Below are 144179 nucleotides of genomic sequence, written 5' to 3' on the forward strand. Positions count from 1 at the left end.
AGTATCAGAAAATATTAATCTTACCATGAATATTAACTGTGATGTACTGCACAGATACTGTATGTATATCCCATTGCATGATTTGGCCATATATAAAATAGAAATAATAATGCAGGGACTAATATTAGTGATGCTTCTGATCGACATCTGTTAACTAATAAACATTCATTGATTGACACTAAGAAAGCAAAAAAATAATAATAAAGCTGACCATACAGCCACTGTCTCTCTCTCCTGGTCACCCCTTATACATGCAAGTCCAGCTCACCCACTACTAGATACCACGTTCATATTTATTTATAGGTGTCTAGGCATGAGCTCATAGCCCAATAAGACTTTAAAGGGGTTATCCTCGTAAATAATTGGTCAGTAAAGTCTAAAAGTAATTTTTATTAATACATTTAAAACCTACAAAAACTGAATCCTTTCTCTGGCCCTAGTAAACCTTACCCAAATAATTGTCCCTACCTAATCAGTGAATCTGCACCTAAATGAGTGACCCCAATCTCCGCCCTTAACCTGTAGAGGACCTTATGTTGCCCTAGGTACTGAGGAGCTCCAATAACAGAGCCTAGAACTCAATTCAGACTAAAACAGTTAAAGATACTGTCTTCCCAAAGTAGGCTCCAACGCATTTCCACCAAGGTATAAGGTTCATTAGGGAGATAATAAATGAAAATCACATTCAAATATTTTGGAGACATGATATAATATAAAAGGGGTTATCTCAAGAATAAAAATTACCTCCTGTCCACTGGATAGGGAATAACTAGCTGGTCAGTGGGGGTCCAGCTGCTAGGAATGGAAGCCCCTTGTTGTTCTTCTGAATTAAGCCAAGTTCAGTAGTTGGAAATATTAAATGAGTGCTGCTCTTCCACTTACATGGGGGGACTGTTCTTGTGATCAGAGGTTGTCCCAGCAGGTGAACCCCCACTGATCAGCTAGGTTTCCCCAATCCTGTAGATAAGGGAAATGCAGGATAACCTCTTTATTGTTATGAGAAAAAATTTTAGTCAATTTTTTTGACTGATAAACAAAGACTAAGGACTTACTTTAATAATAAGGAAGGGTTAAGAGCTGAATTGCATTTTCTACCAGGAATTCAGGCAAAAGTCTTGATCTTTGGAAAAAAATGTTAAAAGTAAAGATATTAATGCTAAACCACGATATGTAATCAGCGACAAGAAAGTCATAATGTGTAGATCAGGACGATAGCAGATAGGAATTCAAATTTTAGGTGGCGGCTTTCATGAGAGCATCTGAAATATTAAACAAAAACGGAACCCCTAGCTGCATAAATCCCATACATCTGCATGGATATAAGCATTACCTTCTACTCCACAGGGAATGAATACTCAAGAATCCTTAGTGGCAAAATTGCTGCACTTAACCGCTGCTGCCTACACTGATTTCCCACAAACCCAGCATAGACACCTGAAGGAAACCACAATTAGGGGATAGGCTTTCTCTGTTTATCATTGCACACAGAGGACATTGATCAATTGTACATGCACAGGGGACAGATTATATTTCACAATCTACTTTTGTGAAAAACTTACTGTTTAGAAATGGGCATATAATATGTAGAACTAAGGAATTGGCTTCCTTAATTTGCAATATCATATGGAAAGCTATTGTAGCTTTTACCCTCTCTGAGAAAAATAAAATGTTTGACTTAATGGATAAAACTAAACCAACTAAGTAAATATTATTCTCAATTGGCAAAACTATGTAAACTGCTATGTAATCTGTGTGCGCTATACAAATAAAAATGAAATCCTTATTATCTTATGCAGAAGGCATTAAAATACAGTGTTGGTCTTGGGCAATGAGGCTTTACTATGGGGGTTCTTGATTACATACGAGTGGCTATAGATACTGGATATGTCTATAGTCATCTATGGACAAATTCCCTATTGTTGTAGCATTTGTTATAATATCAGATAACAGGTTTTGGAAACCCCCATGGTCTTATGTAGCCCATACTTTGAGGATTTACAGAATCTATACCATGTTAAAGTTTTTTCTGAGCTGGTTTGATTCGAGTTGCTGAAGTTACTTATCCCAAAGAGAACTCAGGGAACAATCTAAAGAGTTAACTGGACCCACCACTTACAGCCTGCAATCTAAGGAGCATGAGTGTCTCCCGAATGACCACTGACAGATGATGTCAGCGGTGATAGGGGTTGAGCAAAATGAGAAATCACCCCCTGACCCCTTTAATTAAGAATAGACCCCATAGGGAATACAGGAACACTCGACTGTGCTGAATGTTCTTGTATATGGGGAGGAATAACTGATGTTCGACCATCAGTTATTGAAGGTGTATGGGGACCTTAAGTGAACACTTTTTTGTCATTGTGGTGTCCTATTTGACAAGGAGGTGGGGCCTATAATAAAGTGCTTGTGGCTTTACTGTGCCAAAAATCACTTTTTTATTTACACTTTGGCATAAAACATAAAGCAAAGAGATAACACAAACTTATGATGAGCCAGATTGAGACTGGGCCACTTTGCATCAGAACAAGAATCAGACAGTTTTTTTTTAATCTCTTCCATTTTTTTCTTTAGGTTTTGTCTGTACACCATATGAATTCACATGGTATAACTGACAAATTACTTTTATTCTCCAATGAATCCAATACCAAATTTACATACTGTTTTATTTTTGCTAATTAAAAAAAAAATATTTGACCATAATCTGAGACTTATAACCTTTTGTGGGATAAGTAGAAGAGTTCCTGAAGAGGAGACCTCTTCTACTTATGCAGACTTCCCTAGTAGGCATATGGAAAAGGACAAACTCTTACAATACTAGATCGTCCAACATTTCATAGAATTTACTTACTTTATAATAGGATTACTAACAACAACTAGCAATTTTGAAGTGAAATCTTTCTAGTATGGTGTTTTTTTTTATTTAACATTTAAAATAAAGCTATGTATTATATATATCACAGAAAAAACACCCAAGTGTTTTTTGTAAATTGGTTTAGCAACTTCTAAAAGAAAAGAGTATGCCACCTCTTTCTTATGGGTAATCAGTGACTTGAAAGGGTGTAAGGTTGCACACAAGAGGTTTAATGACATCAACATAATGTGTGTTTCCACCTCATTTCTCTTGTGGTAATGCTGCGAAAACATGCCAAACTCAATTGCCAGCTAGAGTTGTCGACTTTTTCCCCCCTTCTTTTGCCTTCATGTTGACCTGAAAGCTTTATGTAATAAAAAAAATACAATAAACAGATGACACAAAGCAAAATGTAGTTCTTTTAGTGTAAAGACCTACAACATGGACTTAAATCCTCTATGTAAGGCACACGCTTATGAATGAGGAACACTGAGTAGTGAAAAGATTTAGAAACCCTGGTCTCAGCATTAGATTTTTGCGTTGACTTTTTGCAAAGACTAGAATTACTTTTTTTTAATCTCAATATTTTCTAAAAGTGCGCTGTATGACACCGGCCGTTCTGTGACCTGGCTGTGTCACAGAACGGCTGGTGTCAGTGAAGATTATCCGGCCGGTACTGCGGTACCAGCCGGATGAACTTCATTAAAGTTGAATTGGGATGCGGGCGCATCAGTGTGCGCTCACATCCCAATTCACCATAGCACTTCAATGAATGAATGAATAGCAGCTGCACAAAACTGACACGTAAATTTCAACAATGGCCATGATTTATAAAAAAAATACATTTTGTGAATGTAGCCTTAAAGTTAATTTACCACTACACTTGCTGTAATTTTTTTTTTATTCTACCTGGTCAGTGCAGGTGCATAGATCCTGGTGGCATGGTCCATTTTTAAAACCGCCACCCAGTTCGGGCTATCTGCGCTGGTTTCTTGTTGTGCAATTTGGCCAGCTGTTTCCCCCCAATTAACAATGTTTCCTCCCCTCAGTGACGCTGCCAGACTTGATTCTGAAGAGGTGCATCACCGAAAGAAGAGGGTGGCCCCCAGTGCACCAAGCGGGCCGAATTGCACAATGAGAAAATGGCGCAGATGGTGGGAACCCGGCAGTGGGTTTGCAAACTAGGCTGCACTGCAAGTATCTATGATCTTACCAGGTAGTATAAAAGAATTTACAGCAAGTGAAGTGGTACATTCGTTTAAATGCATTTTACCTTGAAAAGGATACAATAAAAGATTTGAAAAAACATTCTAACAATTTCTCTGACTGTAAAAGTGACAAATTTAAGGCAGGTATAGTCTTTGCCATTAAGATATTTTGTAAAAAAAATATGAAAAAACAAAGTTCTTAATTTGAATATGTCAAAAGATTTAAGAAGCCATTCTCTGGCAACAGATTGATTGGTCCAATTTTGTGAATTGTTTCTTGAAGCAAATTGCGTTAGCTGTAGGAGATTCACTCAGCTGTACAGACTAATTTGAGAAAATGGTACTACTCTAAAACATTGCTTTTCAAACATATTAATACAATTTATTGCCCATATTGTAATTTAGTGTTTGTAAAATCTACAACGGTAAAACAAATTTAGGGGTGGAATTCTGCCTTTGAACAACAATTTACAATTTGGCGTGGATAAAATCTACAAAAAAGTTGAAATGCTTTGCTTTACTTTGTACTTTTAATCTGCTTGTTTCCTGTTAGCAGACAGCAGTGCATTGTGGGATTCAGATGACATTCAAGCTAGCCATATACATAATTAGGCTAGCAATACACACTAAATCAGCTATATGGAAAATAATATCAGGGCTGACAGATTACAACAGTCAATCAATATGGCTGATCCAAATGTGAATGTTTAAGGTAGAGGGATATAGTGCCAAGCCAGATAAGTGTATGGCCAACGGCTATCTTGTATATCTGGCTTGATTTACAGAGTGAGAGGAAATCTCCTAGGAAACATGTCTGACAACAAAGTATAGATAATCCATAGTCTGTTTCCTAGGGCAACCAGTGGATTTTTTTTAAAGCACAGCATATTGAATACAACTATTTTGTGTTATCATGAACATAGGGTGTAGAGTGGAACTACCAATGTATAAAGTATATATGTTTTGCCCCATACACTGTAGAAACACCTCTTATACCAATTAACAGTAGGCTGGCGTACAGAGATGCCACGCAAAAGGAATTGTGTTTTTCCTAGCTGCCAGGTTGCTGGAGGTGGTGCCTATGTCCGTGTGTCGGGGTAGTTCAGGAAAAAAGTCGGTAGGAGGGGATCTTGTCCATTAAGGATGGTCAGTAGATTGGATGACAAAGGCTATGGTGTCCTGTGTATAGTGGCCTAAATGTGTCACAGTCTTAGATGCAAGTGGAGTAGACATGTATAGTGGGACTAGATGGGGATCCCTGGTAGGAATGTAGAGTTAGAGAAGAAACCCTTCTCCTGTGTGTAGTGATGTGTAAAACCATGCTCACACTCAATGTCCCATAGATGCCTAAAGTCGCCACCACAATGGTACCTGCGGGAAGCTATTGATCATTGCCGGCAACATGCCCCTGCCCCCCTCTCATCTGTGGAAGTTATGAGCAGAGATTATCAGAGGGAGAAAGTAGAGCACCAGAGAGCAGCAGAGGTAAGACATTTTCTGCTTCCTAGAAAACCCCTCCAGGCTATGTTCACACGAACGCGGGCGGTGTCAGAAAAGATCATCCCAAAAGATCTTTACTGCTGCTGTATTCGGATGCGGACACATCTATGCGGAGCCGCACACTCCATTGCCTGTACTGACATTTCAGTTTCTTGCGGCGCCGCTAGGAATCCCGTCCGTCCGGGATTCCCTTAGCAGCAGCACTACATAAGTACCGTAGTAATCACGGCCATAATCAACAACGGCCGTGATCACTACGGTACTTACGTAGTGTGAACATAGCCTTAAGTTGTATTTGGTACCGTTAAAGTTTCTGTGCCACCTTGTGTCTGCAACTGCCATGTACTGTATATTGTTCACTTAAGTTTGCCCCGTTACCATCAATTTATGGTGCCACTCTGTGCCTGCAACCATTAAGAATCTAAATTGCTGTTGAAGGGGTTATCCAGGCTACAAAAACATGGCCACTTTTGCCCCACTCTTGTGTCCACCTCAGATGTGGTTTGCAATTACCGTATTTTTTGCTTTATAAGACGTGCTTTTTTTCCTCCCAAGGTGGGAGGAAAAACTAAGTGCGTCTTATAAAGCGAAGACGGCTCCAAGCAGTGCCGAGCATTGCCGCGTCCCGCCCACTATGCTGTGCAGGGAAGCTGTCCCGCCCGCCCAGCCCGCCCCCTCTATTGCCACTCACTATGCTTATGCATAGTGGGCAGCCCTGAGCGACCCCCTTCGCCTGCCCCCTCCACTGCCGCTCACTCCCGGAATCCGACGCTCTGAATCAGACGACACCCGACTCCAGCGTCACCGGCCCACCGGCTTCCCACTGCGGCAATGGCGTCCTCCTCCGAGTCCTCCTCGCGATTCCCGGATATCTCTCCGGGTTGCTCGAGTCTCCAGCCCACGGAATCCCACAGCAGTATTGTGGTAAGCGGCTAGCCTCCGTCCCGGCTTCTACCATGCCATCACCCGGCATTCACGAACATGTGGTGGTGGTGGGGAGAGGCTATGAGCGCTCACACCTCACACATCCGCTCCCATGGCTCCCTGCAAATCACCCCCCGCTCACTATGCTTATGCATAGTGGGCGGCCCTGAGTGATCCCCACAGCCCGCCCCCTCCATCACCGCTTTGCTGACAGCCGATCAGGAGCACAGGAAAGTGCTGCTCACTGTCACAGTTTGGACATAGCAGCAGTGTGATCGGTGCTTTACCATCCACCTCAGCCCAGGCTCACACTGCTGCTATCTCCAAACTGTGATAATGAGCAGCACTTTCCTGGGCTCCTGATCGTCTGTCAGCTGAGTGGCGATGGAGGGGGTGGTCTGGGAGGGCGGAGGGGGTCGCTCAGGGCTACCTACTATGCATAAGCATAAACATAAACATTTTTTAATTCAAAATATTTTTTTTTCTATTTTTCTCCTCTAAAATTAGAGGTGCGTCTTATCAAAAGGTGCGTCTTATAAAGCGAAAAATACGGTAAGCTCCATTTACTTCAATGGAACTGAGTTTCAAACCCCACCTAATCTGGAGACAAGAGTGGGGCAAACGTGGCCTTGTTTATGTAACATCTTTAAAATAAAATCATCTATTCATTTATAGGATGTGCGATCCATTAATCAAAGGTGATATCAATAATCACCTTTAACAATCACGTAAGGCTGTTTTCACATAACTTTTGATCGTGGCTGCCATTTATTTGTTTATTTATTTTTTACTATTCTGTTTGCACAGTTTTAATATGTTACAACCTTCCTACAGACCCTATGGGGTGGGGATTATTATTGCTGCGGTGCAGATTTGCCCCTTCGTCCTGACCCTGCTCACTCCATTCACTGAATGGGAAGGGTCAACTGGGGGCGAGGCCTAATTTAAGACGACCAGTTTACTAGTACGCCAGTGTTGATAATTCCCCCCTATGTTTTTTGATGCTTGGACACTTCTGAGTACAACCCGAAATGTCTATAGAAATATATGAGAATTATAGTGTCAGCTCTTTCTATACGCTGCATTTCTTTAGGTTTGATGTCAGTTTATTTAACACAAGTTAAGAGTTAAAATTACACAATATAAGGCGAGAGTAGCCCATCTATTGTTCTTTTTCAGGGACATAACAATCCTCCATATATGTTTTAATCTTCATATATTTTCCTAGGCATATAATCCAATAAAGCAAAATATATTCACCAAATGCTCGGCTCAGGAGAAAAGATCTTTGGGACCCTTGGGAGAATCCATGTTGTGTTGCTGAAATGTTTTTTATGCATTTCTTTGTGGGGAATAAACATAATTTTTCATTAAGCCGCTGGCTCCATATGCCACTGAAACCCTAGCAGTCTCCTCCAATATGTTTCCCCTTTGAATATAATTCCAAAGCATGTCAAGCAGACAGTCAACAGATACCTTCACAGATTCATTAAAGCAAGCACATTGCATGCTCAATTGACAGTAAAGTGAATGCAGGTTTCCTTGTGCATTTTTGTGATTTTGGTTGACAGCTTATAGACCTCAATTTACAAGAATATCCCCGTCTTCTATGTCACAGTTTTTCGCAATCTGAAACTTGCTTAAGAATCTGTCTAAAAATTCAAGGTTTGTTGTTGAAAATGGACTTAGGTGTTTCATTTATATAGAATTATTTGGTAATTTACAAGGATAGAATCCAAGTAGACCATGCATCTGATTTTTTTTTTTTTTTTTTGCATAAATTAGTCCATTGAGTAGACAAGAATTTATAGTTATTGCTATTTTTTTTTTATTTGGAAGATTTCTTAAAATTGTTTATATCTAGAATTTTACTCTTTGTTATTTAGTCGTGTGCGATAGCAAAAAAACAGTCCAGCTCCAACCTTATGAGGTGTCGATCAGTTCATAGATATGCCGGGCAGCACAATGAAATCCATGAACCAAGAGAATGTCCAGCACTGGGGTAAAATGGACTATTGTTTTAAAGGGAATCTATCAGCTGTTATTCTTGTTCTAAACTACTAACACTATTAGATAGCTGTAAGGACATGGAGACACGTGGTACCTTATATATATTTGTTTGTGCTTCTAAAAAGCAGAAAACTGCTTTTATTCTCTAGTACAAGGTATCAAAGAGGCTTCGCCAAGCTCTTGAATAGCTGTAAGCTGGATGCCTCCTCTCTCCCCCTCCCAGAGGAGCAAAGAGGTGTTACCGTTCAGGAGCACCGGAAAGCCTCTTTTACTCTTCTTAGTAAAAGCGTTTTTCTTCATCCTAGAATTACAAACAGATGTATAAAAGGTACCATGTGTCTCCTTGGCATAACAGATATCTAGCACTGTCAGCAGTTTGAAACGTGACTTGCAGCTAACAGATTCCCTAGGACACCACAGCTAAAACACACACAAAATCCCAACATGTTTTGAATGCTCTTTGGCCTGAGTTGTATGGGAGGTTACACATTTCTATGTGATTCTAATGAAAACAGAAAACAAGGGTGACCTATAGTGAGAACCCGAGTTTAGCAGCTGTGCAGATCTCTTTAGAGGTAAGTGTGTGTGTGTGTGTGTGTGTGTGTGTGTGGGGGGGGGGAGTGTTTTCTAACACTGGATAACTTCTTAAATGGAACCAATCAGCCTGATATGGTTCCCTTGAGCATTGTATAAAGCACCTGGAGCGGCCCTGGCACGTACCATCCGCGGCCACAGCAGGGGCTTTATAACGGAGAAAATGACTTTTATTCCCCGGCTCGTGACTAGATACGAGCGGGGAAGTAGTCATGGTGGGCGGCTCCCCACTCGTATCTAGTCACTGCGCTCTGCCTGTCAGCGTGCTCAGAGGGGATGATTGACAGGCAGAGAGGTCAGTTACTGGCCGCTCTGCCTGTCAATCATCCCGCCAAGCGCGCTGACAGGCAGAGCGCAGTGACTAGATACGAGCGCAGAGCCGCCCACCATGACTTCTTCCCCGCTGGTATCTAGTCACGAGCTGGGGAATAAAAGTCATTTTCTCCGTTATAAAGCCCCTGCTGTGGCCGCGGATGGTACATGCCGGGGCTGCTCCAGGTGCTTTATACAATGCTCAAGGGAACCATATCAGCTCAAATGGGCTGATTGGTTCCCTTTAAATAGCTCAGTTCCTTAGAGTATACCGGTATTGCTCCCTGAGCAGAGTATATCATATTGTTCAATGAGGTACTCAACCTGTTGAAGAATGTGGTGCGGGTCAGAATTCATTGAAATATTGATAAATCAGTCAAACGGAGCTTCTCTAAAGTCCAAGCCTTATTCCCGACTCACCTGTATTAACCTGGTCTTAACCTCGTATAATAACCTCTTTTATTGTAGTGTGAGTAGATAACTCATTACACAAATCTGTCTATCATGTTAAGGATGGAAAATAATCATCATATCTGCATCTGTATTTTCACAGGATTTGTAAATATTTCTTTTTTACATTTCTCTTATTTCTCTATATTTATAGGTTTTAGCTGTTTTTTGATTACCAGAATAGTGTAGCCTGCCACATTATTCTTTCCATTGTGAAAACATATTCACCAACTGGGCTTACCTAAGGAAGAGAAGGCCCTAGGATACAACATAGGTAGCACTATGATTTCCTGGGCGATGTTATGCTGGGAGACCTTGGGTTCTGGCATTCATGTGGATGCTACTTTGACTCATACTACCAAACTACTGGACTTAAAGGGGTTACCTGAGGACATTGTTTTTACATGTCTGAACACACATTAACCCTTAGAAGACCAGGCCAATTTTCATTTTTGTGCTTTCGTTTTCTCCTCCTCGCGTATATAAGGCCACAGCATGTGCATTTTGTCACCTAGAGACCCAGATGAGCCCTTATTTTTTGGGCCACTAATTGTACTTTGCAATGACATGCTTAATTTTTGCATACAATATGCTGTGGAACCAGAAAAAAAAAATTATATGTTTGGTGAAATTAAAAAAAATATATAGTTTTTATTGGGGGTGGGGGTGAGTGGGTGGATTTATTTTTACGTCATTCGCCCTAGGGTAAAACTGAAATGTTATACATGTTTCTTAAATCAATACGATTACAACGATATGTAACTTATATAACTTTTATTTTATTTGATGGCTTTTAAAAAAAATTAAAACCTTTTAAAAAAATAAATGTTCCCTAAAATTGCTCTATTCCCATGCTTATAACGCTTTAATTTTTTAGTCTATGGGGCTGTGTGAGGTGTCATTTTTGTGCTATGATCTGTACTTTCTATTGGTACCTTGACTGTGTATATGCGACTTTTTGATCACTTTTTATCACACTGTTTCTGGATTTAATGCGACCAAAAATGTGCAAAATGTAATATTTTAATAGTTCAGGCGATTACGCACGTGGCGATACCAAACATGTTTATTTATTTTTATTTATAAAATGGGAAAAGGGGGGGATTCAGATTTTTATTACGGGAGGGGATTTTTTTTTATTAATAAAAAAACAAAAATGTTTATTGTACCTGGGGGACTTCTACTATAACTACTCAATGAGATCTTCGTTCTATTGCTATCGGCTGCTGCAGCTGAGAGCAAAAGATTAACTAGGGAACAGGGACCCCTCCTCCGCGATTGCATCGCGGGAAGGGGGGGGGCAGTCTGCCACTAGACCACCACGGATGGGGGAAAACAGGCATTTAAATGCAGCTTTCAACTTTGACAGCTGTATCTAAATGCCTAGATGGCTTGGTCCCTGGCTGCAGATAGCTGCCAGGATTGTAGCAGTTCAGAACGGGGGCGCTGTGTGGCCACCCTCTTAACCTCCCTAGCGGCACCATGATGTACATTTACTTCATGGGTCGTCTAGAGGTTAGAGATGAAAGGCCCATTATACTCAACTACTCTAATACTTGAACCACTACCTCTAATGCCTCATTCTGCTTTTCACTGACACTTCCCAGATGGTTCCTGTGAGGAGTTGTCTCAGCAGGAACTGACCACTCACTGACCACTGACTGCAGCAGGCCAGAGCTATCAATGAGCAGTTAACTAATAGAAAGGAACACATGATAAATGTCTCTAAACTGATGCCTGGTAGTAAAATTTTAAAGGCATGTCTTCTTCCAAGCCTGAATACCACAGAGGGTATGCTGAGCTGCAGCATGCATTCCTCCTTCTTTCTCCACCCCTGCCTGACCTTCATGAGTATTGTACAAGGCTCAGTGCTGTAAGTTAAAGACGCACTCCAGGCTTTTTTTCTCTGCCCATACCATGAACACTTACCGTTACTTGTTAAGTAATATCTATCAATGATGCAGAACAGGGAGGGGTGGAGGAGGGAGGAATCCTGAACCATCTCTATGGAATCTAAGCTTAGAACTAGATCATAATTTTATAAATTTGTTAATTGCCATCAGCCGGGGGTGGGGGTTGAGGGGGTAGGTGGTGGGGGGTAAAGGAATACCAGGCTGTTGGTCCTATAGTAAGGGCTGATTGGACTACGTAAGTGTCCTAGAGTTACTCATTCTCTTTAGCCTTAAAACAAATTGATACATCCCTTAACTACATCTAAATGTGGAGAAGCTTTAATTGAGATGAACACCAGCAATATCCAGAGTTTTCAACATATTTGAGGGAGTATAAATAAGGTGTCAGCTATGCCAAGTTTGAACATATTATTGCTGGACTTTTACATATAAATCTGAGCTAGGCTACTAAATATGAATGATGTTTCATTGCTCAATTTTCAGCTCACCTACACAAAATTTATTCCACGCAGTCTGGAATATATCAGCTCAGAGAAAACATTTTGTGTTGGGTGCATTACATGCTAATGGTGTATACTGTCATGAAGGGTCCAGCAGAAAAATAAAATCAGATTGGACAGATAGAGAAAGAGATGCAGGTACATAGGTAGGTAGGTAGAAGAATAGATAGATAGATAGATAGATAGATAGATAGATAGATAGATAATAGAGAAATAATAGGGGATATAGATTTGAGAATGATAAATAGATAGATTTGAAAACAAAACATAAAAAATACATATAGATAGATAGATAGATAGATAGATAGATAGATAGATAGATAGATAGATAGATAGATAGATACATGGACAAAGGATGAATGAATGAATGAATGAATGATAGAATGAATGGATGGATACATCGATTGGATAAATAGATAGATAGACAGGTTGAGAAGGTCCTTAGCATCAGTAAGTTCTGTGCATAAAATTCTTCTTAAAGGAGTATTTTTATCACCTAAAATTTTATTGGCTATGTTTCCCCAATGTCTTTTTATGTGTAAAATGTCAGTTGCCCAGGTTCCCAACCATCGCCTGGGCTGAGACATCACAAAGTGGTCGAGACCTCGCAGACTGTGTGTTCTTTTTTTTTTTTTTATTCTCTATGTCTCCCCGTGAGTTCACACACATCACCAGGGCTCCCTGTAGACATGTGTAATCTCAGTGGGAGACACAGCATGGCCAAGCTGATACAGCGCAGCTCTGTTGAGACCATGTTATGTCTGCTAGAGCTTCTGTTCATAACTCTGCTTGTCTTTTGGTTACCTGGTTATTGCTCTTTTTAATTATCTATCAGCTGTCACATACAGTATAAAAAGTTTCTTGAGGGTCATGAATTGTGAATATGACCATTAAAGTCTACTTATTAGGACTAGGGAACTGAACAACATGACAAGAGGTGATGCCCTGGCACTAACACTCGTCTCGCTGTCCCTGCCTAATTGCCTCAACTGCCCTAGGCGGCAGTGGACAACTGGTCAACCATCCCTAGCCTATGCAGGTTTGACACTGAACATGGACAAGACAAACAAAACACAGACATAGCAAGGTCAGGGGTCAAAGTCGACAACTTGTGGCCTGCGAGGTACAAAAAAGTGATCCAAGGGGTGGTCAAACCCAGAAAAGTCAGGGAACCAGTGAATGCAAATCAGGAACAATGCTAGGCCAAGAAACGCTAAGGATATGAGGCTCTATCACAGGAAAGGAGGGAGGGGAATGCTCAGGTTATATGTGAGGTGAAGTCTAAGCCCCAGGACTAATTGGGGCCTGGGATTCCAACCTCCTAAACATCACCAAAGCTTACTGGCAACAGCACCTACTACTCATCATCACCAGCATTACACTCAGCTGAGTGCCCAACCAGGGAGGCGCGCAGGCCCAGGCGGGGCATAGTGGCTAAGGACGACGCCGACGCTCCCCTAGAAACCAGTTATCAGGAAAACCGTTGACGCATCTGACAGGCCAACCATGCACTCCAGTGGTGACGGGGGCCGAGCGTGTGACCTGGCTCATGACACTACCACCATGTAAAGATTAAAGGGTTGTCTGAACTTAAAAATTTATTATATATGCATTGTTGTAAATGTGAGGGTGTAACTACTGAAACCCATACCAATTGATAGAATGAGATCTTAGCCCCCGCCGTACCCCGCTGTATGCCTTGAAGGAGTTTGGATGAAGCATGGTTGTGCGTGAACACTGTCCCAATGGTCTGACCTTCCCCAACATAACATTTGGTTAACTTGTACGTGATCATTTTTTTTTTTTATATATTGTAATATGCTTTAACTAAGGAATATAGAAAGACCACTTTTTTATTAGTACTTTGTGTGTTATAGACCTAGTAACTCCGTAGAGATAAAGGGAATATACTTAGCTGGCTTTACTTAACATTGAAGTTATATCTCAAAGTTTGGGACCATGTTTTATAAGCCCATAAAATCAATAAAAAATACATCACTAACTCCTACTACACTAACCACAATGATTTTACATAATGTTCACAATAAACAACTTGCCCGTGTGAAATCATAAGTTATTAAAATGGTTCATCTATCCTGCATGGGTAGATTCCATTTTTACCAGGCTCCCTTCATTCTAAACGTATCAAAGCTTTTTAATTTCCAGAGCCGGTATGTGGTACCACTGATTTAATGAAAACATGCTATGACTGTTGGATTTAGATAGTTCCAGGCTACAGGCTACACGTTGTATCTTTGAACACAGCAGACAACAAGCCGACAGACATCATAGCTGGTGGTAATAACAATAACACAACTTTTTGGAGACGTTTTAGAAGTTATAGCTCAGCTCAGAAAAATGGAGCACTGAGATTACTAAGAAAATGTACAGAGGAGAAAGAAATAAGCAGAAGCTTCTTACAAATGGAATCTTTTTTTTCTTCGTTTCCGACATAAAAAGTTAATGTTTTCAATTCCAGTAAATGTATGAATATATTTTTGTTAAAGAGATGTCAAGCAATTTCTGATCCCTTGATGCAATCCAAATTGTCACAGTTTAGCAGACACAAACTAAATAGGATCCTGTATATTGTAATTAGTTTTATATAATTATTTTCAACCAGATACAGACCCACATAGCAGTAGTCCCCCTTAGGAGACCTCTCTATTGCTGGCATGCAGAGAGTTAATCAGTCCAGTGGAACACATGCTGAAATCTAGTGTGGTGTGCTCAGCTTGATATCTGAAGTCATTTAACATCCAACATAACAAAGAAACAATTGCGGCACTCACCATATTGTAGCAAATCAGTCGTGTTCTTTATTTCATAAAATTACATTATACAGCAGGTTAGACGTCAGTGGAGTTGTGCATTGCCTGCTGTATGATGTGATTTTATGAAATAAAGAACATGACTGATTTGCTACAATGTGGTGAGTGCCGCAATTGTTTCTTTGTTATATTAGTTGTATATAATTAATTCCTTAAAGGGCATGGCTTATTTTTGCCTTTAGATCACATTCCACGAGCCATAACCTTTTTATGGTTAAATCTTTTTATTATTATCATAATAAAACCAGATGTGAAACAGTTCACCAAAGGCAGTATAATGACACATAAATTAGGCCACAGGGAGCCGAAATAACAGAGTCTAATACTAGGATGAAGAGTCCAAGAAGCATATGATGCGGTGGGGGGAAGGACCCCCAAGTCCATCCCAGGTAGACGATGAAAGTCTGGAGAATAATGGAAAGCAGTCCATGATGAAGTTTGGACCAGACAGGTAATCTCCCAGTCACCGAAATGGTGTTGCATCACAGTAATAACAGTCAGCAATTATCAATGTCATCTGGGATCAAGTGCTAATAACAATCAGTAGATAATCTGAACCAAGAACAAGAGAGGAAGAAAGAGAACAGAGAGAAGAGAAGGGGGGGGGGGGTAGGGGAGGAGCAGGAAGGGGAGGGAAGGACAAAATGACACAGGGGTTGACCACCTAGGGAATACCTCCAGGGTACCTATCCCAAGGGTGCTCAATTCCATCAACAGAGCCATGTCTGAAAGGCGTCCGTATCTCGGAACATGTCCCAGATCAACCACGTACCTTTAAATGAGTCCTGTTTATCCGTGTCGTCAGCTACCATCTCCTCCATTCTCCTGACCCTATTCAAGGCATCCACAAATTCTATTTTAGTAGGCGATCTAGATTGTTTCCAAAGACGTGGAATGACAGATCTAGCAGCCCCCAAGAAGTGCCGAAGAAGACCCTTCTTGGAGAGGTGCGAGGGGCCAGGTAGCAAGGAAAGGAGCGCTACTTCAGGGTTTGGAGGGACGGAGGAAGAGCTCACCTTATTATACAAGCGAAAGACAAATGCCCGGAAGGGAGCAATTATGGGGCAGTCCCACCAAATGTGAAGATAGGAACCAGTGGCCCTACCACACCTCCAGCAAGTGGAGGGGGCAGAGGGGAACATAGCATGTATCCTATCTGGGCACCTGTACCACCTGCTCAGGATCTTGTAATTTCTTTCTTGGATCTTGCCCGACAGTGAAGCCCTGTGGGTGAGCAGGAAGATTTTGGAGAGCTCCTCCTCCGAAAAAGTTCTATTGAGGTCTTGCTCCCAATGCGAGATGTAACTGAGCCTGGCATCCGTCTCCTCCTCATGGCCTCTAAGCAAACCGTAGATTGAGGAAACTGTATGGGAAGGGGGGAGGATTGTGTACAGAGTAGTTCAAAGGGTGAAAGGCCTCTGTGAATCTGATGTTTGGGAGAAAGTGAGTTAACAAAATGCACCAAGCGACCTCGGAGGAGCCATGCACCTGGTGGAGGCCGGGGGTCAACCTGGAGAGAACGTACTTGAGTACCTGAAAGCACCTGGTGGAGGCAAGGTTTATCATGTATTGGGAGATCTAGGAGAACATGAGTGTCTGATCCAATGGGGGGGGGGTTGTTAAAGAGGGGGGTAAGAGGACCCGGTCTAGATGAGAGGCCTGTCTTCAGGAAGAAACCATCCCAAACAGGCAAGAGTACTCTTGTTACATAGGGAATGGTTGGGGCTGGGGGACGATCTGACGGAGGAAGCCAAGGAAAGGCGGAGGGGTGAGCCCCAGATAAGGCAGATTCAAATGCCACCCACCGTTTGGTGGCCGTGTGATGACAAAGGTTCAGAACACGGGTGCAAATGGCAGCCTGGTAATATAGTTTAAGGTCTGGAAGCCCAACACCTCCGCACTCCTTAGATCTGATTAGTACTGTGTAACGTATACGTGGGCCCCCCGGGTGCCACATGAACCGTGTGATCAGGGACCTAATTTTAGCCAGGAAGGACCCCGGGACGGGGCAGGGGAGAGCTTGAATAAGATAGAGTACTTTAGGTAGGATATCCATCTTTAGGGCCGCCATCTTGCCAAACCATGACAATGTAAGGTTAGTCCACGACTGCAGGTCTCCTTCAATGGAGCGGAACAGCGCAGGGAAATTAGCCCCAAACAAGTCGTTCAGGTCGCTACTAATATTGATCCCTAGGTACCGTAGCTGGGTGGATTGGACTTTAAATGGGAATTGGTTAGCTATCCATTGGAAGTCCACTAAGGGTAATGATACGTTCAGGATCTCGGATTTGTGCGTGTTGACTTTATAATTACTTAGGGAGACGAAGGTTTCGAATTCCGCAAGTATAGCGGGAAGAGACGTTCGGGGGGAGGTAATATATAAAAGGAGATCGTCTGCATATAGGGAGAATTTGGAGGTGAAGCTACCAAAAGTAAGACCTGGGATGGAAGGGTTCTGTCTCATGGCCACCGCCAAGTGCTCCATCACTAAGACCTAAAGTAGGGGTGACAGGGGGCAGCCCTGTCTGGTCCCATTACATATTGGAAAGGGAGAAGACAGGGTCCCATTCACACGCACCTGAGCTAAAGCACCCCTATATAGGGCAAGAATATACTGGAGCATGGTAGGGCCCATACCCATCTCCTCCAATGCCAACCTCATAAAGTCCTAACCTATCCTGTCAAATGCCTTTTCGGCGTCGATAGAAAGCAGACAGGCAGGGATCTTATGTTGTCTTGCAGCAGCCATGAGAGAGAACGTCATAAGAGTGTTGTCCCTGGCCTCCCGCCCGGGCACAAAACCAACTTGGTCATAATGGACCAGGGAAGGAAGCAAGGGACCCAGTCGCATGGCGAGGATTTTGGAGTACATTTTAATATCTATATTAATTAATGATATAGGGCGATAATTAGCGCATATTTCCTTATCTTTTCCTGGTTTCGGGATAACCGAGATATGAGCGGTTAAGGCCTGGGGTGGGAAGTGGGAACCCTGTGAAATAGAATTAAAGGACTCCAAGAGAGGAGTCGAAAGGATTCCACCGAAGGTCTTATAAAACCGTGCGGTGAATCCATCAGGACCCGGACTTTTACCATTTTTTAGGCCTTTAATCACCACGCTCCTCCTGGCTCATTGGCTCCTCCATGGCCTCCCATCTCTCCTCAGGAATAGTGGGGAGTTTGTTCTTACGCAGGTATGATAGAATTTTATCCCGAAGGAGTGGTGGGGGAAGGTCAGAGAACTTTGATTTTAAATGATACAGGGATTCATAATAGGAGCGAAACTCCTCCAGAATTTGGGAAGAAATGTGTAGTTTGCCTTTAGAAGGAGAGTTCAGGGAAAGCACGTATGTGGAGGATTTCCTGGAATGCAGGAATCTTGCCAGCCAGGAACCACTCTTATCTGCATGCTCGTAATAGCCACGATGGACTTTCTCCCGCATACACAAATACCGTTTGTCTAGCATGGAGAGGATTTGTTGGCGGACAGCCGAAATGTGGGCCTGGAGCTCAACAGAAAATGTACGTTTATTTTGAGTTTCAGCAGAGGCTAGGTCTGCATACAACTTTTTCAGTTGGAGGGAGTTAGCCTTCTTAAGTCTCACCCCATGAGACATGAAAATGCCCCTTACGGTACACTTCAAGGCCTCCCACTTAAGTGGGGCCACCGTGGGATCAGAGCTATGCATTTCGAGGAATGAGGTGATAACACGGTGGACCTCCGCTTGGCATAATGTGTCCTTGAGCAGGTGGTCATTAAGCCTCCACGAAAATGGACGGCCAAGGTTGGTGCTGAACTCCAGGCTCAAATGGATCGGAGCATGGTCTGACCAGACCATTGTATCAATGGACGTCTTAGGAGCATGAGATAAGAGAGGATGGCAAATATCATGTCCAATCGGGAATAGGAAGCGTGAGAGGGGGAAAAAAAAGTGTAGTCTTTGGTGCCAGGGTGTAAAACACGCCAGGCATCAATGAGATGTCGGGAGTGAAATTCTTTCCTCAGTCTACGGAGTGCTGCAAAGGAGAGTGAGGACTTACCACTCGAAGAGTCCACCGCAGGATCCCACACCCAGTTAAAATCACCGCCCAGGATAATTTTGGAGGACCCGGCAAAATCATCCAAGCTACGAAGGAGATCCAATCCAAACGAAACCTGACCCTGGTTGGGAAAATAAACAGAGGCAATTGTGAATAACTGAGAAGCATAGGTGAATTGGAGGAAGAGATAGCGACCCAAGGGGTCCGTCTGAATCTTAGATATGTCCGGTTGAAAGTACCTATGAAAGGCAATAGAAACGCCTTTAGATTTGGCCGCGTCATTAGTGGAATGGAACCAGGTTGGGTACAGTTTGGTGGATAACCTGGGACAGGCAGAGGTTTGGAAATGCGTTTCCTGCAATAGAGCAATGGAAACCTTGCGTTTCTGGAGATAGGAGAGGATGTGGCTTCGCTTTTGAGGCACATTCAGGCCCTTAACGTTGAAGGAACAGACAGTTAAGGCATCCATAGGTGGTCAAGGAACAGGAACAAGGAAGGGGGGGGGAGGTAGGGAGGGAGGAGAAGAGGGAGGGTAGGACGGAACCGGGGAGAAGGGGAGAGAGGGGAAGGGACGACAGAGGAAGGTAATCAGAAGAGAAGAAAGAAAAGGCAGAAAAGTCTGAGATAGATAAAAACAACAGACTGGAGAAACATCACTGCACAAAGAACAGCTTGCAATGCTAAGCCAGTATGTGGCAGCAACCAGCCCGCTGGCTACAAACCCTACTGGGGGGAATGAAAGCCAACTAAAACAGGAGGACCAACACAAGTACCCAAACCCCACCCCTCCCCCCACCCCGCACCCTAAGGACACAGAGAGATAAGTATGAACAGGTACCAAAATACTCAGAAAAATAAAACATTATGTGAAACTGAACCAGGAAACTAAGTAGCAACCAATAATAAGAAAAGAGCAAAGAAGAAGAAAAAAAAAGAGAGACATTAATAGACCATATTCTCAGCTACAGTCGGGGAGTGCCCGAGGCAAAGGAGACAACGGCAAAGTCCCAGACCATCTCATGGGACCACCAGTGGAGAAAAGTCAGGGCCTCGGGCTTCTGGACGGTGTGGAGGCAGACCCAGAGGATCTATTCTTGCGAGGGACGTCTTGCCATCTTTCTCTCTGCGGAGGATCAGCAGGGTATAGCACAGGGGGCCAATCCGGGAGAGAGAGATCATCGGCAGGCCAAGGACTCCCAGGAAATTAGGCAGGTCGCCAAGATGCCGAAAGGTCACCGACTTGCCACCATGTCGGACGATCAATTGGAAGGGGAATCCCCATCTGTACGGGATCTCTCGTTCTCTCAGGGCCTCCAGGACAGGTTTGAGTGCTCTGCACAACTGCAGGGTGCGGCGGGCTAGATCAGGCAATAGGGTGAAGGATGCGCCATCTAAGTCAAGAGGGCCCTTTCCTCTGGCAGCAGACATAATTTTGTCCTTTTCTTTGTAAAAATGAACCCGACATATCACATCCCTTGGCGGGGCATTATCAGGTGGTTTAGTTCCTAGTGAGCGATGTATACGGTCCAGCTCAACTAGCCCAGTGTGATCGGGGCCTAAGAGCGTATGAAATAAACGTTGGGCTGCTTCCTCCAACTCTTGCGGCTTCACAGATTCCGGTATACCGCGCAGGCGGACATTGTTACGCCTATGTCGGTTTTCAATGTCCTCCTGCATGGTGAGAAGATCTTGTATCTTGGCCGAGTGATCTTGTAAAATGGACGTATGCGCGTCCAGCCTGTCATGTATGGCCTCCTGCTGTCTGTCCAGGTCAACCACCCGGTGGCCTAGGTGTTGTATTTCCCCCCTTATGGCGTCTACCTCCTTCTTGTAGCTCGTCTCCAACCATGTGACGCACCTCTCAAAGTCCTCCTTTGTAGGTAGAGCTTTAATGTAGGCTTTAAGATCCCACTCGTCCTCCGAATCATCGGCATCTGTGCCCCTTGAGCAGCCCGACAGTGTCGGGGAAGCAGCTCCAGAGTCCCGTGACCGCACCGACACTGAGGCGCGCGTGGCAGCGGCCATCTTGGAGCGGGGGGCCTTAGACTGGCGGCTGTCCTGACTGCCGAAAAAACGGTGGATGGAGCCCGAATCAGCCTGAGACTGTGCCGAGGAGTCTCTCTTCTTCTTTGCTCGGTTCATGGGAGAGAAAAGACCGGGTGGTTCAGTTCATATAGGGGGCGTCAGGGTGAGGGTCAGAGCGGAGCCGAGCCGAGGTGCGTCCTCACTCCTCCATCAGCAAGCCACCCCCCCCCCCCCCATAACCTTTTTATTTATCCGTCAAAGTAGTATTTGGTTGAAGAACTGTTCAATTAATGATCCTCCGATGAACAATGTTTCTTCAGGCACAGCCACAGACATTTTAGAGTGTATTAGAGATGAGCAGAGCTCAAGCATGTTTGAGTCTGATCATTTGGCATTTGAATACTGGCGGCTGAAGAAGATGGATGCAGCTCTAGATAGTCTGGGAAAACATGGATACAGCCATAGGCTGATCACAGTGGATCTTAACAGTAAGACCCACTGCAATCAATAACTTTTGACATATCTGATTACATACCAAAATGTGAAAAGTTCACCAATGAATCCATTGTGTTGTGGTGGATGCACGCAGGGGAGTCCTCAATCCCCGATGTGGGCACAGGAACATCTTGATAACTGGAAAGATCCCACAGAATCCATAGCAATGAATAAATCAATGAATGTGACACTTCCACCGACTTAGGTAGTATGCTTGATAAATAGTCCAGTTGCTGCTCCCTCGGGGCACCTTACCTAATCCTGCTCCTGCTCCGTCTTGCTCAGGCCAGCGGTCGCATCCATGATCTAACAGATTTAAAGGGCAGTACACCCTTAATTGGTTAATTGCTTAAAGCATTTCTATATAAATTCCTACCCCTGTCCTGACCCCCCTTCCTGTTGGACCCTCTGTATGTTAATCCTTAGTTTGCAGTCCAAGCTCTTCAGCCCTTGACTCATACCCTGGTTTCAGCCATGAGTCCTGCTCTGATCCTGCTGCCTACTTGTCTCTGGCTGCACCACGTCTGCCACTGCTAGCAAGCCAAGCCAAGCCAGGGGTAGCGACTTGGGGGTTATCAACCACAGCAAATCCAACCCACCTTGCGTTGGGCTTTGGTAAAGACCAGCAGACCCTTAGACTCCTCTCCCTGGTGTGGCTTACGTCATTGCTAGCCATGCTTCAGAGAATCCACAACTTCAGTCATCTCAGAAACATTGCATTTGCTCTACCAGTTGATGTAAATAAAGCTTGGATTTATTCACTACTATGGATGCTGTGGGATCATTACAGTTTTCAAGTCATGCCTAATGATATGTCAACAGTTATTTTGACGGGAACTTTTTAAAGCAGACCTGTCACATTTATACAGCAAAAAAAAAAAAAAAAGAAGAAAAAAGAAAAGTATATATATTAAATGCAGATTAATTTATTTTACCAGGGATCTCAACCCTAAACACAGAAATGGGTGAACGCCAATTCGAGGCCATGGCTTGCCAACAGGAGCTACATGCAAAATATTTATCAATTTTATTTACTAATTTAAAGGGGTTGTTGACCTTTTTTTTTCTTTTAGATCAACTGGTCCTAGCAAGTGACAGAGATTTGTCATTAACTTCTATGGAAAAAAAAATCAAGTTTCCCAGTTGTTATCAGAGATTTGTCATTAACTTCTATGAAAAAAAAAAAAAAAAAAATCAAGTTTCCCAGTTGTTATCAGCTGCTGTATGTCCTACAGGAAGTAGTGTATTATTTACATTCTGACACAGTGCTCTCTGCTGCCACCTATGTCTATGACAGGAACTGTCCATAGCAGCAGCAAATCCTCATAGAAAGTCTCTTTTGCTGTCCAGACTGGAATGAATACACCACTTCCTGCAGGGCATACAGCAGCTGATTAGTACTGGAAGAGAATAGAGGTAATTTACAATTCTCTGTCACTTTCTGTCACCAGTTGATTTAAAAGATATTTTATGAACTACCCCTTTAAGTGCTGTCTCTCTCAACACTGGTTTCCTGGGCCCAAGCCCCCAGGAACCTTGAGGCAAATACAGCCCTGATGGTCACATAGGCAAAATTACAGACAAAAAAACTTTCCAGTATTGGAAATTGCTTAAAAAAAACTCCCCATATCTCAACATATAGTAATGCCTTTATGCTTTTTATAGCAGAATATATAACAGTTTTCTATCGTCTATAGACCTGGGGTCTTAAAGATATACAGTAGCTAAGTATAAGGAGACCATGGTTAAAATACAATGTCAGAATCATAAGCCTTGTAATACATCTACCCTAATACAATAGTCAACATTTAATTGATGACCTAGTACCTAATACATTAAGGTAATGGTGTGTATGGTTCTTTAAATGCAAAATATATACAGTGTACTGTATCATGGGTAACACAAGTAACTCATTGCTTGCGAAAAACCCATATGCATGTATTCTGAATTGTCTTGATGCAGCTTACCTGATACAGATCTGCCCTTTCATAGCTGAACCTGGTACAAGTCTATCAGACGATACCATATGAAAAAACCTTTTGTGTCGAATTTGGCCTAGTGACTACAGTGCAAGCCACATCATTCATCAGCATTGCAGAATTTGTCAGATTTTCAGAATCAAGGAAAAAAAACCCTGTTGCATAGATACCTGTGGTGTCCAGTCTACTGTAGTAGAAACAAAGGGAGCTCTATGATGGATGTACTAGTCAACAATGTGAATTGCTCTCAGGTTGTGATACATCTTACAGGAATCTGTGAGTTGGAGTGAATGAGAGGCTAAAGTCTAATCCTCTCAGTCATCACAATGGGCCCGAAAGAGGATTCAATACCTGAACATTCCATAAAATCAACATTTTATATTAACTATTTTTTACCCTGGAATCTAACATTAGATAAAGGAGTTCCAATTTTATAAGGCTCTGTGTATGTAATATGAAGCATATATATTATAGAGGGCTATGTACTCATATAGTGGTACCTCGGTTTAAGAGTAACTTGGATTGGGAGCGCTTTGCAAGAAGAGCTCCCAGTTTTTTAAAATTGTAATTTGGTTTAAGAGCATTGCTTTGGTTTAAGAGCTCCCTGTACTGGGTCAGAAGGGGAGGGGAATGGTCTGCATAGCATGGTCTACAGCACTGTACTCTGACCCAGGAAGTCTCCCTCACCTTAGCAGATCCACTTCAGGCTGGGGCTTGCATCAGGAGACCGGACTGGGGAGATAATCTCTTCATAGCTGTAACCTCCCTTTCCCTGGGCAGAGAGTGCTGTATTTATGTGCTCACATTTGCCCTGCTCATTCCTTTATGCCCCCTGCAGTCTCTGTGTTTCCCATCCTCTCTATTCCTGCTATAATATGTCTGCACTCACACTCAGCTATACCCACTGCTGCTATAATGTGCCTGCACTTACACTCAGCCACTAACACTGCTGTATAGAAAAGTTTCTGCCACGGTCCTCCTGCACAGCTGTATGATTCTGACTTCCTGATTGGTCCATGCTGAACACACCCTCTTCCCCATTGTTGTCATGTGAGACCTCTGACAGCAGCCCTGCTTCTCTAATCTAGCCTGTTGTACTACGCTACTGCATTATCGGGATCTGTAGTTCCATCCTGTATCTACAAACTGCTGCTGATTTTTCAGATTTATGCCCTTACTATACATTATACTCCACACGCTGATTGCTATACCGTACAACAACTTATAATTTTACATATTCAGCTGTTTCTACCTGTTTGTTTAATTTTTTTTTAACATGTTATTCAGAATTAAAAAATCATTATTTTGGGGGCGTTAAACCAATTTTCGGCATTCCAATGATTTCTTATGGGAAAATCTGGATTACAAGCGCAGCCCCCGGATTAAAATCCAAGGCACCACTGTACAATATTTTTGGGAAGAAATGTTGCAATCGAGTGGAAAAGAGGCATTCATGACTATCCTGATAAGTATCGTTCCTGTACCTAATATTTAATGCCTTGCATTTGTTTTATACCCTTAGACTGACTTTGTTTCTGCAAAATAATTCTTATTCCGATTCTCTAAGCCTAGAAAAGCAGGAGAAAAGGACACCCAATCCTTTCATGGAGTCATCTCATAAAAACTATGTGTTAACTATGTCCCTGGGATATACCTGTTGGATTGTGGTTGGAAAAAAAGGATTTAAAATGTGTCATGAATTTTTGTGGCTTTTAGAGCCTTCGGAGGCTCTTCAATTTAATGTGAATGGTGACTCCTCATAGACGGCTTGTTTAGGAACCTGTCCTCCCTCCGCTATTTTGCTGCTTGTGACACTTACTATACAGCACAAGCAGCTACTCGTCAGCTAACGATTCAAAAAAATAACTGCAATTTTAGAGGCCGTTTTCAACATTCAAAAATTTTATTCAGTTAGATTTTTGAATGGTTAAAATGTCATCTTCCTATTTGTTTGTGAATCCCTTTACGATGATGTTATGGGCAATATTTTGAAAAACAAATATCTTGGACTTTTCTGTGATGTACGCCCCCCATAAGCCCCACTCGCCTGATAAGTGGGCAGGTGGGGTGCAGCAAGGTAGGGAAGAGGTGTGAACTCCTCTTGAGCCTCATTTATAAAGATTTATGCCAGGCAAAAATCATGGCACAAATCTACACTTGCTCCATGTGATTTTCGTGCCCACCGTACGGCAGGCACAGGTCCCAGGCAGATTTACCAAGAGGCGTGCACCTCCTTATAAATCCAGCCTGGAAGATGAGGGTGGGGCTTTAAGACCAGTTTATCAGTACACCAGTCTTAATAAATCTCCCCCTTAAAACTAATATCAGTCGAAACGGCTACTGGTAGCAGGCTTGGTTGGCTACTGGTCGCAGGTTTGGCCATCAGTATAAAGTGTATGGGAGCTTCTTGAGTTCCACTGACAGATGATGGTGACATATGAGGTGCACATTAATGAAGATACACTATAAAGCCATGTTCACACAACATATCTTTTACATAAATCACGGATGTTGTTGCAAATTGCAACAATGGCTGTGATTAGTGCAAAAGATATGTTGTATTTGAATGAATGGAGTTCACTGAATAGCGTCCGCACAAGCAAGTCAGTCCACACAAGGAGAGTGCAGCTCCGGCCGCATTCTCTATTGTTTGCTATGGTGAATTGGAATGCGGGCGCACACTGATGCGTCCGCATCCCAATTCAGCACAAATGAAGTTCATCTGGCCAGACCGCAGTACCGGCCGGGATGAACTTCACTGACACCGGCCAAGTCACAGAACAGCTGATGTTTCACGCTGTGTGAACCCGGCCTAAGTATAGAAGAGACATAGATTAAAAACTTCCTATTGTTCCTACATTTTAACGTGGGATTTAATGAATTAAGAGGCAGAAAAATCGTCATCCAATTTAATATTTATTATTTATTTATTTCACATACTCTTTTATACTTTCCTGTTGACACAATGCATTCACCACTCTTTTAAACTTAGGCCAGACCCACTTATTTAACTCATACTGCCAAACATGTTCTTTGTGCTGAGTAATTGGTCATGACATCTTTTCAATATTCTGCAATTGTAACTTGTTAATAGTCCATTATGGCGGGAATAATTGTAATCAAGTTAAATGACTTTTTCTATGTTTGTCCCTCACTCCTGTACAGCCCTGTTTGTCTGCTCCTTACCTCGCCACTGCCGCTATTTAATTATAAAGGGTTACAATCTTGACTTTCTGTAACTTTTGATACAAAACTTAATTGATAATTGAATTGTATGAGAGCGGCTTTATATAATAGATACAAGAGCCATTTGCTCTGTTTTCTGCTTGACAGATATCTTAAAATAGAGAAGAGCTGTTGTTATTAAATTCTTTATGTGGTGCTAACGTTTTCTGCAGTTGAGTACAATCATGACTCCTATGGTTCACCGTTTTCCCAGGACGGTTATTGCCACTGAAAATCATTAATTTAAATTTATTTCCTAGAATTCAGACTCATGATACTCTTGGAATTTGTAGGCTGGCAGATGAGTGCTGGGGGAACTTGTTATTTGTGCTCTTATAGTGAATCACTTCTTCTATTATGTGTCAGTAATAAATAAATTGAACAACTTGACTTGATTTTTTCCCCCTGGATTATCAGATTAGTTCACATATATTCTGCATATATCCACATCACGGGCACCCAAAAGGTTGCAAAGGTGTGACTAATGGGAATACATAATATAGTGCCTATTTTAAGCCGACGGGTCATCGGATGTCATCTGGGGATAGGTCCTCTCTACTATTAGCTGAAATAGCACAAAACACATTGTTCCCGCCTACTAATTGAAGTTATCAAAGAACACTGTGTTCCACCAATGGTCCAAATAATAGGGTTTTACCCCTATTACATTAATAGTTGATAGGCTGTCATGCCTACACCAATACATGACAGCTCATGACTCTTTGGGGACAGTAAAATAACCAATCTGGTTGTTATGACTCACAGACAATATACCCTAAACTCAGCCCCGCCCACTGTCCCTGCCTACTTGCCGCTAACTGCACTAAAGTGGCAGTGGGCAGCTGGGTGGTGGTCCCTGGCCTGGATATGTGAAACAAAAAGACAAGACAAGACGAACAAACACAATAAGAATAGTCAGCAATCCTGGCCACAACGTTCGGGCAGCAAAAGTACATAAGGATCCAATAGGCATAGTAAAAAAACAGGCAATATGGTCAGGGGCAGGTGACAAGCATGGATGGTTAGAAAATACAAAGCAGAAGGGTCAGAACAAACACAGAATAGCAGAGTAAGAAGCAGGCAGAGACAACTCAATAACCAGCAAGGAGTATACAGACTGAGACTATGTTCAAACACTGTAAGAGACCGTCAGGGTCACGGAATGGACGGTCTCTGAAAAGATCATCCCGGTGTGAACATAGTTTAAGGGTGTATATATAGGAGGCCAGGGGTCTGGTCCAGAACACATTTGGACCATCCCCTTGATCTCCAACCACAGGCACCTGACAACAGAACACATCCACTGTCATAGAAAGTACCAAAACAAGATTAACCATGACATGGCTAGAGAGAACTCAGCAGGTAAAGTCAGGTGTGTCCATGAAATCAAGTGAGCAGACAAAATAAACCATTGTTCAGACTAATGAAAAACAAAACACAGAAACAGAACAAATACAAGAAAATCAGCGCCTTCTTGGCCGCACAGTACGAGCCAAGGGACGCATCAAGCTCCACAAATATACAGTCCTGACAGGTGTCCTAAACTATGCCAGTTTTTATAGGGGTATTCCCATCTGGGTAATTTATGGCATAATCGTAGAATATGTAAAGTTGGGCCCCCAACCCCTTCCAGGGTACATGCAGCCATTATAGGTGATTGGCAAGCCAGAAAATTGCAGTTTGTGTAACTCCTATAGAGGTTAATAGGAGTTGTGTGTAAATAATGTAGTGTCACTAGCTCTACAGTGTAGCTAGTATAGGTCTACATATGATACACGCACGCACGCACACACACACACACACACACACACACACACACATTACATGTGGTGTGGCAATGCAACATTCCATTCTTTATGCTTTACAACTTAATCCTCTGTGTAGCCTTTGTCTTACAATGATAGTTACACTGTATAACCTGAAGAATTGGTTGAATGTGTTTATATGACCTCAAATAACATACGTAGTGATGAGCGAATACTGTTCGATAGAATAGATATTCGATCGAATAGTGAGATATTCGAATATTCGATATTCGTACGAATATCCCGCGCATATACGATAAACATTCAATATACGTTCAAATCCCCCAGCTTCCGGTTTTACCCTCCAAATGGTCAAATAGATGTTTTTCACTAATCGAATACTTGTTCCCATAGACTTTAATGGGATCGAAAATTCGATCGAATATTCGAATATTCGCGGGATATTCGTACGAATATCAAATATTCGAATATCTCACTATTCGCTCATCACTAAACATATTGTAAAAAAAAAATAAAATATATATATATATATATATATATATATATATATATATATATATATATATATACACACACACACACACTTTACAAGGATGTAGTCTTACCAACGTATTTTTCGCTTTATAAGACTCACTTTTTTTCCTCCCAAAGTGGGAGGAAAATCTAAGTGCGTCTTATAAAGCGAAGACGGCTCCCAAGCAGTGCAGGGCACCGCATGGAAGCCGTCCCGCCCGCCCCCTGTATTGCCGCTCACTATGCATATGCATAGTGAGCGGCTCTGAGCGATCCCCTCCGCCCGCCCAGCCTGCCCCTCCATCGCCGCTCAGCTGAGCTGATCAGAAGCCCGGGAAAGTGCAATGAGCAGCACTTTCCTGGGCTCCTGATCGGCTGTCAGCTGAGCGAGCGGGCGGAGGTGGTCCCGGAACTCACCTGTCCGGCGGCCCCAGCAGCTCCTGTCTCCCATCGGCCGTGCGCACTTCCGACATCCTCCGGGCACAGGCAGCGGGTTACAGAGACTGCCTGTGTCCTGGATGTGTTCTGCAGCCTCTATCATTCATGATAGAGGTTGCAGGACACTTTCGGCACAGGCAGCGTCTCTGTACCCCGCTGCCTGTGCCCGGAGGATGTCGGAAGTGCGCACGGCCGACGGGAGACAGGAGCTGCTGGGGCCGCCGGACAGGTGAGTTACTGGTTTGTTGTTTTAGGGGGGGGAAATGGCTGCTATGGGGGGCACAGGGTACTAAGGGGGTCACTGGCTACTATGGGGGCACTGGCTACTATGGGGGTCACTGGCTACTATGGGGGCACTGGCTACTATGGGGGGATTGGCTACTATGGGGGGATTGGCTACTATGAGGGGCACTGGCTACTATGAGGGGCACTGGCTACTATGGGGGGATTGGCTACTATGAGGGGATTGGCTACTATGAGGGGCACTGGCTACTATGAGGGGCACTGGCTACTATGAGGGGCACTGGCTACTATGGGGGGATTGGCTACTATGAGGGGATTGGCTACTATGAGGGGCACTGGCTACTATGGGGGGATTGGCTACTATGTGGGCACTATATGCTATCTCCAAACTGTGACAATGAGCAAAATATTTTTTTTTCTATTTTTCTCCCCTAAAATCAGGGGTGCGTCTTATCAAAAGGTGCGTCCTATAAAGCGAAAAATACGGTATATATATTAGTTTTCTTGGTTCAACATTAAAGATTGTAAGATTGTAACTACATGGGTTCTGGCTTTTAAGACCTTGAGACATACCAACATCCTTTTTGTAAATTTTAATAGCACAAAAATAGTGGATGCATTTGTAAGACAAAAAGAATAAAAGGAAAAAAGAAGCGGAGTACACTAAACAGCATGCATGCAGAACATAGCGTTCTCCCTGGTCATTATGTGTACAGATGACTGACCTGGGACAGAATAACATCCAGAGGCTCTTACTTCACGACAGCGAAACCATATTAAGTCCGTCATTTAAAAAAAAAATAAAGTAAAATAGATAACATTTGCACAACAATAAAATCACTGCTCACCAGTGCAGAAAGATTATTAACATATAAAAGAATAGAAGGAATGATATTAAGGAATGAACACACTAGTTAAAGGGGAGAATGGAATCTGTCTCACAAAATGCTAAATAGATCAATGCATGGTAATATTATGACCAGAGGATGAAATGGTGGAGATAAAGATGCAGAAATTTGACCAATACAAGTGTCAAGCTATCAGTTGGTATGGTCAATCTCAATCCAATACTAAAGCATCACTCCGATAGACTCATCTGTTTTTAGAGACATATGGCATGCTGGACTAATGATAATAATAATATGTGACTATGTTAATGCTCTTGTATCAAAAAATAAATTAAACATTTATAGTATATATTCATCATTAGGCTATGTTCACTGCAATGAATTGCATTGCATTTGCATTGAAATGCATTGAAAAGCGGACATTTTTGCCGCAGACGTCAAAATAATGAACATAAACATTATTTTCAAACGGTTTTTGCAAATAGCGGACGTTTTTTATTAGTTGTTCACACACAGTTCTTCTTTTGTCACCGTTCTTTCTCCGTTTTTACTAGTAAATTCAATGGATTTTTCAATTAAGCCACAACCAATGGCCAATTAGTAACCCCAAACTAAAATAATGTACCAACAGCCGTCATGGCACTAAAGGGATGCTAGGCTTCAAAAAACGTCCGTTATTTTTAGACTCAAAATAACGGACGTCATTTTAAACGGAGCTGAAAAAAACGTTGTGTGAACATAGCCTTATGCTGAACAGTCATCAAATAGAATAATGATACAAAGAAAAGCCAATAGCACGAGAGTTGTGATCAATATGCAAGATTTTAGAAGCACAGATACAGTACATAGTAAATCATATTATGTCTACAAAATAAACCTTACCCATATATTAGCCTGGACTACTCTGTGTCTAGTAGTTCTTGAAGAGAACCTGCCATCACTTTCAGCAACATCTTCCCACCCCAAAGCCTTGATTGATAGTAGTGGTAGTTTGGGTACAGCATGAGATCCTGCCCTGACAACAATACTGTTAAAATATCAGAGGCATAAATGAGGGTCCCATTGGTGGGACAAAAAAAAACCTGTTAAAATATCAGAGGAAGGTAATTAGGCATATGAGTAACTTCTTTTTACTTTTTACGCCAGGCTAACCACTTCAAAAAAGGTGTTTTTTTTTTTTTGTTTTGTTTTTTTCATTCCCCCCCCCCCCCCTTTAAATGAATTTTCTGGCATGTAAAAACTTTGTGTTGCTGCTCTTGTAGAAGCATAATGAACATCCTATTCTTACCTTTCCATGCTTCCCTGGTGTCCTACTGTGGTTCCTCCAGGTCCCCCACTGACCAATGCCGCCACTTCCGAGACAAACTCATCACAGCAGTGACAGCTCACTTAGCCAATTATTGACAGGCGGGACAACGCTGTGGCTATTAATCTGCTATGTGGGTTGTCACTACCGAGACAAGTTCGTCTTGGAAATGGGGACGGTAGCGGTCAGTGAGGGACCCGGAGATGCCATAGGAGGATATCAAGAGAGCATGGAAAGGTAAGAATTTTTATTATATTTCTATAAGGGCAGCATTATATAAAAAAAATAATTGTCATATAATCCCTTTAAGGTTTATTAAAGGTGGAGCATAACAGGTTAGCATTTTAAATATGAATGATTTTATAATATTAATCTTTATGTTTTTTTTTATATTAAATGGGTATTCTCATCTCTACATTACGTCAGCTGGAGATAATTGGGAAGCCAAAAACCTGTCTTTTTTACCTACTGTGTGCGTAAACGTATGAACTATTAAATTATCACACTTCTGATCTCGCACAGTAAACAGTGTACGTAAAAAAACGCCAAATTGCAAAATTAATGATTTTTGGTCGCAATAAATCCAGAAAAATTTTAATAAAAAGTGATCAAAAAGTCCCATATATGCAATCAAGGTACCGATAGAAAGAACACATCATGGCGAAAAAAATGACTTCTCAGACAGCCCCATAGACCAAAGGATAAAAGTGCTATAAGCCTGGGAATGGAGCGATTTAAGAAACATATATTTGTTAACAATGGTTTGATTTTTTTACAAGCCATCACATAATATAAAAGTTATACATTAGAGATGAGCGAACCGGTTCGGGTTCGAGTCGATCCGAACCCGAACGTTTGGTATTTGATTAGCTGGGGCTGCTGAACTTGGATAAAGATCTAAGGTTGTCTGGAAAACATGGATACAGCCAATGACTATATCCATGTTTTCCACATAGCCTTAGGGCTTTATCCAACTTCAGCAGCCACTGCTAATCAAATGCCAAAAGTTTGGGTTCGGATCGACTCGAGCATGCTCGAGGTTTGCTCATCTCTATTATACATGTAACTGTACATATCGTTGTAATCGGAACAATTTGAGGAACATATATAACAAGTCAGTTTTACCCCAGAGAGAACAGCGTAAAAACAAATACCCCCCAAATAAAAAAAATGTGTTTTCTTTTTCAATTTTATCACACATTTATTTTTTTTCTGCAAAGAACAATTAATGGCACAAAAAATAAGGGCCCATGTGGGTCTGTAGGTGAAAAAATGCAACTGCTATGGCCTTTTAAACACAAGGAGGAAAAATTGAAAACGCAAAAATCTAAATTGGTCCCGTCTTTAACCCCTAAACGACACAGGTCGAGGCGAGGTCCCGGGCTATGGAGCGGCTTACGAACTGAGCCCGCCCCATAGCAGGTGAGGACCAGCTGCTATCTGCAGCCAGGCCCTCACCCTCAATGGCGGGCCGCCATGATCGCGCGGCCGCCCACCATTAACCCCTTAAACGACGTGATCGCGCCGCGACCACAGCGTTTAAGTATAAGTGACCGGAGCATCTCTGGTCACTTAGCAATCAGCATTTCCTGACTGCGAGAGGTCTCTTACCTTGCTCCAGGCAGTCCTCGAATCGGTCATCTAATTCAGCCTGCCACAGGCTATGCTATGGTATAGCAGGGATCAGTGCTACTGATCCAATATATGAACGTGATAGTTCCCTAAGGGAACTATAAAAGTATAAAAAATAAATCAATAAAAGTTTTACAAAATGCCCCTCCCCCAATAAAAGGGAAATTCACCCCCCCTTCTAATTTCTTACATAAAACGCATAGAAAGTAATAAAGTTAATTAACATATTATATGCCGTAGCGTGCATAATTGTCCAATCTATTAAAATAAAACAATACTATTCCCGCACGGAGAACGGCGTGAAAAAAAAAAGCGGTAAAAAAACGCAGAGATTGCATTTTTAATGCCATTTTTTGTATTAAAAAAATAATAAAAAGCGATCAATACGTTTGATCTAGAAAATTTTTTTACTAATAAAAACTAGAAATCATGATGCAAAAAATGACACCCCATACGACCCTGTAGGTGAAAAAATAAAAGCGCTATAGGAGTCACAATAGGGCCATTTTAAATATGCCTATTTGCAAAAAAAAAAAAAATATTTTACTGCTAATAAAAATAGTAAAACGTTAGAAAACCTAGTAAACCTGCATATTGCTGTGTTCAGACCGACCTATAGAATAAAGGAAAAATGCCAGTATTACCGTAAAGTGCATTACGTAAACATGGAGCCCCCCCAAAATTTGCGAAATCACATTCTTTGACCCAAGTTCACCCCATAAATTATATTTCGGGGTTTCCTTTATTCATTTTATGGCAGACTGAAGGACGCCATTACAAAGTACACCTGCTCCTGAAAAAAACAAGCCCTCACATGGCCCTGTAGGTGGAAAAATGAAAGAGTTATGGGTCTTAGTAGGCGAGGAGGAAAAAATTTGGCCCTGTCCTTAAGGCCATTTCAGGCCCGATCCTTAAGAGGTTAAAGGGTTCATAGGAATTGCAATAAAACCATAGGACTACACTGTTAATGTTATTTCTGAGTATAGGGCTAGAGGGTCAGGGTGCCCTTCATCTCTGCATAGGTAAAAGTCCTAGAGATAGGACCTAAATCAGAAATTTATGACATAACTTGTGCATATGCCATAAATTTAAGTGGCTACTAGAGAAGAGGGGACTTACAGTAAGTTTGGGTTTGTGTTCAACTGCCGAGCGATCGGGTTCACACGAACCCAAACTTACTGTACTGTAAGTCCACTCTTCTCTAGTAGCCACTTAAATGTATGGGAAATGCCATGGTATATGTTCGCTTATCTCTAGTGGCTACGTTTTCAATAAATAAATAAAAAGTACATAAATAAATAAATAAATAAAGAAGTAAACATTTTTTTACACTATAGGGATATCCCAATAAAAAATACTTATATGCCTTTAAGGAAGAAAAAAAACTGCTTTAATTAAAGCCACAAGTGAACCTATTAAAATGATCTGTTGGTAAACAAGAACATTCGCCCTTGTGACACAGTCCATAAAGAAAGGTATCTTTGATTTATCTGCTCATCGCATTGTTGAAATATTTCTGAGATGTGGTAAACTGCAATTTAAAACCTTGTCCACCTATTCAATGTCTCGCTGCTCCCCGTGCTCTGATCTCATGTTAAAAGCCAACAGAGAGAGAAATTGCTGTAAAGATAATGACACCTTTGGAATGTTAATAACACCAAACTTTCAAAAGGTAAAATTATTTCTTAACTGAACTGGTAAAGAAGCAGATTTACGTAGTCCAGTGTTTTATTTTTTTTATATATTTTTTTTTCTTGCACCTTTGTGCTGTAGAATCACCAGGTTTAAATTACAGCAGCTTCTTCCTTTTCTTTTCAATCCCTTAATCCTTCAGGAGCAGAGGTTTCAGTTAAAGACAACTTCACACAGAACACAAGAAAAGACTCTGTGAGCCTTCCTCCAGTATGATGAATTTCTTCAGACCTAATCTTTTACCTGCTTCCTATAGTTTTAACATAAGACCTAAAGAAAAAACACCACCAATTAGTATGTATTCAATCTGACCCCACTCTACATTACTTCTTTATTGACCCTGAAAAGTGACACGTACCTGGAATGTTTTTATGAAGAATGATTATCAGGCAGCTCTGGGCTCAATCACCATTTTTTAAAGTACTTTTATTTTTTCCATTTAAAATTTGGTTCGTAAGTCTTAGGGAATCTTGGGTTTCCAGCTGTTGCAAAAGTACAACTCCCATCATACATGGACAGTCAAAGCTATAATTTTGGCTGTCCAGACATGATGAAAGTTGTAGTTCTGCAACAGCTGGAGAGCCATGGTTCCCTACCCCTGCAGATAGTAGGTGAGGTTTATATAAATGTGATATATAATTGGAGAGGGCAGTTATTAAGGGGTTTAGTATACAATAATGTACAACCAGACCAGACCCCTAAATAGACACTAGACACTCTTTTGTGTGTCTCCCCCATCCCAGACTGGTGTCACCCTGTACCCCACTGTCCCCCTCCACACTTCAGACTGGGCACCCTTCATCCCCCTCACCACTCCAGACTGGGCACCCTTCACCCTCCTCTCCAGACTGGGCACCCTTCACTCCCCCCCAGACTGGACACCCTTCACCCCCCTCCCCAGACTGGGTACCCTTCACCCCCCCTCCCCAGACTGGGTACCCTTCACCCTCCTCCCCAGACTGGGCACCCTTCACCCTCCTCCCCACAATGGGCACCCCTGATTTTCCTCCCCAGACTGGGTACCCTTCACCCCCCTCCTTAGACTGGGCACCCTTCACCAACCTTACCAGACTGGGCACCTGTATCTTCTTTCTTCCTCCTCCATAGTGCAGTGTACATACAGGACCTGCGGTGACATCATAGTCACATGCCAAGGTCCTTCAGCATATACACAGTAACTTTGCTGTACTGTCTCCTGGCTGCGGTTTAGTCCAGATTTGCGAAAAATATCGGTAAAAAGGCAGCGATTTTGCGCAAATTATAGCTAATCATCAGCCAGGAGACAGTATAGTATGGGAAATAGCTCTTTTGATCAAATAAAAATCGTCCCTTGCCTTCCAGGCTGCCTCATCCTCTGTGATCTTTCTCTCTCTGCTCCCTGTGATGACGCCCCCCCTGGTCTCTGCGCCTGGGGCAGCTGCCCCCCCCCCCCCCCCGCTACACCCCTGATCCCGGGTATACAGTCTATTTTTCAAAACTCTGCCCAGGTACCACGCTCGGCACCATTCTTTCCTTGTGCACCTTGTGCTCTATGGACAAGAGATGGGCACAGCATGGCCCTGCCTGATTGAAATGGAGGCGCGTCATTGAGGGGGGATATAATTACACGGGGGGGCACTGGGCCCACCTCCAGTGCATAGAGTGACCCGGTGTCACTGAGATCACCATGTTGGCGCTGACAGGGTAATGAAAAACAAAATTTATGCCAGAGGTGGTACAATCACTTTAATCATGTATAGTGATTGGCTGAGGCGGCTGGAGGTGGGTATGATCAGCAGGGGGCACCATAGACCCGGAGGACACCAGAGAAGCATGGACAGGTGAGCATATCCTGTTCTTTTGTTTGTTTTTATGTGTATTAAATTATGTGGTCGCCATCTTTACAAACTTGTTAGCTACAGAACCAAACGTTTTGTAAAGTTTAGAATGAATCTTGTTCCATTATATTCAGTTTGTTCTTCTCTACTGGTGATGTGTATGGTATCCAGGTTCTGTGACGTTAATGTAAAATGATTGTACAATCTAAAGGAAATAGTACAAACTTTTATCTATATAATAATGTACACAAAGATAGAATTACCTTCCTGTGTGTCCTTGTATGGTCTCACTAAAGCCTCTTCATTAATTCACTTACAATGAACTAAGCAATGAAGGAAGCCTATAGGAGCCAAGGACAGATAAGAACATGGTTTCTGGGGTCATAAACTTAAAGATTTTTTTCTAGGATTAGAAAAGCAAAGCTACTTTCTTGCACATAAAAAAAAAAAAAATTAAATAAAAAAAAACATGTCCACCATTTTTAGCTGTATTTACTTTAAAGGAATTGAGCTGCAAATACACACTTGATGCTTTAGTCAAAATGCATCAAGTGAAAAAACAGCGGAAAACAAGAGACCCACCTAATGCTTGGAGAACATCTCCAAAACAGTCAGGGGTGTTCACCAGAGGATCTCTGTATAGATCTCTGACATTGTAATAAGGCACAACCAAAGCAGGGTCCATTAGATTCAGCACAACTCTACTCGAAATTTTGGGTTATTTCATAGAAATTGCATTAAGTTTATTTAGAAGCCAAATGGAATCAGATCCCAGGTGTTGTGTATACATGCCCATTGGTCCTATGGTGCATGCTGTTAATATAAGCTGCGCTCGCATGGTAACAATGAAGAATCCAATGGGAGTATTGCGTTATGATGTTGCCAGGAGAATTCCCTGCATTGACATGTGTTTAACTACATATGTTAAACTACTTGTAAATGACTGTAATATCTCACACGCTTCCATGCTTAGGCTGAGATTTAGGCTTTATGGTGGCGGATAACAGCATTGTTTCTTTATTGGATCTCCTGAATAAATGTTTATTGAGTGGCTGCGCTAATGAAATTCACTCATTCAACTATTGAAATGAGGTGGCATTAATGAGCTATGACTGATTGTAAAACTTGTGATGAGGAAAAATTAACAAATTGCGTGTTGATTAATTGCATTGATTCATTTTGCAACATTTTTACCAGTCTGTCAATTTTCGCATTCAATATTATCTGAAAATGAACGCAGTTAAGTGAATTGTCTGGATTATGGAAGTATCATTCTTTCCATTGATTTGAGGAAATAAAAGATGCATAATAATAAACGCTGTCATAATAGATGCAATATTTTCGGCAAATAAAATATAATACTAGAGTAAAACATTCAAGCGGTATTCGGGGGAGAAATAATTGTAAAGTTATTGTTTTGTATCAAAGAAGTTTATATTTCAGGGATAATTTCATTACATGAATCTTTTCTTATTGAAAATGTATGTTATTGTATTCAATAAATAGGATTAACTGCTACATTTTTCCTTTAACAAACAATGTCTACCTTTCTAATTACCATTTCTTCTACCCTGGTTGAAAGGGGGCCATTCCCTTCTTAAAGTTCTGAAGCGCTGGACAGATATGGTAAAAAATAGGGGTCATCTAATCATAGAATTTTGACTTTAAGCTGATATTTGGACTGTGGGGGTCTGAACAACATACCCTATATGGCACAGGTGTCAAACCTGCGGCCCTCCAGGTGTTGAAAATCTACAATTTTCTTCATGCCTGGACAGCCTGCTTCTCGGCCAAAGCTATTGAGGTAATTTTGGAAATTCCATTCTTATAGGAGAGATCCAGGGCTGCCATGATTTTTTGAAAAAGCAGTGTGTGTGTGTCTGTCTGTGTCTGTGTGGGGGACATATTAATTACCACTACTCACCTGTCCCTGTGCCTGTCCAGTGCCGGATTGCAGCTGTGGGACCCCCATCAGGCTACGGGATCTTCTTCTCTGACGTCACAACCTGGCTTATTGACAGCCCGCTCAGCCAGTCAGTGACTGGGGAGGAACGCCGCTCCACTCACTGACTGACTGAGTGGGCTGTCCATCAACTAGGTCAGGCATTTTCTCTTGAATCCTGATGTCATCACAATTCTGGGGAAAATGTCTTCTGGTAGGGGTCAAGGAGCTGGTGGGATTGCAGTTCACAGTCACGGGGAGAGGTAAGTAGTGCTTGGTTATTATGCCCCCCCCCCTTGCCGGCTGACAGTGTTTTTGTTTTCTTTTTTTTTTTTTTTTTTTTAAATCCCCGGAGGGGGGTACTTGGGCAGAACATAATGAACAGCGTATTATTACTATTCTGCCCTTCCTCTGTGTCTTCCTACATCATCCTCGGCTTTCTGGCTAAGCGATCCTGCCTCCACTTCCAATACAGACTCTTGTGGCAGTGACAGCCCACACAACTAATCCCTTGTCGTGGAACTGCCCCATCTTAGTCAGTGATTGGCTAAGACGGCTTTCACTGTCAGACAAGTCTGTCCCGGAAGTGGAGGAAGGATCGTTCAGCTTGGGTCCTGAAGATAGTGCAGGAGGACACGTATAGAGCATGGAAAGGTAAGAATAGGCTGCTTGTTATGTTCTCCACAAGGGCAGGAACATATTAAAACCTTAATTTGAGCAGAATACTCCTTTAATATGGAGCTGCCCTCCCCCCTTAGAAGTTTTGTTTGTGGGAATGGATTTGATGGGATTAAGGTTAGGGTTACCATGCCTTCAGTGACCTTATTTTTGTTCACTGGTATATACAATGTTATAGTATCTTGTGAATGCATCATAGTGATGGATATGGTTTTATCAGTTCTTGTATAAACGGCAATTTTACAAATCGTTGCAAAGAAGGATGCTGTAGAGCCCTAATTCAGCCCAAAGTGATAGAAAAAAGCCCAAAAAAGCTAAAGACTGACAAGTCCATGACGCACAGTATCAGAAGTTTTGGTTAGTAAGGATTCCAATAATGACACCTCCACCGAATGAAAAAGAGAGTGGGCAGTAATGCTCAGTGCACTGCCCATTCATTTTTGCTTGGCACTGCTCAGTTCTGGTTTGAAAGCAAAGCAAATGTGAGATGTGTTGCCCGCAGAGGACAAACCCTTGGCAACCTTCTCTCACCCAGCGATATACATAACCGTACTAAACACAATAACTGGTTGCATCTCCAGGGTTTCTTTAAGTGTGTGGAGAGCAAATGCTCTGTATGCACATTTACTGAAAAACGCAGGACTTTTTTGTCAGTGTGCACAGGTACTTCGTATGTAATCAAGTCTTTTGTCAATTGCAATTCTACATACGTCGTTTATGTTGCTCATTGCAACATTTGTAATTCACAATATGTTGGTTCTACAAAGAGAAAACTAAAAATCCGTATCATAGAGCATATAGCCGATATGAAAAATACTTCAGCTCTCAATAGATGCAGATCAGGGCTGGCCAAGCATTTTAGAGATGTACATGGTGGGGATCCATCTGGTTTCTCCTTCTATGCAATAGAGAAGGTCTGTAAACCCCGTTGCGGTGGTGATTGGGTACATCACTTCAGGAAGCGCAAGGCATTTTGGATCCTACGCCTCGGCACTCGCGTTCCTGAGGGGCTGAATTACAAAAGTGATCTTTTCTATATATACTGATTTTTTTCACATAATCACATTTCTGTTTATATTGCTTACTGCTTATTCTGTTTTTCTGTTTGTACATATAGCAATTGCAATATTTTTTTTTTTTTTTTTTGCTATGCATCTAGAGCCCTGATATCAGTGTATAATATAGCATGTTATTCAGTATTGCTTGTTTTTGGTTTGCACAATACACACTATGCTTTAATTAGGTGGTTTCACAGAACACACATGGTTAACTCCACTGTGACCTGCTTCACCTGAGTTTTGCTTCATTCCCCTTCCCCCTCCCCCCCCCCCTTCTCCTATTCCAGTAATATAGAGGTGTGGAACTTGGGTTTTCAGACGCCATCACCCAAAGCATATATAAGTTTGCCTATTATGTTGTTGTACTGTCATGATTATGGGGCTTGTCCCCGAAACGTGTAGACGTGCTGTTTTTAACATGGTTGTTGTTTTTTAATATGCTTTGGAATAAAGATTTTTGGACATTTTAACTCCTTCATGTTTTTTGGAGCTGTGATTTCCTTCTACTTTTATGGACTGCATACCTGGGTGAACGAGAGGGGTTGTTGAGGGGGCAGAAGGGGGGACGCGGACTCAGTCCGTGCGATTCATTATTGCTTTCTTCTAAAGACACACAGGAAACCTACTCCAGCTCTCAGCTGACGTAGGTTTTCTGCTGTGCGCACCAGCGCGCACGGGATTTATGTAGAGGCAGTCCACCTCTACATAAATCTCTGTAGTGCCGGAGCTGCAGGGACATTTTTTAATCTGGCTTTGGGCAAGTGAGTGCTGATCTGCTTAATCAGCACTCACTTACAGAGCCAATTATATGCCTCGACTACCTGTGGCAGGGACTGCACAGGCATCATTAATGATGTCTCTGCATCTTTTTCTTTATATATAAAAAATAATAAAATCTTACCTACCTCTCCACATTCTCTAGCGACCTCCTGCCTTTTTCCTGCTGACCAGAGCCAACTCTGAAGCTTCTACGCCTACTTCTGAAGTGACAGGCCATTCAGCCAATCACTGACTGGCTGAGCGGTCTTTTACTTCCGAGACGGGTGTAGAAGCCTGAGCAGCGGGTGCTGTGCCCAATTGCTTGTGCTTATTACAACTTTTCTCCCCTCAGAGAATAAAATGATTGTATGAATTCATAAAAGCCTTTCAGACTTTGTAAATATTCATATAACACATACTCAGGGGCCGAGACCCCCACTGTTTGCTAAAACTAACAGGCTAAAGCACCCACCTGTGCACTGTTTCCATTTGTTTCTGCAGGAGAATTATGCATTATTGAGGAGAAATGAATGGCACAGCCATGAGGGTTCTTGGCACCCAAACTCCCATTAAAGGGGGAAAGGAAAGGGCAGGGGGAACAGGCAGGGGCAGGGGGAAAATAATAAAGAAAGTATACTTATCTGTCCCCTTACCCCATATTATTGCTTCCAGACCCCCATTGGCCCCTTTCATCTCTCCCTCCTGCAACATGACGACTTTGATGGTCTGATGGATTGCTCACTTAGCCAATCAGTCATTGGGGCGAAACACAGCTGCTGAGACCATCTGAGAAGGCAATTCATCATCCAGCTTGGGTGCTTTCACCCAAGTAATGACATACCAGGAAGCCAGGGGAAAATGAGTTCCAGCAGCGGGTCTGGGAGCTTTAATTAAGATGCATCTGGGGCATGGGGACGGGTAAGTATACTTTCTTTATTATGTTCCCCCCTCGCTTCCTGCACCTTTTTTTATTTTTGTCAAACTCCTTCTTTGAACAAAACTTCTCACTTACCAAAAGTTTATCGCTCTTTAACATAACAGCAGTTTAGCATACTCACTGCTGCTCTATTGTCTATTGGACTGAATTTTGCATTCAGACATTCTGCAGTATGGAGGAAGGAATATACCAGATTCCCATTCTTGTGATTGGTTGGGGCCACAGCGATGCCTCCCCCAACAATCTTTAACTTATCAGTTACACACATATATATATATATATGTGTGTGTGTGTGTGTGTGTGTGTGTGTGTCACATATGTGGGTTCTGGGGAAAACCCCCTTTAAAGATAGTCACCCTTGGTCTAACACTACAATTTATTCATATTCCATTGTTCCACAAATCCTTACATAGTAAGCTCACCCAACTGAAGGTGCAGTTTAGTAAAAACATAGCGTAATTGCTCAAATTCTGCACTTTGGCCCGCAAGGCTAATCTCTATGTATTCTGTCACACTTAGAAAACGTCTTCCTCATAAATGAACTCCAGAACGTACAATACCAGTTCACATTAACATACATTTGATCCCACCATTTACGCTATCGTTGCCTGACAGCTTTAAACCTATCTATATATTCCTTTTATTAAAAATCGCTTTTATATACTTTTACGGAAATTTACATTAAGATGTAGAAAATTGTGGGTTATTGAGCAGCAGGGAAGAAATCATGAAATGTGAGGTTAAAACATCACAGGGAGAAAGGTTTGTAAGTATTTTCCGATTGCACAGAACACAATACAGTAACACTCACTGAGGGAATACTTCCCGATGCAGAAGAAATAAATCAGCAATTTGCACAAGTCACATGAAGATTTCTGTGGGTCTTTATAATTATTTGCAGCATATAAATAAACCCTTGGATCTCCAGGAAGCAATAATGCTGTATGGAATTTAAAAGTAAAAAATCAGCAAAAATACTGATGAGAAAGATATATCTTCTTAAGCCAACACAATTTACTGTGAATAGTCAGGTAAACAGTAAATGCACATACAATAAGTAAACCATTTTGTGACTGTAAATGCATTACGTATAGTTACAGATGAATGGTTGGAATGGAAGGTAAAGTCACACAAGACGTCAATGGCACACTCTTTTTACTGTAAACCAAAAAAAAAAAAAAAAGAAAAATCCCGCAAAATCCAGATATTTGCTCACAGTCTTTATTTTGTGTTTTGTGCAGTTTAACTGTGAAGTCGTAGTTTTATTTTCTTAAAACATTGTAGTATTCCATTCTTTTTCTAGGGAGACCAACTATAATGAGTAGACCTAGTAGCACCCGGAAATAAAGCTATCAACAAGGCTATTGTTCTCTGGTATCACCTGCATTAAAGTCTGCATACAGAGTGCCAAATGAAACACCTTCACTTTCACACAGTCCTGTAATAGAGTCGTAAGCGGGGGTTGTTAGGTAGATCTGGCAAGAGCAGGTTTTGGTATACCAGCACTTGTCACAGGGCCTAAGTGGTATATGCCCTCCCTGGGTCCTAAACACACGGTTTTAGGTGTAGGCCTTGTAGTTTGAGGAAGTGCAGATGAACCACAGAGTCCAGGTTAACTTAACTACTTGAATGCTTTATTGAACAGTTCTTAAAGAGGCAGTACATAATAAATTGTAAGCACAAGTTTAAACTCAGCAGCTTGTGCTTAAATATGATTGCCACTTGGTAGATAGTTTTGGATAGGTTAGACTTAACTTGTAAGAGTCTCTTTAGTAGATTTTAAGTATAAATATTTGCAGAGTAGATAGGTGGCTACCAGGGGGACTTGTCTAGGCAGTTCACAACTCTGCTGGGGTGAGGCTTGAGCCTTGATAGAAGAACAGTCATACTCATTTGAAGAATACTACCTATTGCCAGAAGAGATCATGGAGTGCCAGATCCAGAAATACAGGTGTCGGGCTCAAACAACCAGGTAGAGCTAATACCTTGAGATTGCCCAAGGTGATTGAACAGTATAAGTGAGGTACTTCGGCTTTAAGCGCACTTAACCAAGCACTGGGGACAATTCTCCCCAGCTAAAGAACTTCCTGAGAGAATACATGTAGAATGTTCAATCACCCTAGATGTAGAAAGGCAGTAGACCCCCTTGCCCCTCTTTAGGGTTTTAGCAGGCCATAATCAGTTAAGGATACTTGAAGAATGAATAATCCTTGGCAGGAGCAGGCGCCTGGCCACAAGGACCACACTGTAAGGAGAACTCTCTCTGTTGCAGTATAATCAGGAGCACTATCAGGATAAACACTACACTACTTTCTAACAGGAACTAGATGGGGGTATTATAAGAGAGACTGGGCCTTGTCTCTCATTGGTGGGGAAACTGAGAAGCAATTCGACATCCCATTAGTGTCAAATTTCTAGAATAGGCCTCTAGTAGGCCAGGGTGGTGGGACATGGCTGGCAATCATATTTTTGTACCAATAAACAGCATAAATATACTTTATAATATTCCCCAATAGACCTTTCAATGTGCTGGTTTTACCACACAAAAATACTCTTTAGTAGTATCTTTGGTCAAAAGTGGATAGTACAGGTCTGAAATATCAGGGGATCAGGGGAGCATAGGAACATTTACCAAAAATACCTCCGTGCCAACTGGCAAAACAGTTATCTAGCAGTGGCACACCTGTTCCTGTACACTACAAAAGACTCTGTAAGTAAGCGTCATTGGCATGTCGGCGAGCTTTCTTGTTCACCTCCTCATAGCATATGTATAAATGTTGCCCTGCCTAGAAAACCCCTTTAAGTTGTGATTAAGGAATGTGATTAATTAATAGTTTGGGCGATTACGTACGCGGCAATACCAAACATGTTTGTTTATTTATTTATTTTTTTATAACCTGGGAAAAGGGGGGTGATTCAGACTTTTATTGGGGGAGGTTTTTTTTTTAATTAATAACAACACTTTTTTTTTTTTTAACTTTTACATTTATACTAGAAGCCCCCCTGGGGGACTTCTAGTATAAGTGCACTGATCACTCATTGATCCATGCTGTATATAGTTATACAGCAAAGATCGATGAGATAGGCACTCGTTTGCTTTTGGCTGCTGCAGCCGAAAACAAACGAGTGCAGAGTCGGGGACGGCGCCATCTTGGAGCGGTCCCCGGCTGGCAGCAGTAACGGAGATCACTCCTCCGGGACAATGTCCCGGAGGAGCGATCTCCGCCACTAGATACCAGGGAAGTGCTGCATCCGGTAATCTTTGACAGCTGTATCAGATTACCTTATTAGCAGGCACGGCGATCGGACCGTGCCCACTAATAGCCGCGTCCCCGGGCTACATGAGGCACCCGGGACCGCGGCGGTTCAGATCGGGGCCGCCGCGCCCCCCGCTCTGAACACCCGCACCCGCACGAGGACGTCCAGTTACGTCCTGATGTGGGAAAGGGTTAAGGATGGGTAACATGTGAGCATTTCCCAGAAAGACTAAGCTATAATAATTTCTTGCATAAGAATCTGGATGCTGGGTGACTGGGTGCTGGGAATCATAAGGATATATTCACACACAGCTAATTTGTATATACATTTCTGACACTGAAAGGCGATGCTCCCACTTCAGGAACATATTGGGGAAGGCGGCCGTCAGACAGATAGTAATAATGATCATGATTATTATTAGCAGCCGTCTATTTAACAAGACGGCCACCTTTCCCCCATATGTTCCCGAAGTGGGAACATAGCCTATAACTGACTGTGGGAAATTGAATTTGGCGGCAGTCACATAGATTTCTAAATTTCCTATTCAGAAAAATTAGACAGATGTAGAAATTTCTGTAACAAATCAATGGGTGGGAATTTAGCCTAAGTTCACAATAGTCTAATATGAAGATATTTAATGTTTATATAATGGTTGCAAGTTCTAGTCTAAGCCCATGTTCACACAATGTATATTTTTGTAAGAGTACAGCCGTTGTTGACGATTGCAACGTGATTAATACGAAAATATATGTTACTTTGCCGTCTATGGAATCCAGGCCGGAGCATATACACATAGAGGGAGATTTATCAAACATGGTGTAAAGGGAAACTGGCTCAGTTGCCCCTAGCAACCAATGAGATTTCACCTTACATTTTCCAAAGAGTCTGTGTGAAATGAAAAGTGGAATCTGATTGGTTGCTAGGGGCAACTGAGCCAGTTTTCCTTTACACCATGTTTGATAAATCTCCCATATTGTATACGATCCGGCCAGGATCTCTAGCGGCGCCGCAAAAACTGACATGTCAGTTTTCTGCGGCCGCTATTCATTGAATAGCAGCCGCAGAGAACCTGTCAGTGCACATCATGAAGCTCCATTGTGTGCAGTGGGAAGTTCTGATGCAGGCGCACAATGTTGCGCCCGCATCAGAACTCAGCGGCGCTAAAGATCATCCGGACGGTACTGCAGTACTGGCTGGGAGGATTTTATCTGACACCGGCCATTCTGTGACCTGGCCGGGTCACGGAACAGCTGGTGTCATACAATGTGTGAACATAGCCTAAATGGGGATTCAATGACGGCTATCAGTGCGGGTAAGCAAACCCATGGTTAGCCCAGGACTTGTGGCTGTAACACAGATGTAAAAATATAATCCTGCCTTATAGGTTTAAACTATACTAAAGTGTATTGGATTTCAGCTGTATATGGGGTAAATATTGGATATAAAGGCACATAAATGGTACATAACAGATAAAAACTTGTACACAATGTTAAGAGGTCTATTGGGGCCTATTGCAAGGTAGCCAATAAGAATAACAATTTTTTTGATTGTTCATATTTTAGACTTTCAGATTTTCACAACACAATTGTGTTCTGCACATTACTGGATTCACAACATGATGGTATAACATGGTATCTGATTGGGATCTGATTGGTTACTAGGGGCAACTGAGCCAGTTTAACTTTACACCATGTCTGATAAATCTCCCCTGAGTCTGAGTCTATTGGTAATAATAATAATGATTTTATTTATATAGCACTAATACTTATATAGCGATTCACTTTAGGACATCACTTATAATTAGGATAATGCAGGCAAAAGTAGGTGAACCAGTCACCAACCAATGACTGTATGCACAGGTGTAAGGGCCCTATTACATGGAGCGAATATCTATACAATTAAGGCAGATATCGCCCTGTGTAATGGTGCGTTTACACGAAACGATAATTGGCCCGATCGTACGATTAACGATGTCGGAGTAACGATTTTTTTTTCATAACGATCAGCGTTTAGATGGTACGATATATCGTACGGAAAAATTGTTTTGCGATCGTTTTGCAATCGCGTGCCCGCAGCCCGGCTGCCCGCCCGCGGCCTGGCCCCCCGCTCGCAGCCCGGCCCTCCACTCGCAGCCCGGCCCTCTGCTCGCAGCCCGGCCCCACGGTCAACCGCAGCCCCCTGCACCGCCCCGATCGCCACCGCCGCCGCCGCTCTGATCGTCACCCCCGCCGCTACCGCCGCCGCTCTGATCGCCCCCACCACGAGCATACGTTACCTGCTCCATGTAGCAGGTCTTCGGAATCCCCTGCTCCCCTCTTCAGTGCATTGCTGAAGAGGTGAGCCAGGAATTTCAAACGGCTCCTCTTCAGCTAATCAGTGCTCCTCTTCAGTGCAGCACTGATTGGCTGAAGAGGGGAGCTGGGAATTTCAAACGGCTCCCCTCTTCAACCGGGGGGGGGCGATCGGAGCGGCAGCGGGCGATCGAAGCATCGGGAGGGGCAATCGGAGCGGCGGCGGGGGTAGCGATGGGGGCAGCGGGGTAGCGATCAGAGCGGCGGCGGGGGTGGCGATCGAGCCGGCGCAGAGGGCTGCTGATGAGCGGGGGGCCGGGCTGCGAGCGGGGGGCCGGGCGGCAGGCAGGGCTGCGGGTGGCCGGACTTTCACGCGACGACTGTTTACACGGAAAGATCGGCAAATTTTTTTGGGAACGAAAAACGACTAATTTAAGAACACGTTAAAAGATCAAAATGAACAATTTCTCGCTTGTCGTTCGATCGTTTGCTGCGTTTACACGTACGATTATCGTTCGAATTCGATCGTTATCGTGCAAATTCGCACGATAATCGTTTCGTATAAGCGCAGCATAACTGAGACAGCCGTCAAAACGATCATTGGCTAAAGCATGTTTTACAGTCATCAGCCTGACAGCAGATTGGTGGTCTCACACAGTGTAGAGTCGGGCCGTGTAATATGGCCTTAAATGCTGGGATGTATAGAATGACTGCTCTAAAGATATAATAATGCTTGGTCTATAGGCGTAAAATGTAAACTTGCATTTCCAACATCACATAATGCACCAGTGGTTCTTATGAACATTTTGTACAAATGTCAAAATATTGCACTACAATCAGTAGTCACAGCAATGGCTCCCCTTCCCCCAGCAGTTCTAATATAAATTACCAGAGCTATATCAATGCTTTCAGGACTTTTGTGGCATGAACATGACTCATGGGATAATGCTTTTAAGCTGAAGGCTTTTTTTTTTTGCATGGGGCTTTACCGACCGTCCACCAACAAATGATGCTGGTCGAGATAGCGGTTATGCGTAATGGCTGCAGCTTACTCCTCCCCATAGGAGCACAGGAATGTTTGGCATTGCTAAAGAGTCCCATTTAGGGGAAGGACAGACAGGAGAGATAACTGATGATTGAACAATCGTTCTGCTGTCAGTTATTGCCTGTACAGCCATCTTAAAGCGAATGTACCACTAGGCACATACCTATGGGCTTTTTACATGAACAGACCGGCACCGGCGCGGGGATACCAGTGCCGCAGTCCTTTTTTTAAACTGCTGCTCCGTTCCCGTGCATGGCGCCGGTCTATTTCTGAGAACCTGCCCAGCCCACGTGACAATCTCCCCTCTGTGACGTGTCTCTATGGAGCTGAGTTACAGAGAGAAGGGGGGCTTGTTACACTGGAGGCCGTCGGGCCTGCCCCCAGTGGTTCAGGTCGGGCTGTTGTTCGGGAATAAACAAGCGCCGTGCGCAGGAATCGGGCTGAAATTCAAAAAAGGACCGTGGCACCAGCCTCCCCAGGCTGGCGCAGGTCTATTCATGTAAGAAAATGCAAAGCAATGTACCTAGATGTACATTTGCTTTAAGTCCTGTAGCTCTTTTTAGACTAAGACAGTGCTCGCTGCTGCCGCCTCACTCCATGTGTCTAGAACAGTAGAAAACCAAAAACAGCTCTGGACAGTTCCTCACACAGACAGAGGTGGCAGCAGGGAGCACCATGTTAAATTGGAAAGAACTACGTGACATACAGAAGCTGATACTGGAAACTTTATTTCTTTACAATTACAAAACTTTCTGGCAGAAGTTGATTTGAAAATATATTTTTTTCTCCATTGCTCAAATGCAAAACGAACAAACAAAAGACAAAAAGCAAAAAAAACAGTTGTCCTTAGATTGCTATACTCGCTTTCTTATTTCTCTTATATTACCTAGAATGAAATGCTTTAAAAAAAAAACAGGCAATTCTCCTTTAAAATTAAATGCCAAGTGCCCTGTTATGCTCTCCCATTAACCACTAAGCAGATGTAGAAGCGTTGCATAGTGTTTAGAATTTGTATTTCTGTCCTATCACAAACACGGTGTGACCTTAATTACTGCCAACCATGGAGCCTTAAGTGACATAACCCTAGAACCAGAACGCAGGGCTCGGCGGTTCAGCTCTGGAATGAAGAAGCTGTGATTATTAGTCCTCGGTGTGATCTTTGCAGATTGCACTGATGATGAGATGAAGTTTAATCTCGTTTTCTCCAGTACGGCACCACAAACCGCAGGCAGTTTAAGGCAGCTTGGAAATCTTTCACATCTGGAAAAGCAATAACTCACAGGCTTTCTACTGACAGCAATGACAGGCAGCGGGACAGCCAGGAACAACTGTCTCTTATGTTTTGCTATTTGCAAAATATCAGAAGAGGAGGAGCGGGCGAGGGACCACATCCTTCTTTAGCATATGCTAGAGGAGGAAATTCTTTTATTTTCTGCCAGCTACTTCATGAATAAGCCCTAAATATTACATAGACAGTAGCTATCGCTTCCAAGCAACATTCCTCAGTGTCTGCTTAGCTGCAAAGCATATGAAGGCCTATTGTCTGCCAAGGGGTCATGGTTCCATTTACAATAAGATTTTATTTCGAGATATTTCACATTCTGCATTATGATTTATAGGCATTTGCACACCCCGCTGTGTATAAATATGATACCATCTTCTAAGCAGGATTACTTTGTGAAATGTATATGGGCTTTAGCCATAGTAACTTTTACAGTGACCAGCAAAGAAGTAGAATTTACTGCGTTGCAGTTTGCACTGTCAGGCTCATAGCCGCTCTTTATGATTTCAGGGGAAGAGAAATAAAGCACTGCTCCTTAATGGCTCTCTTTATGTGTAGGCAGCGGTAGCTATCTGGTCTCTCAACAGTAGCCGGTGCATTGCTTTGCCTCATTTCACGTAGAAGCCGTGTCTACAAATTAGCATCTCTGCCTTCTCTCGTTGCTCCGAGAATGATGCTGGAAAAAAAAAGGGATGATTCAGCTGCTAATGTTTAGAAGGTTAGCATTCCTCTCTTCATCTTTCATCTTGGCAGATGCAGGAACAATCACCAAAAATGGTAAAACCGTTCAGGAAGGCAGAAATAATTTAATGATCTTTTTTTTTTTTTTTTTTTAAATCTTGCGAGGAGTTATGCATTATTGTCTTCCCCCCACACAATAAACTGTAGGAATGTTCTAGTCCGCTAATTCACAGCAGTATTTATCTGCAGGTATAAAGTAATATTGCTATTGTAGACTGTGATGACATCATGGGTCTGTACTTCATGATAATTCTGTGAGCAGGGTAAGATATGTCTCATAGGTTAGGTTATGCTATTTAACCATTAAAATAAAAAGCTAAAGTATGTATTATTAGAATATTAAAAGTAGTTTTACACCTGTCCACTTTCAGGCTATGTTCACACACAGTAAGAGACCGGCCATTCCGTGACGGGATCCCATTGAAAATAAGGCTACGGTATGTTCCACCCCTCAAAACTACGGCCGTAGTTCTGCGGCGATAACTACAGCCGTAGTTTTACGTAGTGTGAACATAGCCTTAGGATACCCCACTGACCAGGGACGTAACTAGAAATGGCTGGGGCCCATAGCAAAATTTTCATTGGTCCCCCCCACTTTCCTGACTGACCACTAAGCCATCAGTTGTAGTCATAACTGCATAACTGTAAGCAGTGTCAGACTGGCCCACAGGAGGATAATCTGGTGGGTCTCCAGCTTAAGAACCTGCACATACACTGACTGACATGATGTTTCTCACTGGTTCTTCATTGGTGGGCCCCCAAGAACCTTCCCTCAGGTGGGCCCCAGATACCCCAGTCCGACACTGACTGCAAGCGCTTGTCAGGAGTTCTTTTTAATTAAAAAGACATTTGCGGAACCCAGAAGGCCCGCTTGGTCTCCTCATGCTGCAAATGATTACAGCTTAGGGGGCCCAGTGTATTGCAGGATTAGGCAAAGGAGCGCACTGATGCAGCCAGTCTCATAGTAGCAGCTATGGCTGCTACAGTGGTAGTTATGCCCCCGACACTGAGAACAGGAGTCCTGAATACCACCCTTTAACCCCTTAGTGACCGCTGATACGGCTTTTTACGGCGGTCACTAAGGATCCTTATTCTGCTGCCATCAGCTTTTTACGGCGATGGCAGAGAATAAGGCTACGGGGCCGGGACGGCCCCCACCCCATCCCCCCGGCTACCGGAGGTAGCTGAGGGGTTGGGGCAGTGTGTGGGGTCCGTCCCGCCCCCCCCCCCCTTCGGTAAAGGGGATTACCGGTGCTGCCGCCGCCTTTCATCTCCCCCCGCCGTGAATCTACGGCGGGGGGAGATGAAATAAGTGTCCCCCAGACCTCAGATCAGCCCCCCCTAGTAGGGCGATCACTAACCCCCCTCCCCCGGCGGCCATAATTTCCAAGATGGCCGCCGCCATCGCTGTGAACCGACTAATGTCGGTTCACAGCGATGGAAAAGTTAAAATGAATGAAAGCCCCATGCTCTCCGCCACCGGAGGTAGCGGAGAGCATGGGGCAGTCATCGGGGACCCCCCTGTTGGGTCCCGGTACAAGCGATCAGCGGTATATACTATATACCGCTGATCGCTTGTACCATGTGCATCCAGGCACTTTTTATCCCCTGTCACCATGAATGATTGGTGACAGGGGATAAAAAGTGATGTCCCCCCACCCCCCAAGTCGCCCCCCACCCCCCCTCTCACCCCCGTCCCCCAGTCACCCCCCCTTCCCCATATACTCACCTGCTCCTGGAGCTCCTTCCTCCTCGACGTCCTGGCTGGTTATGAAGTGCGCATGCGCTTCACAACCAGCCAACTCTGAAAATTTAAAGTGACAGAGACCAATTTGGTCTCTGTCACTGAACTATGATTACTGAGATAGAAAATATCACAGTAATCATAGTAATACAGTGAAAATGAATATGTAAAGTACAAAAAGTGACAAACATACAAAAAAATAAAACACACACTTTTTATTATAGTAATAATTGCAGTTTACTCCCAAATTACCCCTAACCCCTCCCCAGATTACCCGTAACCACCGCACGTTGCCCGTAACCACCGCACGTTGCCCGTAACCACCGCACGTTAGCCGTAACCACCGCACGTTGCCCGTAATCACCGCACGTTGCCCGTAACCACCGCACGTTGCCCGTAACCACCGCACGTTGCCCTTAACCACCACAAATTGCCAGTGACCCCCTCCCGATTGCCCGTAACCACCCCAAATTACATGTACCCACCCCAGATTACCTATAAGCACTTCAGTTTATCAGTAACAATCCCAGATTGTCTGTAACCCCCCCAGGTTGCACATAACCCCCCCAGGTTCCCCGTAATCATGCCAGATTACATGTAACCCCCCCAGATTGCACGTAACCACCGCGCGTTGCCTCTGACCACGCCACGATGCCTCTGACCACGCCACGATGCCTCTGACCACCGCACGTCGCCTCTGACCACCGCACGTCACCTCTTACCACCGCACGTCGCCTCTGACCACCACACGTCGCCTCTGACCACGCCACGGCGCCTCTGACCACCCCAAATTGCCAATGACCCCCTCCAGATTGCGGTGCCCATGCCAGATTACAGGTATCCACCCCAGATTGCCTATAAGAACTTTAGTTTATCCGCAACCACCCCACGTTGCCCGTAACCACCCCAGATTGTCAGTAAGCACTGCAGGTTGCCCGTAACCACCCCACGTTGCCCGTAACCACCCCAGATTGTCTGTAAGCACTGCAGGTTGCCCGTAACCACCCCACGTTGCCCGTAACCACCCCAGGTTGTCTGTAAGCACTGCAGGTTGCCCGTAACCACCCCACGTTGCCCGTATCCACCCCAGATTGTCTGTAAGCACAGCAGATTGCCCGTAACCAGCCCACGTTGCCTGTAACCAGCCCACGTTGCCTGTAACCAGCCAACGTTGCCGTAACCACAGCAGGTTGCCCGTGACCACCACACGTTGCCTATAACCACCCCTCGTTGCCCGTAACCACCCCACGTTGCCTGTAACCACCCCAGGTTGCCGTAACCACAGCAGGTTGCCCGTGACCACCCCATGTTGTCCGTAACCACCCCAGATTACCTGTAACCACCTCAGGTTGCCCATAACCACCCCTGGTTGCCCGTAACCACCCCACATTACCTGTAATCTCATTTTTTTATTTTATTTTAGTAACTGCGCTATTCTAATAACCATTACTAGCTGCGGTTTTGCTCCTGTAAATTGGCGCTCCTTCCCTTCTGAGCCCTGCTGTGTGCCCATACAGTGGTTTATGCCCACATATGGGGTACCGTTGTACTCAGGAGAACCTGCGTTACAGATTTTGGGGTACGTTTTCTCTCCTGTTCCTCGTCAAATTGAGAAATTTAAAACTGAACCAACATATTATTGGAAAAATTCGAGTTTTTCATTTTTACTGGCCAATTTTGAATACTTTCCTCTAATACCTGTGGGGTAAAAATGGTCACCACACCCCAAGATGAATTCTTTGAAGGGTGCACTTTCCAAAATGGGGTGACTTTTGGGGGGAATCTATTCTGCTGACACTACAGGGGCTCTGCAAACGCACCTGGCGCTCAGAAACTTCTTCAGAAAAATCTGCACTGAAAATGCTAATTGGCGCTCCTTCCCTTCTGAGCCCGGCTGTGTGCCCATGCAGTGGTTTATGCCCACATATGGGGTACCGTTCTACTCAGGAGAACCTGCTTTACATATATTGGGGTGACATTTCTCTCCTGTTCCTCGAGAAATTGAGAAATTTCAAACTAAAGGAACATATTATTGGAAAAAATCGAGTTTTTCATTTTTACTGTCTACTTTTGAATACTTTCCTCAAATACCTGTGGGGTCAAAATGCTCACCACACCCCAAAATAAATTCTTTGAGGGGTGCAGTTTCTAAAATGGGGTGACTTATTGGGAGATTTTACTCTGCGGGCACTACAGGGGCTCTGCAAACGCACCTGGCGCTCGGAAACTTCTTCAGCAAAATCTGCATTGAAAAAGCTAATTGGCGCTCCTTTCCTTCTGAGCCCTCCTGTGTGCCCATGCAGTGGTTTATGCCCACATATGAGGTACCTTTTCACTTAGGAGAACCTGCGTTACAAATTTTGGGGTACTTTTTTCCTCTTGTTCCTCATAAAATTGAGAAATTTCAAACTAAAAGAACATAATATTGGAAAAATTTGAGTTTTTCATTTTTACTGTCTACTTTTGAATACTTTCCTCTAATACCTGTGGGGTCAAAATGGTCACCACACACCAAGATGAATACTTTGAGGGGTGCACTTTCCAAAATGGAGGGACTTATGGCGAGATTTTACTCCGCTGGCACTACAGGGGCACAGCAAACGCACCTGGCGCTCGGAAACTTCTGCAGCAAAATCTGCATTGAAAAAGCTAATTGGCGCTCCTTCCCTTCTGAGCCCTCCTGTGTGCCCATGCAGTGGTTTATGCCCACATATGGGGTACCATTGTACTCAGGAGAACCTGCTTTACAAATTTTGGGGTACTTTTTCCCTCTTTTTCCTCGTGAAATTGAGAAATTTCAAACTAAACGAACATATTATTGGAAGAATTCGAGTTTTTCATTTTTACTGTCTTCTTTTGAATACTTTCCTGTAATACCTGTGGGGTCAAAATGGTCACCACACACCAAGATGAATTCTTTGAGGGGTGTACTTTCCAAAATGGGGTGACTTATGGGGGTTTTTCTCTCTGCTGACACTACAGGGGCACTGCAAACGCACCTGGCGCTCAGAAACTTCTTCAGCAAAATTTGCATTGGAAAAGCTAATTGGCGCTCCCTTCCTTCTGAGCCCTGCTGTGTGCCCATACAGTGGTTTACGCCCACATATGGGGTACCGTTGTACTCAAGAGAACCTGCATTACAAATTTTGGGGTGCTTTTTGTCTCATATTCCTTTTGAAAATGAGAAACTTTAATTTAAACGTATATATTATTGGAAAATTTAAATTTTCCATTTTTTTACTGCCTAATTGTGAATACTTTCCTCCAGCCCCTGTAGGGTTAAAATGCTCATTATACCCCTAGATTAATTCTTTAAGGTGTGTAGTTTCCAAAATGGGGTCACTTATGGGGGTTTTCAGAATACCAGACTTCTAAATCCATTTAAAAAAAGAACTGGTCCCTAAAAAAATCAGTTTCACGAAAATGTGATAATTTGCTGATAAATTTCTAAGCCCCATAACACCCTAAAAAAGTAAAATATGTTTACCAAATTATGCCAGAATAAAGAAGACATATTGGTAATGTGACTTAGTAACTAATTTATGTGCTACGACTTTCTTTTTTTAGAAGCAGAGAATTTCAAAGTTCATAAAATGCAATTTTTTTAAATTTTTCATGATATTTTGATGTTTTTCACAAAAAACACACAAAGTAGTGACCAAATTTTGCCACTAACATAAAGTGCCATATGTCACGAAAAAACAATCTCAGAATCGCTAGCATACGTTAAAGCATCACTGAGCTATAAGAGCATAAAGTGAGACAGGTCAGATTTTGAAAAATTAGCCTGGTCATTAAGGCCCAAACTAGCTGCAGCACGAAGGGGTTAAGCAGAGAGGTGACTACACATTGCTTGGCAGTGTTCAGAGACCCATAGAGTAATATAAACTGGTCTTGATCCAGTCAGCTTAAGAGATTTCTGTGAGACACAGATGAGCACAGATGACAAACCAGGTAAGTATCACTTCGACAGCCAGTATCAAGCTTGAGAAAGGCCCCAGAGCAGCGGTGGCATCTTTTTCCCATAAACTTATGTGTGTGTGTGTGTGTTGACCATTCTCACTACTTTACTAATCAGGATCTGAGGATATTACACCAGATGGCACTCTCCACCCTCCTATATATGTAGCTGAAATGACTGGAGCCGTGGATCCACTGTACCACCCCTAGCAATGACGTAAGCCGCTTTAGAGAACGGAGTCTAAGGGGGTCTTCGCCAGTGTCCACTGCAAGGTGGGATGGACTTGCTGCTGCAGGCGGCCCCCAGGTTGCTACCCCTGGCTTAACTTGCTAGCTGCAGCAGGTGAGGTGCACCTGGAGACACATAAGTAGTCAAGTTGGAACACAGCAGGACTCGGAGCTTGAACTGGAATAGGAGACACAGGCAGAACCAAAGGTAGTAGGAACCAGGAACCGCAAGAGGCAGGAATCACGGGCAGGAATCATGGAGAGATAGGACCACACCAGGGCCGTATCTTGCACCGTGCGGGCCAGGCCACAGCACGGGGCGTCGAAAGCCAGGGGGCGCCAGGAGCAGTACAAACCCCCTCCGTCCGTCCCTCTTTTGGCAACCCCCCCAGCATCCCACTCAGCTCCCGATCGCAACACCGAACCCCCCTGTCCCACCGGTCTCAGCTTCTGCCCTTTCCCCCTGAAAACTCCCCACCCCAGATCCAAGTATGCCACTCCCCCCCCACTGGATCGCACTGGGCTCCCCATAACCCCCCAGTCTCAGTTCTAGGCTGCTCTTGCAAAGAAAATGTCACCTGTGAGTCACTGGATACCTGAATTTTTTTGCATCTTGCAGAACATTATTTATAACACTGCTTTGCAACAATACACACATTGCTTCTTCCAAACATACTCCCCCGACCGCACTCGATAGCGCCGGGGCTGGGGTTAGGGGCGCTTTTATCAATATTTGCCCTGTTGCCAAAATTACCTAGAAATGGCCCTGGATCACACACTATGGGAAGCATGCAGAGGCTCCAACACCAAGGTAACCAGGAAGCAGGAATCTAAAGGGAGGTGTTTGGGTGTACAGACCAATTGGCCCAGTGTATGCACCACTGCTTATGCAGACTTGTGGTACACTACCAGTGCTCATGTAGACTTGTTGTACATCACCACTACTCATGTAGACTTGTCTTACGCCACCACTGCTCGTGCAGACTTGGGGTACGCCATCACTGCTCGTGCAGACTTGTGGTACACTACCACTGCTCATGTAGACTTGTCGTACGCCACCACTGCTCGTGCAGACTTGGGGTACGCCACCACTGCTCGTGCAGACTTGTGGTACACTACCACTGCTCATGTAGACTAGTCATACGCCACCACTGCTCATGCAGACTTGGGGTACGCCACCACTGCTCATGTAGACTTGTACACCACCACTGCTCATGTAGACTTGCTTTAATGTGCAAACTAGTATAGTGCCATGCCCTAAAATTATGCAATATTCTTACTGGTTATAGCCCTCTGTGGAGGCACAGAAGCTTCATAGTTATTATTACACACATTGGTATCCATCACAAGTGTACATTATTTAGCATGAATGCCCAGTACAGCTTGTGCCACTCATCTCAGGTTAGATCAGGCCAGGTTAATGGAGGATAACTTTGTACTGGACCGTAAGAACTGATAATTTCCACTGTAAAGGCGTCATGGTATAGGAAACAATGTTTGAAAACAAATCAATTCAGGTGAATAGAGGGGTCTCTCTCTCTCTCTTGAGAATTGCAAACATCCCATACATATAAACATCCCATTTAGCTCAATGTTAAGAAATGTAATGCTTCATTTCCCTTGAGGTGGTGCTTTAGGGGAATTAGAGATGTAACATTGTTAGCATATTCATAGAATAGGCCATGAGTATATGATTGGTTGGAGACCTATCCGCCAGTTGTAAAGATCTATAGAACCACTGCAGTATTTAGCATCTCTTATGTTAGAGTGTACAAGCCAAAAAGACAGAAATGGCTGCACATCGCACCCATGGCTGACACGAAAGTTAGTATATAATTTGGCCAAACCCTATTGCCTCATGTACCACGTGCAGGTCTTCTGATACACATCTGAGTCCCTAACCAAAAAACATCACTGTGCCGGTCAGCGACCACAATCCCCGCAAAACGTGCGCAAGCAGAGAAGGGGGGCCACAGAATGGCCCTGCAACCCCATTGTCACAGGACCAGACCCTAAAGGGCCCCCCCCAGACCCCACAGGCGCCACCGGCGGAAAAAGTGGATGCCAAGCAACACAAGTGTGAACAAGCTCTTACCTCTCTCTCCATTCCTCTGCAGGTAGAATGGGAGAATATTAGGAGGTCCTCCCCTTAAGTACACAGGTGCTTCCTGCTAATTTGGATCACATGGGTCTTACAAAGCATGAGTGCTAGCCACAATGGAAAAAAGGATAAGAATACTTCAAATACACACAAGCCAAAAAGACAGAAATGGCTGCACATCGCACCCATGGCTGACATGAAAGCTTATTCAGCTACATTTAAAACCAACATCAGAAGTTAGTATATAATTTGGCCAAACCCTATTGCCTCATGTACCACATGCAGGTCTTCTGATACACGAGTCCCTAACCAAAAAACATCACTGTGCCGGTCATCGACCACAATCCCCGCAAAACGTGCCCAAGCAGAGAAGGGGGGCCACGGAATGGCCCTGCAACCCCATTGTCAAAGGACCAGACCCTAAAAGGCCCCAGGATACCTGCACGTGGTACACTGGGCATATTGGTTTGATAAAATTGTATACCAAATTCCTGGTGTTTGTTTTTAACCCCTTAACGACCGCGGGCGTATATTTACGCCCTGCGGTCGTTAAGGACGTTCAGAGCAGGGCCGCACGGCGGCCGCGCTCTGAACCGCAGCGGTCCCAGGTGCCGCTTGCAGCCCGGGACCGCAGGTATTAGCGGGCACGGTCCGATCGCCGTGCCCGCTAATACAGTAATCGGATGCAGCTGTCAAAGTTTTAATCGTAACAATTTGTGGAAAATATATAACAAGTCAGTTTTACCCCAGGGCGAACGGCGTAAAAACACATATCCACTAAATACACAAAATGTTTTTTTTTTTTTCAATTTTACCACACATTGAATTTTTTCCTGCTTTTGCAGTGTACTTTATGCAAAAATTCAGCCTGTCATTGCAAAGTACAATTAGTGGCGCAATGTGGGTTTCTAGGTGAAAAAATGCAACTGCTATGGCCTTTTATGCACAAGGAGGAAAAAATGAAAACGCAAAAATCAAAATTGCCCCGGTCCTTAAGGGGTTAAAGTAGCTTAGCGGCTTTAGTATCAGCCATAGGTGTGAGGTGCAGCTGCACTCTTCTTTCCATTTCACATTTTGAAACTCTCCCTCTCTCAGCAGTTGGCACTCCCCTTCATAAGACCCACGTGACCCAAATTAGCAGAATACACCTGTGCTCACACACCAGTACCTCCATGTTTTCCCATTCTGTATGCAGCAGTGGTGGTGAGTGTAATTTCATATTCATACTTGTGTCATTTGGGAGCAGCTTTCTCCGCCGGCAGTGCCAGCAGGGCTTGTGTGGGGCATTTTGGGTTTGGTCCTGTGTCAGTGGGGTTACAGGGCTTTTCCATGGCCTCACTTCCCAGCATGCTCACGCCTTGCTGGGGAGGCAGTCACTGACTGACACGATACAGAGTTAGAGTAGGGACCCGTGTGAACCAGGATACCTGCACATGGTACACGGGGCGTATTGGTTTGATCAAATTGTATACCAAATTCCTGGTGTTTGTTTTTAAAGTAGCTTAGCGGCTTTAGTATCAGCCATAGGTGTGAGGTGCAGCTGCACTCTTCTCTCCATTTCACATCTTGTGTTAGAGTGTGCCTTAAAATATTATTTTGAGGCCAATAATGCTCATATGCACATCAATAAATTGTGATAAAGAGGGAATGGCCCCTTTAAAGGGAAACTATTAGCAGGTTATTAGCAGAAGAATCTAACTTGCTGATAGACCTCTATAGCACAAAGGGCGCTGAGTATGAAAGTAGATTTCCCCAGTTTATTCCATATGCTAATGATGCATTTTGGTGCAGTTGGGGAGGGGCTACTGCCCCCAATGCACCAATATGCCCCAGCCAGCGCACCGCTTCTAATGAAACAACAGAGTGTGCCATGCAAGTGCACCAAAATGCCTCATTAGCATAGGAGATAAACTGATAATATAATGGAAATGGGACCAAGAATGAAGGTAACAAACTTTCCTTCATCCTCAACGCTCCCGGCTCTACAGGGACCTATCAGCAGGTTAGATTCTTAGCACACATATTCGCTGATTATGGGGAGCTAGCATTGGGATACCCTAGATTCATATTATCATTGGTGAATTCCTCAAGCAAAAATATATTGTCCAAAATGTCCAAGCCATTTCACTGATTATTTAAGTTATATGAGATGAACTTGTTGCTAAGGAATCCTAAAAATTCAATTAAGCGTCAAAACCAGAATAACAAATCTTAAATCCTTAAAGGGGTACTCCGGTGAAAATCTTTTTCTGTGAAATCAACTGTCAAAAATCTCAAGTCTTCCAGTACTTATCAGCTGCTTTATATCCTGCAGAAAGTGGTTTATTCTTTTCAGATGTTACTGTCTTGGACACTACACTTGCACTGTGTCAGACTAGAAAGAATAAACCCCTTCCTGCAGTATATATGTGGTGGACTCCCGGTGGTGTTGGTTGGAGGAGCAGCCGGTCACTTGCTAGGTGGTCAGGTGTGACTCCACGCCGAAGGTGGTTGGCCAAGATACAGCCGGACCTTGGAATGTTATGTTGTGACACCAGTACCTGGTAGGCACACAGGTGTGATGGCACACCTGCTTTTAGTGGACAAGGCCGGTTGTACCCTGCCGGGCTGCTACTGATTCCCTTGTGTTAAAGTGTTCACGGAGGGCCAGAGTGGTATAGTGACCCTCCTGGACTATAGGACGCGCCACCCACAGAAAAGGGAAAGTGTCCCAAGGTTGCTGTGTGTGCTGTGTTGGTGGCTTGCGAGTAATCCCAGAGTCTCTTTAGCATAGATAAGCCACTTTACTATTTGCAAATGTGCAGCAGGTAATACAGAATAAGCAGTATAAAGTTCCTCTGAGTAAAACACTTCATAACAGACTTGACAAAGTTCCCAATAAATACTTGACAATACACCAACCTGATCAGTAGTAGAAGTGCAGTGTAGGATATAGTGGTGCTGACTAGGTAGTGCGTTGAGTAATACGAAGAAGCAGAGTAGTAGAGAGGAGGATGCCGCGAGAGTCTCAACCTATGTAGTACTGTTCTCTGCCGGGATGTTGGAGGATGAGGTGGAATACTTAGAAGAAGAAGTAGAAGAAGAAGAACACCTGTGCCTGTGTATTTCCCTTGAATTAGTCATCACACCATCTTATGCCCACTAGACTCGTCTGAATCTTCCTAGAGGGTGACACAGGCCCCAGACCTTGTTGCCTGGGATAAGCGGAATGCTGAGGGTTCCCTGCTGACACCCGCACTGCAAGATAGAGTTCCTAGGCTTTGCGCAACTTTGCTCTATCAGGATCAGTTCCAAGCTCTTTGGATTTAGTTTTGGATACTGTCCTGCTCTGTGACACTCCTTGTCCTCGGTGTGGGCTGAGGTTGTCTCTGGCCTGTCCTTTCCTAAACGGGGTTTAACAATGCATAGTGCTGTGTAGCGCTACTTGTAGAGACGTTGTTAGCAGTGTACTGTCTTGCGTCTCTCCCATGCAGGGTTCTGACTAAGACTGAACTTGAGGTACGGGGACCTGGCAGAGTGCCAGGACCCAGATAGGTCAACTATGGAGAGCTACCTGGCTTGTGTCCTTCCTCCACAATGTCCAGGACGAAAGACATTGCTCCTCCTCCACCCATGTGACTTACTTCCTCCCAGCATGTAAGGTGTGCTGTGAGTGGGTGAAGAGAGGTGAAAGGAGGGAGATGATAGGAAAAAGAGAACTAGACTCCTACTGGTCTACAGATTTAGGTGACACATAAAAAAAAGAACAACCACCCTTCAGCTGTGCGGCTTCAATATACATATACATAATACAGTGACATCTAGTGGCGAACTTTAGTACTACTTTCATGACCACAATAGTACAATAAGTACAGACTTTTGTGAAGAGTGTATATATATCTAACACCTGTGCTAGGACACCACACATACAGCAGCTGATAAGTACTGAGATTATTATACAGAAGCAAATTACAAATCTATGTAACTTTCTGTAATCATTTTTTCTCTGGAGTACCCCTTTAAAGAGCAAGTTTACTTTACTGATCCTTTTTTCTAATTGTAATTGCTAGTGGGATCTGTTGGCATTTATAGATATTAGATGTCAATCATCACAATAAAATAGTAGGACTGTCTGTCAAAAAATAAATATTTATGGATGAAATTTATGGAGAAAAAAAAACTACTCATTAACATTTTTACTTTAACATAAAACTAAATCTACCACTGCCAGTCTTGGAGTTTCAAATACATTGTGGGATTATCCAGGAATATTCATGTTTCATCTCTATAATTCTTATTAATATATGTTTCCACTAAAAATAACATATAGCACTTATAGACAAGAATAACAAGCTACATGGTAATGCTGGGTCATAGGTCATTTGTGGCTGCAGGCTACAGGTGAAGCTGGAAGGTCACTTCTTATTGTGACCTAATATAAATGTCTCATATAAGACTGCATTCTCTTTTCTCTTTAAGATGATGATAATAACTATTATTATTTTTGTTATTATTATTATTATTATTATTATTATTATTTGTATTATAGTTAAGCTTTTCTATCATGGTAATTTTGTCAAGCTATCTATTTTATCTACAGTATATTTATTTATGGAAAATATTTATCTATCTATCTATCTATCTATCTTGTAGTATAATCAGCGGCACAGTTCACAGTAGCGGGTGCCAGAGAAAAATCCTTAAACCACAGGTTTTTCAATAATATGTAAGGGTACAAACCCACTTGACGTATTTGCTGTGTGAATCAGTCTTAAAAATAAGCAGGCAAAACGCAGGTTGGCTTTATACAATTGTTCTGTGTTAAAATACGCAATTGCGTATTTTGGAAACATGAAGCTACATGCGTTTTTCACACAGGGTGTTAACAACTGATGCTTTGCTAACAACAAGCTTCACGCTTCAAAAATACGCAATTGCGTATTTTAACGCAGAACAATCGTATAAAGCCAACCTGCGTTTTGCCTGCTTATTTTTAAAACTGATTCACGCAGCAAATACGTCAAGTGGGTTTGTACCCTGAAGTAGCTTTTACGTGGCAACGTTTCTGTGGCCTCTCGACACCATTTTCAAGGGGCTTGAAAATGGTGGCGAGAGGCCACAGAAGCGTTACCACTTGATTATGACTGCTGTGGTGAAACACTTGGAATAAACTAAAGTTTTTTTGTTACACCTATCTGGTGTGCCTTGAAAGCTAAGTTACATATCTATCTATCTATCTATCTATCTATCTATCTATCTATCTATCTATCTCCTATCTATCTATCTATCTATCTATCTATCTATCTATCTATCTAATAAATTCTAGAAAATTTAAGAATCTATCCAATAAGAAATTTGATTGATACATTTTTTAAAAAGTGGTGTTTATTGTACCCAAAATGCATTTTTGCGTTCTGCATTATTAATTTTTTTAATTTATTTGTTGGAGATCCACATACAATACATAGAATACATACAATAAAATAAATAGAATGATAGGCAGAGTCAGCTGCTGCACACCACTGCTTTATGTCAAGAATAGCTGTAGAGAAAAATCAGAGTGTGAATACTCACTTATACTGCAACAAAGAATGCTGTCACTCCAGGGCGGGTGGACTTCCGTAGGGGGTTATGAGGAGAAATCAGTCCATAGAAATCTCAAAAGTCTCAGTCCGACATCAGGTGGAAAAACTCAGTCCATACGTGAGATGTCTGAACAGTGTCATACAGGCAGACGGGGCGTAGCTTGGAACTTGGAGTGAGGATATGAGTCACTGATTTTGTCCTGCTTGAGAAAGGTCTCTGGATGAGACAGAAATGTTGCACTGGCTGATGTATTTTTTTGAATAAACACTAAAGATTTTTTTTCAATTGATGGAAGTGCCGCAATTTCTTGAATTTATTTGAAGAGGAGACTTTTATCCAGCCTCCGTCGCCTGGCACTCCAGCACCTTAAACTGGGAGTGCACTCCATTCTGAGATTTATCATTTTATCAATCAATCAATCAATCAATCAATCAATTCTATCTATCTTATCTATCTATCTATCTATCTATCTATCTATCTATCTATCTACTACATACAGTATGTAGACAGATAGCAAAGAAGACAATTTTTACAGTGATTTCATCTGCAAGTAAAGGCTTCTTTCACGTCAAGTTTTGTGGTCTTTTCTTGGCTTGTAAAAAAATGGCATTTATTTCATAACCCTATTTTACAAGCATATTTAAGTGCCTTATTTGTATTCAGGTATCTTTTTGCATTATCTGTATATCTGTCTATTTATTTATTTTATTTATTTATGTATTTATTTTTAAACTATGACATATCCGAACCTGGGCATTCGGCATTTGATTAGCGGTGGCTGCTGAACTTGGATAAAGTGCTAAGGTTGTCTGGAAAACATGGATACAGCCAATGACTATATTCATGATTTCCACATAGCCTTAGGGCTTTATCCAAGTTCAGCAGCCACCGCTAATCAAATGCCGAATGTTCGGTTTCGGATGGACTCGAGCATGCTCGATGTTCGCTCATTTCTATTTACTAGCAATCTCATATCTAATTTTCTCATGCCTCGCAGCAGGTTCGGTCATCAGGGTATAGGGGCTTTCCCAAACATCCACCTACAGATGAGTGGAGAGAGGGGTCTTGCATGTTAGAAAATCACTGTCTGATCTCTTTGTTCTGGGAGACATAAATCGCTCCCCTCCTCATAGAGAACACAGGAGTACTCAATTGTACTGAATGTTTCTGCATATGGGGAGAACGGAGACCAGATGGTAAAGATGGCTGGACAATCGTTCAGCCGTCAGATATGGAAGGTGTATGCCCATCTTAACAATGTTCAATGTTTTAGCTAATCATCATCAGAGCTTTTTTTTCAAGCACCTCTGGAAAAAAGCTCTATTGTTGAGCTGAGACATCACACCATGTTTGCTTATGTGTAAATAAACACATTTTTTTCACCGACATTGAAGTGCTGCCCTCTATTTTTGGTTGTTTTATTATGAGTGAGGTGGCTATTTTTTATTTTAAGTAGATAGATATGTGATAGTAGAGAGATAGATAAATATATAGATAGATAAACAATGGCATCTACCTATCTATCTATCTATCTATCCATTATCTATCTATATATATATATATATATATATATATATATATATATATATATATATATATATATATATCTTCTATCTATCTATCTATCTATTATCTATCTATCTATCTATCTATCTATCTATCGATCTATCTCAAAGTCCACAGCACTCCGTGGAGTTCATGTCTACTGCATTTCTATTGCCTATCTATCTATCTGTCTGTCTGTCTTTCTGTCTGTCTGTCTATCTATCTATCTATCTATCTATCTATCCATGTATCTAATATAATTTCCTCATGTCTATTGTTTACCTATTGTCTATCTATCTATCTATCTATCTATCTATCTCTCTATCGTATCTATCTCCTATCTATCTATCTATCTATCTATCTATCTATCTATCTATGTATCTAATATAATTTCCTCATGTCTATTGTTTACCTATTGTCTGTCTGTCTGTCCATCCATCTATCTATCTATCTATCTATCTATCTATCTATCTATCTATCTATCTATCTATCTATTATATCTACTTAATCTATTCCTTTATCTCTTTCAGTCACAGAAGACTTGACAAGATTCCGCGAGATCATACAGCATTGTTTAAAAGGAACCGTCTGCGATCCTAACTGTCTTATTGAAAGACTTTTCATTAACAAATGTTTTATAAAAGAATGTCACTCGGCATTGTATATACAAGCAGACAGAAAATATTTTTATTTAAATGAGACAACTGCTGTATGCCAAAGAAAAACAATCTTCTTGCCAAGCTACACATTGTTAACCTAAAATGTGTTCCATGTGGAAGCGGAGAGACTGATATGACGGGAAGACTAGCGATCTCAACTCAGCTGGCTCGGTGCCCGCCATCTACACATACTGGCTTCCAGTTTTACAGTTAGCATTGGGAACACAGCGCTGTTTCATTTATTTTGTGTCTCTTTTTCTCCCTTCTTTGTTGCTCGGCTATAAATTTGCCGGTCTCTATGTAACATGCGGTGAATTGCTTGCCGTTCATAAGTAAGGAGAATTCCTCGCACATCTGATAACGTAAGGTGTCCATGGCGACAAATGTATTTTATTTTTTAAAATATTCCACTAGGGAAAAAAAAAAGTAATTGAGATGAATATCTCCTCTCCAAGTGTATCCTCGGCTGCATAACGGAGACAATGTACAGAAGGCATGGCTGAAAACCAAATCAACATTTATAAGCATCAGTGAAGTGAGGCAGAATGGAGCACTCAGTCCAAATAGTGCAAGGACCGGGAGGAGGAGGAAGAGGAGGAGGAGAAATTAGTTCCTATTAATTGCTCGCTGTACATTAAATATCTAGTGAGTGGCACATTCATTAGGGGCAGTGATGTTAGCAAAACATAGCAAAAGATAGCATCAGCCATGAAGCCAGGGACCATAGCAAGCTCCCTACAGTTTTTTTATTTTGCTGTACAAGTAATAAATCCATCCCCACTACCCACGTAAAATATATTTACTGGTGAAAAGACGATTTACTGACTTGTGGTGCATTTGCATAGTAGGAATTTCCAGATGTGAGCCAAAATAGAGCAGAGAGATATTTTCTATATATTGTGTGACATGCTTGTAGACATGTAAGGTTACACTGGCCTCCTACACGCATACACACGTTCGGAGGCATAACCTTAAGATCCTGGACCTCGAAGTAAGATCATGTTCCAGGGCCAATACCCTGATCGAAGACTTGTATAGGAGCTATATATATATATTCTATGAAAAGTTCAAGTGAGGTGTTAAGCTCTTCTCTCACATTTGCTAAAAATAACGTTTCCAGATATAACATAAATTCTTGAACAACTCTTGTTCGAAATGTGGGTCTAACTTTGGGAAAAGGTAAAATAATTCTGGTACAATTTGCAGCACATTTTACGTTATTATTATTAAATAGGGATGAGCGAGCTCGCTCACCACTATTATTAAAGTGTACCTGTCTTTTGTAAAGGGACATGTAAAAAGTTATGTAAAGGGACATGTAATCAGTCAAGGTCTGAGTATTCAGATCCAGACCGATTCGGAAAATGAGCAGGAGAGGACGTGCTGCTCAGTGTTAGAAAAAAAAAAGAGACGGGCTCATAATGTAAGTCTATAGAGCCCAACTCTTTTTTTACAAAGAGCGGGAAGAGGATGTGGTGCAGTGCGGTCCTCTCCCAATCAGTATCGGTCTGAATACTCAGACCTTGACCGATGAAAACTTTTGACATCTCTTATTCGACAGATCTCTCAGAGGTCTCTTACTTGTCCCCTATAGCAGTGCTTCTCAATTCCAGTCCTCAGGCCTCACCAACAGGTTATATTTTGAGGATATCCCATACAAAGTTCACCTGTGATAATACCTGATGCACTTAATTATATCACTTGTTAAATACTAAGGAAATCCTCAAAACATGAACTGTTGGTGAGGCCTGAGGACTGGAATTGAGAAGCACTGCCCTATAGGATAGGGGATAAGTGAGGAGTAGTTCAGCAAAAATAAATAAATAAGTGCCTGAAAGTGCCAGAAATTTGTCATTTATTTCTATTAAAAATTTTTTCGTTTTCCACTACTTAATAAATAAATGCTTAATAATGCTTAATAAATGCTGTATTTCCTTCTGGAAGTGGTATTATTCCCTATCTGGAGAGCAGAAGTTTTCTATGGGGATTTGCTACTGTTTTGGACAGTTCCTGATGTGGACAGAGGTGGCAGCAGAGAGCACTGTGCTCAAACTCAAACAAATACACCATTTCCTGCAGGACATACAGCAGCTGACAAGTGAGGGAAGAGTTGACTGCGGACTGCACTACAGACCCATTAGTTTGAATGGCCCTGTTTCCACGTCTGTAAGTGTTATGAGGGTGTGATCCATGCGACAAAATAAATGGCATGTCCTAGTACAGACTCGCAATTGCGACATGAATGATTACTCTTTAAAGTGACTCTGTACCCACAATCTGACCTCCCCAAACCACGTGTACCTTCGGATAGCTGCCTTTGATCAAAGATCTGTCCTGCGGTCCATTTGGCAGGTGATACAGTTATTGTCAAAAATATATATATATACTTTTAAACTTGAAGCTGTGCGAAACGGGAATATCTGTGCCCTAACTTTGCACAACCTCTCTGTCCCTCCTCCCCACCCTCTTCATCATTAGGAATGCTCCAGGCAGATTGCCTCCTATTCCCCACCTGTGGCAGCCCGGCACATGGGCTGGATCGTTAAGGACCTGTGCAATGTTCTGCATGTAGAAAATGTTCCAGTGGCATTCCCAATGACGAAGAGGGTGGGGAGGAGGGACGGAGGGGGTGGTGCAAAGTTAGGGCACAGATACTCCCTTTTGGCACTGGGCTTCAAATTTAAAAGTATTTTTTTAGGACAATAACTGCATCATCTGCTGAACGGACCACAGGACAGATCTTGGATTAAAAGCAGCTATCTGAAGGTACAAGTGGCTTGGGGGGGGGGGGTCAGATTGTGGGTACAGAGTCGCTGTACCCTGAAAGGGGAACTTTTACATCTGAATCACATATAACACCTCTTGCACGTTAAGGCTGGGTTCACACACAGTATATTTCAGGCTGTATTTGGTCCTCATGTCAGGTCCTCATAGCAACCAAAACCAGGAGTGGATTGAAAACACAGAAAGGCTCTGTCCACACAATGGTGAAATTGAGTGGATGGCCGTCATATAACGGTAAATAACGGCCATTATTTCAATACAGAAGCCATTGTATTAAGATAACAGAAAATATTTGCCATTAAATGGCGGCCATCCACTTGATTACAACATTGTGTGAACAGAGCCTTTCTGTGTTTTCAATCCACTCCTGGTTTTGGTTGCTATACAGCCTCAAATATACAGCCTGAAATATACTGTGTGTGAACCCAGCCTTACACAGTAATCCGCACATAGATTAGGATAACACCATTATAATGAAAGTCTGTTATTTGGTTTTAAAATACTCTTGCCTATACTTTTTGAGTGGAGACGTTTCTGCTGTGCTGATGATCCCAGCATTATTACATTGCTCCCTGCCCTTTTAAAATGAATCTGTACCGGCATGTAGCTGCCCCCAATCCGCTGGTTCGGCATTATAGAGGCCCTCACACTGTGTCTGGTTTGAGGGTCGGCCTTTCTCCCATTGCCGGTATTTTTAAGAAGGTAGTAAATGTGGCGTGGCCTAGAGCACCCAAGCCCTAGGCCAGCGATGCCTCTCTACCCGCCTCCATTCAGCCCAAAGGCTAGCTAAAAGTCAAGGCCGCGCCACAGCAACAAAAATAGTTTTTCTATAAAATAGACACTGGGAGAAAGGCTGGCCCCCAAGCAGGGTGCAGTGGGAAGACACTATACTGGTGGTTTGGGGGCTGCTACAGATTCACTTTAAAGCTCCCTCCACCTCCTGTCTCTTGGATTGACAAGCTAGACTTTCATAGCCAAGTGGGGACTCCACAGAAATTGCAGGGATTTGTGCACGTCTGTGAAAGCCCAGACGAGTCAATCAATCACAGTGACTGGAGGAGGACAGTCTAGGATCATCAGTTCCACAGACACACCTCAATGGCATTCAGAAAGGACAGGCAAAAGAATTTTTAGAGGAAATAAAGAAACAGACATTCATTGTAATAGTAATGGCCTGTGCCCTCCATAGCTCAAACCCCTGCAATTTTGCAAACTCGGGTACTTTTGGATTATCCCACTAGACTCTGTCTAGTGCTTCTCTCGACCCATAGGAAATGCTCCATCCGCCAATCACAGGCTGAACATTTACTATGAGTCAAGGGGAAACAGAAAACGCTCACCAGTGAGTACTGGCAGTGTCGAAATAAGCAAAACCCTGTATATTAACCTTGTAGAGGGTAGGGTAGAGTGGGAGAAGGGGGAGGCATACATGACTTTAACTTCCTTATGAGCTATCTCCCCATATCTGCAATATGTGATATAGAGTGGATAGTTTCTCTTTAAGCCCTTTAAGTGTAAAATAATGCTCTGAAATAGCCTTTTTAAGAGCAACGATGGACAGGATGACACTTGTAATGTATACAAGTATGCACAAACAGGTATACATGGTCTTACTTCTCTCTAGAACCTACAACAAAATGTTTCTTCACCCAGGTCCTCCAAGTAAGTTAGCCGGGATGAAACCCTAGAAGATGGAGGAAGGCACGTTTTTCTACATACTTCTACTTGGGTCACCGATATCCTGATAGCCCCAAGGACTTTAAATAATCCCTTTAAACACATATCAATAAACTTAAACAATGCACATGATCCATATTTCACCCTATTCCGGCACTTCAAAAAAAAATAATAATAATTTACTCATATAAGAGTTTCCTCAATGCCCTTGTAAAGGAGGTGTAATGTAAAATATCAGATACTGCAAAATAAAAACCAACATCTGGCAAATAAGAGTTTCAAACAGAGGAATCTAATCCATAATATTTTTAAAAGGGGTTTTCTGAACCTTTACTTCCTCAGCATCTGAAGCTTCTAGTCCTATGTACCTAGTTTGGTACATAGTTTTCAGCACATCATGTATTGTAATTAAGAATACAGAGTACTCTATTCATAATTGTATATTTTCCTGACCCCTTTTACATGTATATCATACAGGGGCTGCTGTTAACTGCTGTTTATTTTAACAGGAATATTACCTCTGCACACGCTACAAAGACTTTGCTGATTTGGCATATAGATATGTTATTGGAATTAGTGATCATGTATTTGGTGGAAGGCGAGTGATCATGTGACCTTTGCACATTGCTTTTCACCTCTCATTGTAGCATTAAAGAGGACTGTGGGTTTATTACAATTATTACAGATATTTGACTGATGTTTAGATCAGTGTTCTCTAGTTTCACAACTACAACTCTCATCAGGCCTTACAGCCACATATCACCCTTGACTGCCTGAGTGAGCACTACATCACATTCAGCCAGAGCTGGCATATAACACACAAATAACATTTTTAGGCTATGTTCACACAACGATTTTCAAAGGCTCAAAATTACAGTCGTTATTTTAAGTATCAAACAATGGTCATTGTTTTACATACTTTGGTGGCCATCATTGCAGTGATGGTCGTCGGTACGTTATTTAAGTTTAGCTTGAATGATGCCCCCCTCAATCCTGAAATTATAAATCAGCTCAATTCCATTTGCCTTTACCCTCAACCTCCTAGGTGGACATGGTATGAAGAGGAGCAAAAATGACAGTGGGGAGTATGTAGTGAAGCTATTCTGCCCTCTAGAACTCAGGCATGGATTGTTCCAATCTTATATCTCAGCCATTGGGAAGAGGTTTCCGGTTGGGTAAGCCAAGCTCCTACACTATAAACCACTCTTTGCAAAGCCTAAAGTGAGGATATCTCAGAGAATTGCATCCCTATGCACTCTCTACTTTATTGATGTTCTGCCATCTTTGTTAGATAACCTAGGACCACTTGTTTTTAAAGAACCTTCCATTGACCATTTTGGGTATCTATGTCCTTCAATCTCAATGTATGGTTTGTAGGTCTAGTAGGACACTAGTTGGGTTCTTTAGCTTATATTCTTAAGTTTTTTTGTTTTTTTTTAAGAAGGGTTGGTGGAGACTTTTGCTACAGTGTTCATTATGTTTTACTTTAGAGGGCACCTTTTCTTAATGCTGGTTTAATAGGTGCTGTGACCGTCTGAAAATCCAAATCATTATAGCGTAAGAGTATAATGCATTTTTCTACCTGTGAGATTATGATAAGTGTTTAACTATTCCATGAAGAACTTTAATATAGAAGAAAAAATCAGGACATTCTACAGTTAGTAGTGCATAGTATTCTTGGTGCAATGGACCAAATGTACAAGATATGATTTTTGAGCTGAGGAGGATATCTAGAGTGTCATTATTGATTCTGCCTTCTCAGCATTCCCAGAGGCCGTCATACATCATTTGCTGTGCGCTTAGAGAGATAGGCGTCCTTAAAGTGAATATAGAAAAATTATACAGGATACATATAAGCGGATAATACATTCATGGCTACATAATTTTGCTGAATTAACAGCATAAATAAAATATAGAAAACTTCGCAAAACAGATACTCCAGCAATTCATTATTTCTCTAAGACAATGAGATATATTACAAGAAAAAAATGTAAGTCAAATGCCATGAATTATTAACTAACTAGTCCTTTTTTTTTTTCGTCCTTCTGACCCTTAAAAGGGTTATTTACTCCCTGATTAATGGAGTGGAGTCCCCCAATGATACATTAGGTCAGTTTTAGGATCTTCTGCTGCTGAGACCCTTAATGATCTGCTGTAATCTATGGAAAACTCAGCAGCAAAATTTCAATAGTTCTGCAACAACAATACGGGGAGATTAAGAATTGCACAATGCCCATTGATATTAGTTGTTAGGTTATGCACACTTTGGACCTAAAAAAAAAGTCAGTTTTTCACCAACAAATTATCAGGTGTTTTTAGGCTATGTTCACACTAAAGTGAAAAATCTGTATTTTTCCCCCAATGGTCGTTACTTGATGAGGACAGTGTGTGTGTGTGAGTGTGTGTGTGTGTGTGTGTGTGTGTGCGCGTGTGTGACTAAAACCGTAGCCTGTTTTTCTTTTTTTGCTTTTGGACCTTTTTGGCACCCCTTTTTTCCCCCACTTTTTTTGTTGTCATTTCTTGCCCCCATCAGTCGGCTTTATTTATGCACATAAATGACCAACTAAAAGGGTCTGGCACTTAATTTTATGCATGTACAAACAACTGGTCGGCCAGTTCAATAAAACACAATATTAATACTGTAGAAAAAACGCAAAAAATGCAACAGCTCGCCGCTAATGGTAAGACAAACCCTATGCCCAGGATGGAACCTACACTAACTGTGGCCTTTCCTTGGCTAATAATAAGCCTATGCTCTGGACATGCAGGATCCAAATAATAGAGGCAGCAACTCCCCCCATCTGGAACGCAGACAAAAAGATAAATTGGGTCAGTTCTCCTAAAACACTATTCACACTAGGCAGGAGCACATTGCTATGGCTGAAAAATAATATAGCCTTTGTCTTTTTTTGAGCTGTGAAAAAAAAAAAAAAAATTGGGGGGCCAAAACAAGGATAAAATGCTTAAAGGGGTTTTTCCATCTCGTTTTGTTATAACAAGGTGATTATTAGGGATTCGACTGATGGAACCCTCAATGATACCTTGAACAGAGGTGCAAATCACTGGTTAGACCACATATGGAATACGTAAGAAGGACACAGCTGAACTGGAGCGGGTGCAGAGGAGGGCAACAAAGGTCATTAAGGGAATGGGTGGGTTACAGTACCAGGACAGGTTATCAAGCTTGGGGTTATTTCCACTAGAAAAAAGACGTCTTAGGGGCGATCTGATCACAATGTACAAATATATGAATGGACAGTACAGAGATCTTTGTAGTGATCTTTTTACTCCTAGGTCTGTAATCATGACAAGAAGGCATCCTCTACGTCTAGATGAAAGAAGATTTCACCATCAGCATCGACGCGGGTTCTTTACTGTACGAGCAGTGAGACTGTGGAACTCTCTGCCACATGATGTTATCATGTCTGATTGATCAAATAAAATCAAGGGAGGCATTGATGCTTTTATTAAAATATTACAAGTTATGGGCATTAGATTTCTGGTGATACGTTGATCCAGGGATTATTCTGATTGCCATTGGAGTCGGGAAGGAATTTTCTCCTTGTGATGCGGCGGCTCTTGTTTGCCTCATGGGGTTTTCGCCTTCCCCTTGGCACGGTAGGGTTTCCCTAGGTTGACCCTGATGGACTCTTGTCTTCTTTCAACCTTATTAACTATGTTACTATGTTACGATGTTAATTGTTCCCACAATAAATGGGGTGCTTACCTTGCCTCTGAGGCTGCCATTCTTTATGTGACCACAGAACTTTTCCAGGCATTGTGATATACGAATAAGGGATGACAACCTGAGATACACATTTAAACCCACCAATGTGCTCCACTGCTAAGCCTTGACCTACCACTAAGCCACACTCCTTGTTGAGTGGATTGCAAAAAAATGTATAACGTGCATAAAAAAGGCGATACAAGATATGTATGCCAGTTTTTTTCGGGTGCAAAATAACCCAATATTCAAGCAAATTTGAACAAGGAAATCTGCCTTTCTATCGATGATGACAGTATTTTTGGATTTAAACAGAAAAAAATTCACATTCAGCATAATCTAATCATAAAAAATAGAATAACAATTCTATAATCTTCAGTGACAGGCATGATCTTGTAAATTTCTAATAGATAAAGTCACATATACACTTGTATTCGTTTTCCTTGCAGGATGTGAATATGGCTCTATAGCCCTTACTATGTCTTCATCCTGAGATGTCCTGTACTAAAGCTGCCTTTCACCCGAAATGCTAAAGATCAAACATTGAATTGAGTTTAATATAAGACTTAAAAGAATATATGGGTGTAGAAAAGATCCACTTACTTCTATGAGGTGTCTTTGACCTTGTGACAGGATTACAGCTCCCTAGCTGCTAAAATGGCTATAGTATATCAGGACCCTGTTAATAAAAGAAGGAGCGATCAGGAATACCATTGGCTAAAAGGAAAGAAAAACTTAGAATTCAAAAACAGAAAGAATTGTAAGGTTAGGTTCACACATAGCAGTATTTTCAACTATTCATATTGGGCATGGCACAAAATTGAAAGAGCTTTTGAAAACCTAATTTATAGTGATGAGCAAACTTCAGAGATGAGAAAACTTCAAGTATGTTCGTATAAATCCGAACTGCATGCATTTGATTACCAGTGGCTGAAGAAGTTGGATGCAGCCTTAAAGCTACCTATAAAACATGGATGCAGTGTTTTCCAGGACTTCCTATGGCTGCATCCATTAAGCCACCTGTAATCAAATGCAGAAAGTTCCATTTGGACAAAAACAAACGTACTTGAGGGTTGCTCATCTCTTTTGATTTCGTAACATTGTACTCTGTTGATGCAAATCTGCCACATCTGAACATAGGCCAAGGGTTCCATTGCACCTCTGTTTTAATTTCTGAGCATAAAACTCAGACACTAGAGATGAGCAAGTAGTACTCAATCGAGTAGCTATGCGATCAAATACTAAACTATTTAAAATACTCGTTTTTAATTGACCATCCGACCAAAAATGCTATAAAAATTTGTTTCTACTCCCACCTTGCCTGGCGCTTTTTTCTAGCCAATAATTATGCGGGGTGGGGTGGGGGAGGGGGTGACAGGCCCTAGGAGAACGCTGACATCGAGAGAACAGCATCTACATTCATTGGCTGGCTTACTCATGTGACCTCCAGAGTATAAAAACTTGGCATTTCCTGCTTGTCATCAGATGCCATCTTGAAGGTAGTCAGGGAGAGAGGCTGCTGCAGGGAGAGTGAGGATTTAGCTGATTGTAGGCAGGCAAGACCCCAAAAGCCCTTTTTAGGGCTACAATTATACACAGCACAGCATATATCTGCGGATAATCAGCAAATCAACCGGCTACCAGCACTTCAGCTTATTCTTACGGACAGGCAAGCAGCTGCTGCTCATTGTGAAGAATAGGCTGCAGTGAATCTACTTCTTCCTTCAGTGTACGTGTTGCAGGTAGTTGAGTGAATAGATTTTGGAGTAGGGACAGTGAGGATTTTAGAAGATTGTAGGCAGGAGAGACCATAAAAGTCCTTATCAGCATATAGTTGCTTCTACTATTAAGAGTGCATAGTGCATATGCTGCTGCTGCTCTAATAATAATAGTTAATAGATAATAATAGAATAGAATAATAGAATAGAATAGAATAATAATAGATAATAGTTATGTCTAAGAGCATATCAGATAGTGACTCAGACAGGCAGTATCACAGCTTATAATTATCTTGCATAGACTTTTGTCGGACTATTTTGTCTTAGTTAGTAATTGTCGCAGTAGTTGATTGCCCTCTGCGCCTTATTGAAGCAATAAAACACCTGGCATCTTTTGCCATATATTGTGTTTGGACTGTATTGTAGACAGGCTGTGATAGTGGCGTAATGCTACGACTTGGACTTGTAAGATGCACCCAGGCATACAGTACTTCCCCTGCTGTCCTAGTTGCATTCCAGAGGTGTTTGCATCATTACCTGAGTTGTCATTGTGGACTTGAAAGCCTAAATTCAACCTCTTGGAGGTCACCAAGAAAGGAGCATTTTTCTCCCATAGACTTTAATGGGGTTTGATATATTTGATCGAATAGTCGAACATCGTAGTCTGTTCAAATGGAATTTCGAGCTTTCGAATATTTCACTACTTGTTTATCTCTACTTGTTACTATATTTATTTTATGCTTTTTTTCAGTTCTTATAACATACAGAAGTCATAATGCCGAGGAACAGGATAGCTCAAGTCTAATCTAGCTCATGGCAGGCATGTGGTGGGTATAGAGGGAGTTATGGTTCCAGCTAGAATATAGTAAAACAATGCTTTATGAGCTTACATTAATGCATACATGCAGCGTAATATGTGTCTGGAACATTAGTTGTTACTAATACAGTGCAGCCATTAAAATTGTTTTTGTCGATTAGGCAGGAACACTTAAATTTCCTGTTAAAGGGGTACTCTGGGGAAAGAAATTGGGGGACATTTATTAAGTCTGGCGTGTTTTTTTTTTTTTTTTGGTCCAGGCTTAAAAATGTTCCCGTAGAACCAAGGCTGTGAGGATTTGTGTAGAGGCGCAATGGCTCTACATAAATCCTGTGTGCATTGGAGCCCCTCGGTGCACACAAAGTGAAACCCGTGCCAGCCCTAAGCTGGCATAGATTTTACTGACATTTGGAGCCTTTGGAGCAAGAGGCACAGGCGGGCTCAATGCTAATAAAATATCTGCTAAAACAGCGTTTGCAAATACTGTAGTTTTTTGTGCATATGCACCATAAAAAGGCTTTTAAGCCTTATAATATATGTCGCTCATAGTTTTTAAATAAACTGATATCAGAAAGTTGTACAGGTTTGTAAACTACTTCAATTAAAAAAAAAAAAAATCCAGCTGCTGCATGCCCTACATGAAGGGGTGTTTTCTTTTCAGTTTAAAACAGCGTTATCTGCTGCCATCTCTGTCCATGTAAGGAACTGTTCAGAGCAGCAGCAGCATATCCCCATAGAAAACCTTTACTGCTTTAGACAGTTCCGGACACAGACAGAGGAGGCAGCAGAGAGCACTGTTTCAGACTGAAAGAATACACCACTTCCTTCAGGACATACACCACTTCCTGCAGGACAATTTACGAGTCTTAGGATATGACAAGGGGAAGTATTTCCCTTGTCATATCATTAGTCTTGTAAATCGAGTTGGATATTGACTGAAAGGCCCACTTAATATGTTGGTTTTAGTGGTCTCCTTACAGGAACAACCCTTTGGCTAGGTCCTTCCCTGGAGGAATATCTGGCGAGACTCCTAAATGATTCTCCACTGACTCTTTTTGCAAAGACCTTTGCAAAGGTCACAAAGTATGCTCAATACCCTTTCCTGTTCATGTAAAGCATATCTCAAAATGCTATTAAAAACAGTTCACAACAGATGGCAGCCCCCTTAAAAATGCCCCCCCCCAATAAATAAATAAATAAAGTTAAAATCAGAACACAGAAACAGATTTGTAAAAAGAACATTTTTAAATATCTGTCTCTAGAATTTTTTTTAATTTAATTAATTAAAAAAAAAAACAGTACTATTCAACAGAATGCATTAACATAGTGTGAATAGGGCTAATAACTATTTTCCTGTTCAGTATTTGATCCCTGCATCTCAGAGCTTTACTGCTCTGGGTGCATGCTCTGCTCTGATACATTGCTCTCCTCAAGGTTACGTACATAGGCTATGTTCACACATTGTATAACACTGGCCGTTCCGTGACACGGCCTGGTCACGGAACAGCCGGTGTCAGATAGGATCATCCCGGCCAGTACTGCAGTACCTGCCAGATGATCTTTAGTGCCACTGAGTTCTGATGCGGGTGCAACCAAGTGCGCCCGCATCAGAACTCCCCTACTGTACACAATGGAGCATGCGGCCAGAGCCGCACCTTTCATTGTGCCCACTGACAGGTTCTCTGCGGCTGCTATTCAATGAATCGTGAAAAATGACATGTCAGTTTTTTGCAGCGCTGCTAGAGATCCCAGCCAGAGCGTATACCACGTGTAAATGCTGCGGATGGGATTCCATAGACGGCAACATAACATATATTTTCGTATTAATCACGGCCGTTGTTGCAATTGGCAACAACGGCCGTACTTTTACAAAAATATACATTGTGTGAACATAGCCATAAATTGTAACTAACCCAGCAAGTGTGAGAGAAATGGTCAGGAGGTTTTCCATCTCTAAACGTGAGCAATAAACGCAACCATCACCTGACTGCTAACAGAATTGTTAAAAATATTGCAGAAATGAAACGCATTAATATGTGCAGCCATTAGTATAAAAGACATGTCCACTTTTGCATACAACGATCAAGCTTTACACTGAAACCATAAAGCCTTAATACCTAGTGTTACGACATTCACATCCCAACGATGGCATTATAGGAAAAGAATCCTACCTTCCCAGTACAAGATCCATGTAGTTTATGAATCTGCGGTAAGCTCGCCATTCATAGAACCACTCCAGTTGAGAGCCCATCGATTTAATAACAATCGATTTAATAACAAGGTGTTCCTTGCTTTTTAGTAGATGATCATTGTTGATGTGCTACCATGGTATTCAACGCCAGTGCCTGTGGTTTGCAAACAGCCTGCCTCCAATAATAAGTGTGAAACACTAAGTCTGTTCCCCCAGGCAGGACATCTGTTCACAATTCTTTTATACTGAACACTTACAACACTAGATCTATATTCACTAAGCCCTGATAAGAAGAAAAAGTTGGCTACCATAATTTACCAGTGCAAATCATTCCATGGTGAATGATTCCATATGGAGAATTATGTTAACTGATATAATTTTTTTTGTCCTTTAGAGAACTGTATTCAACTGTTATCGCAGCCTCTCTAATGCTAATGTTGATGAGATGTAGCAGAGCTGAGCTTGTCAATGTAGCAGAACTAAGTGTGTAATTAGAAATAACTACTGATGGTTTCACCGGAGAGCTGCAAGTAAGTTACAACAAGTTCAACTTTTTCTCCCTCTTCTTATTCTTTTTCTCCACTCCCCATCCCTCCCTCTTTTTTCTATCTGACTCTCACTCCTTTCTCTTTCTCTCTGTCTCTATTTCTCTCTCTCTCTGACTCTCTCTTGATGCCTCGTGTGATACCTGACAAAGAGGAGTAGAGGTGCTGCTCACCTATTAGCCCCTTGGGCTTTGTGCATATTACCCCTCACTTGCAGTGGGGTTACCTGTGTCGGTATTGGTCCGCAAATAGTACTGTAGTCGTTGTCCTGAAACACGTTACATTTGTGCTTGTTCCAAATAAATAATATTAATCTTCATTCTGGATCTCATGGGAATTCGGTCTGGGCAGCACTGGTACTAAGTATAGCTCTTTTTTTATTTTTTGCTTTTGTTTTTCTTTGACTCTTTATGACCCATTCTCTCTTTCTCTATTTTTCTCTGACTATGTTCACACAATGTTAAAAATTAAGAAAAGGCGCCCAATTTTTATATTTAAAAAGACGTCCGTATTTGCCGCGATTAAACTGACTGCAATGGCAATGCATTGAAGTCAATAGGAAGACGGATGTCCAGCGCCCACAGTGTATTGAATAATGGACATTTTTACTGCAGACGTCAAAAAAATGCATAGAAATCCAAGATAAAAAGTCCATAGCACTCCATTTCCCAAAATTACGATCCGTTATTGATAGCAAGCACGAATAAATCCACATAAAATAATGCACATGATCATTATTATCGAACGTCTTTTGCAAAGAGAGGACATTTTTTATTAGTTCACACACAGTTTTTTTTTGTCACTGTTCTTTCTCCGTTTTTACTATTAAATTCAATATACCTTTCAATTAAGCCGCATCCAAAGGCCAATTAGTAACCCAAACTAAAATAATGTACAAACACCAGTCATTGCACTGGAGGCCAGGCAACTAAATGACATCCCTTATTTTAGACTCAAAATAACGGACGTAATTTCAAACGGATCATAAAAAACATTGTGTGAAGATAGCCCCTCTCTGACACCCCCTTCTCTTGATGACACACTTTCTCTCTCTTTCTTTTTCTGACTCTATTTCTCTGATACACACTCTCTCTCTCTCACTCCTTCAGAGTCGCTTTTTCTATCTCCCTGACAAGTGGGAAAGACAAGGATGTGAAGAGTGAGCCCTGCTCTGTTTCCGCCTAATGTCCCAGCTTACTTGCAACTGATAGTCCAAGGCAGCTGCGGACAACCATGAGGACAGTCCCTGCACGGATATTGGCTGGTACATGCAACACAGAAAGACAATCAAACACAATAATTCCAAGTGGACAATCCGTGTTAGCAATGCGGGCAGCAAAAGTACAAAATCAAAGGCAGTTGGGTAGTCAATATGTCAGGCAGAAAGATGTAGGCAGGGGGCAGACAGGGAAATTAAAAAAAATAAGCCAAAGGTAAGAGATTCACATACAGAAAGCAGAGGTATGAGCTGAAGCAGAAATCCTTGAGCCAGCAAGGATTTCTGGAACTGAATACTGCTTACGGAGGATCAGTGACTCAGTCCAGCGGCTGATTGGACCCTGATCCTCAACAGAGAACACCTGAACAGCTACAGGGTTAACCCTGAAGCTGCCAAAATCATAGCAAGCAAGGCGGGTGGAGCTGAACAAACCTAATATAAACCTGTGTTCAGACAGGGTTCAGGACACTGCATAGCAACACCAAACTCAACGCCTTCTCGGCTGCACAGCCCCATCGAGGAGCACAGAGGCACAGTCCTGACACTTTTTCTTTCTTTTTCTCTCTTCCCATTTCTCCTTCTTTCAACTGAACCACTTTAGAATATTAAATGTAACAATGCAGTCGGGAATGCTTAAAACCAATAAAACAAATAATTACAAGAAACCTTAAGAATTCTTATTTAATTGTTTCTTGAATAAATATTATTGTTTTTGTAGTTAAAACATTCCCCTGCTTATTGAATAGTGTTTTACTTAATATAACCTGGTCAAGTATACCAAGGTTCACACTGTGTTTTTGCTGTCCATTTAATCTCTACATTTAAAGGGGAAAACATGGACACAAAAACACATGGTAAAAACGGATGCTGTTGTATGTCATACTGCAGGATCCATTTTCCATTGATTTACATTATAAAAAAAATTATTGAAACAGATCAGTTTTTTTTTAATGTACATAAATAAGTGGTTTACCAGTTGACCATATTTTTGTACATTAATAAATGGGTCCAATTCAAATGGTGGTCGTCATCAGTCCATGGGGGTTTTAGATGATGATTGTTGGCCCCTTGTAGGGCCGGCTCCAGGTTTTTGTGGGCCCTTGGGTGAGAAAGCCTCAGCGGGCCCCTTTGTATAGCACACCACGGGGCACACCTAGCACACCTCGGGGCACACCTAGCACACCTCGGGGCACACCTAGCACACCTCGGGGCACACCTACCAAATAAAGTTTGACAAAATTCCGAAAAAAAAAACATAATTCAGTAACTCACAGGTGACGTCTTCTTTGATCTGAGGCAATCGCTTTTTTCCTCTCCATCTGGCCCAGACCACCATGATGATTTCTTCAATTCATCTCTTCAGGACCTGTCAGACAAACATCTTAGACTCCGCACATTTCCAGCAACTTCCTTCCCTTTTTCCCACCCATAGGCTCCTATACAGTAGTAACTCCACTGTTTGGTGCCATGTGCAGTAAAGTAAGGAGGTTTGTGTGTCCCGTGCTGTGCCCCCATATAGTAATAATGTCCCCATGCTGTGCCCTCCATATAGTAATAATGCCCTCTGTCCCTATAGTAATGCCCCCTGCCATGGCCCCATAGTAGATGCCCCCTGCTCTGCCCCATAGTAATGTCCCCTGCCCCCATAGTAGATGCCCCCTGCTCTGCCCCTTAGTAATGTCCCCTGCCCCCATAGTAGATGCCCCCTGCTCTTCCCCATAGTAATGTCCCCTGCCCCCATAGTAATGCCCCCTGCCCCCATAGTAATTCCCCCTGTTCTCCCTCAACACAAGAAAATAAAAAAATAAAATCATACTCACTAATCCGGGCGGGGGACGGGTCCTCTTCTCCCTTGTGTGGGCCTTGTGGATCCACCAGCAGGTGCGATGACGTCATCGCTCTGCGCCTTTTGGTGAGAGCGCATCCATGCTACAATGGACAAGAATGGAGTTGCTAGAAGGAGGTCGTCCCCCTGGAGTCTGTATTTTAGCTTCTTCTCCATAGAGGAGGCCAGAATGGAGTTACAATCCGGAGGCATTACATGAGGTATACCGGGGGGAACTACAACTCCCAGCGTGTCCAGCCTGTTATTATGGAAGATCAGAGGACATTACAGGAGGAGATATAATAGGACTACAACTCCCAGCGTGTCCAGCCTATTATTATGGGAGATCAGAGGACATTACAGGAGGAGATATAATAGGACTACAACTCCCAGCATGGACAGCCTGGTATTATGGGAGATCAGAGGAGATATAAGAGGAGGACTACAACTCCCAACATATCAAGCCTGTTATTATGGGAGATCAGAGACCATTACAGGAGGAGATATAAGAGGAGAACTACAACTCACAGCATACGGAAGGGAGGTATAAGTGAGCCCCGCCCCCTCATGTCACATGACAATGATCACAGGTCCTTTATCCACCTGCATCCTCTTCTGTTCTCAGCCACACCCCATTTATGACACCACCACAGGTCCTTCTCCAGTGCAGCAAACACGACAGGTTCTTCCCCAGCCCCTCCAGCCCTCCCCCGGACTTGGGGTCGGCTGCACCCATCCCCCCGGGTGGCCAGGGGGTCAGTGATGCGGCGGGCGTCTGGCTCACTGCTCGGGCAAGTGTCGGGGGCCCCTTGAGCGGCCGTGGCCCCCGGCACTTGCCCGGGTATGCCGGGTGCTGATGCCGGCCCTGGCCCCTTGTACTTCCTTTTTTTAACTGGAACTTTTAGGTGATGAAGACCAAGTGTGCATTTGTCTTACAAAAAAACATTCAATAATTTTTTTACACATTATTTACCCCTTTTTATAGTAATTATCTATCTGAAATAATTCAGAAAACAAAAAAAAAAACTGTTCTGGTGGAACAGTCACTATAAAATAAACCTCCCAACGGCTGCAGTGGGTTCATCTTTGCCCCCCCATATAAAATATTAAAATCCTCAGTGGCTGGTGTTTTAGAAGTACTCAGGCTGCTAATACGGCATGACATCAATTTGACGATACAGCCATTTTTGCACATGAATGTCTTGTGAAAATTGACTGGAGATGTCCTTTATCTCGGGCAAACATAGAGATGCTGCAATCTCTCAAATAATCAACGCAGCAAAATTTAGTGTCATCTCCCATCAAATGCCATGGTTCTGAAACCAACCGAACCTCTTATGAAATATTTTTAACAAAGCATGTTCTGCCTACCAACAATATTGCTATTTATGTGAAGATTGGCCTCATTATCTCCCCACTGCAGACTTCACATAAGCTCACATTTTCTGGCATTTCTACATACTGATGTCCCTTTGGATCTACAAAAAAGAAACCTCTTAGATCTTTCGTCCACTGCTAATCTGTATCTTACAGTCTTCACTTGCCTAATAAAGTATTTTACCACCTAAGCCTGTCCGAATGATATTTCACAGCATGTCGATCAAATTAAAGAAGGGAAAATGTCTCATCACTCCAGTGCTCTTCCAGAATTATTGTGGGTGATATGTAACATGTGTATATATAAAATATCTTAGATTTTTCATACACAAATGTGTAATGTTTCTTAATATTAGAAATATTTATATATATATATATATATATTAGAGATGAGCGAACCGGGTTTGGGTTCGAGTCCATCCAAACCCAAACGATCGGCATTTGATTAGCGGGGGCTGCTGAACTTGGATAAAGCTCTAAGGTTGTCTGGAAAACATGGATACAGCCAATGACTATATCCATGATTTCCACATAGCCTTAGGGCTTTATCCAACTTCAGCAGCAACCGCTAATCAAATGCCGAAAGTTCAGGTTCGGATGGACTCGAGCATGCTCGAGGCTCGCTTATCTCTAATATATATATATATATATATATATATATATATATATATATATATATATATATTCTTTTTATTATTACTTATTTATTTTATTTTTTTTTTAAATAATTTTTTTAAGACAGAATAGCGTCCAACAGAGATATTAGTGAAGCGTATCTGGTGAAGCGAATTAATAGTTATTCGTTAAACAAATTAGCTAAACATCGCAGCCGCACATGTTATCTTAGAGTACTGTCTTTTGGTGGGAGCAAGGGATTATCCATAATCCTTTCCACCCGTCCAATCAGCTGCAAACCCCTCTGTGATGTCAGCAACCCCCCCCCCCTCCTCACCCCCTACATAAGGTGATTGGCTTCCTGGAGGCGGCCAGTCGGCTGTGTATAGTGGAGAGCAGGTTGCAGAAGGCAGTTACAGCAGGTAAAGAAATAAAGAGAGATAGGGGAAGAGAGGAGAGGAGTCTGGATTGTGGGTGGTTTTCTGTGGGAGCAGTGAAGCCATTGTCCAGTATACCAAGTAATTGGATGACTGTTGTTCATTATATCAAGTCACTGGGTGCTGGGTGTGCATTATAGGAAGTCACTGGGTACTGGGTGTGCATTATAGGAAGCCACTGGGTGCTGAGTGTGCATTATAGGAAGTCACTGGGTGCTGAGTGTGCATTATAGGAAGTCACTGGGTACTGGGTGTGTATTATAGGAAGTCACTGGGTGCTGGGTGTGCATTATAGGAAGCCACTGGGTGCTGGGTGTGCATTATAGGAAGTCACTGGGTGCTGGGTGTGCATTATAGGAAGTCACTGGGTACTGGGTGTGCATTATAGGAAGTCATTGGGTGCTGGGTGTGCATTATAGGAAGTCACTGGGTGCTAGGTGTGCATTATACCAAGTCAATGGGTGGTGGTTGTGTATTATAGGAAGTCACTGGGTGCTGGGTGTGCATTATACCAAGTCACTGGGTGCTGGGTGTGCATTATAGGAAGTCACTGGGTACTGGGTGTGCATTATAGGAAGTCACTGGGTGCTGGGTGTGCATTATAGGAAGTCACAGTGACCACAGTGTCCATCTTAATAACTCACTGGATGCTCACTTACTAATGTCCACTGCTGTCCTGGGAGAAGCTGTTGAAAAGAAATTACTGTTCTGCAATAGTCCCACTTTTGTAGCTACTATAGTTTGCCTGTTTTAATTAGATTCGTTTGTATTCGCAAATATCCACAAATTTGCACGAATATTCACAAACTTCGTAAAATATTTTTCAACTGATTCTCTCCAGTTTTTAGGATGTCTGTAATTTAGCTGTATTCTATGGAAGTCCCAGTAATAAGTATTCAATTCCCCTGAACTGCCACCACAGGGCAAAGGGAGCATTACAACATTTCTATTGAAATCAATACATAAAAAATGTAATATACAAGGTTCTCCAGGGAACAACAGCAAACATATATAAACTTAGAAGATTCCAGTTGCAATGTGTCCAATCCCATTTACTTTCTTGAGGAATAATACTGTTAAAAAACAGGGTTGTGTAGAATTGCTCCCAGGTCATGAATATGTCTCATCATTACACAGGCTGTGTCCATGCTTTCCTGGACTCCATGGGGCTGCATCCAACTTCAGCCACCGGTATTCAAATGCTGAATGATTGGACTCGAGCATGCTGAAGTTTTTTTTTAATTTTGTGATTTTTTTTTTTTTTTGTCATTCACTGCTGGCTAACAGCGGGATCTTTTTGAAAGGTATCTCTGCTCATCTACAGTCAGGGGTGATTCTAGCCTCTCTACTGCCCGAGGCGAACTATAGGATGAAGCCCCCCCCCCTGTCAATCCGCCCACATTATAATCCAATACTGCCCCCCCCCCCCAATGCTGTCCCCAGTAAACATAATGTTTGGTCCCTTGCTGCACAGAGGATGTCAGGAGAGGAGGGGGCTGATCTTATAGGGGAGGTCACAGCAGCACAGAGGAGGTCAGGAGAGGAGGGTGCTGATCTTATAGGGGAGGTCACAGCAGCACAGAGGAGGTCAGAAGAGGAGGGTGCTAATCCTATAGGAGAGGTCCCAGCAGCACAGAGGATGTCAGGAGAGGAGGGTGATAATCCTATAGGAGAAGTCCCAGCAGCACAGAGGATGTCAGGAGAGGAGGGTGCTGATCTTTTAGGAGATGGTCCCCCTCTTCCCCCCTTATAGATGGTCCCCCTTTCCCCCCTCCCTTATAGATGGTCCCCCTCTCCCCCCTCCCTTATAGATGGTCCCCCTCTCCCCCCTCCCTTATAAGTGGTCCCGCTTTCCCCCCTCCCTTATAGATGGTCCCCCTCCCCCCCCTCCCTTATAGATGGTCCCCCTCTCCCCCCTCCCTTATAGATGGTCCCCCTCTCCCCCCTCCCTTATAAGTGGTCCCCCTTTCCCCCCTCCCTTATAGATGGTCCCCCTCTCCCCCCCCTCCCTTAAAGATGGTCCCCCTCTCCCCCCTCCCTTAAAGATGGTCCCCCTCTCCCCCCTCCCTTATAGATGGTCCCCCTCTTCCCCCCCTCTTATAGATGGTCCCCCTCTCCCCCCTCTCCCCCTCCCTTATAGATGGTCCCCCTCTCCCCCCTTCCCTTAAAGATGGTCCCCCTCTCCCCCCCCCTCTTATAGATGGTCCCCCTCTCCCCCCTCTCCCCCTCCCTTATAGATGGTCCCCCTCTTCCCCCTCCCTTATAGATGGTCCCCCTCTCCCCCCCCTTACAGATGGTCCCCCTCTTCCCCCCCTTATAGATGGTCCCCCTCTTCCCTCTCCCCCCTCCCTTATAGATGGTCCCCATCTCCCCCCTACCATATAGATGGTCCCCATCTCCCCCCTCCCTTATAGATGGTCCCCCTCTCCCCCCCTCCCTTATAGATGGTCCCCATCTCCCCCCTCCCTTATAGATAGTCCCCCTCTCCCCCCTCCCTTATAGATGGTCCCCCTCTCCCTTCTCCCTTATAGATGGTCCCCCTCTCCCCCCTCCCTTATAGATGGTCCCCCTCTCCCCCCTCCCTTATAGATGGTCCCCCTCTCCCCCCCTTATAAATGGTCCCCCTCTCCCCCCCCCCTTATAGATGGTCCCCCTCTCCCACCCCCCTGCACAGCAGATAAAACAAAAAACAGCACACAACTCACCTGCCATCTGTTCCCCCGTCGAGCCTCTCTGGTTTGGTCCCTGGCTGATGCGCGGCTGCCGGAGGTGTCCCGTCCTGTCCCCGGCAGCGCGCGCATCAGAGAGCTCCCTGTGCGCCTGTGGCTGTGACTTCCAGCGCACAGGGAGCTCTCTGATGCGCACGCTGCCGGGGACAGGACGGGACACCTCCGGCAGCCGCGCATCACCCGGGGGACTAAGGATGCATTACCACGTTACGTGATCCTGATGGATCACGGACGTGGAATGCCGGTACCGGAGACCCCCGCGCCCAGACAGCATCTGTAATAAGATGCTGGGAGCGGGGGAGACTGTATTCATAAGCGCCGCGCTGTAGTATCAGCACCGCACGGCTGATTCAGTACAGCACGGTGCTTATGAATACAGTCTCCCCCGCTCCCAGCATCTACTTACAGATAGTGCCCGGGCGCGGGGGGACTCCGGTACATGCATTCCCGGAATGCAGCTAATCAGTGGCAGATTATAATGTGGGCGGCGGGGCTTGGGCCCCCCGGAGCCTCGGGCCCCGGGCGGCCGCCCAAACTGCCCATATTATAATCCGCCATATGCCACCCCCATGATGACAGCTGGTGGCGCCGCCTGAGGCAGACGACTCAGGTCGCCTCATCATTGCGGCGTCACTGTCTACAGTAAACTACTCTTGGCAACAATTCAGTGAATTACTTTGCCACTTTCCAGACACTGTCAGACACTGTGGGATTTACATTCAGAATACAATCTGAGGGCTGATTCATTAGTTACCATTATGAAGCTTATAATTCAGTTTGCCACAAAGTGGCCTTCTTTATTTGTATACCATTTACAGCGGGAGAGTTATTTGGAGTTACTTGTGTCCTGCCTAAAAAGTATATAGTCTTGAATGGAGAACATCCCACTATTAAATCATTGTTACAATATTAAAGAAATGTCTTTTTTTCTCTCCTTTTAATTACAGTGCCTTAGGCTATGTTCACACATTGTAAAATCGTGAGACACCACCCCAGTCATTGATGTACTGAGCAGGCAATCACTGAAGCTCCTATTACACAGGAGATGTCCGCGCTTGCTTGGTCCTCATTCCCCTGCCTGCTGTCGGTGTGTGTAAGAGCAAGGAGGAGCGGGTAAGAGCTGGGGAGCGATCGTCAGATCGTCTGGGCAGCCCATAGGAGGCGTCAGCAGCAGATCGTTGCCAGGCTGATCGTTGACAATTCAGTCTGTTGAAAGATGACAATCAGCTGAAATCGTGCATGTCGGCTGATCGTTGTCTTCTAGTACACAAAGCAATTATCGGCCGTAACAGACGGTATCAGCTTAATACTGTCAATAATCACTTTGTGTAATACTGCCTTTAGCCAGGCCGTGACATTACTACTGCAGTAGCCTGGTACGGGATGTACCCGGTTTCCTGCAGAAGATGACATTCAGCGGTCAATAACGGGACCTCGGAGCAGCACAATGAACGCACAGGGAGTGAGTTCACTTGTTTTTCTCTCCCCCACCTGTCAGCAGTTTTTTACCGTTTATGGAACTTCCTTTTTAAGTTCGAGACCTAGAGGTTCCAAAAACACCCCAATGTGCCCCCCCAACCCATTTATATTACAGTTGTAGTACTCTTCATTCTAGTCTAATGTTGCTGATATTTCGCAGACTTTTACTGTCTTCCATCTAATCTTTGTTATTTTTTTGATATTTTTCATTTCCATATATTTTGATGTTTTTACAAGTATACCACAAGTATACCACATGTTTACGCACATCCCTACTCTTCACTTCCATCCTCTCCTTGCCTTTAAAGGACTATATTCTTCTCTAATTATAATATATTACTTTCTACCCCCATCAGTTGTCTATGGCATTTTTTGAATCACTTTATACGTTTGACTGTCAAGCTCTCTTTGTCATAAATAATGTACATCCCCAAACCAACATGAATACTGCATGCTATACATGGCAATGTGACTAAAATGTCCATCAATTTCACTTCTTTCATCAACTACCAATTTTCCTCAGCATTTCAATGATTCTTAGCACTTTAGTTAAGGATGCATGATTTCTGCGCTGTAACTACATAGTAGGAGGCATAACTGAAGCTTGATATGTATTTACCTACCCTGTTTGATTATTTATTTCCCAAAAGAGAAAAACATACACATTTTTCTAAGGCTCTATTGGCATCTGTGTCAAGGTTTCTGTATTTAATGGATTTTCAGTTTTGTTATTTTTTTAAATAGCGTAATATATAAGTAGAGTCAAGCAAATCTACAGTAACATTTGCCGAACTAGGATCTATTAATTTAGTCTTGTGAAAGTCATTTTGCTATCCAAGTACTCTATTCTCCTGAGTATAAGACTACTTTTTAACCCAGGAAAATCTTCTCAAATGTCAGGGGTCATGTTATACGCCGGGTGTCGTCTTAAAGGGTGGGTGCTGAAAAACTTCGGAACCGGACTGGAGAATCTGTGGTCGCCACATACGGTGGGGGGAGCTAAAAAGAAGTCTGCATCCCTGCCATATGTGGTGACCGTATGAAGGGCAGAGGAAGCTGAAGGTGTCCAGGGTATGGAAAAAAGACATATGGTAAAATGGCGCTGTGCCCAGAACAATACACCTCTTTGACCATCTGTCCCGCCCTTGTTTCCTACCGCTATTACTGTACCTCCTTCTCTGCCTCTCAGATCTTGCTGCAGTCTGATGTTTTTTATACATTTTTATTTGGTGTGCATTGGAAGAGGAGTAGTCTTATACGGTGAGTATATCCCAAACTCTATTGTAACTGGAAAAGTTGGGGTCGTCTTATATGCCCAGTTGTCTTATACCCCCCAAAAATGTAATATTCTAATTTCCTAATTTGAAATGAGAAGGCCTGGAGTCTCCTTCTACACGTCTCTGGAAAATCATAACTCTTGGATAGTAGAACAGTTAATTGAATTGCCCCCGATTCTGGTTCAGCAAATGTTACTATTTGGCTATGTCCGCACACCATAAGAATGACAGACACTTTTGTTGAACAGTCGTCATTTATTGGCAAATAACGTCACTATTTATGAGAACTGCCGTTATTATATAAACAATGGTTGATCTTTTTTGCTGATACATAAAATGATAAAACAAACTATCATTGTGATGGTGTGTGAACATAGCCAAAAAGCCAAAATGTGATCAGCTGAAAATGTAAAAAAAAATATATATGACCAGGCTTCCTTTTTTTGCATGGAATGGAATAGAACCAGAATTATTCTATTCTGCCATCAAAAAACAGGGAAAACTTTAGCCACAGAGCACATGTAGCTTGTGCTGTACTATCAACCAGGTGTCAGCTGTAATATATATCTGGCACACTATGACTTGACTATTTAACCCATTAGTCGCCACATGCAATAGCAGCCATGATATCAAAGAAGTTAGATAGAAGACCTGTCAACTCCATTGGTGCCCATGTGGACTTTCAATAGGATGTCATTGCAGCCAAATGACTAATATCTAAGATCCTCCAGGTCTTCTATGTTTGTACACTCAATAAGACCTGCAATAGACAGGGCCTAAAGGTATAATACAATACAGAAATATTGTAGGGCATTATATGAGCAACACAAGGATTGCATGGTCTAATGGGACTAAAAAAAAATAAAATGAAAAGGGAAAACTGTTTCCAACAATTGAGGCTCATTGATGTTCACACAGTGTTTGTTTTGTGGCCCTCTTTTTGGACAGTTGTTATTTTGACTCCAAAAGTGTCTTCCAGTACTAACCAGCTGCTTTATGTCCTGCAGGAAGTAGTGTATTTTTCCAGTCTGACACAGTGCTCTCTGCTGCCACCTCTGTCCATGTCAGGAACTGTCCAGAGCAGTAAAGGTTTTTCTACTCTGGACAGTTTCTATCGCAGACAGAGATGGCAGCAGAGAGCACTGCGTCAGACTGGAAAGACTTGTAGGACATACAACAGCTGATTTTGAAATCGAAGTAAATTACAAATCTGTATAACTTTCTGATAACAGTTCATTTGAAAGAACAAATATGCCAGAGTACCCCATTAAGGGTTTAACTATACCTCCAACATTAACACAATACATGTTAGTGGGATCTGTAATGACTTACCATACATGATACATACAGTATATTGTTAAAATTTAACCATTTGAGATTTAAGTGGGAAAAAAAATCCTTAACATCTGTCCAGATGTTTCAGATAATATGTGGTGGATTCAGTGTACTTCTGATAGATATCAACTATTGATTATTAGCTATAGTCCATAAGACCGCATACTCTATGTATGGCCTCGGACTGCAGCTGTAACGAAATAGTTAATATCAATCATCAGCACTACAAAACGTCTCCATGTATTCCTGGCCTTATATGTTTATGAGAATTACCTTGACATACTTACTGTACATACACGTGAGACCACGGAGCAGACGCTGTAAATATATTACGGAAAATGTACTGTTCACAAAAGCAATTGTACCCATCTACTCTATAACATCGGTTTTGTGCATAAATATAAAACTTGTTAGTATTCTATTGAACATGGAGGTACAATTCCATCTTTAGGTTGGCGTATAAATCTCTCTTTAAAATACTGTATGTCAGATATTAAAGTATTCTGTATTATGTGTATGCATAATCTATTTCTGCCAGCTCCCTTAATACTGGTAGACCGGCGCACTTTTATAAAAGACTGTATGCTAGCATTTACTTTTTTACCTCTCTTTACAATTACATGAGCATATATCTTGCTTTGCATGGACTATTTCCCACTGAGCCTATACGGGAAGATTGCTCATACATAATGTATATATTCGATTTCTATACAAAAATTGCTAATTCCATAAATAACAATGTCAGAGCTTTATATAGATCATTGATATGTATGGGTTTTTTTTGCAGTTTTGCTCAGAATTGGCAATGTTAAAAAAAAATCCACACTGTATGTTCTATTACTATAGGAGACTAGCATTAATAAATGAGGAGTGAGGGTAAGAAATCTATCATGTGTATTCTTCACATGTACAGTATGCCTTATATCAGGGCGTGCTAAAGTTTTCTCTGATTAGTAAGTGAAGGCATATCCGCATATCCTATTCCTAGTGAATAGAGATAAGCGCAAATCAAACATGTTCGGGTCTGTCCGAATCCTGGCATGCGGCATTTGAATACCAGTGGATGCAGAAGTTTGATGCAGCCTTAGGCCATGTTCCCACAACAATAGTTAAGTATTAATCACGACCTTTGTTGCCGATTTGCAACACGGCCGTGATTAATACTTAAATCACATAGCGATGCAGCTAGAAGGAATCCGGTCGGGAGTGTATACACATACTGTACATGTCAGTTCACACAAAGGAGCGCGTGGCTCCGGCCGCACGCTCCATTGTGAGCAGTGGGGAATTCGAATGCGGGCGCACACTGATGCGCCTGCATCCAAATTCAGCAGAAGTGAAGTTCATCCGGCCGGTACTGCAGTAGCGGCCGCGATTATCTTCAGTAACACCGGTGGTTCTGTTACCTAGCCGAGTCACAGAATGGCCAGTGTTATATATTGTGTGAACATGGCCTTAAGGAGTCCTAGAAAACATGGATACAGCCTATGGCCTACGGCTGGATCCATGTTTTTCAGGGAGCCTTAGGGCAGAATCCAATCTCTTAAGGTAGCGTTAATCAAATGCTGCATGCCAGGGCTTGGGAAAGTAACCGAGCATATTTGCTTAGTTTAATGCTATACTGTTTAGTTAACCAGTTGTGCATTTTTTTTTAGCAGCAATATTGCAGGTTTTTACTTATTGCACAATGTTCACTTTAATGTACATACTGTTACAGTCACTGTGTGCACTGGTAACATAATGGCAGAAGATTGGAAACTATCAAGCAGCCAGTTACCAAAGGCTAACATAGGAACTCCACAGTCTGACATTGATTGGTAGGATTGTAATTATGTGACCACGCTCCCTATTAAAACAGGTGGATTTTTCCCTGGGAATGTGTAGTGTGTTACTGGAGTTGTGAGAGTGATAATTTGCCAGCTGGTTGTGTTGTTTAAAGGGAACCAATCATCTCCAAATTTGCTATAAAGACCTTAAACAGTGCAATTACATCAGTGTACACACTTCCCAAAAACAAACATAATTTCTTATTCTCGACTAAGCATCAAGGTGGTCTGTCTGGCCCAACTATTCAAGGTCTAGGGAATGTACTTGCGCTGTACTGACGTCTCTCTGGCCATAATTACACGAGCAGTACCTTGCATTCATCACAGAGAGGTGGGCCTGGCCGCACATGCAAGCTCTGACGTCAATATTAGGGTGGACGTGCACACTACAGTACTGTACTGTGCATGTCTGAAATAGTCCTGAAGACATTCTCCTATAGAGAGTACCACTGGAAGCATTGTTTGGACCCTACTGACACAGTTTACTGATATGGATATTCTTAGGGAACAGGGTCAAAATGATGCTTCCTGGGGTGCTCTGTAAAGAAGAATGAGTTTGAGGCTATTTTGAATACTTACATTGGAGCAGGTACGCCTGGCTAAGCCCACCTCTCTGTGACAAATACAAGTTACTGTGCTTGTAATTGTACCAAGAGAGGTGTGATTAAGTACATCCCCTAGGTCAAGTTAGGCTTGATGGACTGCCCTAATGCCTAGTTGTCACAAATTTACACACAGCGGGGAGAATATAAAAGTATGGTTGTGTGGCATGGCGGGAGGTGCATAGGAAAGAGTTATTTTTTTGGGCAGTGTTTGTACTGATGTATTTTCACTATTTAAATGCTTTATAGTGATTTTCGACCTGATTGGTTACCTTGCACTGAGGACGTACATTAAAGTGTTTTGAGTGATTGTTGATTGTAGTGCCTCATCTTAGTAAAAGTTTCAATAAAAGAAACAAATAAAGTTTTTGTCAGTATAATTACTGCAACTTGCAGTTTTAGGCCATGTTCACTCAATGTATGCTTTGTATAAATCATACAAAACATACGTTCTATTTGAATTGATGGAATCCTGGCCGGAGAGTAAACACATAGGGGGACATTTATTAAGTCCGGCGTTTTTTACGCCGGACTTATAAATGTCCCTGCATCTCCGGCGCTACGGAGATTTATGTAGAGACGGACTGCTTCTACATAAATTCCGTGCACGTCGGTGCACACAACCGAAAACCTACTCCACCTGAAAGGTGGAGTAGGTTTTCTGCGTATCTTTGCGCTGAAAAAATGATAAATCGCACGGACTCTGAGTCCGCGCCCCCCGTAACGTCCCCTCCCCGCCCCCCGGCGTACTCGGCGTGAAGTGCCTATATGCGAATATTTTATTCACAAATTGGCCATTTGCGAATAAAATCATTTGCATATCGCCATTTTACGCTGAAAATCATCAGTACGCCGGATGATGCATGTCCCCCATAGTATACTCTCCAGCCGAGATTCCATCCGGCCGCACGAAAAGCTGACATATCATTTTTGTGCCTCTGCTATTCATTAAATAGTGGCTGCAGAGAAATGTCAGTTCACACAATGAAGAATGAGGCTGCGGCCACACTCTTTATTGTGTGCAATGTTGAATTGGGATGCGGGCACAACCGTGTGCGCCCACATCCGGATTTAACAGAAATGAAGATCATCTGGGCGGAACTGCAGTACCGGCTGGGATGATCTTCTTCACTAACACTGTCCACTAACACGCCTCCTCCCCGCCTTATCACCCCCCCAAGCTCCGCCAGCCCACCCATCAGGTGAGCCGAGCGTACGGGAGGCGTACGCCAGGGAGAAGGGGCGAATATGCACCATTTCCCTGGCGTACGCCTCTGACGTACCTTTCATGAATGTCCCCCCTAAGTGATTATTCTCCCTCAACTATAGGGTACTATACTATTCCCCAACTTCACAAATTTGATTTTGGGCTTATGTTTTTTTAATCTCCTTTTTACCTTCTGAGACTCATAAAATTTTATAATGTAATAGTGTGGACAATTCTGGATGCAGAGATACCAAATATCATTTTGTCTTTTAACTTTTTTTTATTTAATTTATTTATTTTGAAAATGGGGGTGATTAGAATTTTTAATAGGTGTATTTTTTTAATATGTTTAAAAACATTTTATCCCTTTTTTATTCTTTTTTATTGGATTTTTAGCTTGCCCCCAGAGGCCTATTATAAGCAAACATTTGATTGCTTACATTAATTATTCAATGCAATGCAATGCAAGAGTGCGAGGGCTGCCATGACAGCTGGTCAGAACCCTGCGATTAAATTGCCTTTTTGACAATCTGATCACTGCTCTAAAAGTGACAACTGTGAAAACTGTTTCGATACCACAAATCCAATTGACCTAACCAGTTAAATAACCAGTACCATAGGGATCTCCAATGTCAGTCAGAACCGACGAGTGCCATCTGCAGATATCATCCAACTCCTGGACCTTTATCATATTCCCTCACTCAACACATGCAAGAACTATACACCATGGAAGAGGTTAACCAATACTGCAGTCACTTTATGTTTTGTTTTTTGTTTTTTAGATGCACTATACCAATAAAAAAAACTTTATATTTTTGAACGTATAGCTGATTTGTGACCACATGGATGAATGGATATGTCACTTATATCTCTTCCTATAAACAACTTTATTTTATTTTTTATAATATTTTTCTCTGTCGTGCCATTTAGATCCACTGTAGATGAAAATAAAACGTGATGTTACAATGTGGTCATTGTTGTAGAGAAAATACGTTGCTGTCTGATGAGGTCTGTGGGGTCAGAAACATTGTTTGTGGGTAAATTTAGTGGTTTTGCACTTTAAACTCCTACTGGAATTCAAAGCCTAAAATATAAAGATTCTGTTATGGCAGCAAATTTTCAAGGGTGCATTTTCTTCTTCCTTTTTCCTTTTTTTTTATGGAATCAAGTTTCCATGACAACCTTAATTTGTTTGCCTCCTGTGCGAGTATCATTCACAAAATGACCTGCTGAGAAATACAGTATCAACAGACTCTCACTAATTTTTCATCTCGGCCAACTGAGCTATGACCAGTAGATGCATAACTTCTGGGAAAATTCATTTCATTATTCATTCACTGAAAATAGTTTCCAGATAGATTTCATGATTGCAATAAACATTAGCCGAATATGTTTTAAAGTGATTTTTAGATGTATGTTAGGTAGTAAACATCTCTGCTTACAACGAGGATACGGTACATAATACCTGTGATTCTTATGATATATGTTGATTGATGTCCGTATGTTTGGAAGACAGCATCCTTGTAACTATATTTTGGACCTTATGTGATATTATGAGATATACCCTACAGTTGAGGGAAACTGTCATCACTTTCGTGCTGCCTGAATGAGTCATTAAAGGGGTTATCCAGCGCTACAAAAACATGGCCACTTTCCCCCTACTGTTGTCTCCAGTTTGGGTGGGGTTTTGAAACTCGATTGAAGTACTGTAAATGGAGCAAATTGCAAACTGCACCTGAACTGGAGACAACAGTAGGGGGAAAAGTGGCCATGTTTTTGTAGCGCTGGATAACCCCTTCAAGGTGTGTCTATAAATGGACGCTGGTTGACCTCAGGGAGATCAACCAAAACACCACAGAGACGTGTCTTGACATCAGTGTATTCTAGAACATTGCCCCCTGGGAAATCAAATATGCAAAAGAACACTGCAGAGACACCATCACGTGTCTTACGTCAGTGTATTCTAGAACAGTGCCCCCTGGGAAATTGTTCTTTTACATATTTGATTTCCCAGGGAGCAATGTTCTAAAATACTGACCTCAAGACACGTGATGGTTTCTCTACTATGTTTTGGTTGATCTCCGTGAGGTCAACCAGCGTCCTTTTGCATGCACTTACTAAGCATTGCTCGCAGTAGCCAGAATCCTACTCCACACTGATGAGGGGCAAATACCCCTAAACAGCTTTCTGTGAATGGATACTGTACCTTGCTTGGGTGGTTTCCTTAATTGGAGACATTCCTTGGCTTGGATGTTCCTTCGGAAGGAAGGTCTGGCTAGTTCACTGACGTTGAGACACGTGATGGTGTCTCTGCAGTGTTCTTTTGCATATTAAGGTGTGTCTGATGACTTCTCTTAGCCCCACCAGCTTTAATTGATAAATTAATCCATATACTTCAACATGGAGAGATCGCTTTGATGTCCAACCATTGAGGAGTTTATGAATGTAGCAATAGAAAGACAATACACAGGGTGGCTTTAGGTTCATAATGTGGACCCATCAAGGTTTTGTGTTGAGCGGACTTTAGAAAACTGTCCAAGTTAAGGCAACTTTAAACCTACTTGGCATTTGTCTGTATTCATGTTTTATAGGGAGCCCAAGGGTGGCATCCAACTTCTCCAGATACCGGAAATCAAATGCCAAGCGCCTGAGTTTGGAAAAATTACCGAACATGGACAGATTCCTCATGTCCATTCAACACTAGTGGAAATGGTTCTGAAGGAAATACCTCTATAATACTGCATATCCTGCTGCATGTAATAATTTCTTCTCTTGAGTTGATATATAATCCATTAGGGAAAACTCCATCTTTCTCCATATATAATTGAAGGCATACAGGATTCCTATTACACAGCCATGTGCAAAAGGTTTTACTTAAAAACGGAAAAATTTAACATTTTTTAGGTTCACGAAGTTGAATAGTTCCATAGACTTCTATGTTCACAAAAAAGACTATTCTATGTCTTTGATATTATTGTTAATATTATTATTGTTATATACATCTCACCTTCACCCTGTATATAAAGTGGTTCGTTCGGCCAGTCGGCTGTGTGTGGAGGAGACAGCAGGATGGCAGCAGGCATTTAGAGCAGAGCAGGGAGAGACTAACAAAGTGATATATGGACAGAGAGGAGAGGCTAGGATGGCTAATTGTGGGTGATTTTTTGTTGTAGCTGCCAAACAAGTGTCCAGTTTACCAAGTAACTGGGTGCCTATAGGAATTCACTGGGACCAGAGAAGACACAGTTCATATTATTCACTCACTGGGTACTGGGCACTGTAAACTCCTTTAAACATCTATTATATTACAGAGTTATAATGAATGGAGTGTGCACTTTACATAATCAGTGTTCGCATTCCACTCCTACTGTGTTATGCAAGTTGGGTTTCATTAGATTGGATGATTGACTGTCTGATTGACTTTTTTTTTACTGTAGCTAATAGTTTGGCTACTTTATTGAAATCCTTTAAGATTTGATTCACAAAAATTAACAAATTCAACCCAAAATTCGCAAAGCGAATTTCCATCTGCTTCACTCGTCTCTAGTAGAGACTTCATAAACAACAAGTTTTTCCCTATTCAACATGTATCCTCTATCTACAGGATAATGTAGGTGATGTGTCTGATTGTCGGGAGGGGGGGGCGGGGGTCCACTGGATCGTAAGAAAATGAGTGCAGTAGAGATGAGCAAGCCGAGCCTTCTGAACCCAGATTTGTTCCTAACTTTTTGAAAAGTTATGAAAAGTTTGGTTAGAGCCGCCGCACATCTAAGAAAAAAGTTTTTCTCACAGGATGTGGTGCTGTCCTGTCCCAGTCAGCCTCTGATTGGCTAAGTGGGCTGTTACTTCTGAAACAGGAGTGACAGCCTTCTCAGACAATAACAGGCTGACTGAGATGGGACAGCACCACAACCTTGATTGGCTGAGCAAGCAGTCACTCTAGAGACAAGAGTGACAGCCTATTTTTTCCTCTACAGTGGTGCTCTCCCATCCCAGTCAGCCTATAATTTGCTGAGTGGGCCTTCACCAGAGAAGACAATGGGGCCAGGAGAGAAGAAGGACCTCAGGGGAGCACAGACATCTTTAGTCCTGAGTCTTTTCCTGAGTAGTAACAAGAAATATCAAGGAGTGGGTCAAGCATGTACATTGTTGCTTCATTCTGTTCAATGCTGTACTTGACATACAGTAAGGAAAAAGAAAAGAGAGGGGACCCCCATTGTTGTGAGTGCAGGGAGTCCCAGTAGTAGGATCTCCAGCAATCAGATTCTTAAACCTACCTCGTGGATAAGTAATAGAAGTTTAATTATTGTGGAGTTGAGGTTTAACCATCATAAGTATAAAAGAAAAATTTCCCCACAGTCCTACAAAGTTTGTTCCTATCCAGTAGCATAGGGGAAGCGATCGAATAAGGTTAGACCCCTCTCTCCAAGGGCCACATCATATTCGCATTGTCTGCTTCTATGTATGTATGTATGCTCATGGCTGCATATACAACAGGGATAGAGGAAGAGAATTAGGTAATTAACGCAACTTGTTGACTAATATGCCAAGAAGATGCCCTATAACCTTTATATTCCAGTATATTACAAAAGCATTTAAAGGGTTGAAAAGGATTTTAGTTTCCATGTAGCTCTGCTAAGAAGTAAAAGATGACACATATGATTGAGTTGTCTCATGAAGTCATTAGCCTGATGCAAGATTTATTCTACATTAATTATTTTCAAGAGCTTCATTCCTGACAGCAACAGCAAATATGGACAGCTGAGCACTGCATAAGATGAGGTAGTAGCATCATAGAAAGGAGCAATTTGTACCATATTTCAAGGCAAGATATTGCACACTACTATTATGCAAAATCGAAACAATAGGTGGTTTTGTGCATTAAGATCCCACAGGATAAAGATAGTTAATATAAATATCATATATGATGTTTTATAGTGTTCTAAGTCACTTCCATGAGAACAGAACAAAGGCTTAAAAGCCAGCGTCTACGGTAAATTGCCTTTCCACAATAGTTGACTTTCAAATTGTTTTGTAAATATTAAAAACAGAGGAAATAAAACGAACACAATGTAAAACTATTGTCTCATATGATATAGTAGGGGGCCTGAAGTAAGGATGAAAACACCACTTTCCCATTACAGTAAAACCTTGGATTATAAGCATAATTCGTTCAGGGAAATTATTTGTATATCAAAGCAAATTTTCCATTAAAAAAATGATTAAAACGCAAACGATTTAATCCTCACCCAAAAAGTAAGGTACCTAAGGTATTTTGTATTAATAAAGAACGCTCTATCAGTAAAGAAGGGGTTAATCAGTTAACTCTCCCTCCAGACACAACTCCCCAGGTGGCTGCAAACCTGCTAGTGCTGGTACCTGCTGGTACTAGTTCCGGCTGCCTGGAGCAGCTATCAGTGAAGGAGTTAGTTCAGGGTTCAGAGGGAAGCAGCGGTCATAAAATATCCAGCGCCATGTGTAGGCAAGACAGCGGCGATATGTCTGGATTAAGACCTCGGAAATTGACGCACCTACCACTTGGGTTGTGCCTGTGCATGCAGGATTTATGCTGCCTCATTCACACTCAGTCCTCCGGCAGCAGGGAGAAGAGATAAAGCTGAGCTGCTCGCTTCCACAGGAGGATCTCTGCAGTTCTACAGGGTTCCTGATGCGGACAAGATCCAGAGGAGAATTGTCAGTCCTTGTGATGTAGTCATACACTGTATACATGCTTTTCAGGCAGTCCTTAGGTTGCACCCATCCTCTCCAGGCAGGAGGATTCAAATAACGATGGTTAAGGTTTGTGCGAACACGAACTTTCGAAAAGTTGCTAATTTCTAATTGCTGTTGGTTGGGAGTGAAACGTGCTACCGCATGCTTCTCTCCGCCTGTTTTTCTGATCGGTAGGGGTCCCTGTGACATGTACCCATTAAAGTCATCCTGGTCATTCATTTAAAACAAGTGCTTGCTAAGGACTCTTTTACTAACTCTATTTTTGTATCAGGAATAAGTAATATATAAAGTGATTTTACAATGAAATGTATAATAACAAGAAGAGTTTGAAGAGTTTTAGTGCACAGTAGGCTTTAGTGACCAGTAAATAGATTAGTTTCCAGTCTGGTCATTGCTCTATTGTAGATCTCCCAGTAGTCTTAATTAGGTTTTAGCATTTGCTGACATTCACAGTTATAATAGAGATAAATTGATCATTGTTTCCTTTGTGATTTAGCAGGTTTACCTACAGACCTATGGATAACTCAATGTGATATCACAAAACATTTGTGCAAAGGACAAACTGAGCTCTGCTACATCCATGTATATTGTACATTTTACATCCATGTATACTATATATACAGAATTACACCTGCTAAGTGCTGACTGGTTGTAATGAGGACATTTACTTTTTGCAGTTTCTGGCCACGTTCACACTACGAACATCGGCTGGTGTTTGATGTGTCAAACAGCAGCGGATGTTTCAGATGTTCTCCCAGCCGATACTGGATTATCGGCCGGGTAACAACCCTTTATTTTAATTGGAATGTGGGCACATTCAGGTGTGCCCACACACCAATTAGCGATAGAGAACAATGTAAAGTACGGCTGGGCGCCGTACTTTACATTGTGAGAACAGGCTATCTTGTGAGGCCTTTATTAGTTGCAGAGAACTACGGCTGTAGTGTATACAGATTGTGATTCCATACAGTGTAGTGTAATTGTACACTGTCATTAAACAATGATTGTTGTTGCAACCTGCAATAATGGCCGTTGTTTAATGTAAAATATGTAATTTGAACGTGGCCTTGATATGAAGAATTAGGTTCACACTATATTTCATCACTCTTCTAGGCATCTCTATACCAAACAATGTATAGACATGTACACAGTAAAATACTGTAAGCGTCTTCTGTCCAGAAAATGCTTAACAAGTCTGTATAATATGTATTTTGCCTTGTTCTCTGCCTAATATTGTGTAGGTCCCCCTAGTTTTCATCCTTTAAGAAGGTATTTGGTTTTTATTGCCAACACTGTTGCCAATCAGTGGCAGATCCTTTAGGTTTGGGAGTTGAACTTCCTTGGATCAGGCTTGTTTTTTTTCCAGCACATCCTACAGATGGATGATGGCCAACACCATGAACTCTTTGTCATGTTCCCCAAACAATTCCTAAATAAATATTACAGTGAGGTGTGGCTAGTTGTCCTACTTAAAGTGGGCACTGTCATTAGCGAATGGGATTGCAAAGTAAGTGGTCTGCAACAATATTTAGGAAGGTGGTATATGCCAAAGAAATATCCACATGAATGCCAGGATCCCAATGATTAAGGCCTCCCATTGAAAGAGATAGCATACAGAATCCGCAAGCGGGGGTTCCGAGCGGAATTTCAGCACCGATTCCGTAGTGTGAATGGGCCCTAACCAAAGGACAGATTCTGTAGGTATTTTAGAGGTGCAGGTGGCAAGATTGGGAAAATGATTGGATATAGGATATAAAAGAAAGGCCAAACTAGCATTATTCCAAGACAGTGGGTGTTCGGATTAAGAGCTATGGTGGTGCCACACTTGGAGATGTAAATGTAGGGTAAACGATGGAGCAAACACGAGATTTAGAAATTTTCAGTTTTAGATATAGGGAGGACAGGATGTCTGAGACAGCAGAGAATCACTGGGGATTTGTAGGATGATGTCATAAGAATAGGTATAAAGCTGGGTGCCATGGTCCATACATAAGAGCAATGTCTGCAGAATTCTTTTTTTTTTTATTTATTTTTAATTTCCACTTGGAATAATTGTTTTTGTATGTAAATTGGAATAACTGTATGGTATGCAGAGCACTTGCAGTTGTAGTCCTATTAAATAATACACTCTATAAGTAACACACTAATAATAATAAAAAAAAAATCTTCTTTTATTTTAGACCCATAACATTTCTGTTTAATAATCCCCCCCTTAAAAAATTTACTCTGATGATTCCTGGAAATATTCCCTTTGTTTTTCCTAAGATCTTTTAGATAACTTTATTTTATTTTTTTTTATCAGTGCTGGTTTCTTACAAGTCTCTCTCAGCCTCTTTTATTTTAGTAAGGAACTGAAAAGCTTTTTATTCTTCTTCTTTTTTTTTTCCCTCTACCTTGAGGGGTCCGTCCTTGCAGCTTTCTGCAGAGTCATTATACCCTGGGTGCTGTCTTATGTTCATACAACAGCCCCCACTTCTTGATTCCACTTCATCTACTTCACGGACACAGACATTTGTTAGGCTTATTAGCTCAGCAGGAGCCTTATCATATTTTGTATCTTAGGCTGTTGGAGATGTCAAGAGATGGAAATGCTGTGTAGCTTTTTATCCTCCCTTTGTACACTTTCTCCTACAGACCAACAGTGCTTTTGGATTCAATACTCTGCAGCCACTAGATGCTGAGATCTCTTTAAATATGTCTAGCATTTCCATCTCTACCAATATCACCGCAAAGGCTTAGCCATGATTAGGCTGTCAAGATTTATTAAGTTAAAAAGTATCAAAGTTTCTTATAGCGACCCCAGACCTAAAAGAGTCCACCTTCTTTATATCCCCCCCCCCAGCATCACACAGTCAATGTGCTTCACTTGACCTTGACCAATGTATGCACCCAGGGAACACTAATGAATTTGGGCCAATTCATCTTGGAACTCCAAATTTAATCAAGCAGACATGCTGGAGAAAGCAGTTTGTAATTAACTCCTTGCATTTAGGGTTTTCTGTAAATTATTGGAAAGGAAAAAAAATTTACATGGGAAAGTTTGGGTCAGGTGAGGTCTATCATGGGTGGTTGCAGAACAAATGAGCTATATTATTCTTGAATGAATACAATGCTGATATTGTTTTTCTTCACATGATATTTATTATTACTGTGGTAAATATTATTGTGCTTTCTAATTACTGTCATTGTTACATTTTGATTGTTTATGTAGCTTTTCTTAAAAAAATATGAAATGCAAGAAATATAGATGAAAAGCAAAGATTGAGGGGGGAAAATACATACTCAATAGCAAAAGGTAAAGGTGACCCTGACCAAATCTGCTTAGAAGATAAAGATTCGGAGAGCAGGCTATATAAACGTTACAGAGAGAAAGCTGAGGACTCTGTGGGAGGGAGGGATTAGGTAGAAGACAGATTAAAGAAAATGTGTCACCTTGCTTTTTTTTTTTCTTAGACTGGGGCAAGAAGTAGGTGGGGTAAGAATCTGCCTAGGGCACCATTAAAGTTGAAATGTGTGTAAAGTGGGCATAATTTATTCACAATTTTTTTCCCTGCAGCTATTCAGGGTTGTGTCTAAGGCTGGGTTCACACTACGTTTTTGCAATCCATTTTTTTTCATCCTTAAAAAAAAAAAAAAAACGGAGGAAAAAACTAATGCATTTGAATGCATCAGTTTCAATGTTTTTCCCACTGACTTCCATTATTAAAAAAAGGATCAAAACGCATCCTTTTTTTTTTTTTACGTACACTACAACATACTTAACCTTATTTTTGGGTATGTACTGATGCATTTTAATCCTTTTTTTCACAATGGAAGTCAATGGAACAATGGATCAAATAGTTCACATGTAATAAGACGTCGTTCAGTTGTTCGCATAAGTGGCGAACAGGATGAACGCAGTAACGATCATAAGTAACAATCATCGTTAGGTGTAATTGGGGGAACGATTTCAGGTCGTTCGTCATAGCAGTCGTTTGAGTTTGTTTATCGTTAATCACTTTGTGTAATAGTTCCTCTTAGATTGTTTAAAATTGCAGTGATATATTGAGCACTTTCCATTGCACTATAAGGTACATTCATTGGTTATAAAACAGTGTCCTGCAAAGAAAGGAGAAATATAATAAATGAAAGAGAATTAAAGGAGCCAACTTGGTAGGTTCCAGGTCCAACCCTGCATTTCATAATACATGTTGTATCAGGATGGGACTGATATAATGGAGGATTTATACATATGCAAAATGTCGAGACATAGAGGAGTCAAGGACATTGATTACCTGATTGTACCATGAATGTATGTATACACTGATTAGCCATAACAATCAGGGCGCTCTTACATCCTATGCTACCAGCTGCAACTAGCACTTGCCATCCTGATAATTGCAGGCAGGACCTGGTCTTGTCGCTTTAAAGGGAAACTAACAGCAGGTTAGATGAATCTAACCTGCTGTTATGTTCTTAAAGGCCAGAGGAGGCTGACTACTAATATATGTTTATTATCTTGATCTGCTGAGGCATGATTTTTTAGACTGATTTAGTAAAATTATATATTTTATTGATATGCTAATTAGGGTGTTTGCTACAGTGGGGGCAGTACTTTACCCCTCATTGTATTGATCTGTGTGGCCACCCATTGCCTCCTCATGAATATTCATGTGCAGGTCTGCAGTAATGGGTAGCCAAGAGTTAGGTCTGCAAAGATAGAGAACCGTTAGGTCTCTACAGATTCGCCATATGAATCTTTATGAGGGAGCAGCATGGTAAAGTCGAGCAAACAATGGTAAAAGTGAACTGGCTCAATAAATCATGTACTCTACATCCTGCTCCGGAATTGTTTGAGGGAGTTAACAAAGCATTTAGGGTGTTAATGTTGCATCCAAATTTTCTAGACTTCAATGTTATCATACATCTGGCATATGTCATGGAATTGCAAGTCTTATCCATGAACAAGGGGAATCTATACAATATTAGTATATTAGTAGGGCTTGTAAAGTCAGATGTTTTTGGCAAATATTTATTTTATTTTTTAAGTTACTGAACGTCCTGGTGCAGCTATGAACTGCCTCTGAACTGCTGCAATCCTGGGTGCGGCATGTAGCCCAGGACCGCGGCTATTAGCGGGCATGGTCCGATCGTCGTGCCCACTAATTAAGTATTTAGATGCAGCTGTCAAAGTTGACAGCTGCATCTAAGTACTTACTGTGCCCTTACCCTGGTGGTCTAGGGTAAGGGCTCATGTGTCCCGGACCGGGGTCTGAGCCGTAATGGCGCTGATCCCGGCTCGGTATTCTATTGCTTTCGGCTGCAGCAGCCGAAAGCAATACAGCACAGATCTCATGGATCTATGCAGTATATCTATACTGCATAGATCTCTATGAGAGATCAGAGCAGGCATACTAGAAGTCCCCCAGGGGGGGCTTCTAGTATGTGTGTAAAGTAAAAGAAAAATGTTTTTTTTAATAACACAAAATCCTCTCCTCTAATAAAAGTTTGAATCAACCCCCTTTCCCCATTTTATAAATAAAAATAAATAAATATATAAACAAACATGTTTGGTATCGCCACGTGTGTAATAGCCTGAACTATTAAATTATCACAATCCCGTTCTCACACGGTAAACAGCTTAAGCGTAAAAAAATTCCAAAGTGCAAAAAATTGTAATAAAAAGCGATCAAAAAGATGCATATGCGCAATCGGGGTACCGATAGAAAGATTACATCATGGCGCAAAAAATGACACCTCACATAGACGAAAGGATAAAAGCGCTATAAGCATGATAATAGAGCATCTTTAAGGAACATATATTTTCTTGAAAAGATGTCATGATCGCGCCTGAAAAGGCATCAGTGCCACCCTCTGTTGAAAAGATTCGACCTATGCTCCAAAGACTGCGCTTCTGGCATTATGTCCGCGCCTGGTTTTCTTATGTTCTTTGCTTAGGTCTTTTGTTATCCGGTCCATGTTTTCTTAGTTCTCCCCGCACTTTCCTTGTTGTGGCCTTTTCACTAATTGTGTCTGCTGTGTTGTGATTGACAGGTCTCCTCACCTCTGGCTTTCTGTGTTTCTCTTGTGTGTTTCTCCTGCTCAGCCTATCTGCTTGGAGTCCGGGACTGCTGCTCCCTTATAAGCTTCTCCCTCCCTTCAGTCTGGGCTCTTGATAGCATTGTTCAGCTAGTCTGTACTGCTAGATCCAGCCTTTGCTATTCTGCCTGTTTTCTTGGTTCCTTATCCCCCTTGCCTGAATCTCTCCAGTGTTTGTCTTTTGGTTTTTGTGTTCCTTGCGCTGTTCCCAGTTTTTCTTGTTGTATCTCTGGCTTTGGCTCCACCATTACCTTGTTGCGTCTCTGGCTTTCGTCCTCCGTTTGTTTGGTCTGCCTTATTGTTCCTGTCCTTCTGTGTGACTTTGCTTTGTCATTGTACCTTGTTCGTCTATACTGTGTCTTGTCTTTGTTTGCACTTATTTGAGCGCAGGGACCACCGCCCAGTTGCTTGCCGACATCTTATGGCGGATTGGGGCAAGTAGGTAGGGACAGCGTGGGGGTGTTAGCTACAGGGCCCACTTGTCCTGTGTGTCTTTGTTCCTAGGGGCCCTGACAAAAGGTTTACATTTTTTAAAAGCCATCAGATAAAATAATAGTTATACATGTTACATCGTTGTAATCGTAACAACTTGATGACCATGGATAACAAATTTTTACCCAGTTTTACCCTAGGGCAAACTGCGTAAAAACAATCCCCCCCCCCCCCCCAAAGTAAAAAAAAATGTTATTTATTTATATTTTTCAATTTTACCACACAATTTTTTTTTTTGGATTCCCGGCATATTTTACCCAAAAATTACATCTGCCATAGCAAAGTGCAAATAGTTGCACAAAAAATAAGGGCTCATCTGGGTGTCTAGGTGGAAAAATGCACGCGCTATGGCCTTATATACACAAGGAGGAAAAAACGAAAATGCAAAAATGAAAACTGTCTGTGTCCTCTAAGGTTTAAACATCTCATCAAGGGAATAAATATGCAAAAAGAAAAATAAATATTTTAACCAGACCCCCTCCACTCTGTAGAGCACCTGGTTAAATTCTCGAGTCTCCCATTGATTTTAATAGGGCTCGTAACCCGATTCGATTCCATACATACATCATTACTAGATTCCATACATCCCTACAGTGCCAATGACACGCATTATGTTGGAGTAACTTACCTTTAATATAGATGTACAGGGTACATTGTTGAGTGTGGAGATTGCAGAACAAAACTGCATGGAAAAGTACAAGTATTTTAGCTGTTAGTTTTCCTTTAAGGAATACTGGACCAGCGATGCTGAGCTGAATCATCTCCGTATCTTTGTCTCCCACTTGGATTACACATGCATCCTGGGACAATCCACAAATCCAGGAGACATTTGAGATCGCAGAGGGAGAAACAGAAGCCAGGAAAAAGTATACTTACCGTTCCCGGCCACAGAGTGATGTCACTGCCTGGCCATCACTCACAGTGCGTAGAGAGGTGGCTGGCAATGAGCTGTCAACTATAGGAAAAGAGAAGGACCAAAGTGCAAAAGTGAACAATTTTGCTAATCATAAGCGTCTACGAAATGCTTACTTTTTTTATTATCTGTGAAATAATAAACGTTGAGAATATCCCTTTGAGGTCTCCACCACTTGTATATGTAAGAATATCATCAAAAGGCATTCAAAATTATATCAAGATGCTATAGCAACATACAGACCAAATGTAGTCTACCTGTAACTATATGTGTTCTGCAGTACACCAGTATATGTTTTATTTGAGGGATAGTGAACAAGGCCTCAATATTACTACCACCACTTAAACAACAATTGCTGCTAGAATAACAATATTTAAAAAAAAAAAAAAAAAGGTTTATATAGCTTAATTGACAGTTCTAAAAAAACAAACAAAAAAAACGATGTATACGATAACAATATATTTTTTTCATTTCTTCTTATTATGAGTCCTCAACATGAAACTCTTTCCACTTTTCTATGTGGTGTTAGCTCATGTTTTGCCAAATATTTTTGCTGATTAGATATGGTAAAGCTTATTTTGTGGATGATCCAGTGACCGCCACTTTCTACACTGCTGCGACTCGATGAGATCTTTGGGAAGAACTCAAGTTACACTCGGGTATAATTTCATCCTACCGGAATGTGAGATAGTTTTTTCACAAAAATCACAAACTACAGGAAGCTCTATGGATATGAAGACTAAAAACAAATTAAAATGAGCAGCTGGACCAGCTGCCCTGAGATCTATAGCAAGAAAAGGCTCATAGTTCGGAGCAATTATTTTATTTCTATTATTCTACCTCCAGAAAGCTATTTGCTTACGGCAAAGAATAATATAGAGAGATTTTTTTCTGACCTGTTGTATGTAAGTTTGTATTTGAAATGCAGGATGAATTGTGTAAGGATTTAAGGCTTTACAGCATGCAGGTAGCCAGAAAGAAAGACTGAAGCTGCAAAACAGTAAAAAAAAATAAAGCAACTAGAATTTTATGCTATAGTATATAGAAAGTGTTTTACATTTCTGGCTGAAAAACAAGTTAGCTCTTGTTAATAGTGTATTGGCATTTGACTTCATTTCCTGCAGGAAATGAAAAAATATGAGTTTTTATAGATTATTATTTAAAACAGTCGATTTTTTATTATAAGCTTCCCTTTTAACCTTTCTGGTTGCTATAATAGCTGGAGTTCTAATGAGCGTAAGAGCCGCTGGAGTGTAATGCGTTAAATGTGAGTGAAAACATGCAAAGGGTCATTTATGAAAATGAAAAGCTATGGAATTGAACGAATTGCGAGCTTCTTGTAGCTTTGTACAAATGCGGATAAATATATAAAAATATATAGTCATCTTTATTAAAGAGGTGTTTCTGCCATAGAATGTTACGGCCTTGCTAGGGAATTGCTGGGGGGCTCAGCTTCTTAGTTCCCGCCAATCTTGAGGACGATGAAACAGAAGTCCCTTTGGCTTTTTGTCTGTACAACAGAAATCTTCACTGACTGCTGTGCAGGGAACTACAAAAAAAAACTCTGTGCAGGTGAATTGTACTGTGTTTGCTGCCCAGTGCATAGGAGCTTGAATGTGTAGGAAAATTTCAGAGATAAAGTTTTATCAGGTGGGGTCTTGGTTTGGGGACTTATCAGTTGGGGTCCCTACCACCTGATTCTCCTCAATTGTTGTTCCTGATCAGCAGTGGTTACAGAACCCCTGACCAATAAAGCTTTTGGCATGGCCCTGTCAGGTGTTAACAGTTTTTCTTAATGACTGGCATGGAATACAAGATCAGGAAAAGCAGAGTCCTGATTGGCTCAGCATCCCTTCACTCCAGTTAGGCAGTGTGCCCCACCTCCTGGACTGTTAAGCAGGGGTTCAGAGCAGGTTGCGGAGAAGATAATGTGACTCTCCCAGTGCTCTCACACAGGGTGGATTTCCTTGGCAGTGAAAGTAGGTGAGTTGTTAACATATGTTTATAAACAAATTGTTGTACTTAGGTAATAATTAGGCTGTCCTATCTGGGTTGCAGCTTCATTCATGTGTATGATTCCAGTAAATTTAACCCATTGCCTCCGCAGCCTATTTTGGCCCTAATGACTAGGCCATTTCTAATTTCTTAATTGTAGTTTTTTCTGAGAGCCAAGGTGCTTTTATTTTTCCACCTTTAGGGCTGGTTGGGGCGTCTTTTTTTTGCGCCACAATCTTTAGTTATCATTAGTATCCTATTTTTGTAGATGGATATTTTTGATCACTTTTTATATTTTTTTTTTGATAATGTGACAAAATTTCTGCAATCTACAATGTGTTCTTTCCTTATTTATTTTACACTGTTTACAGTATGGGAATAGTGTTTTTTATTTTTTTTATTTTTACTAGATCAGACAATTACGCGTGCTACGATTTAAAAATGTTTATTTATTTATTTGTATGTGTTCTATATAAAACAGGGGGGGTTAACTTTTATTGGGGGGGGGGCTATGTCATGTTTTTATAAACTTTATTTATTTATTTTTACACTTTTTAAGCCCCCTTAGGCAACTATTAGAACAGATTAGAACCAATCATTGGGTTGCATATACTGGTCAATGCTATGCCATTGCATAGCATAGATCAGTATTATTGGCATACAGTCTGCCTGAGCAGACTCCATAGAAGATCAACAATTGGATGACACACAGGTAAGTATTTTACCTCGATCTGTCAGAGTATATGATCAGGGAATACAAGTGTGTCTGCGGGGATCCTGAACTGAGAGTAAAAGGAGTGCCGCTCCTGTTACTTATACTTAAGATCCGGCATTTAATCGGTTAGTGGTGGGCAGCAGGATGTTGAGGACCAGACTGCTGAGCTTGCTTCATAGAGCCTCTGCACGTTATGACGTCATAATGATCGACCTAATAGCTTTTTATCACATCCCAGAATGTCATTTTGGGTCAAAGAAAACAAAATTTATATAAGACGTGGTTTAATCAGTTCGAAGTACTCTTTGTTGATAACTACTAGAGGTAGCTAGCCTTCAAATCAATGTTTGACCCTTAGAGGGCGTTGAAATAGGATAGAAGATAAAATGCCAGACTAGAAGAAAGAGTTACCCATCTATAGACTATTTTAGAGTTCTCAACGCTTATCATTACAAAACATGGTGTGACCGGCTAAGTTAGAGGTTAGAGGGGATTGAGGAGCAGTGTGTCTCCTTGAAGTGATCACTAAACTTTAGTATAATGTCTTGCAAGCCATACAGTGTTCCATGGGAAAACACCTGCAAAGTTTATGTCTGTAGACAACATGGTAAGCCGGAATCTCTCCCATAAAGGAACTACCCATGTGTAGGCAACATCCTGCTCTGCCTGGACAAGGGGGCAAGAAATTCAAATAAACTGTCTACAGATGGACATAGCATGCCTTAAAAAATGCAGTATTTTTGTAAACTTTTAAATTAATTTATCTGACAACATTACTTATAAACTCCCCCTAAAGTGTTGGGTTTCAGTTTTTTAAGGACAAATGGTCAAAGGATATTTAAGTACAAAGGAACATGTAATTTCCCAATAGATACTGATTCGTTTAAAAAGAAAGTAAATACAAATGAAGAAATCATTGTTGTGACCATTAAAAAAGATAAACTGTAATAAAATACAGCCACTCAGTCCGTCTGTCATTGTCATTCTATTACTCCAGTACTTGAGCCTCCAGATTATAACACTCTCCTGGGTACTGGGCTCATATACAGCTGTTTAGCTGAAACTACATATCTGCATTACACGGCAAATGTCAAATTACAATGATAAAAGTGCAACATGAAAACTTTGGACACTCCAGCAGTTTTATCGTGGGAACCATAGATTAATATATGAAAATCTCACATGTGATTAGGGACTTTATACAAACGGAACGTATTGGCCATTTAAAATAATAGAATACATAAGATATTGGTAGGTAAAAAGAAAATGTTAAAGAATATTGTAAACCTTATAGTCAGTCATATATATATGTAACCTGTTATAGGAATTCTGCATTTATTCATAATGAGCTCTACAGAACAGGAAGTGTTCACTTTTCATAAGAAAACCCTATTTGACATTACAGATGAGTGAATCTCCAGTAGGAACGAAGCAAAGCGCTTTGTTCCTATCTGGATTCTGCTCATCAGGCTGCGGGCTTTGAAGTCTGCTCCACTCCATGCTGCTCCTTCTCAGGAGTGGGAGAAAATGGATCCAGTCCTGGGAAACTGGCAGAAGTTTCCCAGGACTGGATGTATCTTATCCCAGCATCCGGGGGGGGGGGGGGGGGGGGGGGGGGGCACATTGCAGCAAAGCAGACTCTAAGGCACTTTGCTTCGTTCCTACTGTAAATTTGCTCATCTCTATTTGTAATATTTCAGGTTTATATATAGAGAGATGAGCGAATTTACAGTAGTAGCGAAGCAAAGCACTTTAATAAGCTGGATCCAGTCCTGGGAAACATGGAAAAGTTTTCCAGGACTGGATCAAGCTTTTCCAGACACCTGAAGCGGAGCATCACAGAGCAGCACTGAGTTTAAAGGCAGCTGGCTGACAAGCTGATGACCAAGCCTAGTGAAGCAAAAGGGAGAATGTAGATCTACATGAAAGTATTTAAAATATGTTTATTTAAAATCTTGATTAACCCTTTAAGGACAGAGCAAATTTCGATTTTTGCGTTTTCGGTTTTTCCTCCTTGTGCATAAAAGGCCATAGCACTTGCATTTTTCCACCTAGAGACCCACATGAGCCCTTATTTTTTGCGTCACTAATTGTACTTTGCAATGACAGGCTGAATTTGTGCATAAAGTACACTGCGAAACCAGAAAAAAATTCAAAGTGTGGTGAAATTGAAAAAAAAAAACGCATTTTGTTTATTTGGGGGAAATGTGTTTTTACGCCATTCGCCCTGGGGTAAAACTGACTTGTTATATATGTTCCTCAAGTCGTTACGATTAAAACGATATGTAACATGTATAACTTATATTGTATCGGATGGCCTGTAAAAAATTTAAACCATTGTCAACAAATATACAACACTTAAAACCGCTCCATTCCCAGACTTATAGCGCTTTTATCCTTTGGTCTATGGGGCTGTGGCAGGTGTCATTTTTTGCGCCATGACATGTATTTTCTATCGGTACCTTGAGTGCGCATATACGACTTTTTGATCGCTTTTTATTACAATTTTTCTGGATTTGATGCGACCAAAAATGCGCAATTTTGCACTTTGGGATTTTTTTGCGCTGACGCCATTTACCGTGCGAGATCAGGAATGTGATTAATTAATAGTTCGGGCGATTACGCACGCGGCGATAGCAAACATGTTTATTTATTTATTTATTTACTTTTATTTATAACCTGGGAAAAGGGGGGTGATTCAGACTTTTATTAGGGGAGGGGGATTTTTACTAATAATGACATTTTTTTTAAAACTTTTACACTTATACTAGAAGCCCCCCTGGGGGACTTCTAGTATAAGTGCTTTGATCTCTCATTGAGATCTCTGCAGCATAGATATGCTGCAGAGATCCATGAGATAGGCACTCGTTTACTTCCGGAGGAGCGATCTCCCCACTAGACACCAGGGATGACGCTGCGTCCGGTAATCGGATGCAGCTGTCATGTTTGACAGCTGCATCCGATTACTGTATTAGCGGGCATGGCGATCGGACCGTGCCCGCTAATACCTACGGTCCCGGGCTACACGCGGCACCCGGGACCGGCGCGGTTCAGAGCGGGGCCGCCGCGCGGCCCCGCTCTGAACTCCCTTACCGGCATCAGGGCGTAAATTTACGCCCGATGTTGTTAAGGGGTTAAATGAACAGGAGATTTTGTTTAAAAAGAACCTCTCATCACTTTCATGTTGCCTAAACCAAAAGTCATTGGGAATGGCTTTTATTTGCTCTGTCAGTGTTGATTGATCTTCCCCCATTTGGGTATAGAGAGAGTTCTATCAATAGAGGCTTACAAGGCAGCCAGAGTAGACCAGGGACCTCCCCAATGACTTGTGGTTCAGGCAGCATGAAAGTGGCGACAGGTTCTCATTAAAGGGATTATGTTTAGACGGATGCTGAAAACATCTGCAGTTACTGTAACGGATATCACTGACCTTTACACTTCGGCGGCTCTTACATTTTTAATACTATGTTGCCATCATATTGTAGTTTTATTTGAGTGTTTTATTCTGTGCCCAGAACCCTAAATGGAAAATTATTTTGTTAACGAAATCTTAACTATTGTCTATTCTATCCTGGAAATATGGCCCTAGTGGTAATGCATATGGCAAGGGATTTCCTTCTTTTGATGCTCAGAGATGAAGCATTTTGAGATAAAACAGGTAGACAATATAGAAATATTAATTTGCTGTAGCCTGTATCAGTCATGTATGTTATTGATGCCTATTTCCATTGGATATTATGTTACACAATGGATGGTTTAGATACAGACTTCGTGCATCCAGTTCTGCCAAGCAGACTTTATATTGTCCTGTTTAATGTCCATTTGTTAACAGGCTATTTGGCCATATGCATGTATTGTGCTTTTATTATGTGTTTCTTATTGGTCCTTTGGCAGCCAGATATGATTTTTTTTTTCATGTCAATAAAAAGCGGATATAAAAATAATACCAGAGTGCTGTCGAGGCATACACATGAGGAATATGTAGCAAGTGCTAGGACAAGAACACATTTGGAGCATTACTTAAGAAATGTAAATCACACTCCATTTATATTTTGAGTCAGTTTCTTGTCAGTGGATTAAGATGGTTCTTGTCTGTTCTGTTACTTCTCATACAGACTTTTTTTTAACCCAATATTTGCAGCCTTTAAAATTATAATATTTTAAAATCCAATTCACATGATTCAGAAACGTATTTACTAATAAAAGTATTGAACGACCAATATTACTTACTTCCTTATTTTGTAGTACAAGATGGTTGTATATGTACTTCTATCAGTACTAATATCAGTGGGACCCTGGCTCTAAGACTGGACCAAGCCGTAGCAGGATATAATGGCTCCAATGGACATGATATTGGGGGACCCCAGTGGCACAAAATATGCACATAGAATGTAGATGAGAAGAAGTGGTGTCGCTCACTAATAATTTCAAAGGTGATTTGTAGCATAACCTGCAAATGTCGATGAACATCAGTGTTTGTGATTATGCAATAAACAAAATTACTTGTGACATCAATCTCATCTACATTCTATGTGCTTGTTGTATATGTGTTACATAAGCCCTGATATGGCAACAGGATGTCCTATGGGAAGAAGGCAAGCCAATGGATGCTGATTGATACTATCAGCAATGTTTTCCTTGAAAACCTTAGGTTTTTGCGTTCAGGTCAATGGTATTTTGACATATACTATACCACTTATTTTTTCAAAATACAGTACAACTACTCATAGCAACAATGTTCTTTAATGGCAGTGGCCTCTTTAAGCAGGATAATGCACCCTGCTACACTGCAAAACTGGTCAGACATTGTTTCAGGATCATGACTAGAGATGAGCCAATCATTAAAAATTTTGGGCTGTCACTCTTGTGTCGCGAGAATTACAGCCCACTCAGCCAATCAGTCTCTTAGTCAGGTCACTGAGAGACTGATTGGCTTTTACATTGACTTTCATTATTTAAAAAAAAAAGGATCAAAACAGATCTTTTTTTTTTTTTTTTAAATGTGCACAAAAATGTAGTCAACCTTATTTTTGTGTTAATTAAAAAAATGGATCCATTTTGATCCTTTTTTTTTTTATAATGGTGTCCGGAATGTGACTTTGCGCTCCTCGGTCCGTGCTGGGCGACCGAGGAGGCTCTGAGCCTCTGGTTGTTTTTTGTTTCGCAGTTCTGTCTGAATGCTGTCTTAGTTTTCTAGCCATACCCGCATTGCCTGTTACACTCTGGCAGTGCAGGGGTTACTCCTTATAAGACCAGTCCAGCTGAGCTGGGTGCTGGGATCAGGGCTGATCCAATCAAGTGCTGGACCCAGTCCCTGATTCCAGATAAAAAAGCAGCAGGCTCTTCATTTCCCTGCTGGCTATTGAGTGTTACTCAGCTAAGCGCTTCAGCTCTCCTGGTTCTGTTACTTCTGTTGCCTGACCTATTGCTTGATCTTCCAACCTGCTTTGTCTGCTGCCTGCCCTGACCTCCTTGCCTGTCTCTGACTCTTCTTCTGCCTTACGTTTTTGTACCTCGCTGACCGCCGTTGCTGACCCGGACCGTAGACTTTGCATTATTGTGTTTGTTTCATCTGTCTTGTTTTGTGTATCACCTGGTGTAGGACAGGGACTGACACCGTGGTTGTCCACGGCCATTTAGGTAGGTAGGGTCAGAAGGTGGGTTCTAGTGGTTAGGGCTTACTGTCTCGTTCTGTTCCCTACCTACGTCCGGCGCATTTGTGACAAATGGAAGTCAAGGGAAAAATGGATCAAAACAGATGCAGACAATTGCATCCATCTTTCCATCTATTTTTTGCAAAAACAGATGAAAAAAAGGCAAAAATGTGTGAACCCAGCCTAAGGGATACAGTTTTCAGCGATAAGAGAGAAGATTTTTGAACACAATGGATAAGTCACAATTACTTCAACCAGCTAGTAAAACTTTTACTTGGCTATTTTTTATTATATTATAGTATTTGCCTGATATAAATTGCCCTAGCATTTCTGCATTCATAACTGTGAAAAGTTCCAGGTATAAAATCAGTGGTAAAGTTCATTTATTGTTGAATATACTATATTTTGAGTGTTTTTGTTTTTCTATAAAGGCAAGCAAATAATATTTGAAAAAGCAAGCATACAAGACAATAAAATGTTAACATGTTAATACATTGACCTTATTGTATTTACTTCCCTCTTCCACCTCCATTCTTTGTCTCTTTTCAACACCATTCTTTTTCCATTTGTCTAATGTGTGTCTGTCATTGACTATTATGGGTGATGATTGACCATAATTGTCCATAGGTCATAAGTATTTAGCAGTTTATTCAGAAGGTAAAGTGGTTTAGATCCTATTAAATACAATAAGAATGTACATTGCATTATAAATATTAGAATGCCCATGACTTGCCGCCATGTAACACTATAAACTATTTGCTACATTCATAACTGGCATTTTACACGTCTTTACACCGAGAACAGCAGCTTTTTTCTTTTACTCATTTTTACCTGCTAAACGAATCTAGATCATAGCAGAAACCTAAAAGCTTCTTGTATCAAACGTGTCTACACTGGCAAATGGGGCACATCTAAACGCTTGGCATTGGAAGAAGTAGTACCGTTTGATGGCTTGTCTGAAACATTCTTCTGTAGAACATAATAAAGCTGGGATTTTCATGCACATAAGGTTAGTTCATAGTTTCCTCAAACACAAAGTTCTGAAGTATACATTTCAATGTAAATCTCCGCATTTTGTATGCCTCAAAAAGCTGAAGGTTTTCATCTTGAAGAGTCGACTAAAACCACTGTGCGCATTAAAACCCGAAGTCCAACAAGAATTGAAGATGTTTTGAAGGTGGAAGAGATTGCAATTCCTTAATACGGACTTGACGTTAAAAACTTTATCCAATGGATATGCCATGAAAGTCCAATCTCTTTTAAAGTCTATTAGAGGTGTTGGGTACAAAAAAGTTCAGTTGGCACACTCATATTTATAAACCTAATAAAGTGAGTATTATCCAGTGTTCATGTCTTTATCATGGTGAATTATTGGTCTGTCTCATTCTAATATCCTGCTTTAGTTTATTGGTCCTATCTACTGTTGAGCAAGCACTAAAATGCTTCAAGATTTTTTCAATGCTCAAGTGCTCCACTTGAGTAATGAAGTCCAATGGGAAAACAATGGGAGACTAGCGCATTTAACCAGGTCTCCCTGCTGGGCAGAATGGTGAGTACCTAGTTAACCTAAAATCCTACTAAGTGACAGTCTGGCCCCCTAGAAGGGGATTATACTTATTGCTTCTATTTATTTTTACTATTGACAGTCAGACAATCAGTGACAACAAAGAAAAAAGGTGGTGGTGGGCACAGCAAAATTTTAAAAGCAAACAAGAGGTGCAGTCCAACAAATAGGAAAAAAGCGACAGTGTTACATAATAGACTGCACACTCAAACAATCATTAATACAAATTGAATGAAATTTTTATAAATGACAGTATCCAAAAATATCAGGACAAATGAAAAACATCTAAAATGCGACCATGAAAAAGTAAGAGAAAATCCATGTGAACCCCCACAATATTTGGGGTAACCCTAAGGAAGGGTTGATTTGTATGCCCACTGTAGTTGTTATATATTACACATATTCAGGCACAAACTGAAAAAATGAAGAACAAATAGTAAACCTAGGTCACAAAATATTACAGGTATGAAAGTGCTCAGTGCCATAAATTATTAAACACTACACCAAACATCCTGGTATACTGTCACCAAGACCCTACACATTAGGTTATGTTCCCAGAACTTCATCAAAAATCAGCTACTGTTCTCAGGAGTCAGTTACCAGGAATCAGTGCCATAAATAATAAAACACAACACCAAACATCCTGGTATACTGTCACCTAATCGCCACGCGTTCCGTTATGTTACCAGAACTTCATCAGGAACCAGTCTGGGGATTTACAACAATGGCTGTGATAAATACTAAACTTACATTGTGCTGCAAGTAGAGGGAATCCCAGCCGGAGTTATACACATAGTATACGCTCCGGCGGACGGGATTTCATCAGGCCGCATGAAAAACTGACATGTCAGTTATGTGCGGCCGCTGTTCATTGAATAGCGGCTGCACAGAACATGTCCGTTCACATAATGGAGCTCCATTGTGTGCAGCGGTGAATTCTGATGTGGAGGCACATGGGCCGGCATCCGCATTCAGCAGAAATGAAGATCCCCCGGACGGTACTGAAGTACCCGCTGGGATGATCTTTAGTAACACCAGCTGTTTTTTGATCCGGCCGGGTCACAGATCAGCCGGTGTTTTACATAGTGTGAACCTGACCTAAGAGTCTGAAGGACAAAGAAAATTATTTTAAACCAATGAAGAAATTAGGAACAGTACTGGAACCCAAAAATTAAACCAAGGAGTTATATCAGGAGTTAGCATGATAACCATGCACCATAGCACATGATCACAAACAGGAGCATAAACCAGAAACTGATTATACTTCTATTCAATTCAAAGTTAAGTACTACATTTTAAATAACATATCTCTCATATTATACATCTCATTTTCCAAAGATAATGAATTCTTAAAGGGTTTTCCAGTTATACATAACTTATCAGTGGGATGCTGGCACGTAGCTGAGCTCCAGTAACCTGGCATGACCATTGATGAGTTTCACTGGACTGAAGAGCCGATTGGTGCTGAAAGTCAGAGCCCTGCTGACAAGATATTGATTTATCGTGAAGATGGGCCATCAATATGCGAAAGTAGAAAACCCCTTTAAAGTGATATTGTCGTTCCCCTTACTCTATGTGTGGTTCTCTGCACCACCTGCAAGCTATGATGCTGCATATTTAATATATATCTGTATAAAATTTTTCTACGTCTTCGTTCTGCTCCAAAATCTCTTAATTTTATCAGTTGACAGAAAGAGATGGGCCAACTGCTGTGAAAACCCACCTAGTTGACCCTGCCCAGCAATAAAAAGAAGAGATTTTAGAGCAGAAAAAAGACACAAACAAGTTTTATATACTGTAGGTACACATCACATGTGCAGCATCTGTGCTTGTGGAGGGTGCAGAGAACTGCACATAGCGTAAGGGAGTGACACTATCACTTTAAGCAATTGACCCAGCATGTGGTTTCTGTACAAAAATCAGACTAGCTGACTGATTGACATTGGACTGGCAAGTAAAATCCCCAGCTAGCAATGGATTTATCTGGAGATTGTGGAGACTGGAGAACTGGAGCTGTGGGCAGTAGTGCTGAGCGAACAAGTTCGTAAATGTTCGCATGTTCGTACGAATGCGACGCTAATTGTTTGTGTCCGCCGATCACAAACAATTTGTTAGATGATCAGAATGGTATAATGATCATTTTCTAACATATTCGAACATGCAAAGGTTTATCTTGCGATGTACGCAACTGTGTAAGTTTCCTCCCACCAATTTGAAAGAGCCAATGAACGTGTGGGGAAGGAAGGGCACATCAGGCTATGTTGTAGCCATGTTCAATAATGACATTACTGTGATTGGCTTTACGATTAGCGTCATTATGTACACTATGTATGTGCCATAAAAACGTGACACTGAGGCAAAATTTATCACAGTCTTTCCTGATTCTTGTGCTGTTCAGTAGGGAGAGTGAAACGAACAGGGACAGCATCTGATTTTAGATAGGCAGCAATATTCAGAGTGGTAGTTAGTCAGTGTAGGAAGGGAGAGCTGACTTGGTATTGCTTAGAACGTTGTGAAGTTGTCAGTGTAGGGAGGGTGACAGAGTCCAGCCATTTTAGCGCTACAAGGATTCATTTCTTAACCCTGTAATGACTATGAGAAAAACTTAAGAACCCAACAGTCCTTTTTAGGGCTAATTTATATGTATTTTTTCATTAATCTTTTTCTCTGGCTCTGCTGTGTGCCAGTGATTGCCATTATACAGTATACGCACAGGCAAATAAAGGATACGTTAATGCTACGCTATGTTATTGTTCCGCTATTACGTATTTTACGCTTTTTACCTTATCATCTGTACACATGTGCGTAGACCAAAACACATGCTTCTAGTGTACGTTTGTTATTTGTTTGTGAATGTTCGGCGAACGTGAACCGATCACGATAAATTTTTGTTATGTTTCTGTTTGGGATACAAACCGAACATCGCAATGTTCGCTCACCACTAGTGAGCGGCCACATATGTGACAAGCCCCCCATACAATATTTATGTAACATAAAAAGGTGCATACAGTATGAAAAGAGGCCTGCCCTGAGGAAAAAGCCATTGTCCTTTGGAATTTACTTACCAAAAAATAAAGTACATTAAATCCAAAAACGACATAAATACAAGGTAAATATTTCTACCGCCAATTATTAACTGGATTTAAAGATAGTTTGTAATGCTTCGTAGGATTAATAAATGTTGATTCTCGGTGACAGATATACTTTAGCACTTTCAAATGTTCCCTGGATAGCAAGTGAAGCTTCACCAGTTTCAGTGCTGAATTGGACATTATTAAATTATGTATTCATTCCTAAGTAGTCATATTCTATTGATAGCACTTGAAAAGCTAAATTGTTCATCACATTTTCCTCACAAGTTAATTTGTTTGGCAGTACATGTTCATACATAGCCCGTCATAGAAGGTCAGTTTTGATCAGCCGAGCTGTTGGTTCCTTCAGGCGCTTCACTTCACAATCATGCTTTATAATGTCCTTTTAAATGGCTTACTTACTCCACCTATCTTAATTTGAAAGTGTTTTGACATGAGTTGTGGATCTTGATGTTCACTTTAAATACTGGGCCTGTTTTTACTTGCTTACAGTTATTGATGTATGTGAGTGACCGCTGACTGGGGAACTCTGGGTATTTCCCATCAGATATTTGACATATAGTAAGAATTAAAGTAATTGCCTTACTTTTTGCAAACTGAATTGCTATTCATACACGGCAATGTAAAAATCTATAGGTTTTTATCATGATCGTGGATAATGACATGATATTTTGCTTTAAAAACGTTAAAATTTAAAGATATAGAAAAGTAGCATCATCCATCTCCTCTCAATATTAACAATGAATTTTTAGGCGGTATAATTGCTGCCCATTTATTGATACCATACAGGTTTAGTTCTTTGTTATAAGACTTCTGTTGAGTTATCAATCTTTCATACATATTACAGTCTCTTGAGATTATGAAGGTATTTAAGACCACATGTCTTCCACACTTAAAGGAGAAGTCCAGCCAACATGAAAAATCGCCTCCAGGTAGGGGCAACATAACAAAAGAAGTTCTACCAGGTGCGTAGCTAGGATTCATAGCAAAAAGTCCCCATTCCCCTATGCACAACACAAAGCACTGCGCCTATATATATATATATATATATATATATATATATATATATATACGCATATACACAGTATATTCTCTGTGATCTTCCTGGCTGCAGCAACAAGAGTAGTAGCTGCTTACTATGACAGTCCACTAAACCCCTTATGTACTGCAGAGTGAAAGTGACCCAAAGTTCAGAAGACAAAGATATCTGCTTTACTGCTAGTCAACTGATAACCCCTGACCTCTGCATGGAGCGCTGCACATTTTCCTTTCCTTCTTCACAGCATGTAAGTAAACACTGGGTCACTTACACACTGCAGTACATAAGGGGTTAAGCAGAAGGACAACTGCTCTTACCTTCTCCTCCGGGCCCTCCTCCTGCACAGGCCCCATAGCAACTGCCTACCCTGCCTCTGTGGTAGCTACACCACTGAGTTCTACATAACCATCCCCATGCTGGGTTCACATTATGATTGTGACTTCCGAGGTACACACACATTGGCACCCTGTCAAAATCTGGTGCTGACAATGTTAAAATGTCAAAATCTGGGCAGCCAATGTTATACCAATCCACAAGAAGGGGAATAGAGAAGATCCCAGTAACTACAGGCCAGTGAGCCTGACATCTGTAGTAGTGAAAATGATGGAAACTCTTCTAAAAAAGAAGATAATGGATCACCTAAGAATCAACAATTTGATGGATCCAAACCAGGATGGCTTTACTGAGGGCCGATCATGTCAGACTAATCTCATTGATTTCTTTGATTATGCCACAAAAGTGCTGGATGAAGGTGGTGTTGTGGATATCGCCTATCTGGACTTCAGCAAAGCTTTTGATACAGTTCCCCATAAAGAGCTGATAGAGAAGTTGGAGAAAATTGGACTTAATCCCTGGATAGTTCAGTGGATTTGTGGTTGGCTGAAGGAGAGATATCAGAGGGTTGTTGTTAATGGTGTATATTCTGAGCAGAGACTGGTTACAAGTGGTGTGCCACAAGGGTCTGTTCTGGGTCCTATTCTTTTTAATATGTTTGTAAGTGACATAGGAGAAGGGTTGGTAGGTAAAGTTTGTCTGTTTGCTGACGACACAAAAGTGTGCATTAGGGTTGATATTCCTGGAGGTGTCAGTAATATGGAAAACGATTTAGCTTTGCTAGATAAGTGGTCCAAACAGTGGAAATTGAAGTTCAATGTTTCCAAATGTAAAATAATGCACTTGGGGAAGAGGAATCCTCTATCCGAGTATCACATCGGCAGAACTGTGTTGGAAAAGACTTCAGAAGAGAAGGATTTAGGGGTAGGAATATCAGACAGCCTTACAATGGGTCACCAGTGCAACCAGGCGGTGGGTAAAGCTAATCGTATGCTGGGGTGTATAGCTAGAGGTATAACCAGTACGAGTTTGTGATCCCACTGTATAGAGCTCTGGTGAGGCCACATCTGGAATACTGTGTCCAGTTCTGGAGACCTCATCTAAAAAAGGACATTGATAAAATTGAACGGGTCCAAAGACGGGCTACAAAAATGGTGGAGGGTGTAAGGCATAAACCATATCAGGAAAGACTTAGAGATTTGAATCTGTGTAGTCTGGAGGAAAGAAGGAAAAGGGGGGACATGATTTAAACCTTTAAGTATGTTAAAGGACTAAATAAGGTTCAGGAGGGAAGTGTGTTTAGTAAAAAACTGAGCTCAAGAACAAGAGGACACAGTAAGAGGTTAGTTGGGGGAAAGATCAGAAGCAATGTGAGAAAATATTATTTTACTGAAAGAGTAGTAGATACCTGGAACAAACTTCCAGCAGAGGTGGTTGGTAAATCTACAATAACAGAATTTAAACACTCCTGGGATAAACATATATCTATCTTAAGATAATAAGAAAGAAAATACTAAAAGGGCAGACTAGATAGACCCAGTGGTCTTTTTCTGCCGACAATCTTCTATGTTTCTATGTTTCTATGATATATCTGTACACAGACATGTACAGATTTCATTCACTTCTATGGTCTGAACGTAGTGAGCTTCGGACTATGTTCAGGTAATTTACAGCTTTATATGAATTTTCACTGTAACTCAAAGGCGTGGTCTGTTGTACTTTACAGACCGAGTAAAAATTGGTATATGCAACAAGATTTCTTCTTCTTTTGGATACTTACACACCCATTTCCTTCCTATATACATTGTGCTACCCAATGTTGATAGCTTTTCAATGCTGATGGACTCGATTCCTATTCTCCTCCCTCTTAGTTACCTACCTACATCAGCTTAGAAAGGCATTATAAGGTATTAGCATTCCTTCTTCACATTTTCCCCAGTATTGCTAACCATCCAGTAATCTGCTGCAGAGGCTTAGCTGTCAGTGGTAGCATGCTATACCTCTGGTGGACATGTCATGAGTTTTATGCTTTGGGACCCAGGGGAATGTCAAAGCTCATATCCTACAGTATTTCAGGAAGTCATCACTGAGCAATCACTGGGAGATGATTCTCTACTTTAAAAGCTTTTTTAGATTTGAACCCAAATGAAAACTGTTGACCATTGTGTTCTTTTAGCAGCTGGACATGATATACAATGCACACATAAAAAAAAACACAAACAGAATGAGCACAATGAGGTGGACATTCCTATATGGTATCTTGCGGCATTGCACTGATATGGTGGACACAAGAAGAATAAACATTTCAGGGAGTTATCTATGTTCTTAAGGCCCTATTACCCGAATCGATTATTAGCTGTATTTGACCGATTGTCAACCATTACAGCTGATAATCACTTCATGTAATAAAAGACAAAGATCAGCTGACATGCACGATGTGCATAGGGAATAACAGAGTTGGTGGTGAATAATAGAAATCTCTGATAAGAAAAGAATGGCGAGTCTTTCAGAATATATTTCCATTCAGGCAATGCTTTTAGAAAGTCTTCAGACCCTTTTACTTTTTTTAGATTTTGTTATCTTGTTGTCTTTGAAAAACGTTGAAAGACAATGATCAGCCATCACCATGCATTTCGAAAGACTAACGACTAGGATAGAACGGATCTGCTGCCTTCGCTCCATGTAATAGGAGCGGCTGCAGCAGACCACCTCTATCTCCTATGGGCTCTAAAGATCGTCTGGGGAGCCAATCCTGCACCTTCCCCCGCCCTGAACTTAGCCGCTCACTGACGGTGTGTGTAATAACTCTGGCAGCAAGCGGGGAATGAGACGCTCCCTTGCTCCCGCTGATCGCCCCCTGTAATAGAGGCTTTACCATTAGTCTCAATCAGACACCTTATGTGAATGAAAGCCCAACCAATCTGCCTTATTAACCAGCCTGCTGCATATGACACAACCAACACGCTGTTCTTGCCAGCATATTAAACACACATCAATACCTAGGTGATTGGAGAAGCGGTCTCGGAGTGATGCAGTCAGAGGTGGTCCACTTCAACATCTGAGGGATCCATGGTTCGCATAGTGAATAACAGAGTTGGTGGTGAATAATAGAAATCTCTGATGAGAAAAGAATGGTGAGTCAAAATATAATTTCATTCATACAATGCTTTTAGAAAGTCCCTTTCAGACCCTTTTAGTTTTTCATATTTCGTTATCTTCTGGTCTTGTCTAAAGATAAAAAGAAATACATGTTTTCCTCCATTGTCCTGTCCTTAATACCCCATAAATGACAAATTAGAAACAGAATGTTAGAAATCTTTTTGGTAATTTATTGAAAAGGAAGTATCCCAACATTTTATTCAGTACTTACTATAGGTGAGGCACTTTTGGCATTGATTCCAGCCTCCAATCTTCTTAAATATGATGCCATAAGGTTTGGTCATCTGGGTTTGAGGATTTTCTTTTATTTTTCTCTGAAGATCCTCTCAAGCTCAGTCCGATTGGATACGCAATGTTAGTGTACAGCCATTCTCAGGTCTCTACAGAGATGTTTGTTTGGGTTTAGATCAAGGCTCTGTCTGGGCCATTTAAGGACATTAACCAACCCTGTGTGGTCTTAGCTGTGTGTTTATGGTCATTACCTTGTTGGAAGGTGAACCTCCAGCCCATTCTGAAGTCCAGAGCTCTCCTTTTCAGGTTTTCATTAAGAATTTTTTATTTTTTTCTTTCAGCTTCCCTTTATGTAGGCCACAGTGCTCCTTAGTGCAATATAATGCATCCTTCTCCACATCTGTGCCCCCACACAATCCTGACTCTTGAAAATCTCAATAAGGATCAAGAAAAATGGGATATCCCCAAAGTTAAATTTTATTTGCCATAGGAAAAGGTCTGAATCTTATGTCTCGGAAAATTGTTATACTTTATACTGGCCTACGTCCTCCTACAACACATATCTTTCTCTCTTCTTCAATCCTTGGTTCGATGGTTTATTCCACCTTTCCTGTCTGCCAGTGGTTCCAGTTTTATCTTTGTGCTGGAGATGATTTATTCCTTGTTCTCCCATGTAGGATGCTACTTAGGGATGTTGCATTTATTAAAACCTGCAGTAAAAAGCTAAATCAAAATATATTATTTATGACAACTGTTTCAGCTCCTAATAGACCTAAATATTGCCCCTATGATGACCTAATACATTTGCTGTTACTATTCAGAAATTTGTAAATAGATCATATTATTGTGGAGTGTTGATGTGGATTACCTGCAGATTAAAAACAAAATCCCCCCCCCAAAAAAAAAATAAAAAAAAATAATAATAATAAATAAATAATAAATAAATAAAAATAAATGCTCTAGTGGCAATGTATTCGACAAGATTTTCCCCATCTTAAAGGCTTAGAAAACATGAGAGCTTTCTTCCACAAACAGAAACTCTCTTGTCCTCAGTTTGAGTGAACTTTTGTAGTTTAGTTCCATTGAAGAGGTACTGTTTCTGGAAGAAAGTAGCCATGTTTTTTTAAGCCTTGACAACCCCTTTAAGACGCGGGTAATCTGATGGAAAAGCCCCCAATGAAGAATGCAGTTTTTTCATACAGATTTGTAAATAACTTCTATTTCAAAATATCATGCCTTTCGGTACTTATCAGCTGCTGCATGTCCTGCAGGAAGTGGTGTATTCTTTACAGTATTACACAGTACTCTCTGCTGCCCTCTTTATTAATGTCAGGAACTGTATAGAGCAGTAGAGGTTTCTATGGGTATATGTAATGCTCTGGACAGTTCCAGTCATGGACAGAGGTGGCAGCAGAGAGCACCATTCCAGGGTGGAAATAATACACAACTTCCTGCGGGACATACAGCAGCTGAAAGGGACTGGAAAGTTTGAGACTTTTAAGTAGAAGTCATTAACAAATCTATACTCGTTTCTGACTCCAGCTGATCTGAAAATAATGTTTTTGGTTTTTTCCCCCTCCGGAGTACCCCTTTAATGTTATGGCTGATCAGAATAAAATGCTTAGGAATTACAAATGCAAATGAATTATACACACTGGTTTCCAGAGATCCTCCACAGATCGCAGATGATTATTGGTGGTTGGAACACTAATACCATGTTATGGGCCTATTTTTTAGGGTCCCCTTTTTAAATAAGAAAGGAAATGTCCTAAAACAGACCCTGATCACAACTGACCAAGTATTGTATAGCTAATATGAAATACAGAGTCAAGAGACTTCTTAGCACTTTATATGCTGAAGTGGTGGGCACTGTGATGCATATGTATTATGCACACATATAAAATTACTAATTCAGCCTTGTATTTTGCTTTATGTCAGGTGATGAACAAATGTCCCTTTAAGCAGGATGACTGATGAAATATGCATACTTCATAAAAGAAATTTTAATATTTTAAATTTAGAAACAGCATTCCAATTTGCTTATATAAAAAAAGAAAACTAAGAAACCTTGTCACTTGCAAAAGACAGGAAATGCTGAAATGTCTAGGAAAGTCTGCTTGTAAAGAACGTTCCATAAACACATAGTGATTCAAAAGAAACAATTGTCCTTCGAAGAACAATCACCCGCTCAAATGTTATACTCCACATGAGACCATTTCCTAAAGTATACAGGAGGCCTCCCCTTTATTGCTGGGTGCTTATGAATAATTCATGTTCTGGGGATGCATTTAAAATAATTCAGGCCTGAGGTATATATTTTTTTCATAGATGTCCTGATTTAAATTGAAGATTTTCATTCACCTTCCTCTTTTGGGCCATGGTAACAGCAGTAATGAATAGTAAAAAAAAAGATCATTTTTTTTTTGAAAATTAAGATTTTTGGGGGACGATTATTTGTTGTGTCTATATTATAATATTGACTCAGCTTGTATAAGGTCAGAATGATGCATTATGTAGCAGATACAGTGGTGAGTTTCTGATTTGTTACAGAGTTGGGACAAAGTCAACAAATTGTGATGATTATAATTTATTGTGTCTGTTACATTTACGGGCAGAGTTTTACCAATTTTATAAAGAGTCATTGAGATTTTCAAAGGGTCGTTACTAGAGATGAGCGAACCGGGTTCGCGTTCGAGTCCATCGAAACCCGAACATTCGGTATTTGATTAGCGGTGGCTGCTGAACTTGGATAAAGCTCTAAGGTTGTCTGGAAAACATGGATACAGCTAATGACTATATCCATGTTTTCCACATTGCCTTAGGGCTTTATCCAACTTCAGCAGCCACCGCTAATCAAATGCTAAAAGTTCGGGTTCGGATGGACTCGAGCATGCTCAAGGTTCGCTCATCTCTAGACGTTACATTTTAAAGTGAATCTGTACTTAAAATCTGCCCCCCTCTTCAAATCAATTGTACCGTCAGATAACAGCTTTAAATCCAAGATCTGTCCTGGTGTCCGCTTGGCAGATGATGGAGTTTTCGTCCTAAAAAAACAACTTTTAATCTAGCAGCGCCGTGTCAAAGAGGCGTGGCCTAGTGCACCTGTGCTAAATGCGTGCGCCATCTCTCTGTTCCTCCTACCCACCCTCCCTCTTCCTCATTAGGAACGCCCCCTCCCCATCGTTGTCTCTATTAAACTGAGTGATAATCGGCTGAATCCGTGTTATAGGGCCCTTAGTGTAGCTTAGGTTATATATGATACATTTACATTACAATGCTGTCAGGACAGGGAGGTACAGACACAACCAGACAGTGGGCCCTAAGTCTAAACCCACCCACTGTCCCTGCCTACTTGTCTCAGTCGGCCCTAGGCGGCCGTGGACAACCAAGTAGATGTTCCCTACACTGAGTACGTGCACCGAATGCGGCCGCGTCATCAGCCGCTGAACCGCGATTGGCCGAGCACAGTTATGCTCAGCCAATTGCGGCTGAGCAGCTGATGACGCGGCCGGAACTCGGGAAGATCGAAGGTGTTCGGGCCGGCCGGCCGAAGATGACGTTTGGCACAAGATGGCGGACGCGTGTCGGCACGGATCAGGTATGTATAAAGCACTACACTTCCGGGTACACAGGTGGGGGTGGTGGGACACGGGGAAGGGGGCCATTCACAGACATAACATACATTACAAAGTTGTATAACTATAACTTTGTAATGTGTGTTATTCTGTGAATAATTTTTTACCGCTGCACTACCCCTTTAAATAGGCTGACAACTCAAGTAGATTCAACAGTCAATTTAGATTTGTATAGGAGAGGGAAATCTTCACAAAAGACAAGTGTCCCGGCTTCTGCACCCTGAGCATCAAAGAGCATTACTGGGAAAAAGTAGAGAGTGCAGGCACCATCTGCACATTTGCTGGTCTAGGTGTAAATCACGAAGCATCATTGCTTACTGTCCAGGAGTAGACACTCCTTTCTTTGATAGTTTGGTTTCCATGGCAACCAACACTTTGTTTAGAACATCAGAAAACAGGAGTCTCTACTACTGTAGGAAATAAGTGGTGTGCAGGACCGTATTAACAGCTGCTGCTGCCCTAGGCACTAAACCTGAAGACGCCCCATCTTCACTCACCAATTAGCATCAGGATTTTCTAGTTTCTGAACATCATATTGATATCTGATCAGTCTGAGGCGGCGTTCCCACATTTACTGTACGTCACCACATGTAGCCGAAACCAGACCCTCATGCGGTAACCAATAGGCCATATGGCCAATAATCCTGGTAACAACACATACCAGATCTTACCAATACCACCATCCCCCACACACCCCTAGAAAAGACACCATATTTACTGGCCAGTCTGACCGGGAGGTGGGAGACTAAAAAAAGAAAGTTGTTTCCTTCCCCCTGCTCCCTGCTGCTGCCCCCCTGCAAGGTGCTGCCCTAGGCACTGGACCATGGGTGCCTAGTGGTAAATACGGCCCTGGTGGTGTGGCAGACACTGTCCACCTCATCACTCAGGCACAGAGCACCCAGCCCAAAGGATATCAGTCCTGCATCCCCACATAACTGGGCCAGGCACTCTAGATTGTTGAATAGGCACTCTAGATTCTTTTAAAATAGCTATTCTGTTCTTCAATATTTACCATTTATTCTATCTTTGCCTGCACAGTGTATGTTACAATTTGTGCAAAACCAATTTTCCCAAAAGTTCATATTCTGACAAATCTGTATCTTTGGAAGAAATCCAGAGTGGCGTAAGATGAACAGATTCAGTCATCAGTATCCATGACCACCTACTTATCAAATAAGAAGTATTAAACACAGAGCAACCAGAAAGAATGAGTTTGTCAACATAGTCTTACCATCCATACATGAGCATAACAAATACTAGACGTAAGACATAGAAGAAAAACTACAACAATAGAGAGAGAACTTGGTTTGGGTTCGAGTCCATCCGAACCCAAACGATCGGCATTTGATTAGCTGGGGCTGCTGAACTTGGATAAAGTTCTAAGGTTGTCTGGAAAACATGGATATAGCCAATGACTATATCCATGTTTTCCACATAGCCTTAGGGCTTTATCCAACTTCAGCAGCCACCGCTAATCAAATGCCGAAAGTTCAGGTTCGGATGGGCTCGAGCATGCTCCAGGTTCACTCATCTCTATACAACTATCAAAGTTCCTTCTATATCATACACACATCCCTTTTCTTTCTGTATATACTTCAGTATAGAGAAGGATTTGTTTGTATCGAAAGATCGAAGAGGAAGCCAAGATATTGTCATTATATGAGCCAGTACAACTTGAAGACAACGTTCATATGAGTGACTTTTGTTACCTCTTTTATAGCTGGCATTGCAAATTTCTTTTTTTTTTTTTTTTTTTTTTTTTTTTTTTTTAGAATAAGGCCATTTATTGAAGGATTTTGACGTCTAATATAGTGGGCAGCCTCTAAGGATTTCTATGTTACATCATGGTTGCAGGTTCCTATATCTTGTGTAATTTATAAGCCACCTGGGAATGTATTAGGCAGCCTCTTCCTCTTGCTACATTATTTTTTTTTCTAATGCCGCTATTACTATTTACTAAGCCAATGTGGAATACCCATTAAAATAATCAACTTCCAAATTGGATGCTACTTTTTATAACGTATAGTCGAGACTCCTCACACTTATCTTTCATATTTAGTATCAAAATGGATATTAATATCTGTAATCTATCTTGATGTGTTATAATTAACATTCTTTTAGAAAGACGTGTTCAGCCACTGTGGTAGACAGCACCAAAAAAAAAAAAAAAAGGTTCGCAGGCATTAGGAAAATGAACTAAATAGTGGTCAGGGATGTAGTGCTTCCTACAGTACATTAGCACAAATACTCATCTATCATATCTCCTACTCCACTTTACACCTGCTCATTAAATCTAATAAGAAACCAAAAGGACTGACTAACTGGTGAACTCATCCCATTTATCACCAACCCCTCCCCATATATTTTTGTCACCTTTGGCCTTAATCTTTCCAGAATGTAAGCACCCAGGGGAGAAGCCCTCGGAACCTGTTATTTTGGACAGTGTGCAATGTACAAACTAATAGACTGTCTATAGCAAAGTAATCAATTAAATCCCATGCTATTGTATCAGTCACACGGGCAGATCTATCCGCTCTACTCTATCAATGACAGGTTTACTAATCATTAACCCCTTATACTCTTTCCCGGAGCAAGATTCACGGCACCCGGTATTAGATGGCATCATGTTTTTAAGTACATTAACCCTTTGAGGACCAGGCCCAAAATGACCCAGTGGACCGCGCAAATTTTGATCTTAGTGCTTTTGTTTTTCCCTCCTCCCCTTCTAAGAGCTCTAGCACTCTCAGTTTTCTATCTACAGGCCATGTAAGTGCTTGTTTTTTACAGGAATAGTTGTACTTTGTAATGGCGTCATTCATTTTACCATAACATGTATGATGGAATTCCAAATATATTATTTATGAAGATATAAATAGGTGAAATCGTAAGAAAGAATGCAATATGGTAACGTTTGGGGTGTTCCTGTGTCTACGTAATGCACTATATGGTAACAGCGACATGACACTATTATTCTATAGGTCAGTCCGAACACAACCATATGCAGGTTACACAGATTCTCTAATGTTATATATATTTTTTTTTATGAAATCCTTTTTTTTGGCAATTAAATATTAATAAAATGGGCCTATTGTGACGCTTATAACGGTTTTATTTTTTCACCTATGGGGCTGTATGGGGTGTCATTTTTTCCGCCATGATCTCTAGTTTTTATTAATACCATATTTGTGAAGATCGGACGTTTTGATCACTTTTTATTGATTTTTTTAAATATATAATGTAATATAAAATCGGTAATCTGCGCACTTTTTCCCCTCTTTTCGTGTACGCCGTTTACCAGTCGCAATGACGCTTGTTATATTTTAATAGATCGGACAATTACGCACGCTATGGTATATTATATGTTTATCTATTTATTCATTTTTATATGTTTTATTTATATAATGGGAAAGGGGGGTGATTTAGACTTTTATTGGGGGAGGGGTTTTGGGGTAGTGTGTTAGTGTTTTGAACTTTTTTTTTTTTACACATTTGAAGTCCCTTTGGGGGACTTGTACATACATTACTTTGATTTATACACTGATGAATGCTATGCCATAGGCATAGCATTGATCAGTGTTATCGGCGATCTGCTCATTGTAGTGTAGCAGATCGCCGATCGGACCGCATGGAGGCAGGTAAGAGACCTCCAGCAGTCTGTTTCAACGATCGGGACCCCCGCAGTCACACTGCGGGGGTCCCGATCGGTAAGTGACAGGGGACTCCCCCTGTCACTTACACTTAAACGCTGCGGTCGCGCCGCGATCGCGGCGTTTAAGGGGTTAATGACACGCGGCAGCGCGATCGCTGCAGCGTGTCATTACCGGTGAGGTCCCGGCTGCTCACTGCAGCCGGCCCCCACCTGCTGTGAAGCGCGCTCCGCTCCGGAGCGCGCTTCATAGCGGGAATAACACCCATGACTTAAGGTTACGTCATGGGTCGTCTGGGGACAGACTTCCATGACGTAACCCTACGTCCAGGGTCGTCTAGGGGTTAAAGGCCCCTTAATGCAGTATTAACAGATCTGTTGGATTATCAAATAGGCTAGATAGCAGGTCCACCATAGATAAGTGTTAGAAATAGCTTAAATGAAACTACTAAATAAAATATACTTCTATCACTTTGTTATTAGATCGGATATGTTCACTTAATGCTCATGCCTGCTTGGATCTTACAGCTGTGCTTAGAAAATATCTAAGAAAAAATTCTCCACCACTAAAATATCATTATTTGTTTGCAGTATACACTTGTTGCCGTTCTGATGGAACCTGGCCCTCGTTGCTCACACTTTCTTCCTGGTTCCAGTGATGTTTTAGGCTATGTTCACACCACGTGAACAACCAGCCGTTCCGTGACCCCGGTCAGGTCACGGAACGGCCGGTCTTAGCCCAGATCATCCCGATCTTTCAGGCAGTGGAGCTCTGATGGGGGCGCATCAGCGCGCTTGCATCAGAGCTTCCCATAGTACACAGTGAAGCGAGCGGCCGGAGCCGCTTGCTTCACTGCGTGAACTGACAGGTCTTTCTGTGGCCGGAATTCACTGAATTCCTGCCGCAGAAAACTGACATGTCAATTTTTTCCGGCGCTCCGGCCGGGATCCCATTAAAAATAAAGCTATGTCCCAACCTGCAAAACTACGGCCGTAGTTCTGCGGCAAGAACTACGGCCGTAGTTTTATGTAGTGCGAACATAGCCTTAAGTAGGAGATGACAATGATTGGTTGAGCAGGCCTTTCCTGCCCAAACCAAATAACACAGGAACCAAGAAAAAGTCAGTGTTATAGATCTTAAGTGGGGGTGGTGATCAGGATTCAAATGCTAAGGTAGACACATTCTCCTGGCACGGCTTTCTGCTTCCACTTACTTATTCCAGTGATGCACCCCCCTCTATTTGATAATGAATGAGTCCAATAAAGGTCTATTGACTAAAATGTTAATTTTGTATTTGTATCCTGATGACCTGATAAGCATTATATAAGCTTTGTGCGCAGAATACCTCCTTCAAGGAACTCTAACAAGGAGGAGGGCATTGTGACCAAGCAATAATCCCACAAAAGCCCACTAGAACACAGTTTATGGCCCCCTTCCTTATAAAAAAAACCCAAACTTTTATTTCCTCTATTTGGGCCCGTGCGGAATTTACGAGCTGAGTCTGCACGGTGGATTCTGCTTGAGATTCTCCCTCCCTATTGCTTCAATGTGATTTTTTGTGTACCCCTGCTCTGAACTCAAAGAATGGACATGTTCATTCTTTGAGCAGAGAGCAGGGGAACACGAGAAATCCCATTGAAGCAATAAGACAGGGAAAATTTCAAGCAGAATCCAACACACTGATTAGCACATTCTGCCTCTTTTACTCAGTGTGCACAGGCCCTGAAAATGGACAACAACCGTTGTTTTAACAGAAGAAATAAGTTACAGTTACTTCACATCCACAATACTTTACGTATATGTACCTTCCTACTGCCGATGGTCTGTGCAATGGAAACGTGTTTATATGTTCTTGACTGTGATGGAGTTTTAATGTGTGTGGGTGAACTAAAATGTGAGCACATTTGTGTTCCAGGAGCTGGGCGTAATAACAGGCAGCCACGACCGTTATTATTGTACTCAGAAATAAACCACCATTAACCAGAAATTAACCAGAAATAAACCACTGCTATAACCAGACAAACCATGCACACTGTAAAGTATCCTTTCTAGCAGTGACAGAGTCAATGGCAGAATAAGGCTGCATTCCCACGTTCCGTGATCCTGACGGATCACGGACGTGGAATGCAAGTACTGGAGCCCCCCCGCGCCCGGACAGCATCTGTAACTAGATTTGCATTTCCAGGGAAATACATAGTGCTTGAAAAGAGCGCCCCTTTACCAGTGACTTCCATTTAACTTTTATCCTGGGTGCCGTCCCTTTAAGAGCGACTTGGGTCCCATCCCTTTAAGAGCAACTTGGCTCCAGTCCCTTTAAGAGCGACATGGGTCCCTTTAGGAGCGACCTGGGTCACTTTAAGAGCGACGTGGGTCCCTTCCCCTTGAAGGGACCCAGGTCACTCTTAACGGAACCCAGGTCGCTCTTAAAGGGACCCAGGTCACTCTTAAAGGTACCTAGGTCACTCTTAAAGGGTCCCAGGTCGCTCTTAAAGGTACCCAGGTCGCTCTTAAAGGGACCCAGGTCTCTCTTAATGGAACCCATTTCACTCTTAAAGGGACCCAGATCACTCTTAAAGGGACCAATTTCACTCTAAAAGGGCACCAGGTCGCTCTTAAAGGGCCCCCGTTGCACTTAAAGGGACCCAAATGGCTTTTAAAGGGACCCAGGTCGCTCTTAAAGGGACCCATTTCGCTCTTAAAGGGACCCATTTCGCTCTTAAAGGGACCCAGATCGCTCTTAAAGGGACCAATTTCACGCTTAAAGGGACCCATTTCACTCTTAAAGGGACCCAGTTCGCTCTTAAAAGGACCCATTTTGCTCTTAAAGGGACATATTTCGCTCTAAAAGGGACATATTTCGCTCTTAAAGGGACCCAGGTCGCTCTTAAAGGGTCTCAGATCGCTCTTAAAGGGACATATTTCGCTCTTGAAGGGACATATTTCGCTCTTAAAGGGACCCAGGTCGCTCTTAAATGGACCAATTTCACTCTTAAAGGGACCAATATCGCTCTTAAAGGGACCAATTTTGCTCTTAAAGGGACCCAGGTCGCACTTAAAAGGACCCATTTTGCTCTTAAAGGGACATATTTCGCTCTTAAAGGGACCCAGATCGCTCCTAAAGGACCCAGGTCGCTCTTAAAGAGACCCAGGTCGCTCTTAAAAGGACCCATTTTGCTCTTAAAGCGACATATTTCGCTCTTAAAGGGACCCAGGTTGCTCGTAAAGGGACATATTTCGCTCTTAAAGGGACATATTTCGCTCTTAAAGGGACCCAGGTCGCTCTTAAAAGGACATATTTTGCTCTTAAAGGGACATATTTCGCTCTTAAAGGGACCAATTTCGCTCTTAAAGGGACCCAGGTCGCTCTTAAAAGGACATATTTTGCTCTTAAAGGGACATATTTCGCTCTTAAAGGGACCAATTTCGCTCTTAAAGGGACCCAGGTCGCTCTTAAAAGGACATATTTTGCTCTTAAAGGGACATATTTCGCTCTTAAAGGGACCCAGGTCGCTCTTAAAGGGACCAATTTCCCTCTTAAAGGGACCAATTTCACGCTTAAAGGGACCAATTTCGCTCTTAAAGGGACCCAGGTCGCTCTTAAAGGGACCCGTTTTGCTCTTAAAGGGACATATTTCACTCTTAAAGGGACATATTTTGCTCTTAAAGGGACATATTTCGCTCTTAAAGTGACCCATTTTGCTCTTAAAGGGACCCATTTCGCTCTTAAAGGGACCCAGATCGCTCTTAAAGGGACCCATTCTGCTCTTAAAGGGACCCAGGTCGCTCTTAAAGTGACCAATTTCACTCTTAAAGGGACCAATTTCATGCTTAAAGGGACCAATTTCGCTCTTAAAGGGACCCAGGTCGCTCTTAAAGGGACCCATTTTGCTCTTAAAGGGACATATTTTGCTCTTAAAGGGACATATTTGGCTCTTAAAAGGACCCAGGTCGCTCTTAAAGGGACCCATTTCGCTCTTAAAGGGACCCATTTCGCGCTTAAAGGGACCCATTTCACTCTTAAAGGGACCCAGGTCGCTCTTAAAAGGACCCATTTTGCTCTTAAAGGGACATATTTCACTCTTAAAGGGACATATTTTGCTCTTATAGGGACATATTTCGCTCTTAAAGGGACCCATTTCGCTCTTAAAGGGACCCATATCGCTCTTACAGGGACCCATTCTGCTCTTAAAGGGACCAATTTCGCTCTTAAAGGGACCAATTTCGCTCTTAAAGGGACCCAGGTCGCTCTTAAAAGGACATATTTTGCTCTTAAAGGGACATATTTCGCTCTTAAAGGGACCCAGGTCGCTCTTAAAGGGACCAATTTCCCTCTTAAAGGGACCAATTTCACGCTTAAAGGGACCAATTTCGCTCTTAAAGGGACCCAGGTCGCTCTTAAAGGGACCCGTTTTGCTCTTAAAGGGACATATTTCACTCTTAAAGGGACATATTTTGCTCTTAAAGGGACATATTTCGCTCTTAAAGTGACCCATTTTGCTCTTAAAGGGACCCATTTCGCTCTTAAAGGGACCCAGATCGCTCTTAAAGGGACCCATTCTGCTCTTAAAGGGACCCAGGTCGCTCTTAAAGTGACCAATTTCACTCTTAAAGGGACCAATTTCATGCTTAAAGGGACCAATTTCGCTCTTAAAGGGACCCAGGTCGCTCTTAAAGGGACCCATTTTGCTCTTAAAGGGACATATTTTGCTCTTAAAGGGACATATTTGGCTCTTAAAAGGACCCAGGTCGCTCTTAAAGGGACCCATTTCGCTCTTAAAGGGACCCATTTCGCGCTTAAAGGGACCCATTTCACTCTTAAAGGGACCCAGGTCGCTCTTAAAAGGACCCATTTTGCTCTTAAAGGGACATATTTCACTCTTAAAGGGACATATTTTGCTCTTATAGGGACATATTTCGCTCTTAAAGGGACCCATTTCGCTCTTAAAGGGACCCATATCGCTCTTACAGGGACCCATTCTGCTCTTAAAGGGACCCATTTTGCTCTTAAAGGGACCCAGATTGCTCTTAAAGGGACCCATTTTGCTCTTAAAGGGACCCAGGTCGCTCTTAGACCAATTTCACTCTAAAAGGGACCAATTTCGCTCATAAAGGGACCCAGGTCCTTCTTAAAGGGACCCGTTTTGCTCTTAAAGGGACATATTTCACTCTTAAAGGGACATATTTTGTTCTTAAAGGGACATATTTCGCTCTTAAAGGGACATATTTTGCTCTTAAAGGGACCCAGGTCGCTCTTAAAGGGACCCATTTTGCTCTTATAGGGACCCATTTCGCTCTTAAAGGGACCCAGATCGCTCTTAAAGGGACCCATTTTGTTCTTAAAGGGACCCAGGTCGCTCTTAAAGTTACCAATTTCACTCTTAAAGGGACCAATTTCACGCTTAAAGGGACCAATTTCGCTCTTAAAGGGACCCAGGTCGCTCTTAAAGGGACCCATTTTGCTCTTAAAGGGACATATTTCACTCTTAAAGGGACATATTTTGCTCTTATAGGGACATATTTCGCTCTTAAAGGGACCCATTTCGCTCTTAAAGGGACCCATATCGCTCTTACAGGGACCCATTTTGCTCTTAAAGGGACCCATTTTGCTCTTAAAGGGACCCAGATTGCTCTTAAAGGGACCCATTTTGCTCTTAAAGGGACCCAGGTCGCTCTTAGACCAATTTCACTCTTAAAGGGACCAATTTCGCTCATAAAGGGACCCAGGTCCCTCTTAAAGGGACCCGTTTTGCTCTTAAAGGGACATATTTCACTCTTAAAGGGACATATTTTGCTCTTAAAGGGACATATTTCGCTCTTAAAGGGACATATTTTGCTCTTAAAGGGACCCAGGTCGCTCTTAAAGGGACCCATTTTGCTCTTAAAGGGACCCATTTCGCTCTTAAAGGGACCCAGATCGCTCTTAACCCTTTGAGGACCAGGCCCAAAATGACCCAGTGGACCGCGCAAATTTTGATCTTAGTGTTTTCGTTTTTCCTCCTCCCCTTCTAAGAGCTCTAGCACTCTCAGTTTTCTATCTACAAGCCATGTAAGTTCTTGTTTTTTACAGGAATAGTTGTACTTTGTAATGGCGTCATTCATTTTACCATAACATGTATGACGGAATCCCAAAATTATTATTTATGAAGATATAAATAGGTGAAATCGTAAGAAAGAATGCAATATGGTAACGTTTGGGGTGTTCCTGTGTCTACGTAATGCACTATATGGTAACAGCGACATGACACTATTATTCTATAGGTCAGTCCGAACACAACCATATGCAGGTTACACAGATTCTCTAATGTTATATATGTATTTTTTTATGAAATCCTTTTTTTTGGCAATTAAATATTAATAAAATGGGCCTATTATGACGCTTATAACGGTTTTATTTTTTCACCTATGGGGCTGTATGGGGTGTCATTTTTTCCGCCATGATCTCTAGTTTTTATTAATACCATATTTGTGAAGATCGGACGTTTTGATCACTTTTTATTGATTTTTTTTAATATATAATGTAACATAAAATCGGTAATCTGCGCACTTTTTCCCCTCTTTTCGTGTACGCCGTTCACCGTTCGCAATGACGCTTGTTATATTTTAATAGATCGGACAATTACGCACGCTACGGTATATTATATGTTTATCTATTTATTTATTTTTATATGTTTTATTTATATAATGGGAAAGGGGGGTGATTTAGACTTTTATTGGGGGAGGGGTTTTGGGGTAGTGTGTTAGTGTTTTGAACTTTTTTTTTTTTACACTTTTGAAGTCCCTTTGGGGGACTTGTACATACATTAGTTTGATTTTTACACTGATGAATGCTATGCCATAGGCATAGCATTGATCAGTGTTATCGGCGATCTGCTCATTGAGCCTGCCTGTGCAGGCTCAGTGTAGCAGATCGCCGATCGGACCGCATGGAGGCAGGTAAGAGACCTCCAGCAGTCCGTTTCAACGATCGGGACCCCCGCAGTCACACTGCGGGGGTCCCGATCGGTAAGTGACAGGGGACTCCCCCTGTCACTTACACTTAAACGCTGCGGTCGCGCCGCGATCGCGGCGTTTAAGGGGTTAATGACACGCGGCAGCGCGATCGCTGCAGCGTGTCATTACCGGTGAGGTCCCGGCTGCTCACTGCAGCCGGCCCCCACCTCCTATGAAGCGCGCTCCGCTCCGGAGCGCGCTTCATAGCGGGAATACCACCCATGACGTAAGGTTACGTCATGGGTCGTCTGGGGACAGACTTCCATGACGTAACCCTACGTCCAGGGTCGTCTAGGGGTTAAAGGGACCCATTTTGTTCTTAAAGGGACCCAGGTCGCTCTTAAAGTTACCAATTTCACTCTTAAAGGGACCAATTTCACGCTTAAAGGGACCAATTTCGCTCTTAAAGGGACCCAGGTCGCTCTTAAAGGGACCCATTTTGCTCTTAAAGGGACATATTTTGCTCTTAAAGGGACATATTTGGCTCTTAAAGGGACATATTTTGCTCTTAAAAGGACCCAGGTCGCTCTTAAAGGGACCCATATCGCTCTTAAAGGGACCCATTTCGCGCTTAAAGGGACCCATTTCACTCTAAAAGGGACCCAGGTCGCTCTTAAAAGGACCTATTTTGCTCTTAAAGGGACATATTTTGCTCTTATAGGGACATATTTCGCTCTTAAAGGGACCCATTTCGCTCTTAACCCCTTAAGGACAGAGCCTGAAATGGCCCTAATGACAGAGACAAATTTTATGAATATGACCAGTGTCACTTTAGTCATTAATAACTTCGGGATGCTTTTACCTATCCGGCTGATTCTGAGATTGTTTTCTCGTGACATATTGTACTTTACATTTCTGGTAAATTGGAGTCGATACTCATAACAAATCTTTATGAAAAAATCCCAAATAACGTGAAAAAATGTGAAAAAATGCATTTTTCCAACTTTGAAACTTTTTTGCGTATACAGAAAGTGGTTATACCACATAAATTATATATGAAATAGCATTAGCAACATGTCTACTTTATGTTGGCGGCATTTATTAAACTATCTTTCATTTTTTTTAGACAATAGGGAGCTTAAAACATTAGCAGCAAATTTCCAAATTTTCAGTCAAATTTCAAAATCAGATATTTTTAGGGACCTGTTCAGGTTTAAAGTGTATTTGAGGAGCCTGTATGTTAGAAAGCCCCACAAAGCACTGCATTTCAGAAACTGCACCCCCCAAACTCTGCAAAAGCATATCCAGAAAGTGTTTTAACCCTTTAGGGGAGTCACAGAAATAAAAGCTAAGTGTGTAAGGAATTTGAAAATTTTATTGTAATCCAATATTTTTCATAATTATAAACCTATTACCAGAGAAATGCACCCCAATAATTATTGCCCCGTTTCTGCAGTTTATAGAAATACCCCATATGTGGCCCTATTGCGCTATTTGACGCAACCACAAGCCTCAGATATAAGGGAGCGCCTAGTGATTTTCAACGCCTCCGTTATATTTGGTCATTTCTGACTGTACCACTTCAGGTTGGCAGAGGCTCTGGGGTGCCAAAACCTAAAAAACACCCCTAAAGGGACACCATTTAGAAAACTACACCCCTCAAGGAATGTAACAAGGGGTGCGGTGAGCATCTGGACCCCATAGGTGCTTCACAGATTTTCCGAACAATATGGCGTGAAAAAAAAAAAAAAAATTTTTTACACTAAAACGTTGTTCTAGCCTTCAATTTTTCATTTTCTTAAAGGGATAAGAGGCAAAAAAGACACAAAATGTGTAGCGCAGTTTCTCCCGAGTACGGAAATACCCCACATGTGGCGATAAAGTGCCAAGGGGGCGCAGGACGAGCCTCCAAAGGGAAGGAGCGCCAATTGGCTTTTGGAAGCTGAATTTCACTGAAAAGGATTTCAAGCGCCATGTCGCATTTACAGAGCCCTCGTGCTGCCAAGACACTGGAAACCCCCCACAAGTGACCCCATTCTGGAAACTACACCCCTCAAGGAATCTAACAAGGGGGGCAGTGAGCATATGGACCCCACTGGTGATGGGCACAAATGTGGAACAATGTGACGTAAAAGTAAAAATTTCATTTTTTCACTTTCATGGCACAAATGTGCCCGTCATCAAGGGGTCCATATCCTCACTGCACCCCTTGTTAGATTCCTTGAGGGGTGCAGTTTCCAGAATGGGGTCACTTGTGGGGGGTTTCCAGTGTTTTGGCAGCACGAGGGCTCTGTAAATGCGACATGGCTTTCATCATCCATTCTAGCCAAATCCAACCTCCAAAATCCAAATGGCGCTCCTTCCCTTGGGAGGCTTGCCCTGCGCCCACATGGCGCTTTATGTCCACATGTGGGGTATTTACGGACTCGGGGGAAATTGCTCTACACATTTTGTTTTTTTTTCCTCTTTTAACCCCTTGTGAAAATGATAAATTCAAGGCTAAACCAACATTATAGTGTAAAAAATGTAATATTTCATTTTCACGCCACATTGTTCCACATTTGTGCCCGTCACCAGTGGGGTCCATATGCTCACTACACCCCTTGTTACATTCCCTGAGGGGTGCAGTTTCCATAATGGGGTCACTTGTGGGGGGTTTCAACTATCTTGGCAACACAG

Source organism: Dendropsophus ebraccatus, chromosome 2 (genome assembly GCF_027789765.1).
Source record: "Dendropsophus ebraccatus isolate aDenEbr1 chromosome 2, aDenEbr1.pat, whole genome shotgun sequence".
In the NCBI taxonomy this organism is placed as follows: Eukaryota; Metazoa; Chordata; class Amphibia; order Anura; family Hylidae; genus Dendropsophus; species Dendropsophus ebraccatus.